This window comes from Sus scrofa, chromosome 10 (genome assembly GCF_000003025.6).
Source record: "Sus scrofa isolate TJ Tabasco breed Duroc chromosome 10, Sscrofa11.1, whole genome shotgun sequence".
Classification (NCBI taxonomy): domain Eukaryota; kingdom Metazoa; phylum Chordata; class Mammalia; order Artiodactyla; family Suidae; genus Sus; species Sus scrofa.
This window is the reverse complement of record NC_010452.4, coordinates 26,622,819-26,766,997: the sequence shown is the minus strand read 5'-3', so window position 1 is coordinate 26,766,997 and position 144,179 is coordinate 26,622,819. Positions and strand designations below refer to the sequence as shown.

The window sequence follows — 144,179 nt, the reverse complement described above, 5'->3', positions numbered from 1 at the left end:
AGCTGTAGCTGCCTGCCTACTCCAGCGCCACAGCAACACCAAATCCGAGTCGCATCTGTGACCTACACCACAGCTCATGTAACGCCGAACCCTTAACCCACTGAGCGAGGCCAGGGATCGAACCCACGACCTCATCATTCCTAATCAGATTTGTTTCCGCTTCGCCATGATGGAAACTCCTAATGTGTGTTGTTTTAAGCAACTAAGTTTAGAGTAATTTGTTACAGCAGCCATACGACACTAATACAGTAGTCAACTAGCCTTACCTGTTCTAGAGCTTGAACCAGGAGAAGGTACAAAGAGACTGCAGGGAGGAGAGAAAGAAATATGAGAGCACAGTACTGTGGCAGGGCCATGCCTTGTCATCTGACAAATACACAATGGAACAAAGGGTGGTCCTGATTGGGCCGAGTACTTAACAGAGAACTACTGAAGACAGACACAAACACACATGCACGCTTGGCAAAATGAAGACAACTGTCCTGAACTACAAACATTACAATTTTGTATGTTTGTTTTATTTTGTTTTGGCAAAGAATGTTTCTTCAGTGGGATCATGGACTGAAAGGGGACCAAAGTGATCATCCAGGCCAAGATCCTCCTTTTCCATCTGAAGAATCAGGGTGGAAAATGCAGTCATCGTCCATCTCCTATGTGAGAGTGCTTCTATTATATCTCATTGCTTCCTGCTTTTAAGTAGGGTTGCCTGATACAATACAGGATACTTAAATTTGAATGTCAGATAAACAACAACCAATTTTTAGTATAAGTTCTCTGTGAGTTACCTATTGTTCCTATAACAAACTACACCAAATCGAGTGGTTCAAACAATACCCATTTATTACCTTACCATTCTATCTGCTAGAAATTCCACGGGGCCCGAGTCTCACTGGGCTAAAACCAAGGTGTTAACAGGGCTGCATTCCTTCTGAAAGGCTCTGATCTATTTCCTTGCCTATTCCCACTTCTAGAGTCTATTGGCAATTCTTTGGATCATGGACTCTTCTTCTGTCTTCAAAGCCAACACTGTAGAAGCTTCTAAACTCTCTCTGGCTCTGATCCTCCTGCCTTTCTCATAAGGACCCTCATGACTGCACTGAGTCTACCTAGATAAGCCAGGATAATCTCTTTAAGGGAAGAGTCTTTACTTAATCCCATATGCAAAGTCCTTTTGCCACATAGGGTAACATATTTACAGGTTCGGAAATTAGAAGGTAAACATCTGTATGGACCATTTTCTGCGGACCACAGTATATCCCAGGTATTTCATGGGGCATACTTACATGAAAGAATTATTCATTGATCTTGTGACACGCAAATTTAAATGGGCAAATTGTTTTTATTTGCTAAATGTGACAACCCTAGTTTTAGGAGGTGTGCATGGGGTATATTTGCTATGGCATGATAACCTAAGACTCTAAAAATAAACAAAAATTATCTTTGGGGAGTTCCTTTTGTGGCTCAGTGGTTATGAACCAGACTAGTATCCACGAGGACGTGGATTTGATCCCTGGCCTCGCTCAGTGGGTTAGGGATCTGACATTGACGTGAGCTGTGGTTCAGGTTGCAGATGCAGCTCAGATCTGGCTGTGCTGTGGCTATGGCTGTGGGTAGGCTGGCAGCTACAGCTAGAAATCAGCCCCTAGCCTGGTAACTTCCCTATGCCCTGAGTGTAGCCCTAAAAAGCCAAAAGTTATCTTTGGGCTGGCAAGCTATTTTTGAAATAAATGCTTTCCATTTTGTGAAAATGAATAGTAGCCTTTTACTACGTTGTACTGTATTTTTAGTAAAAAGCTGCTAAGCAATTTCTACCAAATTAATCTTCAATATGGACATTTTACCCCTAAAAATAAATGAACATATCATAGCAGTCAGAGAGAAAGGATGGCAAGTATTTATTTTAAACATTTCCAGTTTTCCCAAACACCAAATGGTTCAATTCTCTCAACCAGCCCATTAATAAATCTGTTCTCCAAAAATGTGGGCCTAAACATGGCTTAGCTTGGCCATACTTAATTATTAAGTGTATAGAATGTCTTCCCCTTTTAACCAAAACATCCCATGGGCAAGACAGGGGCCAGGGAGCAGGACTATTGCAGCATAGGATGGATTCAGATTTAATGTCTCTTTGACTGGCAGTGTTGAAACACCCTAATTTTCACTGCAGCTGCTTTCTGAATAACCCCTGGAACAATCATCTGTGTGGGCACTGAAGGCCCCTAGCCTTCTCATTTCTGCCAGCTCTTCTTTTTGATTCTTTTCTAGGCTTCACTAGGAGAACAACTCTCCTCCTAAGGAATTGTGGCTTCAACTTTTCCACTCAAGGAATCAGTCAAAATGTCTCTTTCTTTCTTTATTTTATTTTTTAATTTTTTAAATGTTTAAATTTTTTTTTTTGTTCTTTTTGTCTTTTTAGGGCCGAACCCACGGCATATGGAGGTTCCCAGTCTAGGGGTCAAATCAGAGCCACAGCTGCCAGCCTCTGCTACAGTCACAGCAATGCCAGATCTGAGCCATGTCTGCAAACTACACCACAGCTCACGGCCACACCAGATCCTTAACCCACTGAGTGAGACCAGGGATCGAACCCGCAACCTCATGGTTCCTAGTTGGATGCGTTAACCACTGAGCCACGATGGGAACTCCATTTTTTCCTTTTTTTTTAATCTATTTTTAGGGCTGTATCTGTGGCATATGGAAGTTCCAAGGCTAGGGGTCTAATGGGAGCTTCAGATGCCAGCCTACAGCACAGCTCACAGCAATACCAGATCCTTAACCTATTAAGTGAGACCAGAGATCAAACCTGCTTTCTCATGGATACTAGCCAGTTTTGTTACTGCTGAGACACAGTGAGAACTCTCAAAATGTCTCCTTCTTTGAGCAGCTCTCCTCAAGCCTTCTTTAATGACTATATGAAAACTGAGTATAATTAGCAGTATGTACTGACATGCAAATATTATAAGGCTAAAGTCCATTAAAAAAAACAAAGCAAAACTGGAGTTCCTGTCGTGGCTCAGTGGTTAACAAATCCGACTAGGAGCCATGAGGTTGCGGGTTTCCATCCCTGGCCTTGCTCAGTGGGTTAACGATCCGGTGTTGCTGTGAGCCGTGGTGTAGGTCACAGACGAGACTTGGATCTGGCATTGCTGTGGCTGTGGTGTAGGTTGGCGGCTACCGCTCCTATTAGATCCCTAGCCTGGAAACCTCCATATGCTGTGGGATCGGCCCTAGAAAACACAAAAAGACAAAAAACAAACAACCCCCCCCAAACTGTCTTAAACGCATTGCTCTGGTGATATTGAAAAATAGAAAAATTTATCCAGAACTTAGAAACAAAGCCAAGAAAATGTCTGTCTTTTTAATGTCATACTAGAGCATGGTTTGACTGGCCCATTTAAGGATGATTTCATTCTCTGGTTCCAGGAAGGTGTACTATTATTTTACTTTGCCTGTTGCTGCTAAAGACTCAGACTTTATGTAGTTAATTATTAACTTGCAGACTTGTGTCCTGTCCAACAGAAATGCAAGTAGTTTCTTTCAGCTAGAAAAGATATCCATCCCTTGGAGTTCCTGGTGTGGCTCAAAGGGTTAAGAACCCAGCATAGTATCTGCGAGGATGCAGGTTCAATCCCTGGCCTTGTTCAGTGGGTTAAGGATCTGGCATTGCCTTGAGCTTTGGCATAAGTTGCAGATGCAGCTTGGATCTGGCGTTACCGTGGCCGTGGCGTAGGCCAGCAGCTGCAGCTCTGATTCTACCCCTTGCCTGGGAACGTCTATATGCCATAGGTGTGGGCCTAACAAAAAAAAAAAGATATCTATCCCCCAAAATTATTATTTCATTGCTCTGGAGCATTTTAACTAGTTTTTTTTTTTTTTTTTTTTTTTTTTGGTTGGTTTTAGGCCACACCTGCGGCATATGAAGGTTCCCAGGCTAGGGGGTGAATCGGACCTGCAGTGGCCAGCCTACACCACAGCCACAGCAATGCCAGATCTAAGTTACATCCATGACCTATGCTGCAGCTTGCAGCAGTGCTGGATCTTTCCCACTGAGCGAGGCCAGGGATCGAACCCGAATCCTCGTGTATACTAGTCAGATTCTTAACTTGCTGAGCCACAATGGCAACTCCGCATTTTAACTAGTTTTATCTCTAACATAGTAATGTTATTCTAACCTCCTTTTTCAAAAAAGTGACTTTTCTGATGAGAAATATAAGCTCCTGTCCTTGAGATGCTCTTGAAACCAGTTTTCCACTCTTTTTGGATCCCTCATAAATGAAGGAGCTGAATAAAAACTTTGATAGCACTCATTCTAGATTTATACAAGAATTGTGTTTAACTTCTTTGGGGGGGGCACCCCTGCAGCATATGGAGGTTCCCAGGCTAGGGGTCCAATTGGAGCTGTAGCCTCTGGTCTATGCCACAGCCACAGCAACATGGGATCTGAGCTGCATCTGCAATCTACATGGCAACTCACAGCAACGCCAGATCCCTAACCCACTGAGTGGGGCCAGGGATGGAACCTGAATCCTCATGGATACCAGTGGGATTTGTTTCCTCTGAGCCACGACAGGAACTCTCTGTTGTCTTTTTAATAATAACCAGTCTGCGAGGTCTTAGCAGATACCTCGCTGTGGTCCTGATTTGAATTTCCCAGACGAGCAGCAGTGTCAAGGATGTTCTCATGTGCCTGTTGGCCATCTGTATGTCTTTTGGAAAAAGTTCTATTCAGATCCTCTACCTACTTTCTTTCTTTTTTCTTTTTTTCTTTTTTTTTCTTTCTTTTTTTTGTCTTTTTAGGGCCTCATGGCATATGGAAGTTCCCAGGCTAGGGGTCAAATCTGAGTTGCCTGAACCATAGCCACAGCGACGTGGGGTCTGAGCCTCATCTGTGACCTACACCACAGCTCACAGCAACACAGGATCCTTAAGCCACTGAGCGAGGCCAGGGATTGAACCCACATCCTCATGGGTACTAGTCAGGTTCACAAATGCTCAGCCACAATGGGAACCCCCTCTACCCACTTTCTAATTGGATTGTTTGTGTTTCTGATGTCAAGTTGTATGTGTTCTTTGGGTATTTTGGATATTAATCCCTCGTTGATATATCATTTGCAAATGTCTTCTCTCTTTCAGTAGGGTTTTTGTTTTGTTGCTAATTTCCTTCTCTGTGCAAAACATTTTTAGTTAGATGCAGTACCATTTATTTTTGCTTTGGCTGCCCAGACAGACCCCTCCCCCAAAATATTGCTAAGCTCTATATCAAAGAGTGTATTGCTTATGTTTTCTTAGAAAATTTCTAGAGAAATTTTATGGTTTCAGGTCTTACCTTTAGATCTTTAATGCATTTTGAGTGGATTTTTTTAATATAATGTGAGAATATGGTGCATTTGATTCTTTCACATGCAGCTGTCCAGTTTTTCCAACACCATTTATTGAAGAGGCTGTCTTTTGCCCATCGTATAATTTGTCTCATTTGTAGTAGATCACTGTCTAAGTGTGTGTTTATTTCTGGGCTTTCTATTCTGTTCCATTGATATTTGTTTTTTGTGACAGTACCATTCTGTAATAACTACCATGGCTTTGTAGTATAGTTTGAGATCAGGGACCATAGTTTCTCTGGTTTTGTTCTTCTTTCTCAAGACCGTTTTAGCTATTTGGGGTGTTTTGTGTTTGCATACACATTTTAGCATTATTTGTTCTAGTTCTGTGAAAAATGCTATTGGTATTTTGATACTTGCGTAGTATGGTCATTCTAACAATATTAATTCTTCCAATTCATGAGCATGCTCTATCTTTCCGTCGTTTCTGTCATCTTCAGTTTCTTTCATTAGTGTTTTATAATTTTCCAAGCATAAATTTTTTACCTCCTCAGTTTGATTAAATCCCAGGAATTGTATTCTTTTTGATGTGATTATAAATGGGATTGTTTTCTTAATTTCTGTTTATGATGGTTTCTCATTAGTGTGTAGATATTCAACAGGTTTCTGTATATTTATTTCATATCCTACAACTTTACCAAATTTATTGATGAGTTCTAGTGGGTTTTTTGGTGGCATCTTTAGGATTTTCTATGCATACTATTGTGTTATCTGTGAACTGATAGTTTTACTTTTCCTTTCCAATTTGGATGACCTTTATTTCTTCCTTTTTTTTTTTTTTTTTTGTTGTTGTTGTTGTTTGACAGTTGGGACTAAAACTTCCAATATTACTTTGAGTAAAAGTGGTGAGAGTGGGCTTCTTCATCTTGTTCAAATCTAAGAGGAAATGTTTTCAGCTTTTCACTCTTGAATATAATGTTAGCTATGGGTTTATCGTATATGGGCTTCATTATGTTGAGGTATGTTTCCCCGATGCCCCTTTTCTGGGAATTTTTTTTTTTTTTTTTTTTTTGGTAAATAGATGTTGAATTTTATCAAAGCCTTTTCTGTATCTATTGAGATAATCATATAGTTTTTATTCTTCAATGTTTATTTTATTTTTTTAGGGCTGCATATGGAAGTTCCCAGGTTAGGGGTCAAATTGGAGCTACAGCTGCTGGCCTACTCCACAGCCACAGCAATGCCAGATCTGAGCCGCAGCTGCAACCTACACCACAGCTCACTGCAACACTGGATCCTTAACCCACTGAATGGGGCCAGGGATCAAACCTGCATCCTCATGGGTACTAGCGGGTTCTTAACCTGCTGAGCCACAGCAGGAACTCCCCAGAATGAGATCCAGTTGCCTCCTCCTTCTCCGGGAGGCTCTTCGGGATCAGCAGGTGAATCTGACCCAGGCTTCTTTCAAATTTCTGCTTTCTTTCTGGATTCCAGATGTCAAATTTTATGTCTGCCCTTTACGAGTGGAGTCTTTATACCCCATAGCCCTCTGGTTCTCCCAAAATTATGCTCCACTGATCTTCAAAGCCAAACATTCTGGGGACATGTCTTCCTGGTACAGGACTCCCAGGTTGGGAAGACTGATGTGGGGTTTGGTCCCCTTGATCCTTGGGGAGAAACTCTGCAATTGTAATTATCCTCCCATTTGTGGACACAGGTACATGTGTCTTGAGCTTACAGTAGCTCTGCACTGTCTATACATTATGTTGTGGTTCGTTCTTTATCTCTTTAGCTGCAGAAGATCTTTTTGCTAGTATTCAGGTCATCCTCATCAATAGTTGCTCTGTAAATTGCAATTTTGGTGTTCTCATTGGAGGAGGTGGGCTCAGGATCTTCCTACTCTTGTTATCTTGGCCACTTCACTTGATTTTTTTTTTTTTCAGTTTTAGAAATTATCTCATGTTTCCCACTGTGAATGTGAGAACTTTATTCTTGTGTTGGCTCACTCCTGCCTCACACATGTACTTCTTATATTCTTATCCTCCCAATATAACTGTACACAATTTCAGCTAGATCCATATGCATTGCTGACATTTTCATGGTGATAGATTTGGATGAAACATAATTTAGAGCAGGGTCATATAGAAGATATTACTTTTTAAATTTTTTATTTTTTAAGGGCTGCACCTACTGCACACGGGAAGTTCCCAGGCTAGGGGTTGAATCGGAGCTGCAGCTGCTGCCCTATGCCACAGATCTGAGCTGCGTCTATGACCTACACTGAAGCTCATTGCAACGTGTGATCCTTAACCTACTGAGCCTGGCCAGGGATCAAACCCGCAACCTCATGGGTACTAGTCGGGTTTGTTGCCATTGAGCCACAGTGAGAATTCCCAGGTATTACTTTCTTGCACAATATTTTATTCTCCCTGGAGTTGATCCCATTTTCTTATTTCTTCATATGCTGTTTTCTATGTCCTACTATAAGTTATCCCCAGGCTCTTCTTCTCAGTCTGACTAAATCTCCTCTCAGCATAGTAGAACTTCCTTGCCATTCTGTTTCATCTTTTTTGAGGAAATCTCTCCAGGAGACTTCTGACCTGGTCGTATCTGAACTATTGCTCTATTTGAATTTCCTGAATAGTTGTGCTACTGAGAAAGTCTTTATCATTATGCTGAAATTCCATTTTCTTTCTCCTGCATTGAATTCCCTTTATCCCGAATCCCATGTCTTCTCGTCTAACTTTGTTTAGCCCCTTATTTTGTGGAGCACATTGTATAGTGGTTTCTTGAATAAGGGTACATGGGAGGTAAATTGAGTTCTTGCATTCTTTCTTTTTATAGTTTAACTGAGGTACAATTGACTTAAAATAAGTGGCATTTGTCTACACTTGTGAAGCCTTTACTACAATTGAAATAATGAACATATCCATTACCCGCCTCCCCCCAAAAAAGTTTTCCTGTTCCTTGGTCATCCCTCCCTTCTGGTCCTCCCTGTGCCTCTCTTCCACCCCTATGTAAACACTGATATCTTTTGACACTATAGATTAATTAGAATGTTCTAGAATTTTATAAAAATGAAGTCATAGAGGGTGTGCATTTTGTTTGTTTTTTTGTTTTTGCTTTTTAGGGCCACACCCAAGGCATATAGAAGTTCCCAGGCTAGGGGTGGAATCGGAGCTGCACTGCTGCCTACACCTCAGCCACAACAAAGTGGGGTCTGAGCCATGTTTGCAACCTACGCCACAGCTCACAGCAATGCTGGCTCCTTAACCCACTGAGCAAGGCCATGGATCGAACCCGCATCCTCATGGATGGTAGTCTGGTTGTTAACTCACTGAGCCACAGCAGGAACTCCAGAGTGGGTGTATTTTTATGTTGGAGTTTTAGATGGTATTTGTCACCTCTTCTATTGGTTGCCCTGCCTCTCTTCATTTTGAGGGAATCAGAACAGAAGCAGAACCACCAGAGTTGATTGTTCCTGCTGCATTGCTGGTGACTCTTTCATGATCAGCCCCATGCAGGTCAGCAGCTATTCCTGTGTCGACACACCTCCCCACCTACCCCATCACAGTGATTAGGTTCATGGTTGTTTACCGAGCCCAAGTCAGGCCAATGAGGCTCAACCACTCTGGGACCCTGGCTAGAACGATTAGGAAGTAGTGTTTTACTTTTAAAGGGTTTCATCAACTTTTAAAGGATATCATAAACCTGGAGCTGTGGAAGGGTACTTCTGTCACCACTTGTTGAACCTGCCTGCCAGAGAGATTCAGAGAACTACATCCGATCAGGTAATTATAGAATGCAATTTCTGGTAACCATATTCCAACACTGCCTCCAAGGTAGCTTCTTAGATAGTGCCCCTCTACCCAACTGATTCTTACCACCTGGTATTCCCCTGATGGAGACCCCACTTTGATAGGACTGATCTCTGTAGCCAACAGGATATTGCAGAAACGATGGAGTTTGATTCCCAAAGCTAGGTCATAAAAGATATTGCAGCTTTCACTTTCCCCTCTCTTGGAATACTTGCTTTGGAGGAAACCAGCTGCCTGCCCTAAGGACATGAAGTGTCATTGTGGAAAGTTCCATGTAAAGTGACACCGAGCCCTCCTACAAACATGTGATTGAGCTCCTCTCTAGCCCCTGCCAAGCCTTCAGATGACTAAGCTCCAGCCAACATCTTCACTGCAACCCCAGGACAGACCTTGGGCCAGAACCACCAACTAAACTCTTCCTGAATTCCTGATTTGCAGAAACCATGTGAGGTAATAAGAGTGTATTGTTGTTTAAAGCCACTCATTTTTGAGGTTAATTTGTTATGCAGCATTAGATAACTAATATACAGTCTAATAAAGCTCAGTCAAGTTTGCCCCAACTTAGAGACAATCGTTTTTTTTTCTCTTGACTCTCCTCATTTTAATTTTCCTTGTGGGTGAGCTCCTTCTAAACCACTGAGTAATCTTTCCTTAATAATTTACTTTTTTATCAGAGTTCTGTTGCCCTCCTTTGACCCTGGTGATGTTTTTAAGTTCGTTCCTCACAATCACCTGACCTCCAACTCTGTGGTCCTTAGAATATTCCCATGTTCTCATTAAAAAATGTTATTTTCTGGAATTCCTGTTGTGGCTCGGTGGTTAATGAATCTGACTAGGAACCATGAGGTTGCAGGTTCGACCCCTGGCCTTGCTCAGTGGGTTAAGGATCCGGCGTTGCCATGAGCTGTGGTATAGGTAGCAGACACGGCTTGGATCCTGCGTTGCTGTGGCTCTGGTGTAGGCCGGTGGCTACAGCTCTGATTCGACCCCTAGCCTGGGAACCTCCATATGCCACAGGAGCGGCCCTAGAAAAGACAAAAAAAAAAAAGTTCTTTTCTCCTTGTCCAGTTCCTCTATTTCCAAGCAGCTCTGTTCATTGCTACATGTTTTTCTTATATTCCCCATTCTTTTCTGTTCTCACCATCTTTCTTTTCTCTCTTTCATAATTTTCCAAAGATATCATTCCCTAGATTCATGTCCTTTTTCACAATACTGGTGACTTTGTATAAGCTGTTTGTTACATTCTTCTGTCTATCCATTAATTCATTATTCATTCCTTCAATAAACATGTCTTGTGTGTCTACCATGTGCCAGGCATTATGAAGCTCCAGAAGCTGGAGGTACTTCTGCTTGGAACATCCTTGCCTCCCATGCCCTCTTTCTCCACCTGAACGTCCACATAATTGAATTATCTGACTTTCATTGTGAGCTCACTCAAGGACATATAATGTGCTAGACATACTTTAAGCCTTAGCTCAAATGACCGTCTCTTATAAGACTCCCTTTTCTTGCTAGAGTTCATTGCTTCTGCCATACTCTGTATTGGTAATTCAATAATGTTTTTGCTTGTTCATGTATTTATTCACTCATTCTTTCATCAGGTATTTTTGAGAGCCTGCTATATGCCTGAGACTGTTAGGAGCTGGGGAAACTATAGTGTGAGGTAAGTGCCAACAGGTATTTGTGCCTAATGCAATGGAAATTCTAAGGTGGAGCAACTAATTGTGTTCTGTAATTATTTCCCTTGGTCCCTGTGTTCTTCAAAGACCTTGAGCTACCTGATGGCAGAGATTACATCTTCTTGTTCTTCCAAGTACCTAGCACAGCCTCTGCCACATGGAAGAAGCTTACTAAAGGTTTGTTGTATGTTTGAAGCCCACCACTATGCCATTTGACAATTGGGAACAAACATGCATTGATTGGATCATCAAAGAGCCATCGAGTTAATGATCTATCCAGGCCCCTACATTTTGGCTTAGGTCTTTTCTCAAAGTTGAGTTAAAACTAGAGCTCTTCGGCAGCTCAGTTGCATTTCAGATGCTCTGCCCTGTTCAGACTGGCAACACACCAGATTCACTTACATTCTAGGAGAAGGTTTGTAGATGGTGAGGGCTGCCCATGAATATTGGGTGCTTAGAGAGAGGTGAAGGGGAGAAACAGGTTGTTGGAAGATGCGATGGAGGTCAAATACAAGATTGGTCTCCTTCTCCATTTTTCAAGGGCTGGTCAGCCCTAAACAAAGCTCATCGAGTTAGCTTTATCCTGGGGTCTGAAAATAAATGAGGCTTCTGGGATGAACCAAAGACTGAAAACAAAAAATAATACAATAACATTTAAAAATATGCCCCCCCCCAGCCCTGGGCAAAATATTCCAGTTGTTGAACTGCTGATGTCTGCATTTTTGCCAACTTCAGATTTTTACTGCTGATAGATATGGTCAAAGTTGATGAAATAACTTGCAGACTTTATATCTAGCAATGAAAATATTCCCTTCATTCCTAGAAAATAGGATATGCTGAAGAGAGTCTCATGAATTTAATCAGAGAGTGTCATCAGATTTTGCGGTTTAAAATCTGTTTCCAGGTACCCTGGTGGTTGATGGGGGTTCTTCTGTAGGCAGATTAATTCATTCTAGAAAACGAGATGATGAGATAACAGTAAGCACAGAAATATTCTACTGTTTGGAAGACTTACATTCCAATGTGGATATTAAGCTAATTTGCTGATCTTAATCCCATCTTTGTGTTGACCTACATTTCAAAAACCCGAAGATGTGCCCTGGCATCTCAGACCTCCCTATGGAAGAGGATGGGGAGGGCAAATTGGTTAGATTCCTTAATGACGCTGTCACTTTGCTATAAACAAGTACAATCCTCCTATAATAAATACACCATTGTAAAAAAACAGAAACAGACTCACGGATTTTGAAATCAAACTTATGGTTACCTATGGGGAAACTTTGGGGGGAAAACTTGTTTTTCCGTCTCCTCTGCTCCTTGTTCCTGGTTCTCTTTTCTTACCTTCCTAGGGGTTAGTTGACCTTTTATTTTTTTGAGGACTCTATATTGATTTAATTAGAGCGTCTTTGAGTATATCACTTTCTGTAGTTTTCCTAGTGGGGTGTAATAAACATACTTCATTTATTACAATCTACTGATTATATGTTTTTTTTAAAATTTACTTTTGTGGTCACACCCACAGCATATAGAAGTTCCTGGCCAGGGATTGAATCTAAGCTGCAGCTGTGACCTACACCATAGTTGAGGCAATGCCAAATCCTTTAACCTACTGTACCAGGCAGGGGATTGAACCCATACCTCCACAAGGACCTGAGCCACTGAAGTCAGATTCTTAACTCACTACACCACAGCAGGAACTCCCTACTAGTATATAAGTTTTATCATTTCAGAGGGAGTATAGAATTCTTATTTCCATTTAGGTCCCTTAACTGCACCCCACTCCACTACTTAGATTTTTTTTTAATTGCTTTTTAGGGCCACACCCAAGATATATGGAAGTTCCCAAGCTAGGGATCCAATCAGAGCTGCAGCTGATGGACTACACCACAGCCACAGCAACAGTGGAATCTGAGCCATGTCTGTGTCCTATACCACAGCTCATGGCAACCCTGGATCCTTTAATCCACTGAGTTAGGCCAGGGATCAAACCTGCATCTTCATGGATACTAGTCAGGTTTGTTACCACTGAACCACAATGGAAACTCCTAGATACCATTATTTTTAAGTATTTCTTATGCATCAGATGGCATCATGATTTTTTGCTTTAACCATCAAATATTGTTTAAGAAATTCATGAAAGCTAGGATAGTCTATTATACTTACTTCTATTTTTACCATTCTAATATTTTCTCTTCCATTTGAAGTTCTAAGACTTCTGTTATCATTTCTTTCCCATTTAGAGAATTTCTTCTCATCGTTCTTTAAAGGTAGGTATGCTGGCAGCAAATGCTCTTAGTTTTTCTTCATCTAAGAATGTCGTAATTTCCTCTTCACTTTTGAAAGATATTTCCACTGGATTTAGATAGAATTCTGGATTGACCATTCTTTTCTTTTAGCACTTGAAAAAAATGTTATGCCACTTTCTTTCTGGCCTTAATGGTTTCAGATTCTGAAAGGCACTGTTACAGATTTTCCCTCATAAGGAATGCATCATTTCCCTCTGGTTGCTTTCAAAGTTTTTTCTTTGTCTTTAGGTTTAAGAAATTTAATTGCGATGTTCTGTGACTTGAAGGCTCGCATCTGTCATCAAGTGTGGGAAGTTTTCAGCCATTATTTCTTCAAGTAATTTTTATTCTTTCTCTTTTTCTCTCCTTTTCTCTCTCCTCCACCTCCAACCCACCCTCAAACTCTGGGACTCTGGTGACACAAATGTTATCTCATGTTATTGTCCCACAGTCCCCGAGACTCTCTTATATTATTGTCCCACAGGTCCCTGTTGATTTTTTTCAGTCTATTTTTCCTGTATTGTTCACCTTAGGTAAATTCTATTGATTTTTTTTCAAGTTTAACAATACATCCTCTGCTGTGTTTGCTACTGTTGATCCCATGCAGGGAGCGTTTTATTTTGATTATTGTATTTTTCATTTCTATAATTTTCATTTAAAAATATAATCTGTTTTTTGCTGAAATTTCACTTATTTATTTATTTGTCTTTTTAGGGCCACACGCAAAGCATATGGAAGTTCCCAGGCTAGGAGTCGAATTGGAGCTGCAGCTGCCAGCCTACACCACAGCCACAGCAATGCAGGATCCTTAACATACTGAGCAAGGCCAGGGATTGAACCCGAGTCCTTGTGGATACCAGTCAGGTTTATTAACTGCTGAGCCACAATGAAACTTCAATTTTTTGCTGAAATTTAAATTTTTTCATTTCTTTCAAGTGATCTTATAGTGGCTTATTGCATCTGCATAATGGCTGTTTTAAAACTCTTGTCAAGGGCATCAGCTCCCTGCAGGGTCCTAACTACCACTACAGAGGGAGTAAGGGAGGGCTGACTGATATCAAATTTTTGCTCAGGGTGGGTACAGAATCTTAGCTCTTGTAAGTCTCTATGACACCAGTGGTGCAGGGGGAAGCAGAGTGCCAACTAGCCAGGCTCCTATCACTTCCATCACATTGATACTGAGCTGGGGGCGAAGGCTTAGCTTCCCAGTGGGGCTGCTGACATGGTGGTGGCGGGGGGGGGGGGGGGTTGATGCCTCACCTCACACTGCCTTGTTAGTGTTGCTGCTGCTGGATGAGGGTAGAGGCCCAACTTGCTTCTGGAACCTATTGATCCTCCTCTCATGGGGGAATTGGAGCATCAACCTGTTTTATCAATAGAAGATGGAATATCAGCTGCTTTTTAAGTTTCCCAAACACTGCCCTGGGAGGAGAATAGAACTGTTGACATCGGGTTCTGCAGGGCAGGGGATGAAAGATCAGCCATCCTCTTGGTCCTACAAACACTGCATGGTGTGACAATCAGAATTCTCTGGGGCAACAGTGGGGTGGAAAATTAAACTCATCTTCAGCTTTGCTGAAAATGAGGTGAGTATTGCCAGGAAGGTCTTATGTTAGGTCACGATTTTTTCTAGTCTTCTGGCTGGAGAGGAGAGGTTTCTTTTTCTTTTTTCTTTTTTTTTTTTTTTTTTCCCACTGTACAGCAAGGGGATCAAGTTATCTTACATGTATACATTACAATTACATTTTTCCCCACCCTTTGTTCTGTTGCAACATGAGTATCTAGACAAAGTTCTCAATGCTATTCAGCAGGATCTCCTTGTAAATCTATTCTAGGTTGTGTCTGATAAGCCCAAGCTCCTGATCCCTCCTACTCCCTCCCCCTCCCATCAGGCAGCCACAAGTCTTTTCTCCAAGTCCATGATTTTCTTTTCTGAGGAGATGTTCATTTGTGCTGGATATTAGATTCCAGTTATAAGTGATATCATATGGTATTTGTCTTTGTCTTTCTGGCTCATTTCACTCCGTATGAGATTCTCTAGTTCCATCCATGTTGCTGCAAATGGCATTATGTCATTCTTTTTATGGCTGAGTAGTATTCCATTGTGTATATATACCACCTCTTCCGAATCCAATCCTCTGTCGATGGACATTTGGGTGTTTCCATGTCCTGGCTATAGTGAATAGTGCTACAATGAACATGCAGGTGCATGTGTCTCTTTTAAGTAGAGTTTTGTCCGGATAGATGCCCAAGAGTGGGATTGTGGGGTCATATGGAAGTTCTATGTATAGATTTCTAAGGTATCTCCAAACTGTTCTCCATAGTGGCTGTACCAGCTTACACTCCCACCAGCAGTGCAGGAGGGTTCCCTTTTCTCCACAGCCCCTCCAGCACTTGTTATTTGTGGACTTACTAATGATGGCCATTCTGACTGGTGTGAGGTGGTATCTCATGGTAGTTTTGATTTGCATTTCTCTTATGATCAGCGATGTTGAGCATTTTTTCATGTGTTTGCTGGCCATCTGTAGATCTTCTTTGGAGAAATGTCTATTCAGGTCTTTTGCCCATTTTTCCATTGGGGGATTGGCTTTTTTGCTGTTGAGTTGTATAAGCTGCTTATATATTCTAGAGATTAAGCCCTTGTCAGTTGCATCATTTGAAACTATTTTCTCCCATTCTGAAAATTGTCTTTTTGTTTTCTTTGGAGAGGTTTCTTTTTGAAGATATTTGTTATTGGCGGTGGTGCCATGGCAATCCCGGTTGCAGGAAACTTACTGTCGTGTAATTCTTCCAGTTCTACGTTTCCAAGGCAGTCTTCTCCCCGCCCCCCCAATGCCTGACTATGTTTTTTGTTTTGTGTTATGTCCATGGGTTGTTTTGTTATAAGGGAGGACAGGGGAGACAAGAAGCTATTCAATCTTGGCAGAATCAGAAGTCTGCTACTGGCTTTGAACTCTTGCAAATATAGATTCTGCTTCTTTCCTGTACCATGAAGACTAGTTAATATACTGTCTGTTACCTAGTAGATGGTTTAGTAAGTGTTGATTTAGTAAATACGTAATCAATATTTTTTGAAAAAAATAGCAGATGCTAAGAATAGGTATGAGACATATTCCCTACCATCAGAGAGCAAGCTATATAAGCGTGGAAACTAAGGTTGCAGCTGCAGTTTGGATTCAGTCCCTGGCCTGGGAACTTCCACATGCTGAGTGTGGCCATAAACAAAGCAAACAAACAAAAAAATGAACTCAAGATCCTAGACCTAAAATTAAAACTATAAAACTCCTAGATGATAACATGAGAGAAAACCTAGATGAACTTTGAGTTTGGCAATGACTTTTTTTTTTTTTTTTTTTTTTTGTCTTTTTGTCTTTTCTAGGGCTGTACCTGTGGCGTATGGAGGTTCCCAGGCTAGGGGTTTAATCAGAGCTGTAGCCGCCAGGCCACCAGAGCCACAGCAATGTGGAATTGGAGCTACATCTGCGACCTACACCACAGCTCACGGCAATGCCAAATTCTTAACCTACTGAGCAAGGCCAGGGATCGAACCCTCAACCTCATGGTTCCTAGTTGGATTCGTTAACCACTGAGCCACGACAGGAACTCTGGCAATGATGTCTTAGATACAGCACCAAAAGCACAATCCATGAGAGAAAGATAGGCTGGACTTCATTAAAATTAAAAATTTCTGGGAGTTCCCTCGCACCTAGCAGTTAAGGATTTGGCATTGTCACCGCTGTGGCTTGGGTTTGATCCCTGGCCTGGGAATTTCTGCATGCTACAGGTGCAGAAAAAAAAAAAAATTTAAATTTTCTCTTCTACAAAAGACACTGTCTAGAGAAAGATAAGCCACAGACTTGGAGAAAATATTTGCAAAAACACATGTCTGATAAAGAACTATTATCCAAAATATACAAAGAACTCAAAACTCAACAACGACAAAAGTGAAAAACTCAATTAAAAAAATGGGCCAATAACCTTGACAGACACCTCACTGAAGGTGTACAGATGACAAGTAAACTTAGGAAAAATGTGAGTTCCCACTGTGGCTCAGTGGGTTAAGGACCCGACTATCTTGCAACCTGCAGCACAGGGCACAAATGCAGCTTAGGTCCGGTGTTGCCATGGCTGTGGGACAGGTCAGCAGCAGCAGTTCTGATTCGACCCCTAGCCTGGGAACTTCCATATGCCATGGGTGTGGCCATAAAAAGAAAAAAAATATGAAAAAATTCCACATTATATGTCTTAAGGGAAATGCAAATTGAAACAACAGTGAGATATTACTACACACCTATTAGAATGGCCAAAATTCAGAACTGGCCACACCAAATGCTAGTGGGGAACTATTATTCATTGCTGATGGGAATTCACTATTACCACTTTGGAAGACAGTTTGGCAGTTTCTCACAAAACTAAACATACTTTTATCATAAGATCCTGCAATTGTGCTCTTTGGTATTTACCCAAGAGAGCTGAAAACTTATGTCCATACAAGCCCCTGCACACAGATGTTTATAAAAGCTTTATTCAGAATTGCCAAAACTTGGAAGCAACCAAGATGTCCTTCAGTGGATGAATAGATAAATAAACTGTGGTACATCCAGACAAGGGGGCATTATTTGCCATTAAAAAGAAATGAGCTACCAAGCCAAGAAAAGACATGGAGAATCCTTGAGCATGTATCCCTAAGTGAAAGAAGTCAATCTGAAAAGGCTACACACTGTATAATGTTTTGGAAAAGTCAAAACATTGGAGAAAGTAAAGGGGTTGCAGCAGGGAGGGATGAATACTTGGAACATGAAGGATCTTTAGGGCCGCAGAACTACTCCATATGGAGTTCCCTTTGTGGCCCAGAGGAAACGAATCTGACTAGGAACCGTGAGGTTGCGGATTCGATCCCTGGCCTTGCTCAGTGGGTTAAGGATCTGGCATTGCCGTGAGCTGTGATATAGGTCACAGACACAGCTTGGATCCGGCTCCGATTGGACCTCTAGCCTGGGAACCTCCATATAGTGCAGGGGCGGCCCTAAAAAGCAAAAAAAAAAAGCAAGCGACCTATTCTGTATGTCTGTTTGATACTATAGTGGTGGATAGATATAATTATACATTTATCCAAAACCACAGAATGTTCAGCACCAAGAGTAGGCCCTATCGTAAACTATGGGCTTTGGGTGATTATGACATGTCAGGGCAGGTTCATCAATTGTAATGAATGAATACCCTTCTGACGGGGAAAATTAATAATGGGGGGAGGCTACGTATGTTGAGTTGGGGGGAGGGGAGCAGGGGAATATGGGCGTTTTCTCTGCCTTTCTCTCAGTTTTGTTAGGGATCTAAAATGCTGTTAAAAAAAAAGAAGAAAGAAAAAAGTCTTAAAAACATAGGTGCTAGACTCAACCCTTAAGGTTGTAAGAGCTTAAGTGATACATTATATGACTTTTGCTTTCTGCTTGACATACAAGAAGCCCTCAGTAACTGGTAGCCACTGCAGATAAATTGCATGATAAGGCGGCATTAGCGCCCAGGTAAGTAGGAAGTACAATGGGGGTGACCACAGAAAGTAGTGGGGAAAGGCTTTATGGAGGCAGTGGGCCTCCTCCGGCCCTTAAAAAAAGAGCAATGCTTAGACAAGCCTCCAGGTGGGAGCGGTGAGGGTGGTTCCAACCGTCTAAAGAGACAAGACATAATGTGCTGTGCTGAGGAGTCTGCAAGGTGCGTGGCAGGCTTGAAAAACAAAAAGATTATTTGGGGAGTTCCCTTTGTAGCGCAGCAGAAACAAATCCGACCAGGAACCACGAGGTTTTGGGTTTGATCCCTGGCCTCGCTCAGTGGGTTAAGGATCTGGCCTTGCCGTGAGGTGTGGTGTAGGTCACAGACGCGGTTCAGATCCTGCATTGCTGTGGCTGTGGCGTAGGCCGGCAGCAACAGCTCTGATTAGACCTCTAGCCTGGGAACCTCCATATGCTGTGGGTTCGGCCCTAAAAGGACAAAAGACAAAAGATAAAAAAAAAAAAAAAAAAAAAAAAAAAAGGATTATTTGGATGATCCAAGAGGTCTTGTATCCAGGTCACTGCAATATGTCAGGTAAATCACTCCCCCTGCATGGTTCCTAAAAATTCTCATTTTGGCCTTTTTTAATGTATAGCTAAACTTTCACAAAATGAAGAAAACCTTCAAATTCTAAAAAGTATAAAAAGGGTGGATGTAGGAAAGTAAGGAGTTCTGTGAGCCAGCTGCTGTTCTGCAGTGGCTGCCACTGCAATAAAAGCATTGCTTTTATTTCTTTTTAATTTTTATTTATTTATTTATTATTTTTAATTTAATTTCATTTTTTTAGGGCCGCACCTGAGGCATATGGAAGTTCCCAGGCTAGGGGTCGAATCAGAGCTGCAGCTGCTGGCCTACACCACAGCCACAGCGATGCAGGATCTAAGCGGCGTCTGCGACCTACACCACAGCTCACAGCAAGGCTGGATCCTTAACTCACTGAGCAAGGCCAGGGATCGAACCCGAATCCTCATGGATAATAGTCAGGTTCGTTACCGCTGAGCCACAACAGGAAGTCCCAGAGCATTGCTTTTAAAGTTCTGTTCAAGGGATGCCAGATTAGAGATCCTCACATAAACTGGAAACTAACTTCAACGGGTTACCTGCATGAAAATCTGCCCCCTTAAAGGGAGACTGGAAGAAAACTTGTCTTCTTTTTAGTTCAGGGAAAAAAAAAAAAACAAAAAAAAAAAACAAAAAACAAACAAAAAAACAAAAAAACCATCATTGAGAATTCTCAACCATAAACCAGCTCCTTACCGTGGCCTAAATTCACACTGCCCATATGATTTGATCAATTTCAAGCTAAGAATTTAGATCAGAATGAATCAGCGTTGAAAGCGCCTGAGATACATGGCTAGATGCAAACTAAAATTCTTTCTGGAGTTCTTGAAGAACTTCCTCATGGAAAATTATAATTTGAGTCAAAAATTTTTTTTTCTAAATCAGAGAACACGTGAGAAAACAAGACACTGTGAGAGTTGGAAAAACAACAAATGGTAGAACTAGACCAGCAAAAACACCCAACATTAGAACGATCACAAGCAGGAGTTCCTGTTGTGGCTCAGTGGGTTAAGAACCAGACTAGCATCCATGAAGATGCAGGTTTGATCCCTGGCCTCACTCAGTGGGTTAAAGATCCAGTGTTGCCACAAGCTGTGGTGAAGGTTGCAGATATGGCTCTGATCTGGCATTGCTGTGGCTGTGGCATGGGCCAGCAGCTGCAGCTCCGATTCACCCCCTAGCCCGGCAACTTCCATATGCTGCAGGTGCAGCCCTAAAAAGAAAAAGAAAAGAATGATCACAAACCGGATATAAAATTACTATACCGAATATATTCAGAGAAATAAAAGAGCCTCTTAAAATTACAAGTAAAGAATAAGAGACTTCTAAATGCCCAGGCAGATTGAAAAAGGGAAGTGAGGAGAGATGAACCTGCAAAGTGGATGGTGGCCTAACCATTGGGGGGCCTTAGGTGCCAGGTGAAGAACATGGGACCTTGTACATAACAAAATGGAATCACTGAAATCTTCACACAGTGAGTCTGACACATGTTCAGTGGAGTTTAAGCAAGACTGATCTGGTAGTCGAATGCAGAGGCCAGAAGGTGCCTTAAAGATCAATTGGAAATTCCACGGCAGGAGTGCCAGTGTCTGCTCCTAAAAGCGATGTGAGCGGAAAGAATTTGTGGAAGAGGGAAAGACACTATGATGGAAAAACCAATAGGATTTGGTGCCAGGATATTAGGCTAGTGGGGAGGATTCTAGTCTAAGCCTTCGAGTCTCTGATTGACATTTTGTATTCCTTTGTTGGAGAACTTGCCCCAAACCCAAATCCCTGGGTTCATCCTTAGCTTCCCTTTGGTCTCCATGTCCCAGGCATGGCAGTGAGTGAGCAGAGGGGAGCTCCTTGACCCTTCACAAGGCATCAGGGGGCAGTAAGCCTCCTTCGAACCAAACACACGTGGACTTGACCCAGCTCTGCTGACGTGGTAATCATAATTGCGCATCAAATATTACAAAGCCCGGAGTTCCTGTCATGGCTCAGTGGTTAACGAACCTGACTAGCATCCATGAGGACTCGGGTTTGATCCCTGATCTCGCTCAATGGACTAAGGATCCGGCATTGCCGTGAGCTGTGGTGTAGGTTGCAGATGCAGCTAGGATCTGGCATTGCTGTGGCTGTGGTGTAGGCTAGCGGCTACAGCTCCAATTGGCCTGGAAGCTTCCATATGCCGCAGGTGCGGCCCCAAAAAAGACAAACAAAAATATTACAAAGCCTTTTTATACACCCTGTCTTGTGTGATCCTTGAAGCAGGCTGATGAGACCGTTTCCTTACTTCTGTCCTGTGACTGATGAAGCTGAGCCTCCGTGGCAGAAAGGAACATCCCCTAAGCCCTCATTTAGCGGTGATGCCAGCCCTAGATAGATCCTCCCAGGCTAGAACTCTGTTAATTCTACCACATCTTGGAGGGGGAGATTCTTTAGCTGCAACCTGTTTGGGTTTTGTTATGTTCTATTGTATTTTGGTCCTCTCATTGATGCGGGGTGTGAAAGGAAAGTTACTGGCAAGTTTAGTTTTAGCTGGTTCACAGCTATGAAGAGGGGATTGTGTAATGCAATACATTTTGCAATTTCTCTGATGCTTTTGATCACAAGCTAGTAGCATTTGAGTTGGGGGAGCTCCATGGTGGGGCGTGGGTTGAAAGGGAGGAATGGAACTGCTAAGAGAGATACAGTTGTAAAAGGGGATAGTGGCCGAGTTTCTGATGCAAAATTTTTTGGTGCCCTATGGTGTTAATTAGACATTTCTTTTCAATCTGATTGACAGTGCATTTTAATGAAGAAATAACAGAGCCCAGCAGAGCCTGGCAGTATACTCTTTTCTTACAATTTACAAGCTGAACTTCCCTTGGCAACCTACGTCTGGTTTGCTCTGCTAGTAAGTCTGTCAGTGGAACAATATATAGGCTCTTTCATTTCAATAGGTTTGCTGTTATTAAAGCCTGGTCCATTTTCCTCAGCTTAATTCATTAGGGCTGTTAAATTTCATCAAATTACTTTCCTTAAATGAAAAAAAAAAAAAGTACAGTTTTGACCTGTCCGAATAAAAGTGGGATCGTATGGAAATGTCCTTTAAGAAGAGGCTAGATGTTAAATGGAAGCGTCATGGAATTTTTGTATTTTTTTCCCTCCCTTTCAATGGGATGGTTCCTGGAAAATTAGGATAAATCCTAAAGGATCCCCTAAGCCTCTTTTGGGGTCCCCTTGGAAGCAGACGCTCCCCACGTCTCGACCACGTCATCATGCCGATACTAGGCAATTGTTCTGGAGCACTTATTTTCAGATTTCACTTTTGGTTTATATTTACAAACTTAAATAAGTTCAATGTTTTTGACGTCTACCCGCCAGCAAACGTCCACCCCTGCCAAAGACTAACAGGGGATACTTGCTTTTCTGTGGATGAGCCAGGGGACCAGGGAAGACAGGCGGGAATGTCTGGATTGACATACCTCCCCCCCTCCCCGGCTGGGGACGGGGTTGGGAGCAGGGCTGAACTTACAAATTGGGGGTTAAGTGACTCCAGTAGAGGCCGTGAAGGCAGAGAGCCAGGCGGATCATTACAAGCTTGTCCTCCAGGAAAATGGAAGCCATTTAAAAAATTCCGGGAATTGCTTGGAACAGGCAGCATTCCTAAACAAAGGACCTTTGTGACATTCAGAATGACCGAATTTAGAAAAGTCTCACACCTCACCTGCCTCCCTTCGCTGGGTCTGCTGCCACTGCTTTGTCTACGTTAGTTGAAAAGACCCCCACACTGGGAGCCCAACCACAGTCCCACATTTTTGTAAGAAGGGCAACTCTTTTTTTTTTTTTTTTTGTCTTTTTAGGGCCACATCCACAGCATATGGAGGTTCCTGGGCTACGGATCGAATGGAAGGGGCCATGGCAACTTGGGATCCGAGCCACGTCTGCGACCTACACCACAGCTCAGGGCAACGCTGGATCCTTAACCCACTGAGCAAGTCCAGGGATTGAACCTGAGTCCTCATGGATGCTAGTCAGGTTCGTTTCTGCTGAGCCACAACAGGAACTCCGCAAACCCTATTAAGGATTCTGCCTGTGTGCTATTTCTAGGTGTTTGCTCACCTGGCTTTCATGATCTTCAACTCTGTATTAAAAAAGCCTGAATTCTTACTTCATACAAACGTCTCCTATTGCTGAAGGCATAGGATAGAAACAAGTAATAACGAGAATAAATCTCTACCCACTGACTTGGGCCCACATCTTGTCTATTAGAACCGGGTTGTGTGAACACTCTAGGCTGCAAAATAAGGGGAGTGAGGAGCTGTGTCTCAGTGGATTTAGAACCCAACTAGTATCCATGAGGATGTGGGTTTGATCCCTGGCATCGCTCAGTGGGTTAAGGATATGGTGTGCCGTGAGCTGTGGTGTAGGTCACAGACGTGGCTTGGATCCTGCATTGCTGTGGCTGTGGCATAGGCCACACCTGCAGCTCCAATTTGACCCCTAGCCTGGGAACCTCCATATGCCAAAGGTGTGGCCCTAAAAAGCAAAAAGAAAAAAAAGAAGGTGAGTGACTTCTGTGCCCAGTGCTGCCTCAAAGTCATGGATTGATGGTAAGGAAGAGGGAGAGAAGGGATACACAGGATGGACACTAGCAGGTCCTGCCCACTCACCATCTCTTGTACACTGGGCCATTTCTGATGTTAGTTTCTATGAACCAGTCTCAACAGCCCCACACTGTTGTAAAGCTCTTATTAGTTCCTTATTATTCAGCAATATAGATTCATTATATATATACTTTTTTAATTGGAAAATACAACTGAGAAAGAGCAGAGAAAAAATATCTTTAACCTATTATACAGAGAGAACTAGTGTTAACCTCAAGTTGTATTTCCTTTCAAACATTGATGCATCACACACACACACACCCACACACCTTTAAAAAATGGATTGATTAGGAGTTCAAGCTATGACACAGTGGGTTAAGAATTGGACTGCAGTGGCTTGGGTTGCTATGGAGGTGCTGGTTTGATCCCTGGCCTGGCACAGTGGGTTAAAGGATCCAGCGCTGCTGTGGTGTAGGTTACAGCTATGGCTCAGATTCAGTCCCTGGCTTGGGAACTTCCATATGCTGTGAGTGTGGCCAAATATATATATACTTATATATAGACTGATTAACTTTGAATATCTTTATATTTATTCCTGGCATCGTCATACTGTATGCTTGATTCTTTTTCTTTTTTCTTTTTTCCCACTGTACAGCAAGGGGATCAAGTTATCCTTACATGTATACATTTTTCCCCCACCCTTTGTTCTGTTGCAATATGAGTATCTAGACATAGTTCTCAATGCTATGCTTGATTCTAAAGCAGAACATAGGTATACATTTGCCTAACCTCCTAAAACGATGTTTATGGTTTTCGAAGTGATACATACATCCTCTATCTCTCTCCCCTGTGTGTGCATGTGTGCGTGGGCACACACACACGCACACACACGTATGTTTGTTCTATTTATTCATCTGTTGGTAGACACTTAGGTTGTTTCTACATCTTGGCTAAGGAGAATAGTGCTGCAATGAACATGGCAGTGATAATATCTCTTTGAAATTCTGATTTCAATTTTTGGGATAAATATCTAAGAAGTAGGATGGTTGGATCATTTGGTAGTTCTATTTTTAATTTTTTTAGGAAACTCTATACTGTTTTCTATAGCTGTGCACCATTTTGCAATCCCAGCAGCAGGTACAAGCATTCCCATTTCTCGACGTCCTTGCTAACACTATCGTTTTTCGTTCTTTTAATACAAGCCATTCTCACAGGTGTGAGATATCTCACTGTGAATTTGACTTGCATTTCCCTGTTGATTGATGATGTTGAGAATTTTTTCATGTACCTGTTGGCCATGTGAATGTCTTCTTTCTGAAAAATATCTATTCAAGTCCTTTGAGCATTTTAAATTGGATTATTAGGTTTTTTGTTATTGAGTTGTAGGAGTTCCTAACAAATTTTGGATGAAAACTTCTTATCAGATACATAGTTTGCAAATATTTTCTCCAATGCTGTAGGTTGCCTTTTTACTCTATTGATTGTTCCCTTTGCTGTGCAAAACCTTTTTAGATTGATCTATCCCTCCTATTTTTGCTTTTATTGCCTGTGTTTTGGTGTCAGGTCCATGAAATCATTGCCAAGACCAATGTCATGAGGTCTCCCCTGGATCTTACTACCAGACCTCAATTTCAGTGATGCCTTCACCTTGAAGTGCCCTCTAAGGTGAAGGTGGAGAGTGGGATTTGTTCTTTGCTCCAGGGATGGGGGCTGGCCTGAGTGAGGGTTTCTGGGGGCTGGAACTTGTGCCAGAAGAATTCCAGAAGTGATAAGGATGCCTAAAGCAGAAGTGGAAAAGCACAGATAGGGTGAAACGACCAGGACACTAGAGATGTCCAGAGATTTCCCCAAAGAGGAGGGGCAGGACAGGAGAGGGGGTAGACCTGCCTGGGCTTATGCAGGCAGGTGAGGCAGGACTGGGTGAGCCAGGCTGCTGGGTTGGAAGGCTCATGGGATGAGCAGGGCCCCCACTCCAGGTAAAGCTGCTGAGCCAAACAGTGGTTCCAGTTATGAATATCTGATTATCAACATCTGCCCAGTGACCCTTACATAAGTCTGCTAGATTTAATGTAGCCTTGATTTAGAACATTTTTCATGTTTAAACACTAGAATAATCTCCTTTGATTTTTTTTTTTCCTGCTTTTTAGGGCCACCCTTGCGGCAGATGGAAGTTCCCAGGCCAGGAGTCTAATAGGAGCTACAGCTGCCACCCTACACCACAGCCACAGCAACGCTAGATCCGAGTCTCGTCTGTGACCTACACCACAGCTCATGGCAATGCCAGATCTTTAACCCACTGAGTGGGGCCAGGGATCGAACCTGCAACCTCAAGGTTCCTACTTGGATTCGTTTCTGCTGAGCCACGATGGGAACTCTCCTCCTTTGATTTTTGTTGTTGTTGTTGTTGCAGTGTGTAGCGCCTTGCTGTGGGATCTGGGTTCCCAGACCAGACATTGAACCTGGGCTGCAGCAGTGCAAGTGCTGCTTTGAAATTTCCTTAGCAGTGCTGATGTGGGCACTTTTTGGTTTTTTCACATGATTTTTATATGCTTAAACATTTGATTCACAGACTGCCTGATCCAGGAAGGAGCTCTGTTTCTCTGCTAAGGACACTGAGGTGCACAGAAGTTAAATCACTCACTCAAGGCTCCGCTGCTGGTGGTTTGTGGGCTCTTCTTTCTCCAGGCAATCAGCAGGACACCCTCATTTACAGACACAGCGGTTCACAAAAGGTCAGGTGGACTAGAAGCTTTGTGATCACAGAGTGGCTGAATCTAATGTCAGAATCTCTCCCTCTGTGCTGTCCACACGCCCTCCTCAGGAGTAGGATGGCTTTCCCCAGCCAACTGCCTAGTGACAAGATGCCATTCTGGAGTTCCCGTCGTGGCGCAGTGGTTAACGAATCCGACTGGGAACCATGAGGTTGCGGGTTCGATCCCTGGCCTTGCTCAGTGGGATCAAGTGTTGCCACGAGCTGTGGTGTAGATCGCAGATGTGGCTCGGATCCCGCGTTGCTGTGACTCTGGTGTAGGCCAGTGGCTACAGCTCCGGTTAGACCCCTAGCCTGGGAACCTCCATATGCCGCGGGAGCAGCCCTAGCAGAGGCAAAAAAAAAAAAAAAAAAGACGCCACTCTGGGCTGTGAGGACAGTATGGTGGTGACATAGGAGACAGGTGTGCAGTAGCTGAGCATCAAGGAGAGGCCCTTGAGGCAGATGAAGTTCTCTTTTTCTGAAAATGAGAATCATAATGACTGACGCACATTAAATGTGAACATGAGAAATCGTGGTGATATGTGTAAAGTCAGTTGAAAAAGTGAAAATTGCCGCACAGCTGTAAGGTAATATAATGATGATTTTATTATCAATATTAATAAACACATCTAGGAGTTCCTATTGTGGCGCAGTGGAAACAAATCCAACTAGGAACCATGAGGTTGTGGGTTCGATCCCTGGTCTCGATCAGTGGGTTAGGGATCCAGCATTGTCGTGAGCTGTGGTGTAGGTCACAGACATGGCTCGGGTCCTGCGTTGCTGTGGCTCTGGCATAGGCCAGCAGTTGTAGCTCAGATTAGACCCCTAGCTGGGAACCTCCATATGCCGCGGGTGTGGCCCTAAAAGGACAAAAGACAAAAACAAACAAACAAACCATATCAAATATTTATTGAGCCTATGTCATGTGCCAGGCCCTGGGCCACAAAGTACACATGACTGATCCTATTTAATCTATGGAATAACCGCATGATGTGGGTTTTATTATTATTATTCCATTTGTATCAATGAGGATACAGAGGCAAGATTAGGTAATTTTCCCAAGGTCACAGCTGGTAAGGTACAGGCCTGGGACTGTAACCCCATTGTATCTAATTCAGAAGCCTGTTCTCCTGGCTAATCTAGGTATGATTATTTTGTATGGTTTTCAGACCCCTCATTATTCAGATTGTCCTCCTTGGATGCTTTCTTTATTCGTGTCTATTTTATTTTATTTATTTTATGTTTGATTTTTAGGGCCACACCCACAGCATATGCAGGTTCCCAGGGGTTGAATCAGAGCTACAGCTGCTGGCCTACACCACAGCCCCAGCAACTCAAGATCCCAACCGAGTCTGTGACCTACACCACAGCTCACGGCAACACCGGATCTTTAACCCACTGAGCAAGGCCAGGGATCTAACCTGCAACCCCATGGTTCCTAGTCGGATTCGTTAACCACTGCGCCATAATGGGAACTCCTATTCACGTCTATCTTAAAATTCATTACCTCTAACTCAAAAAATATTTCAAACATGGCCGGACTATAAGAGTCCAACTGGCTCATCCCTTTCTTTGAGATATTATGCTTTTGCTATTGCTCCCACACATTTTATTGGCTTTTTGAAAAATTTGGTCTCATCGATGGCTTATTTGAGTTGAGGTCTCCTACGTTGCTTAAGCTCTTCTCTCTGCAACTGTGTGAACCTCGGTCTCCCCCATTTCAAACTCTTACAAATGAAATTGGACGTTCGTCTTTAATACAGTGTCTTCTTTGAGGGCCCAGCCAGAACTCTTAAGGAATCAATAAAATATGCCCCTGGGTGTTCTGAGCAAGATTCCCAAACGCTAATTATTATTGTTAAATGAGTGACTCATGCGAAAGAGCTTCCTTTTCAATTGGCATTGCATCATGCGGGAACGGTTTTAAATAGACCACCCTGTACACAAACATTTTCAGCTTAGAGCAAACGGGCACCCCTTCTGGGTAGTAAGAGATTAACTGACCTCTCACCTCGAGGGAGCACTTGGCAGACAGCACAACGCGAGAGCTTCGGAGAGGCCCACAGCTCCTGGGTCTCCTCCTGGTTCATTTCCAGAAAGCAAGCCTGTATCTCTTCATAAAAGGGAAAACTTAGAAGAAGAGAGAAAAAGGGCTGAGCAACCCAACCAGTTTCCCTCGAAATTCAGAACAAGCCCTTTGTGGAGTTGCACTGTGCTTCAGCGAGTTATGAACCTGACTAGTATCCATTAGGATGAAGGTTCGATCCCCTGCTGGTGAAAGTGTAAAATGCTAGAGCCACTTTGAAAAGCTTCTTTGTAGTTTCTTATACAATTAAAGTTAAAAATACGGAGTTCCCGTTGTGGCACAGTGGAAGCGAATCTGACTAGGAACCATGAGGTTGTGGGTTCAATCCCTGGCCCTGCTCAGTGGGTTAAGGGTCCATTGTTGCCATGAGCTGTGGTGTAGGTCGCAGACTCGGTTGGGATCTGGTGTTGCTGTGGCTGTGGCGTAGGCCGGCAGCTGCATCTCTAATTCCACTCCCAGCCATATGCTTGCTATGGGTGAGGCCCTAAAAAACAAACAAAACAAAACAAAACAAAACACCAGCAACAAAAAACTCCATAAACTAAAAACCAAAAAAATGGGGTTTACAAAGAGGGACCTCAGGGACAAGAATTGAAATTAAAATATCTTCCTTGCTTTTAACAAGGCAGGTGAAAAGGAAACAAATTTCTAACAGCTCTGGAGGAGGAAAGACCATGAACCTAGAATATTTAGAATATAAGGTGGGGAGAAGGAGGGCCTGGGCTGGGAGAAAGTGAGTGAGTCATGCAGGAATTCAAGTTAACTGGTGGATTTGCAGACAAATGAGAACAATACAAATTTCACTGTTTGGAGGAGGGAGAAATTTCTCCTTAAGGGGAAAGGAAAAAAAAAAAAAAAAAAAAAAAAAAAAAAAACCACCCCAAAGCAAATCTTCACCTCTCTGTGCATATTTTCCCTCTTTGCAGTGATGAAAGTGTTTGCACTAATTTTCCAGGGAGACCAGAAAATATGTATGGTGTGTTTTGTCTCCGGTGGCATCCTGGGTCACTGAGCACCGTCATTCAATGCGATTTGTTGATGGATAGATGGAAGCATCGAACCTTTCAGCTCTAGGGGGAAAAAAGCGACCAGGACTCGGTGTCTGTAGGCGCTCCCATGAAAAAGAACTTAAAATGTTAGACCTAAAAGTGACAGAAAACAGCATGCCACGGGAGGAAGCCCCGACATTGTCACTGGGAGAGAACCAGCCAGTCGGTTTTTGCCTCCGTTGGATAAGATCATGTTTCTAGAAGCTGAGTGACAAAAACAGAGTGTTGCATGTGGTGTTTGAATGGACCCGATTCGGGCTCTCCACGTCAATTGTGTGCAGAAAGAAAGGCGCAAACTGCAAACCCGGGCTGCCCAGAGAACTGGTGGGCTGGGGCGGGGGCGGGGCCGGGGGCGCAGAGCAGGGGCGGGGGTGGGGGGGAACGCAGAGCGGGGGGGGGGGGCGGGGGATGGGGGGGTTGGTGGCGGGGGAGGGGAAGAACAATCTCTCCGCTTGGAGGGGAAACTTCTCCACCAGCTCATTCTCAGCTGAGCCCCCGAAAGTGGATGCATCCTGACACCCCCTCCAGTTCCCAAGGGAACAGAGGCGGCTGGAGCCCTCCCCCTCGGCGCCTCGTAGTCCACAGTGGCCTCTTCCCCGGAGCTGGGGTGAGCGCTCAAGCTGGCCAGCCTTGCCCAGACTGACCGGCAAGGCTTGCCTGGCCGCGTCCATCCCTTCCCTGTGGGCCCAGAACCAGCGCCGAGCCCATTTCCCGGATTTTACGTAGGGTGTTCAGAAGGAGGAGGGTGGGTGGCTGGAATATGGCACATCCAGGTGTGTGGCACAGAGACAGGAGCGGGAAGGAAGGTCCCAGGGCTGCAGCGTGGCAGGCCTGCCGGAAGGGCTTTTCAGCCCTTCTCTAGTTCATCCTCATTTTCCGTGGGGCTGGGGGGCAGTAAGCAATTTGTTGAAGGGAGGTGTCCTGCAAAGCAGGAGTGCAGCCTGTGTCTGTCTTGAGTCGCTGGGTCAGGAGCAACCCTATCTGCTGTGGTCCAGGAACACACCAGCCCTTGGCCTTGGAAGTAAGTCAAGGCTTCAGGGGTGATGGTGTCAATTTCGCACAGACAGGGATAATTCCACCGGGCCTAAAAGCCTTAAATGCCAGAGTATTTACCTTCAGCCCGAAGGGAGAGACCAAACTCCGAAATCAGACTTTGTCCCAAGTGGGAATCCCAGGGGGCTGACTCTGAGGAGTTGTGTATTCTGTGGGGAGCAGCTGTGTGGATCTGCATCCTTGGAGGGGAAGGGAAGGGGGCAGGACTGGGCAGAGGGAGGGCTTGACCTGCCAGGTCCTCAGCCAACCGCAGGGCAGCTCTCCTTAGATGCACTCATTAATGTGTTGTGGGGAAGGGGCGTGACCCCGGGGAAGGGGCGTGACCCCAGGCAAGGTAGCTCTTTTGAACCAAAGGCAAGTGTTAGGGAAGGATTCAGTTGAAAGCTGTTGGCAGCCAACACTCCGGAGGGAACCAGGGCCTCAGTCCTGGAGGGGACACTGGGTAAAGTATTCACTGTACAGGCATATAAAACTACCAAAGCCATCAGGCCAAGATGGGACAGGTGGAACAGGAGCAAAAAATAGGGCATTTTAAAGTATCTCTCAGATCAACAATCTTCATACGTAAATATTTCTGAAATGAGAATGCATTTGGCAACTCATGTCAAAGTAGATGTGCCGACATCTGCCCTCCCACTTACCAGGAAGCTAGTGTTAAACTGATGGTGGATATTAGAATAGGCGATGTTAGGAATTCCCGTTGTGGCTCAGCAAGTTATGAACCTGACTAGTATCCATGAAGTTGAGGGTTTGATCTCTGGCCTCACTCACTGGGTTAAGGATCCCATGTTGCTGTGAGCTGTGGTGTAGGTCGGAGGCGCTGTTTGGATCTGGTGTTCCTGTGGTTGTGGCGGTAGGCTGATTGGCTCTCTTCCGTATGCCACAGGTGTGGCCCTAAAAAGCATAAAAAAAGAAAGAAAGAAAGAAGAATAGATAATGTTAGAATTGAAGAAATGCTACACTTAATTGACTGGCTGATAAGTAGGATTCTGGGGGCAAAGAGATCATCAAATCTGCAAATTGCTTCAGGAGAGGGACTCTGGCTCCATTCACAGCCAGGAAGTAAATGTTGTGATATCTTCTTTGTTTCGAAGCTACTTTTAGGCTTTTTGTTTGCTTGCTTGTTTTTAGTCTGAACCTCTCAAAATAAGGAAACAAATATATGGATAAAGACAAATGGTGGTATCTGTCCTGTGTGTCTGTGGGGTCTCCTGAATTACTAAACCTTAGTAAATTGCTTCAAAAATTTTTTCCAAGTTGCTCCAGAAATCTCCCCAGAAAGTTGAACTGTATTGTTGAAAAGAATAATGTTGCCTTGTGAATAGAATTTGAGGTCCACAACTCTCTCTCTATATATATTTGGTCTTTTAAGGTTGCAGCTGAGGCATATGGAAGTTCCCAGGGTAGGGAGCCAATCGGAGCTGCAGCTGCCGGCCTACCCCACAGCCACAGCACCGCTGGATCCTTAACCCACTGAGCAAGGCCAGGGATTGAACCTACGTCTGCATGGATGCTAGCCATATTAGCTTCTGTTGAGCCATGATGGGAACTCCCCACAACAGTTTTAAAGCAATTTTAATTTTATCAGTGCAGTACACGCATGATGCTTATGAAATGAAATAGTATTCAATGGCTTGTTGAACAGTGGCTCCATTTCTTTCAGAGGGACACCTGCTTTTTTTAAACTATTTTTTCCCCTGACATTTGCATGTCTGTGATTCTAAGTAATGTGTGTACTGAATGAATTGTTTGGACTTATCTGTTTTATTTACTGACTTCATACTATAGAACAGGAGCCATCCCCTCAGCCTTCTTTCCTTTGTTTCCCCAATATAATAATGTCACAAATTTTAGAATTAGTTCATATTTAGAGTTTACAGGAGTTCTTAGTGGTTAAGGAGTCAGCATTGTCACTACTGTGGCTAAAGTTCAGTCCCTGGCCTGGGAATTTCCACATGCCACGTGAGCATGGCCGAAAAAAAAAAAATTAGTGTTGACATTATTATAACTATATAAATATTCTCAGCTGAGCATTGTAGAATATTCTGATCATTACCTTCCTTACATTTTTTCCTCCTGAAGTTAATGATTGCCTTTCTTTTTCTTTTGTTTAGTTTTCTTTCCCATACCTTTTAAAAAAAGTTTATTAGGGTATAAGTTGATTTGCAATGTTATATTAGCTTCAGGTTTACAGCAAAGTGAATCAGATGCTCATATGCATATATCCATTCTCTTTTCCCATATACATTATTATAGAACAGTGAGTAGACCTCCCTGTGCTATACAGTAAGTCCTGGTTAGTTATCTGTTTTATATATTTTAGTGTGTATGTGTTAATCCCACCCTTCTAATTTATCCCCCTCCCCCGCCCAACAGTTTCCCCTTTGGTAACCCTAAATTTGATTTTGAAATCTGTGAGTTTCTTTCTTTCTTTCTTTTTATTTATTTATTTATCTTATTTATTTATTTATCGGTCTGCATGCTTGGCATATGGAGGTTGCCAGGCTAGGGGTCTAATCAGAGCTACAGCCACTGGCTTATGCCACAGCCATAGCAATGCCAGATCTGAGCCGCATCTTCTTTCGACCTACACCAGAACTCATGGCAACGCCAGATCATTAACCCACTGAGCAAGGCCAGGGATCGAACCCACAACTTCATGGTTCCTAGTCGGATTCATTTCCGCTGCACCACAACGGGAACTCCTATTTCTTTTTTATAAGTTTTTTTGTATCATTTTATTAGATTCTACATGTAAGTGATGTCATATGATATTTGTCTTTCTCTGCCTTACTTCACTTCATATGATAATCTCTAGGTCTGTCCATTTTGCTGCAAATGGCATTATTTCATTCTTTTTATGGCTGAGTAATATTCCATTGCCTGTATGTACCACTTCTTCTTTATCTGTTCCTCTGCAATGGACATTTAGGTTGTTTCCATATCTAGGCTATTATAAATAGTGCTACAATGAACATAGGTGTGCATGTATCTTTTTTTTCTTTTTACAACCACATCTGTGGCATACGGAAATTCCAGGGCTAGAGGTTGAATGGGAGCTGCAGCTGCAGACCCACACCACAGCAATGGCAATGCCAAATCCTTAACCCACTGAACGAGGCCAGGGGTCAAACCTGCATCCTCACAGAGACAATGTCAGGATCCTTAACCCACGGAGCCACAATGGAAAGTCCTGCTTGTATCTTTTTAAATTATAATTTTGTCCTGTTATATGCCCAGGAGTGGCACTGCTGGATCATATGGTAGTTTTATATTTAATTTTTTAAGGAACCTCCATACTGTTCTCTATAGTCCAATTTACATTCTTACCAACAGTGGAAGGGTTCCCTTTTCCCTGCACCCTCTCCAACATTTATCGTTCATAGACTTTTTGTGTGTGTGTGTGTGTGTTTTCTAGAGCTGCTCCTGTGGCATATGGATGTTCCCAGGCTAGGGGTCTAATCGGAGCTGTAGCCACCAGCCTCTGCCAGAGCCCCAGCAACTCAAGATCCCAACCGAGTCTGTGACCTACACCACAGCTCACAGCAACGCCAGATACTTAACCCACTAAGCAAGGCCAGGCATCGAACCTGCAACCTCATGGTTCCTAGTCGGATTCGTTAACCACTGCACCACGACGGGAACTCCTGTTCGTAGACTTTATGATAATGGCCATTCTGGCAGTGTGAGGTGGTTGTCTCATTGTAGTTTTGGTTTGCTTTGGTGATGTTGAGCATCTTTTCATGTACTTTTGGGTCATCACCCGTAAGTTTTAATAACCTCCCAGTACAACTTTACACAATGAAAGTCCTCAGGCTTCCTCGTTAAGGAATCCATCCATTCCTTTTATTTTCTTGGAGGTCCAGCAGACCACCTTTCTCCCTCTGTCTGGGCCAATGGTATAGCTGTCGTCCTGAGACTTCTTACCTGTCATCCTTGCCTTGCCTTTGGGGTTGTATTCCCTAGTTCCTAAATCGTAAATCTTCTCAAAGGGGTGGGACAAAGAGCAGAAACACACACACACACACATTTGTATACACACACATATATCACATCTTAAGTTTATTGAGGTATCATTCACATCTAGTAACACGCACAGATATTGACTGAACAGCTCAGTGGGGTTTGACAAATGAATATCCCTGAGTAAAATATAGAACGTTTCTGTCCCCTAGAAAGTTCCCCTCTGCCACTTCCCCCACCCCACACTCCCCAAACAACCATCGATCTGATTTCCAGCACAATACATTAGATTTGTTTTGCCAATTCTAGAACTTTATATAAACTTCATGTAAAAACTTTTTTATATAACTTTATATAAAAAGTATTTTTGAGGATCTGGCTTCTTTCACTCAGCATTGTAAATATATTGTCTTTTTAGGGCTGCACCCTCAGCATATGGATGTTCACAGGCTAGGTGTCAAATTGGAGCTGCAGCTGCCAGCCTACACCATGGCCATAGCAACACGGAATCTGAGCCACGTCTTCGACCTCCACCACAGCTCACGGCAACACTGGATCCTTAACCCACTGAGTGAGGCCAGGGATAGAACCTGTATCCTCATGGATACTAGTCAGAGTCTTAACCCTGAGCCACAATGAGAACTCCCACTCAGCATGATATTTTTGAGATTTATCTATGTTGTTGCACCTAGTTTGTTCCTTTTGATTGCCAGAACAACTGTGTTTTATTAATGCCTTTCAGTCCTATTTGGCTTTTAAAGCTCTGTGCATGTGTGAGTTTGAGGTCAGTAAACAGGTGGTACAATTGCGGAATGCATGGTGGTGAGTGTGCTCCCCAAGTCTGCCCCCTGAGCCAGACTCTCTGTTGGGATTGTCTGCACTTGGCTCACAGATGTATCTTGGGTTCTTTCTTCATAAGCATCCTAGAGACATGTTTCAGTTCCATGCTATGTAGAATTTCCTATTTACTATATCCCCTATCTTCTGCTTTCTTAGTTTACTTCCTCCTTTTGGTGGAAGTATCCTCCAGTAGCTTCTTGAGAAATAGTGTGTAGGAGGTTTTTTTTTTTTTTTTTTTTTTTTAATACCTGGAATGTCTCAACTTGTCTTCATTTTACTCTCATTTTTTTCCTGGCTTACCTGTAGCATATGGAGTTCCTGGGTCAGGGATCAGATCAGAGCCCGAAGTGTCAACGTAAACTGCAGCTGCAGCCAACACTGGATCCTTAACCAGTGCTGGGTTAACCACTGGGCCGGGCCAGGGATTGAACCTGCATCCCAGCTCCTCCAAGACACTATCGATGGCCGGAACACCTTCACTCTCATTTTTAATTGTTAGTTTGTTGTACATAGAATTGAGATTGGAGGTCATCTTCTTTCAGATGTTTTTTTAGGCACTGCTCCATTTATTCTTAGGTTCCAATGGTGTTGTTGAGAAGTTTAAAGGCATTTTCACATCTGTCAGATTGTGACCTTAAAAAACATTCTCCAGAGTATTGAAAGTTCTTTGTAATTTATTGTGTTCTGAATTTCACAATGATGTGCTTTGGTGTAGGTTGATTTTTCATTTGTAGGGCTAAGCCCTAAGTCTAGAAACTTGTATCCTTTAGGTCTGGGAATGTTTCTTAAATTATTTATGCCAGCCCACACCACAGTCACAGCAACATCAGATCCGAGCTGCATCTGTGACGTACACCACAGCTCACCGTACCACCAGATCCTTAACCCAGTGAGGGAGGCCAGGGATCGAACCCACATCCTCATGGATACTAGCCGGTGTTGTTAGCGCTGAGCCAAAATGGGAACTCGTTACATTATTTCATTGTTAATGTCCTCCCCTCTATTTTCCCTATTCTTGTTCTTTTCAACAACAATTGGTTGAATGTTGGATAACCTGAACATTTCAAGTTCTCTTACCCAAGAATCCAGATTCAATAGCACAGCCTGCACAACTGGAAGTGGGCCTGAAGTTCTTCTTGGGTGATTTTATTTTTATTTTTTTGTCTTTTTGTCTTTTTAGGGCTGCACCTGTGGCATATGGAGGTTCCCAGGCTAGGGATCTAATTGGAGCTGTAGCTGCCAGCCTACACCACAGCCACAGCAATGCAGGATCCGAGCCACATCTGCAACCTACACCACAGCTCATGGCAACGCCAGATCCTTAACCCTCTGATCAAGGCCAGGGATCAAACTCGAAACCTCATGGTTCCTAGTCAGATTTGTTTCTGCTGTGCCACAATGGGAACTCCATTCTTGGGTGATTTTCTGAAACATGGACAATAGGTCAGAAGGGTGAGCAGGACATTGGTGAGGAAAATCGTCCAAGTTTTCTCAACTTCAATTGACACGGCTTATTGTTTACTTTTCCTGAAAGGTGAAATTGTCTGAAATGTTGTTTATCTTTATTGTTTCCTAGGCAGTGGCTATCATTTGGACAAATGGTCAGAGACTTGGAAGGACCAAGATTGGAGAACCTTCCCCAAGCCTCCAAATGCTAGTAGGGTTTGTTTCCCCTGAACAGCAATGGGAACACCTATATATATGTTTTTTTAAGCAACAGAAATTTATGCTCAGAGTTCCCTTCATGGCTCAGTGGTTAATGAACCCCACTAGGCTCCATGAGGATGCGGGTTTGATCTCTGGCCTCACTCAGTGGGTTAAGGATCCGGTGTTGCCGTGAGCTGTGGTATAGGTCACAGACACAGCTCGGATCTGGTGTTGCTGTGGCTGTGATATAGGCCAGCAGCTGCAGCTCCCATTCAACCCCTAGCCTGGAAACTTCAATACGCCACACCTACGGCCCTAAAACAAAACAAAATACATACATATATATGTATATATATACATAAAGTATATAATTAGTATACATATAATGTATGCACATGTGTAAAAAAAAGCAGGTGGACAAATGATCCACCCTGTGGACATTAATTCGCCTTTTTCCATAGCCTTCCAATTGCTTACTCAGTGGGCCATAGTGTAAGAAAGGAGGCTATTCAACAAAGCCGTGTCACTTCCCTTCACTGAGGCTGATCATATCAGTCCTGACAGCTAGCAGCAGTGACCATTCCTGAAACCCTGCAGAGGTATCAGGTCTGGGAGGACAAGGTAGGCACCTGTGGCAGGCTGGTTACATTGGAGAGGGCATGAGATTTTTTATTTTTTTCTCTTTTTAGAACTGCACCCATGGCACATGGAGGTTCCCAGGCTAGGGGTCGAATCAGCTGTAGCAACCAGCCTACGCCACAGCCACAGCAATGCCGGATCATTAACCCACTGAGCGAGGCCAGGGATTGAAACTTTGTCCTCATGGATTCTACTCAGATTTGTTTCTGCTGAGCCACAAGGGGAATTCCTGATTTTTTTCTTTTTCTTTTTTCTTTTTTTGTCTTTTTTGCCTTTTCTAGGGCCGCTCCCACAGCATATGGGGGTTCCCAGGCTAGGGGTCCAATCAGAGCTGTAGCTGCCGACCTACTCCAGAGCCACAGCAGTGGGGGATCCAAGCCGCATCTGCAACCTACACCACAACTCACGGTAATGCCGGATCGTTAACCCACTGAACAAGGCCAGGTATCATACCCGCAACCTCATGGTTCCTAGTTGGATTCGTTAGCCACTGAGCCACGACGGGAACTCCCCTGATTTTTTTTTTTAACTAAAAAAAAAAAAGCTTTACTTTTTAGAGCAGTTTTAGGTTCACAGCAAAATTCAGCAGAAGGTACGGAGATTTCCCATATACCCCTTGAGCCCACACATGCGTAGTTTCTCCATCATTAACTTCCTCTACCACAGTGATGTACTTATTACAGTTGATGAAGCTACACAGTTACTTATTTGGGGTTTGGTCTTGCTTTTCCTGCCCGCCAGCTTCTTCCAGCAATGCCATTCAGGGACTTACTGAATACCTATGCAGCTTTGTGTTTTTGACAAAGAATCTCACTTCATAAAGGAGAAAGACAGTGGAAAAATAAAAGTGGCTTTCACTTCCCACATATCCAGAAGCATCTGTCTTCATAACAAAATAGATTATCGGAGTTGCCATCATGGCTCAGCAGTTAATGAACCCAGCTAACATCCATGAGGACACGGTTCGATCCCTGGCCTCGCTCAGTGGGTTAAAGATCCCGCATTGCCATGAGCTGTGGTGTAGGTCGCAGACCCAGCTCGGATCTCTGGTTGCTATGGCTGAGGTGTAGGCCTGCAGCTACAGCTCTGATTAGACCCCTAACCTGGGAACCTCCATATGCTGTGGGTGCAGCTCTAAAAATAAATAAAATTAAATAAAGATTTTAGGCCCAAATAACTAGAATAATAGAGCTATCATCAACTGAGATTGGGAACACTGGAGAAATGATTAGAATGATATTAATTAACTTTACTTTTCATCCATTAAATTTACATACTGTAATTTTTGAAATAACCACAGAATAGAAACAATATGTATATTCTTTTTTTGTTTGTTTGTTTTGTTTTGTTTTGTCTTTTTGCCATTTCTTGGGCCGCTCCCGCAGCATATGGAGGTTCCCAGGCTAGGGGTCTAATCGGAGCTGTAGCCACCGGCCTACGCCAGAGCCACAGCAACGCGGGATCCAAGCCGCATCTGTGACCTACACCACAGCTCGCGGCAACGCCAGATCCTTAACCCACTGAGCAAGGCCAGGGATCAAACCCGCAACTTCATGGTTCCTAGTCGGAATCGTTAACCACTGTGCCACGACGGGAACTCCAACAATATGTATATTCTAAGCTAACAAATGGGATTGCTCTAAGTAGTCAATGACCAAAAATGGAAGAAAGTTTAGGAGAATAAACAGAGCAAGTAGAATGAATAGAAAGCACACGATAAGGTGGTTTATTTAAATGAAAATATTCCAAGAATTATATTAAATGTAAATGTATCTAACTTCAGGTTTAAGACAAAAGATTGTCAGTCTGTCATACATTAAAAAAAAAATTCAACTACATGCTGTTTAAGAGAAACACAGATTAAGGATGGGGAAAAAAATGCAAATATTAACCAAAGAAAGAAGGTGTACCTTTATGAATATGAGCTGTATTAGACTTTGAGGCAAAAGGCAGTATGAGAATTTGAAAGCTAGTTCATAATTACATGAGATAGATTTATAAGAATAATTTAAAATTTATCTATGCATATACTGCCATATAGTGTCAATATATGTAAATTAAAAATGGCAACTAAAATGAGATATAGATATGCTTGTGATGATAGGACAAAATTTAACAACATTTCTTTCAGTAGTTGAAAGAAAAATTCATGATATAAATTTGAGCATGGTTAATAAACTCAACCTAAATTATGTATAGAAACTGTGTCCCAACAATTGCAGGATACACAGTCTTTTCAAGAAAACAAGGAGGGAGTTCCCGTTGTGGCTCAGTGGAAATGTATCTGACTAGAAACCATGAGGTTGCGGGTTCGATCCCTGGCCTCGCTCAGTGGGTTAAGGATCTGGCGTTTCCATGAGCTGTCGTGTAGGTCACAAACACGGCTCAGATCTGGCATTGCTGTGGCTCTGGTGTAGACCAGCAGCTACAGCTCCAATTCAACCCCTAGCCTGTGAACCTCCATATGCTGGCAGCTCTAAAAAAAGCAGGAGTTCCTGTCGTGGTGCAGTGGTTAACGAATCCGACTAGGAACCATGAGGTTGCGGGTTCGGTCCCTGCCCTTGCTCAGTGGGTTAAGGATCTGGCGTTGCTGTGAGCTATGGTGTAGGTTGCAGATGCGGCTCGGATCCTGCGTTGCTGTGGCTCTGGTGTAGACCGGCAGCTACAGCTCCGATTAGACCCCTAGCCTGGGAACCTCCATATGCCGCGGGAGCGGCCCAGAGAAATAGCAAAAAGACAAAAAAAATAAAATAAAAATAAAAAAATAAATAAATAAATAAATAAAATAAAAAAGCAAGAAAAAAGAAAAGAATAAAAAGCAAAACAAAACAAGGAATGTATAAAAATTGACACCTAGTGGGCCATAAAATGAGTCTCCATAAATTTTACAGAGGAAATGTTCTCTGAGCACAATTAAATCATGTTAGAAATCAATTATTAAGAGTTAAATCAAAATGAAAGTATTTCCATTTGGTTGGAAATGATGAAAGACATTCCTAAAAATATTATTGGTCAAATAAGAAATCACAATGGAAATAAAAAAATATTTAAACTGAACTAAAATGAAATAATACCTATTAAAACATATGGGACAGAAAACACTAAAATAGAAAAAAGTCAAAAAATCAACAAGTGAATTATACACCTCAAAATTAGAAAAAGAACAGCAGGATAAACCCAAAAGAGGATTTTAAAAAGGAAGTAATAAATATAGGAGCAGAAGTTAGTGAGGTACAAAACAAACATATAAAATGAGTACCAATAAGGTCAAAAATTGGTTCTTTAAAACAACTAATAATTGACAAATTCCTATTATAACTGACTAAGAGAAAAAAAAAAAAGCACAAATAACCAAAATTGGGTGCTACAGACATTAAAAAGATTATAAGAGAATATTATAAACAACTTTATGCTAATATATTTGAAAATTAGACAAAACAAAAAATTTCTAGGAAAAAATATAACCACCAATTTTGAATTAAGAAAAAGTAGAAAAACCAGATAGTTCTAGAAAAGTGATTGTCCAAAAAATATATATAACATAAGGCAGCAATATGAGCCAGATATGAATTTAAAACTTTTGAGTAGTCACATTTTAAAAAGTAGGATTAAAAACATGTATGATTAATTTTAATACTAATGTATTCTATTTACTATCTAATATATTCAAATATTATCATTTCAACATGTATCCAATATAACAATTTTTAAGAGATATTTTTCATTCTTTTTAGTACTGCCTTTGGTGTATAATTCATACTTATGGCCCATCTCCATTTGAACTAGCCACATTTCAAGGGCTCAGTAAGTACATATAGCTAGTGACTACTGTACTGGACACTGCAGATTTAGACCAAATTGGAGAAGCTGCTCTACCAGATATCAAGATTTTATTTTTTAAAAATGTGGTAATTAAGGAGTTCCTGTTGGCTCAGCAGTTAACAAACCTGACTAGTATCCATGAGGACGTGAGTTTGATCCAGGCCTTGCTGAGTGGGTTAAGGATCCGGCGTTGCTGTGAGCTCTGGTGTGTGCCACAGACATGGCTCAGATCCCACATGGCTGGGGCTGTGAGGTAGGCTGGCAGCTGCAGCTCCGATTGGACCTCTAGCCTGGGAACCTCATATGCTGCAGGTGCAGCCCTAGAAAGACCACAGCAACAAAAAAAGTAGTAGTTAAGTCAGTTTAGATTTTGTGCAGAGCTAGACAGATACACCAGGAGCTGTCTCATGAATAATCAGGAAATGCAAATTAACACGACTTGCTTTTCAGAAGACTCAGAGATTCAGTGAATAGTCACGTGTGTTGAAAAGATTAAAATGGGGTGTGGGGGGAGGATCAAGATGGTGGAGGAGTAAGATGTCGCGCTCACCTTCTCCCAAAAACACATCAAAACACACATCTACGTGTAGAACGATTCATACAGAACATCTACGGAACGCTGGCAAAAGAACTTAAATTTCCAAAAAGGGCAAGAAACCCTTGACATAACTGGGTAGAACAAAAGAAAAAAAGGAGAGAGAAAAGGAATCAGGAGTTCTTGACTAAAACTAAGGAATAGAAAGAAAAGAAAAGATTAAAACAGTCAAGAAGGTTGAAAAGTCTTAAACAACATTTATGAAGAAGTTGAAAAGTCTTAAACAACATTTATCAAACGAAATATCAGATATTTCATTTATCTGAAATAGCATATGAAAACATTGGGAATCTAGATGCTAAGAGATCAAAAATTTTAAGACCGCTTTATAATGCTTATTGACGTCCTTAAAGAGAATAATTTTTTGGTGGTAGTTCATGGGCTATTTTTTTGTGTTAAATTTAAAAAATAAAGTTCAGAAAATGTTTTAGAAAAACAACATGCTTTTAGCATGAAGAATATAAAAATCACTCCTAATTCCATAACTGTATACCTTCAGTATATTTCCTTTCTTTGTTTAGTGTGTGTGTGTTTAAAATAAATTTTGATCATGTGATTTTGAAAGAACACGCATGCCTTGAAAAAATGTTGGAAAATATAGAGACGTATGAAAACATCATCCATAATCTCCATAACCAGTGGAACCCTTCCAGCTTTAATCATCTTGCTTCTTTATAAACTTTTTTGTACAGCACAAGACCCAAGCAAGGCAGCTTTGTAGCTGTACATTTAAGCTGAGGGGTAGTGAAGCATTTCTCCACTTCAATGAAGCTAGGAAATCAAACAGGGTCCCCTTCACCCAGTCAGCCAAGGATGTTGGAGCCGCATAATAAGGGTCTACGGTGGCGTGTATAATTAAGGGGGTATGTTGGGAAATGTATGAGCAAAGAAAAATTACAAGATCTAAGGAGCCAAGCATGATGGATTGCTTCAAAGCAGGCTGCCTACTGAGTGTGGCCTATGTCATGTTATGCAAGAGAATCTGCAAAGAAAATCATATTGAGGGTCCAAAAGGATGTATTCTTTCTCTCTCTCTCTCTCTCTCACACACACACACACCCTACAAACACACATACATACACATACACACACTTAAAACCTCTTGGATGGACATCTGATTTGTGTTACCCTCTTTCAGTTTCAGACTTTCCATCTGGAATGTTACCTCATCAAATCAAACTACCCTAGGTCCAGTTAGTTTGAAGTCTAATTAATTTTTTTTTCCATTACCAGAAGGCAATCTTGGACTAAGATCGTTAAAAGGAGTATAATCTTTCTGTAGGGATATTTATCTTTTTCCATCGAAACAGCCTACTAGAGTTTACAATAAATTCTTTCAGATGAAAGTCAAAATTCTACAAATTGGCAGTTATTCTTTTCTAAGCTAGTTAGAAAACTGAATTTTTCCAGGTCCATAAAACTGTGGTTGTGCATCAAAACAGAGAAATGAAAAATGAAAATGAAGTCAGATTCTGCATTTGCCATTCCGAGGGCAGATATGTAAAAAATAGTGAGTTGCTTCAATGTCTGAATCAAAAATCTAAAGATGTAGATAAAAGATATAGATGCACACAGTGCATTGGACTTTCAACTTTCATTAAATTATTTGAGTGTTTTATAGACACAGTAGATAGCCAGAATTGAAATAGGAAGCACAAGACAGCAAGGAACTGAGTCTAACTACTTCAGGGCAGAGTCTATGTCATATTCACTAATTTTTTTTGCCATAATCCTTAGACCAGTCCTTGAACCTTGTGCTCGATATATGTTTGTTGACTGAGTAACTGACCAACTAACTGATTGAATGAGCATGTGAGCATATGGAGTTGTAGTCTATGCTATAGATTATATGTTGAGGCTTAGGTGCTTTGCTGAGTCACTCAAGAAAAAAGCTTTTAGGAGTCCCCATCGTGGCTCAGTGGTTTACGAGTCTGACTAGATCCATGAGGACACAGGTTCAATCCCTGGCCTTGCTCAGTGGGTAAGGATCTGGTATTGCCATGAGCTGCGGTATAGGTCGCAGCTGCAGCTCTGATTCGACTCCTAGCCTGGGAACTTCCATATGCCGCGGGTGCTGCCCTAAAAAGCAAAAACAAAACAAAAAAAAAAAAAACCAGCCCCCCCAAAACAAGAAAAAAACTTTTAGAATATAAAATCAAAATCAAATCAATAAGTCAAAACTTCGTTCATGAATTTTTGCTAGGTATTGTGGTAAACAGTAAGTCTTTACATGTGAGATATGTTGGGATGAGAGTAAATAAACATTAAATGCACATATGACTACTGAGAGCCATAGGAACCTTGAACAGCTTTTAATTAAGAATTTGCTCTACACTCTTGTACAGCAAAATTAAAAATAGTTTCAAATTGCTACTATTTTGACATCTTTTCCCCCCTTTCCCTCTACCATTCTACCAAGGGTCAAGCATTTCTGCCTAATTGCTGTATTAATTGCTGCCTAATTGCTGACACGAACAGCTGGATGAGACTTAACCTGAAGTTTTAGTTGGATCAATTCACCAGCCCCACTGACCCAGACCTGTGGAGATGACATTTGCCATCCACCATATTAATCGTTCTGAATAAATATTCAAATCATGCTTTACTGACTGGGGCACACAGACTTAGCCTAAAGAACAAGTCCCACCTGAAGTGGGGGTAGAGTGAAAGTTTCTCATCCTGTGTTGGTGTGCTATTGAAACAATCCATGAATGCGGTAATAAAAATTCCACCAGAAGGGTCTTCATGTCTTGGGTCACGATAACTGCCTGAAATCAAATCTCTCACTTCCTATACTTAGACAGCTACTTCCTAAACATAAAATCACCAAGTAGCACAAATAAAACCACACATGACCTATGCTTTCAGCATTACTAGTATACAGCGTACCGTGATCTTCAAATTACCTATAGAGAAATAAATACCAAATTCCAGAAGAGTCCACCACTGCAGGCCTGAGGATGCTGAGAGTAGAGAGACAGACTTAAGTGATCCACAAAAAATAAGAGATGCAAGTGAAAGATATGCGAGGCATGGGAAAAATCACCCCAGAAAAGCCTCACAGTAAGTGTCAAAATACTGAACACATGTCTGGACTTAGTAGTTCAAAGCACCCGCTAGAGCAGATGGGCTTAAAATGAGCAGCACTGGAAGTGGAAGCTTTGAAGAAGCATTCCTACTTCAATGGAAAAATCAGATTGAGACATTGTCGTGGCCTTCAAGATGTTGCCATGAAGAACACGAGGGAAATAAAAGAGAAAATTAAAGATCATGTAAAAACAAATGAGAAACATGATGGTTAGGAGACACAATGGCTCATAAGGGTTGATAGCATCTCTCCCTAACCCTGTGTTCAATGACATCCCATTAGTAGCTTGAAATCTGCCATGGAGGGAGTATATACACCACAGAAGCTGGCAATGGCTATGAATCAGCAACTGCTACCTTCTCCCCTGGAGAGCTGGTTGCTAAACATTTATCTCTCACACTGTTGTACCAATCAGTCCTCTTTCTCTACCACCACGACCAACTGCTGATAGCACCATCTATGAAAGAGATCAATAAACTGGCATAAGAAGGCACTCTAAGAACCCTGCCCACAATATGCCTGGAAAATTGAAAAAGAAAACACTGATTTCCTATAAAACAATTATAAGAAGAAAATAGAAAATGTTACTCATAACATTTGAGCTGATGGAATTCTCCCGCTCTCCCCCCAAAAAAAAAATCAATGACGAAGCAGAAGAAAACTTAATACGATACTCTAAACTAAGTACCCCAAAGCAAATATATGGAGATAGACATTTTTTTTTAAATCCTAGAAATCATACATTTGAAAAACTAAAATGAGAAATGGATGCAAAACAGGAAGACATGCAATATGAATTGATTGAACTCAAGAAGGATGTTGAGCAAAAGACTCACTTATCTCAGAAATTAAAAATAAATGACAAGTGCCAATGGAGAATATATTTCAATAAAACGTGAACAAGGGACATGGAAGAAACAGAGACGAACAACCCAGAGAATTAAAGGGAGATAAATATGTTAAAAGAGTCCAAGGCAAAGTAGCTGAAATGGAAAGCAGACAGCAAAGATCCAACACATGAATAATTGTAGTCCCTGAAGAAACAAACAAAATATTGGGATGGAACTAGTATTTCAGTGTATAATCCAAGAAAACTTTTTGGAAATAAAAGAAAAATTCAGTCTATATGTAGAACAGTCCAAGTGGGTAACTCTGAAAATTGACATGAGACAATGATTTCCAAGACATAGCTTAGTAAAACTATTAGATTTTAGGACAAAGCAAAGAAATCCTTAGCACCTTCAGGCAAAAAGATCCACTTGAATAACTGGAAAAAAAAAATCAGGCATTGCATCAGCTTCTCCTGAACCCCACACAAATTCAGACAATGGTGAAGTAGCACATCCATGAAACTCAAGTAAAGTGCTAATCAAGAAGTTTAGGAGTTCCTGTGGTGGCTCAGCTGTTAACAAACAGGACTAGTATCCATGAGGATGAGGGTTCCATCCCTGGCTTTGCTCAGTGGGTTAAGGATCCGGTGTTGCCAGAAGCTGTGGTGTAGGTCACAGACATGGCTCAGATCTCACATTGCTGGGGCTGTGGCAAAGGCCGGTAGCTGCAGCTCTGATTCTACCCCCAGCCTGGAAACATCCATGTGCTGTGGGGGTAGCCCTAAAAAAAATAAATAAAATAAAAGAAGTGTATATTCATCTCAGGTAGCCAAACCAAGCACAACCAAGTACTCCTACAGCACAGTGATTCAAAGAGTAAAAATAAAGAGATGAACAAAGGTTTATCAGGCTAATGGCAACAATAAGAATTCAAGGATTTATTGTGCTATAAGACAAAGTGGTGTTTAAGCCAAAAAGCATTAAACAAGACAAAGAAAAACACTTATTAAAGTTAGATCCATAATTCACAAAGGACTGGGAACTATATTGGAGGGGAAATGCTGTAAAGAAAATTATTGGGAAGTTCTTATCCTGGCTCGGTGGAAATGAATCTGACTAGTATCGAGGATGCAGGTTCGATCCCTGGCTTTGCTCATTGGGTTAAGGATCCAGTGTTGGTGTGAGCTGTGGTATAGGTTGCAGATTTGGCTTGGATCCCGTGTTGCTGTGGTTGTGGTATAGGCTGGCAGCTCCAGCTCCAATTTGACCTGTAGCCTGGGAACCCATAACCTTCGACCCATGTGGAGGGTGCAGCCCTAAATAGACAAAAAAAAAGAAAAGAAAAGAAAAGAAAAGAAAATTATTGGAATAATTGTCAAAATTGTAATATGGACTGTAGTTTAGATAAAAGTATTGTGTCAAAGTCCTATTTCCTGAATAAGAGAATGGCCTTGTTCTGAGGAAATACACACAGAATTATAAAGACATACAAGTTCGTGATATATGCAACTCACCCGCAAATGGCTAAAAAACTAGTGAATTGGGGTAGAGGGCAAATGGGAGATCTTTGTATTATTCTTGAGACTTTTGGTTACAGATGAAATTATCTTCTTAAGAAGACAAATTGCATACATTCGCTAAAACTCATCACACAAGGTCAAATTTAAATTCGTGCATTTTATCATATGTAAATTTCCCCTTAAAAATCCCACAAATTGTAAATGAATATTGAACTCGAATATGATACATGCCGATGTGTTGAAAGGTGAAGGATATTGATGTCAGTAATTTCAAAATGCTTAAAAAATATGATGGCTTGATGTTGGACAGGTCAGAGCCACAGAGAGATGGTAATTAAAGCAAAAACAGCAAATATAGCAAAATGTTAATTGCAGAATGTAGGTGGTAGGTATGAATGTTAATTGTATGATATTTCAACTTTTTCTGTATATTTGAAATTTTTCATTTCTTTTTTTGCTTTTTAGGGCTGCACCTGCAGCATATGGACATTTCCAGGCTAGGGGTCGAATCCGAGCTACAGCCTCTGGCCTACACCACAGCCACAGCAACACCAGATCCAAGCTGCATCTGCAACCTACACTACAGCTCACGGCAATGCCAGACCCTTAAGCCACTGAGTGAGGCCAGGGATTGGACCCTCATCCTCATGGATACTAGTCTGGTTCATCACTTGCTGAGCCACAACAGGAACTCCTTGTTTGGAAATTTTCATAATAAAATGGTTGAAAAGAAAGGTAATACAGTAGTTTGATGCCATGTAGACTTTATAAATAATCAGAGGGCTGACTAGATTTTCCACTTTGCAGCATTTTCTTTTTTCACTTGGCCTCTTTTAGAATCTAACATCTGGTCCAGTCACATAAAGTCTTGGAAACCCAGAGAACCATTACCCGGGTCTCACCTAAGCCCTCACACTCTGTGGATGGGCAAGTTTGCTCACTAAGCCAGCTGGCTCTCACAAATTGAACTCAGGTTTCCTTTTTATCTAACTTGGAGTAAGTAACTTGAATTTGCTTCCTTTAAAACATACTTTGGGAGTTCCCATTGTGGCGCAGTGGTTAACGAATCCGACTAGGAACCATGAGGTTGCAGGTTTGATCCCTGGCCTTGCTCAGTGGGTTAAGCATCTGGCGTTGCTGTGAGCTGTGGTGTAGGTTACAGACTCGGCTCGGATCCCGCGTTGCTGTGGCTCTGGCGTAGGCTGGTGGCTACAGCTCCGATTAGACCCCTAGCCTGGGAACCTCCATATGCTGCGGAAGCGGCCCTAGAAAAGGCAAAAAGACAAACAACAACAACAACAACAACAACAACAACCATACTTTGAATCTGCTTACTTTGCGGGCACATGCTCGACACACGGACACTCACACAGACGCACCTACACACACACACACACACACACACACACACACACACACACACCTGTCTTCACTGGGTGAGGCAGAGCCAGTTCCCACTGCCTAGGAAGTCTGGTTCTGGTTTCCTTTCTAGGGTAAGAAAAAGGCCATTAAAATTCTCTCTGATGGTTGAGTCGGTCCTTGTGGGGGGAGGGGAGGACAGGGCCAAGGGAAGAAATTTCCTGGTAAGCAAAGCCCCACTTAAAAATTTTCCCTTTCTTTCTTTTTGTTTCTCCTTTTTTCCCTCTTGAAGCGGCTCTCTCTGGAGTCAAAGCATTTTACAAAAACAAACCACTCCAAAGCTTTCAAGTCCAGGGAAAGCTCAAGCAAAGTTAATTAACATGAAGGTTCTCACAAAAGTTAATTAACATGAAGGGACTCACAAAAGCTGTCTGTTGGCATCTGCTCGCCTCCCATGCGCAGTGGTCCTTTTGTCTGAGGGCAGACTCCAGCCCAGCCCTGCCCGCCTCGCAGCATCTCCCAGGGCCCGCCGGGCTGCCTTCATTTCTCCCAGAGCACGTCTGCATCCTCTCCAAACTCACAGGACTTTCTAGGAGGCTCCTTGCTTCTGTGATGAATCGAGGCTGGAATCGAGGGCTGCTTGTAAGAAATCCCTGATAAAAGCTAGTTTGCAAAGAAAAAAGGGGAAAGAAGGGTAGTGGGAGATGCAAAGCGGAGGGCAAACAAACGAGGAAGGAAGATAATAAAATCTCTTTTCAATTACAAAACAGAAACAGACGCAAAGACTTTGAAACCAAATGTACGGTTACCAAAGGGGAAACGTGGTAGGGGAGGGCAGAGCTAAATTAAGGGGTTGGGATGGACATATGCACACTACTCTATATAAAACAGGTAGGTAACAAGGACCTACTGTATAGCACAGGGTAACATACTCAATTCTGTTGTAATAACCTATGGGGGAAAAGACTCTGAAAAGGAATAGATAGATAGATATGTATAAATAATTTACTTTGCTGTACACCTGAAATTAACACAAATTTGTAAGTCTACTATACTGCAACTAAATTATTTTTTTTAAAGTTCTCTGTAACAGAAAGGTGGTTTTTCATTGAGTAATTAAAAAATACAGATACAGGAGTTCCCATTGTGGCGCAGTGGAAACGAATCCGACTATGAACCATGAGGTTGCGGGTTCGATTCCTGACTTTGCTCAGTGGGTTAAGGATCCAGCGTTGCCGTGATCTGTAATGTAGGTCGCAGATGTGGCTCGGATCTGGCATTGCTGTGGCTGTGGCGTAGGTTGGCATCTGTAGCTCCGAGTAGACCCCTAGCCTGGGATATGTCACTCCAAATGCTGTGGGTGCGGCCCTAAAAAAAAGCAAAAAAAAAAAAAAAAAACGATGCACACAAAATATAAATCACTCCAAACAATGAGAATATAATGAAATAGCATAATATAATAAATACCAAATAATGTAACCTATTAAGTAATATATAATTATCAAATAATATTACTTTAATATGATACATAATATTGTATACTATTTGCATGAATAATATGAAAATATATATGCTTTCTGACTGCCTCTGTTCTTCTCTGAAGATGCTTTTTTTTTTTTTCAGAAACAGGATTATAATGTATCTACTTTTTATAATCTGTTTCTTTTTTTTGGTCTTTTGTCTTTTTAGGGCTGCATCCGTGGCATTTGGAGCTACAGCTGCCTGCCTACGCCACAGCCACAGCCATGCCAGATCTGAGCCAAGTCTGAGACCTACACCACAGCTCACAAGAAGGCAGGATCCTTAACCCACTGAGTGAGACCAGGGATTGAACTGGCAACCTCATGGTTCCTAGTTGGATTCGTTTCCACTGTACCATGGCAGGAACTCCTATATCTCCTTTTTAATTGGTCAAGAGATTGTGAACTTTTTCAGTGTCAGTAAACTTTGGTTTCTGGATTTTTCCTGATTTCCCAGATAATCATAATGTCCCAAACAAACATGTGTATATAGGTTTTGCTATGTCACTTATCAGGCCTCATGTATGTCTATAGTCAAATATACTATATGTGTGCAATTTATTGAACACACCTCATAACAAAAAGTTATTTTTCTTAAACAAAGGCTTACTGTGTGGATTCTTCCCTAAAAGAAGTGTACGTTTGCTTAAATTTACTCATTCTGAAGTTAAGTATCATTTACCCAGAAATTTGGTTTGCTAGGAATGCTGATTTGATTCCCTTTAGGACTTTATTTATTTATTTTTGTCTTTTCTAGAGCTGCACCTGTGGCATATGGAGGTTCCCAGGTTAGGGGTCTAATCAGAGCTGTGGCTTCCAGCCTATGCCACAGCCATAGCCACACAGGATCCGAGCAGTGTCTGCGACCTATACCATAGCTCACAGCAACGCCAGAGCCTTGACCCACTGAGCAAGGCCAGGGATCGAACCCACAACCTCGTGGTTCCTAGTCGGATTCGTTAACCACTGCACCATGATGGGAACTCCCCTTTAGGGCTTTAAAATGTTTATTTCCAAGTTCCTAATGGTTAGGAAGGAGTCAAACTGACACGTGGGTAAATCATTCTTCATTCAGGAAGTGCCCATGGTGGCTGGTCATGGTCCTTTGATAGCTTTGTGCTGCTGTATCAGTGTGCCTGCTCCGAAGCTGGGCCAGCCGTGTCCACTGGAATTTATTTAGGAATTTTGACATGTGGGACTGATGCAACTAGGACACAAAGACCCGAGGAAGGCTCGATTCTCATGGCAGTTATTTCCTATCATGGCCAGGAGTTTGGTTTTTATTTTTTCCCAAATGGTTCTTACGATTCCAGTGTCACTAAGACCACTGAGTTTAATTGCCCAGAAGCATTTTGTTATTTTTTTAAGTAGAAGTATAGTTAATTTACAATGTTGTGTTAGTGTCCAGTGTCCAGCAAAGTGATTCGGTTATACATAAATACACACACATATGTATATTCTTTTTCAGATTCTTTTCCTTTATAGTTATTACAAGATATTGAGTATAGGTCCCTGTGCTGTATAGTAGGTCCTTGTAGTTTACCTATTTTATATGTAGTAGTGAATATATGTTAATCCCAAACTCCTAATTTATCTCCCCATCACCCCACCCCCTGCTATCTGCTTTGGTAACTGTAAATTCATTTTCTATGTCTGAGCCTATTTCTGCTTTGTAAAAAGTTCACTTGTATCATCTTTTAAGAGTCTACATATAAGTGATATCCTATGATATTTGTCTTTGACTAACTTCCCTTAGTATGAGAATCTCTAGGTCCATTCATTTTGCTGAAAATGATGTTGTTTCATTCTTTTTATGGCTGGGTAATATTTTATTGTGCGAGTGTTATAACACTTGCCACATCTTTATCCATTCATCTGTTGATGGATATTTAGGCTGGTTATTGTGATTAGCGCTGCTCTGAACATTGGGGTGCATGTATCTGTTTGAATTAGAGTTTCCTGTGGATATATTCTCAGGAGTGGGATTGCAGGGTAATCTGGTAACTTTATTTTTAGTTTTTAAAGGAACCTCCGTACTGTTCTCCGTAGTGGCAAACGGAGGCATTGGAATTTGCAGTACTTCCTGTTATGCTACTTCTTTTTTTGTTTGGTTTTGTTTTTTGTCGTTGTTGTTGGTCTTTTCTAGGGCCGCACCTGCTGCATATGGAGGTTCCCAGGCTAGGAGTCGAATCGGAGCTGTAGCCACCAGCCTACGCCAGAGCCACAGCAACGCGGGATCCGAGCCGCATCTGCAACCTACCCACAGCTCACGGCAATGCCGGATCCTTAACCCACTGAGCGAGGCCAGGGATCAAACCCGCAACCTCATGGTTCCTAGTCGATTCGTTAACCACTGAGCCATGACGGGAACTCCTGTTATGCTACTTCTTTAACAGCTTCTCATTTCTCCCTCCTCTCTTCCTCTGCTTCCTAAGCCAGGAGCTCCCTGGACTCATCCTCTGTGGTTTCTTTCTGTCTGCAGTCGCTTTTGGAAGATGCTCATCAACTATGTACTCTAGTCCAGTGATTCCCAGACATCTTTCTGGAGCCTTGGGAACATCTTTTCGTTTTTTCTTTTTTTATATATTTTTAATTTTTTCTTTTTTTAGGGCTATACCTGTGGCATATCGAAGTTCCCAGGCTAAGGCTTGAATTGGAGCTGTAGCTGCCAGTCTGCACCACAGCCACAGCAAGCCAGATTTAAGCTGCCTCTGTGACCTACACTGCAACTCATGGCAACGCTGGATCCTTAATCCAAAGATCGAGGCCAGAGATAAACCGAATCCTCAGGGACACTAGTTGGGTTTGTTCCTGCTGAGCCATAAGGGGAACTCCTGGGAGCATCTTTTCAGGTGCTTAAATGCCACCGGTTCAAAACTAAATCCATCCTCTTCCTGATTCCATCTGCTCCTCTTGACTCCCTTGTTTCAGTCACAGGCAACCGTGTCGTCAAGGCAGCACACCAAGGCACGAGGGCTGGGCTGCTACAGCCACACCAGACAGCGCTCTTTCTCCAGCCGCGAGGATGTTGGCAGCTGACGTCTCAGCTCAGTTCCTCTTTTCGAGTTGCCCTTGATGGAAGAAAGACACCTGGTCCAAGATCATGTTCTTTTCCTGATGGCAGCCTGCATCCTATGACTGCTCAATGTGAATGTGTGAAGTTTTGGCCTCCTTGCTAAAATTTGAGCCAATTCTGAAGGGCCATCTCAGCTCCCCGTGGGACAAGCTGCATAGCAGTTCAGCTTCTCTGTCTGCCCAGAGCTGCTCCTTTCGCTTTCTCATAGAGAGTAGCTGTGGCTAGTTGGATTCCAGGAGAGGCAGACTAACAAGGAGATTTGTGTGCAGGAAGTTTACTGGGAATGTCAACCAGGGTCAAAACCTATGAGAAGAGTTCCCATCGTGGCTCAGCGGAAACAAATCTGACTAGCATCCATGAGGACTTGGATTCAATCCCTGGCCTTGCTCAGTGGGTTAAGGATCAGGCATTGCTGTGAACTGTGGTGTAGGTCACAGACGAGGCTCTGATTGGGCATTGCTGGGGCTGTGGGGTTGGCCAGCAGCTGTGGCTCCGATTCCACCCCTAGCCTGGGAACCTCCATATGTTGCAGGTGTGGCCCCCCCCAAAAAAAATTGTTCTTTTTTGGTTTTATTCTGAGTAATCATAGAAATCCTTGTATGAAAAAAGGGGAGAAAATAAAAATACACACACAAAGGGATTTTGAGGACAATCGGTCAAATCCCGATTTGAATATGAATTGGATAGTATGTAATATGAAGGAATTATTGTTTTTGTTTTTGTTTTGTCTTTTGTCTTTTGTATTTTGAGGGCCGCACCTGGGGCATATGGAGGTTCCCAGGCTAGGGGTCGAATCAGAGCGGTAGCCGCCGCGGGCCTACCCACAGCCACAGCAACGCCGGATTCAAGCCACATCTTCGACCTGCACCACAGCTCACGGCAAGACTGGATCCTTAACCTATTGAGCAAGGCCAGGAATCGAACCCACAACCTCATGGTTACTAGTAGGGTTCATTAGCCACTGAGCCATTCTGTTTGATGTAGTAATAGCAGGGTTAAATTTTACAAGTTCTCTGTTAGAGGTACCATACCACATTGAGACAATGGTCATACCACCCTGGATTCGCCCCATCTCATCTGATCTCAGAAGCTAAGCTTGGTCAGGCCTGGTTAGTACTTGTATGCAAGAGATGCTTATTGAAATATCTCCAGGTGAAAGCACATGTCTGGGGTTTGTGTTTAAATAGTCCAGTAAACAACCCAGATTTAGAGGACAGACAAAACAGAATTGGGGAAATGTTACCTTTTTTTTTTTTTTTTTTTTGTCTTTTTAGGGCCACACCCGAGGCATATGGAGGTTCCCAAACTAAGGGTCGAATTGGAGTTGTAGCCACTGACCTACACCACAGCCACAGGAACGCCAGATCCCAGCCATGTCTGCAAACTACACCACAGCTCAAGGCAAAGCCGGATCCTTAACCCACTGAGTGAGGTCAGAGACTGAACCTGCGTCCTCATGGTTACTAGTCAGATTTGTTTCCCCTGAGCCTCGATGGGAACTCCCTGAAATGTTACCAATGTAACTGGAGCTGGGTGATCCGTACATGGGAGTTCGTTTTATGCTTTATTTGCGTGTTTGAAATTTTTCCATAATAAAAAGTAAAGCAGAGTTCCCGATGTGACTCAGTAGGTTAAGAACCCGACTCATCTCCATGAGGGTGAGGGTTCAATCCCTGGCCTCACTCAGTGGATTAAGGATCTGGCGTTGCTGTGAGCTGTGGTGTAGGTCACAGATGTGGCTGGGATCTGGCATTCCTGTGGCTATGGTGTAGGCTGGCAGCTGCAGCTCTGATTGGACGATTGGACCCCTAGCCTGGGAATCTCCATATGCCACGTTAAAAAAAAAAAAAAAAAGTAAAGCAAAAGGTAGGCACAAATATGGGCCTTTACATTTATATATATTTACAGAGATAGAGAAATAAATCAAATTTAAGGTTCTTCAATTCAGAAACTCTAGTCATATTTTTCTTTTTAATCCTGCAGAGCATCCAGAACCATGCCTGGATCTAGATAGGGTGCTGTGCTTGCTAACTCGCTGTGACATGAAGAGTAGAGGCAAACAGTAGCAATGGAAACAGTTCCCATCAGAGGTACTTAAGTCTGGAGGTTCAGAAATCCCTTATTAATCCTCTCCCTTCCTTGTACTGCAATCTCTAGCAAGTCTTTTAATGTCACAGGATCTTAGTTTTCTGGAGTTCCCGTCGTAGCACAGTGGTTAACGAATCCGACTAGGAACCATGAGGTTTCGGGTTCAGTCCCTGGCCTTTGTTCAGTGCGTTAAAGATCCGGCGTTGCCGTGAGCTGTGATGTAGGTTACAGACACGGCTCGGATCCCGCGTTGCTGTGGCTCTGGCGTAGGCTGGTAGCTACAACTCCAATTTGACCCCTAGCCTGGGAACCTCCATGTGCTGAGTGAGTGGCCCAAGAAACAGCAAAAAAAAAAAAAAAAAAAAAGGACAATAACAGGAGTTCTTGCTGTGGTGCAACGGGATCAGTGGTGTTTCTGCAGTACAAGGATGTGCTTCCATCTCTGGCCTGGCACAGTGGGTTAAAGGATCTGGCATTGCCACAGCTGCAGCATAGGTTGCAACTTTGTCTTGGATCTAATCCCTGGCTTGGAAACTCCATATGGCATGGGGCTGCCAAAAAAAGGAAAAAAAAAAAGACACTAACCAAATACTTTGGCAAAATATGGAAGATGTAAGCAAATACAAAACATTGGAATGAAAATTTGGTAGAGGAATTTCCATTGTGGCCCAACAGATTCAGAGCCCAACATAGTGTCCGTGAGGATGAGGGTTCGATCCTGGCCTCACTCAGTGGGTTAAGGATCTGGCTTTGCTGCAAGCTGAGGCATAGGTCACAGATGTAGCTTGGATCCCGCGTGGTTGTGGCTGTGGCATAGGCCATAGGCCGGCAGCTGCAGCTCCAATTTGACCTCTAGCCTGGGAACTTCCATATGCGGCAGGTGTGGCCCTAAAAAGATAAAAAAAAGAAAGAAAATTAGGTAGAAAAGGGAAATGGAGGTGGTGATTTTATCTACAATTTTGTTCTGGGTGGTCAGGCAGGGCCCCCTGAGTAGGTGAGATTTCAACAAAGATCTGAATTTGATGAGAGAGAGATCCACGTGTCTGTCAGTCCAGTGCAGGTAGAGAGAGGAGTCAGTGCAAATGTCCTAAGGCAGAAGAGTGCCTGGCGTGACAGCATCCCTGTCTGCGTGGTTGCTGCGGTGTGGAGGCTTTACTCTCTAAATCCGGGGCGCCAAACCTTTTCTGTAAATGGCCAGAGAGCCAACAGTTCTGGATTTGTGGGCCATGTGGTCTCCGTCACAACTACTCCAACTCTGCCATTGCAGTGTGAAAGCAGGCGTGGACAACACACAACTGAGTGCACATGTCTGCGTTCCAATAAAAGTTTATTTACAAAACAAGTGGCATCTGGATTGGGCCTGTGGGCGACAGTTTGTTGACTCTTGCTCTAAATACATCTCTCACTCTAAGATTTGGGAAAATGAAAGGAAGATAGAGGAAAAAATGAACACATAGAAACAAAGGTACTCTTTCTTTTCTTTTTTTTTTTTTTTTTTTTTGTCTTTCCATATGGAGGTTCCCAGGCTAGGGGTCGAATCAGAGCTGTAGCCACCAGCCTACGCCAGAGCCACAGCAACGCGGGATCCGAGCCGTGTCTGCAGTCTTACCATGGCTCACGGCAATGCCAGATCCTTAAGCCACTGAGCAAGGCCAGGGATCGAACCCGCACCTCATGGTTCCTAGTCGGATTCGTTAACCACTGAGCCACGACGGGAACTCCAGGTACTATTTCTTTATCATTTGTCTTCTCACTTGGGTTTTAGAGCACAGCCTTGTCAACAAATCACTTTGGTGTGTGGTGTGGAATTGCTGTAATGGCCTCTGCCCTGCTGATAGCTTCTAACTTGGGCTTTGCCTTTTCCTTCTCTCTTTCTTAAGTCACTTCCATAATTTCTAATTTCTCTGCTACTTTCCTCTCATCCTCACCCCCCTGCCCCTCTCACTTGTCATCATCTCTGTTTCCTCCTGCATTCCAGAGGGCTCCTTCCTGCTCATTTTTTGAGTCTCTGTCAATGTCATATTTATCGTGCTTTGTTTGGTGAGATAATTGAGGGCCCAACAGAAACTTTGGTTTTATTGCTATTTTATTCTTAGCATTACTGCTCCTCGGGGCGAAGCTCCACCATGAGTCTCTGCAAGTTGGATAGACTTCTCCTGGTGCTGATGCTCAGAGAGTCTTCTTATGGGAGGGAGAATGGGAACAGAGGAGGAAATTTGGACAGGGTCAGAGTTGACCGGTCGAGACTTCCTACCCATGTGGGTATGTATGGACCAGCACCCGTACCCACGATAGATGCTTTACCGTCCAGGGAGGACGCAGGCTATGGCCTCAGCCGTGGAAGAAGAATTCATAAATACGAGCCTTCCTCCCTTACTCACCCTTTGAAAAATCCCACCTTAATGGTGTGTGCCTTGTGATTACAGGCCATTAGAGGCCATTATTAAATGAACGATGAGATTTCAATCATGAAATGCAAACGCTCTTGTGAAATGCAAACCTAGTTTCATGTAGTAATTGCTTCTAATTAAGGAGGAACATTTTAGCCAATTAGCTTTTGGAAGGTAAGTGTAATCAGAAGGATAATTCAGAGATTTGCTAATTGCCACTCCCATTGCAGCCGTTTGTGTTTAGAGTAGACCATATACTCTGTGTGTATGATGCTGCTGTAGTCCTGGTGGCGGAGAGGACCAGAGCACTTTTGTTACAGGACTTGTGAAGACAGCAATCACCCATACCTTTGGAATTACCAGGTCAAATAGAGGGGAGGAGGAAATGAGAGCCATAGGAGAGAATAAGAACATCAGACTGGAGCTCTGGTTGTGGCACAGCGGATTACGAGCCCAACTAGTATCCATGAGGATGCGGGTTCGATCCCAGGCCTCTCTCAATGAGTTAAGGATCCGGTGTTGCCGTGAGCTGTTGGTGTAGGTCGCAGACATTGCTTGGATCTGGCATTGCTGTGGCTGTGACTGGCAGCTCCGATTCGACCCCTAGCCTGGGAACTTCCATATGCCGTGGGTGTGGCCCTAAAAAGAAAAAAAGGACCCTCAGATTGAACTAGATCCACCATCTAAATCTGACTGGACTGCTGAAATTGTTGGCTGGTGTGAGGCATGTCATGATACCAACTTTCTTGGGGATGAGATGACAGCGGTCTCATCCAGCTTTAGTCTTCTGTGATTCAGGACAACTTCCCATGATTCCATGTCAAGTGGGAGCTGTTTAGGAAAAGATAAAGCATCCACTGATGGAAGGGCCAAGTGAGCCCTTGACACTTCAGCAGTCAAAATACAAGTATTGCGGGCTGGCTCTTGCTCTTGTGGCCCATGGGTACCCTGAAGAAGGTCTTTTGCCATCTCTCGGCCATCTAGTCCACTCTTTTTCATATCTCCTCCTCATTTTTTTTTTTGGTGTGTTTTTAGGGCTGCACCCCAGGATCTGAGCCATGTCTGTGACCTACACCACAGCTCATAGGAATGCTGGATCCTTAGCCTACTGAGCAAGGGGCCAGGGATTGAACCCGTGTCCTCATGGATACTAGTCAGGTTTGTTACCACTGAGCCATGACGGATCTGACCTTTCTCATGGATCTGACCATGTCCTCTCTGATGGAGAGCTGTCATTTTTTCCTCAACTCATAGTAAGGACCTCCTGCTTTTTTTCTGTTCTTGCCTCATCTTGCTTCTCCTCTTGTTCAAAAGAAGCTCTCAATAGGAGTCCACCTACCGCTGCTGCTGACTGAACTCTGTAATTACAAAGATTATTCTTTTGGCAGCTTGCAATCCTCATTATTATATAATAACTCACCAGTCAGAACTTGCTCATCAATTTCTCCTCCATCTTCGTGATTTTTTTCTTTTTCTTTTTAGGGCTGCACCCATGGCATATGAAAGTTCCCAGGCTAGGGGAGGAATCAGCTGCAGCCACCAGCCTACACACAGCCATGGCAATGTTGGATCTGAGCCTCCTCTGTGAGCTACACCATACCTCAAGTCAATGCTGGATCCTTAACCCACTGAGTGGGCCAGGGATCGAACCTGCATCCTCATGGTTGCTAGTCAGATTCATTTCCGCTGAGCTCTGAGAGGAACTCCGATCTTTTTTTTTTTTTAAATAAAAATAAAACAAGTTCTTATCCACCCCCCCTTTCCACAAAAATACAAGCTGTTGTCCATTGTGTACAAAGATGGTGCTGCTGACAGAAGGATTTGCTTTAGCGTGAACTCCTATCTTTGTTTTTTGCCCTCTTGGTAGCTTGCATCATACTCTTACACCCTCAAGTCCTTGGATGGAAAGCAGGAGAATGAAGAGAACACTTTTCAGGGAAAAAAAGGAATGTAAAGGGATTTGGCTGACTGAGAAAAAGATGTGGCTGTGGATGCCTCTTGTGGTTGACACTGCTCGCTGGGGGCAGGGGGTGGGGGGGAGGACGGGGAGGGGGTGTCTCATTCTCAGCAAACTCTACACGTTTGGTTGCTTACACATCGTGGCTGCAAAGACTCGTTCCCTTTGCGCCAAGAAAGGAAATCCCCAAGGAGAAGCCATAAATCAATTTTAATAGCAATGACCTGCCATGCAGAATGTATTGCTTTGGCCATGCTGAGCTGAGGTTGGAGTATCTCTATTGCTCACTTCTTGTTGTAACTGTGCCCTCCATCCCTCTGTTTGCCTGAGGTCCGCCACTTTCCTAACCAACCGGAATGTCCTTTCGAGACCCTTATGATGGCCGTTGTTATCATTTCCTGGCGGGGAACCTATGCAGAAAATGGCATCCAACATAGCGTCCGTCATGACAAGGTGAACAATGAAACAGATTCGTGTCTGAGGCATGTTCTCATTAGGTGCAGCCGTCATTAAAAGTAATTAACACTTGGCAAATATTCTTGTTGGATGATGAATAGGCCATCTCCCCTTCTCCTTTTGGGAGGTCAGTTGCCAGTTACAAAAATGAAACACCTGCCTTTCCATCAACGTGGCTGCTGCCTGAAATGTAGCAGCATGCGGCATTCCCGAAGCTGTTAAATGTGTCCATTGTGCCAAAAAAAATGGGGCCTTATGTTTACCTAAGTCCTGAATAAATATGGTGGATTTGGGGACACAAATCTGATTTAAAACTTTTCTTTAGACCCACATGAAAAACCAAGTTAGCTTACTTAGGTATAGGTGATTTATAAGAATATAAAACTGGATGGCAGTGAATGGTCATTTTAGTGGCATATAAAAAAACCCAAAACACTTTGAAAAGAATGTGTCTCTAAATTTGAATTCCAATGAAGGCAATGAATGTTCTTTTCCATGCTCAGTTTCAGGGAGTACAGAAGATGTCCCCTGACTTTCATTTTTTTCATTTTTGGCCACCCTGAGGCATATGGAGTTCTCAGGCCAGGGATCAGATCTGAGCTGCCGTGGACCTAAGCTGCGTCCTCGGCAATGCCAGATCCTTAGCCCACTCTGCCTTGCCATGGATCGAACCTGTGACGCACAGCTCCCAAGATATCGATGATCAGGTTGCGCCACAGTGGGAACTCTGCCCCATGACTTTTGAAGGAACCAAGGGAGGGATATGTATGAAAGTCGCCATGAAGGAAGAAGTGACTGATTAGACCAGGAAGTAGGAAGGTGAGGTTATATAAGTTAGGAAACTCTGCTTAATACTTTATGCATCTTTCCTTCTAGGTAAAGGATCCATTAAGGAGGACATTGTGTTACTCAAGCATCTATGCCTTGGTTGGCTTACTGTATACCTGAAAACCTCCCCATAGCAGCTCTCACGTTTCTGTTCGAGGATCCACGTTGCCTTGCAAGAGATGTGGTGATTGAACCTAACTCAGTGTGGGGTACAGAGATTGTTCTTTCGGTTGGTTGGCCTTCCCGCCCCCTCCAGTCCAGAACTCTTCACGACCACCATGGCTTTCAGCTTTCACACATCTGCAAGGGACATGCATCATCCCTTTTTTTGGTTTTTTTAGGGCCGCACCCATGGCACATGGAGGATGCCAGGCTAGGGGTCGAATTGGAACTGTAGCCGCCGGCCTACACCACAGCCACAGCAACGCCAGATCCCAGGCCCGTCTGTGACCTACATTCAGGGCAATGCCAGGTCCTTAACCCACCGAGCAAGGCCAGGGATCAAACCTGTATCCTCATGGATACTAGTCAGATTCATTTCCACTGAGTCACGACTTTTCCTTTTAAGGCCGCATCCAGAGGCATATGGAAATTCCTAGGCTGGGGGTCAGATTGGAGCTGCAGCTGTCCGCCTACACCACACACAGCTCATGGTAACACTGGATCCCGGCCGCATCTGCAACCTATACCACAGCTCATGGCAACCCCGCGTCCTTAACCCACTGAGTGGGGGCCAGGGATCGAACCTGAGTCTTCAGGGACATTTGTCAGGTTCTTAACCCACTGAGCCATGACGGGAACGCCCATCTTTAGTTTACATACAATAGAGGACAGAGGAGAGGCCTGAGGTTTCATGCCAGTGATTTGCCCAAATCACAGTCGGTCAGCTGGAGCCCTCTTGGTGGGCAGGGCGGAAGAGGGAGGGTCAGACCTGGCGTGGACCACCCCTCTACCCCTCCATTCCCGCCTTAGGTCATCTGCTCACACCCTCCACTGAGGCCTGCCCCAAGCTGTGGCAGAATTCTAAAAAGGGAATTCCTCCCTCAACTCCCAGGCAGAAATGGGTCTCCTCTCCCCCACAGAGGAACATGTGTTTTTGTGGAAAGACCACACAGAGAAGTCGGGATCTCCGTTGTTTCCAGATCTGGCCCGCCTTGGCCGTGTGGCCCGAGTCGAATTAGAGAACCATAGCCACATTCAGCTGGAAGGAATTTAGGGATCGCCTCTGCTGGTGCATCAGAACCACCAGGACAGCTCATTAAAGCAGATTCCTGGGCTTCGGTCCCAGGGTTCTGACTCAGTAGGTCTGGGGTAGCACTGAAGAGTCTGCATTTCTAGTAAACTCTCAAAGCACGCCAAGACCATGAACCCACGCACCCCGTTTGAGTATCACTGGCCTAGGATATAACCCTGTCTGAAGATGGGTCACCAAACTTTTTCTCAAGGGTCGATTAGTAAATATTTTGGGCTTTTGCAGGCCATACAGTCTGTACCATAACGACTCAACTCTGCCAGTGTAGCTGGAAAGATTGTAGAGGATGCCTAAGTGCATAGGCGTGTCCATCTTCTGATACATCTTTATAAAAACAGTTTGCAGACTCCTCACCATAGGCGGATGGCAACTTGAGTTCTTGCCCACCGTGCCTTGCTTTTGCCAGCAAAATGGGGATGCTGTCCTTGGTCTAACTTTTCTTTGGCGATGATGAGGACAAGGTAAAATCATATGATGAAACACTCAGAGAAAAAAATTTTGTATCAGGTTTGATCGGCCAAGTTGTCAGCTATACTCTTTTTAATAAGTCTGATCCCCTCATTTATATTTTACTGGCTTCGGAGTTCCCTTTATGGCGCAGCGGAAACGAATCTGACTAGGAACCACGAGGTTGCGGGTTCAATCCCTGGCCTCGCTCAGTGGGTTGAGGATCTGGTGTTGCTGTGAGCTGTGATACTGTAGGTCGTGGATGCGGCTCAGACCCTGCATTGCTATATGGCTGGTGTGCAGGCCAGCAGCTGCAGCACTGATTGGACCCCTAGCCTGGGAACCTCCATATGCCGTGGGTACAGCCCTAAAAAGACAAATATATATATATGTACACATACTTACATATAATATATATATTTTACTAGCTTCACTGAATTGGCTCTATAAATGTTCCTTCTAATTATTAGGCATCACATAAAAAAACCCCCATAAAAATGCTAAGAGATGACAGAAGGGATCATTTTGAAGGGCAATTTAGGAATTTTCTTGGTGTCAGAAAATAAAAACAGAACGCTTCATTGGTGATGCCTCCACAAGGGAGAACAAAACATGAGTGTTTCACAAGGTTAGTAAGACAGAAAAAAACAACAGTCATGATGGCCTGACCCACTAACTACCTTTGTAAAAATAAACTATTTTAATTAAAAAGAAGATTCTATCAACAAAGACATAACCAACAAGTTATATTATTTTTTATTCATGTTAGAATTTCTATCAGTGTTTGAACATTAATATTTAGAGAGTTTGTACATTTTTGCCTTCAGAGGTTTAAAATGAGAACCGCGCTAGGTCACAAATGGCAACTAAGACGCATTTCACAATTGCATGGGTATTCACTCAATCTCACTCTCTTAACACTGGTGACCATTTTCTTTTCCTTGCTGTACTTTACAATGAAAAGTGTGCCCCACTCATGTCTCAGCAAAGTTGCAGACATTATGGATTCATCACATATAAATTCTTTAAAAATATACTTCTGTCAAAAGACTTGATGACTACTATGTACACTACAAAAATAAATTTTCATATAAATAAATTATATGGCATACTTTTATCTTTGTAATTGAAATGACACAAACCCATCTCTGCCCAAACGGGCAGACGATGAGACCCAGTTTGAGTATTTCCTTTAAACTCCTTACACTAAAACCTACCATGAGTCCTTAATGAAAATGTTATATACTCTGAACTATTTAACATTAGTAAGCACTCTATACAAATAAAAATTCTGTTCAAAAGTAAAACAGCTGAAATAGTGTTTCCAATAGAAATAAAATCCCTGCATTTTTCTGTTATAAACTGGCATGACAAATACTGTAGGAAAACATTCTTATGATACAAAATTATAAATATCAGAAAGATTTTTTTTTTAAAAAAACTTAAAACATCCAAATGAACAAACAAGACAGACAAAATAAAACTATTTTAAAAAGAGAGAGGAGAGAGAAATTCTGGTTGCCTGCCAGCCCCCGAGGTCTCCCTTGGCCAATGTGACTATCGGAGAAAGTTCTACGCTGTTTGCAGAAAGCAGGGGCTGGACGAGCAGTCACGCAACACGCAAGCTGGGCTCAGGAAAGGAGAGAGGGCGCGCCTCAAGCCAGAGGGAAGCAGACCTCCCAATGTTGTATCGTCTCTCTCCTGAACGCAGGATATGAGTTTTCTGAGCAGAGCTGAGTGTTAGGTAGACGGAGTGTGACTGACAGAGGCACCAAACAGTAGCAGTGGGGCCATCAGGGGCCCTGGCATATTCACACACACACCTGGCAGCCACAGGTGGCTTCCAATGAGCATCTCAGAGTCTTGTGGTGAGTTTGAGGGTCTGAGGTCACTCCACGTCTGGTACTACGGGGGTGGGGTGGGGTGGGGGTGATGCCTTTTGATGAAGATCTTCCAGGTAAAACAAGAGGAGGCATCGTGGGAGCTGCCATGTGTGCACTCCTACAGTAGCTTAGTCTGGGCAGTGAGCGCTTCCCCGACATCTGCTGGTCTCTGGCTAAGAGCCTAGGAAGACAGAACCTCAGAGGATGAAGACAGAATCCATATGGATGCAAATCTTTTAAAAATAATGCCTGTTTGAGGGACCTGCCTCCATATGCATTCTTCAGTTGGGGGGGGGTATGCAATTAGCATCTTGCTGCTGGTGAATAAATGTCATGTTGAAAGGACGCTGGTGAAAGGTGTGAGGAGGGGACATGAGTTACCCAGGAAGTGTGCACCCAGACTGCAGACAGTAACACACACGGAGAATGAACCTTCAGAAGCTCATATCCTATAGAATTTCTAACTCCGTATCACCTCAATGGATGCTATTTACTTTTAAAGAGGATGCAAACCCAATTCAGAAAGCCCTGACCACCTATGCAATTTACCAAGCGAGGGAGTTTGGATGATAAGGACTCAAAACTTCACTTCGTGGTTTTCTGTGGACACAGAATTGAGAGACTGTTGTCTCCCAAGGCCTTACAATCCACTCAGATTTGGGGGGTGGTGGTGGTGGTGGTGTGTGTGTGCGTGTGTGCGTGTGCTGGTGACAGAGAGGTACAATGAAGGCTGCATACTTTACAGGATCTGCTTATGGCCCAGCTGGTGCTCCTCATGCTAGAGCACTGGGCATGCGCTCTGGCTGTATAACACCAATGAAGATGAAGCGATGATGCGAGCTCTCTACCCTGAGGTTCCAGCATCCACCACAATGGTCCGTGCGAAGGAACTTATCTCCTCTGAGGCACCAGGTGGGGGGTCTGGGTGGCAGCCGATGATCTTAAGAGAGGCCCTGAACTTGAAGTGAGTCTGGCAAAAGGATCAGGCCATGTGGAGGGCTAGCCCTCCACTAGCACTAGCACGGGAGACATCCTGACTCTTCTGGCCGGACTAAGGCAGAGCCCACTAAGGGTTACGGACAGTAAAAAGCAACAAAACAGAGGAGTTGGGGGGGGGGCGGGAATCACAGTACAGTACACTGGGAAATCACACACGTGTTCACATGCACAGCCCAACAGGAGACTCGCACCCAACTACACCTAGAGAAGCCAACCGGGGTTAACGTGCTTTTCTTCATATCTGCTCATTAAACAACAACAAAATTATCACGCATAGCGTGTTGGAAAGTTAACAGTAACATTTCATACTACCACAGGGTTGTGATATGCAAATTTAAAATATTTTAAACAGAAACCTTTACAAAATAATCCTATTACATAAGCAATATTTGCATAGAATTATACAGGTAAATTATACAATATTTAAGCAGCAGCAACATATGCTGAAATTTTAAGACGACGTTAAGGTGGGTTGTGGCCCAGAGACCAATGTACAAACAGGGAGGGGGCCCCCCCCGCTGCGGCCTCCCCACTGCCTACTCTGGAGGCAGGAGTGGAGAAACCCCAGATGACACTACTTTACATCCGTTCCTTCGTATATTACATATGTTTACACCTCTTAAATATGTATAGAAATATTTCACAAAATAATACAATCGGTTACAGTAACAGTGAACTGCTCTCCTGGCACAGCACATGTTTCTAACTCCGGGCAGTTCTCTTCAAGCAGTTCGGGGAGGGGGGGGGGAGGGGCTTCCAATCTTTGGCCTCTTTGCTTCCGATTTGACTCACCCTTGAAAAGGGAAAAAAGGAAAAGAAGAAAAAAAAAAAGGAAGTCAATCCTTAAGTGACCAGGGACACGAGTGTCTAGGTATAAAGCAGAAAAACACAGGCAAAACGGGATCTGCGGTACAGAAATCAGTGACCGGGGGCGGGGGGATGGGGGTGGGGGGGTTGGTGAGGGCGGGACGGGCTTCCAGGACTGGGTCACGGTCCCTCCCCCTCGACCTGGGGGCTGGTGACAGGGATGTGTCCACCTTGTGACCGTTCACTGAGCTGTGTGTGGTCATCACACGTGCGGCTTTAAAAGACTGAAAGGCAGGTGAGAGGGGGCGCTGTCAGTGTCTGTGTGGAGATGCACCAACTCTGCCTGGGTGCACCGTGAGGGAGAGACCCAGTATGGAGCTCAGCTGGTTCTCCAAGGATGGCAGTGGGGGCAGGGGGGTAGAGGGGGTGGCGGGGGACAGGGAAGGAGCATGAGGCTCTCTGCCTTTCTCCTAGTCCTTCCATTGCCTCTGAGGCCCACCCACCTTTCCACCTGCCCACCTGCCCCCTGGCTTGCCTGCCCACCTGCCCAAGGGCCACACCTGCCCACCTACCCCCTTGGCTTGCCTTCCCACCTGCCCGTCAGATGCACCTGCCCAACTGCCCAAGGACCGTATCTGCCCACCGACCCCCTGGCCGCACCCACCTTAGTTGGAGCCACTGCCCCGGGGCCTCTCCTCACACTCCACGTCCTGCAGCTCAATGACTTCCACCTTGGAATCCCTCCTCTCGCACCGGACATTAAAAGGCACATGGGGGTCCTCAAACAGCCCGGGGTCAGTCTCGGGGTAGCCCTCGTAGCCTGGGCAGAGCCCCCCGCGGGGGTTCCGACTGGACCCGGGGGCGGGCGGGGGGTGCACAGCGACGGTCACGGAGGCCGAGGCCGTCACGGTGGTGATGGGCTGGCAGTAGCCGGGGGCAGAGCCGCCCGTGGTTGTGAACGCTGAGTGCCGAGGGTTGTGGGAACGGGCCCCGCGGGGGCCCGCGCGGTCCCTGTGGCTAGGGCCCGAATGCCCTTCAGTAGAAATTTCGAAAGCGTCTCTGCGCGGTCTGTAGGGGGGCGGCCTCGAGCCTTCCCTGGAGGGGTCTCTTCGTGGCTGCTGGCCTGGTCGTCCGGGTGGCAGGGACCCTGAGTCCCGGTGAGGCTGCTGCCGAGGGTTCGGGGGTGGGTGATGTCTCGGTTCAGGATGGACCACCTGCAGAGGGCAAGAACGGGTTCAAACAGGCCGGGAGCCTCCCCGAGGCTGGGCATCGCCTTCTGCTGCTCCAGAACTCCCCTCTTGGCTCGGCTCCCGCCTGGCCACCCACACAGCTTTCTGAACCAAGAGCTCAGGCAACCCCCCAAATGGCTGGGAGTGGCCCGAGGAGCCAAGAGGGGCCCTTCCACCCACAAAAGAAAAAAAAAAAACCCGTTCTCTTAGAACCTCCACGACGTGGCAGAGCAGCGCCCTATTTGGATCCGATGTCTGGCCTTTCTCCAGCACAGCTGGCTGGATGCAGCATGTGGCTGCGGCCCGCAAATGCAGGGCTGCCTCCTTCCCACAGTTCCGTCACCCCACCCTGCCCAGAGGAGTCAGATCCCGAGCTCCTCATTGTCTAACATTGCTCAGAGCTGGCCCTGGCTCGCCCTGATGCAGGACGCAGCCAGGACTGTCTATACCTACACTGGTGACGGTGGCACCCACTTCGGGACCTGTGGCTACTCACATTTAAATGAACTCAAGTTCAAAAGTCAGCCCCTTAGTCGCCCTGGCCACACTGCCAGGGCTCAAGAGCCCGCATGGAGGCAGTGGCAGCTGCACTGGGGAGCACAGAGGGAGCATGTGCACTGCTGCACGGTGGCAGAAGGTTCGTCGGGGCAGCGCTGCTCTGTCCTGTTGTTAGGAATCTGGTTTCTGGGTCTCTATACAAAGCCTGGAGCAACACAGTGGTCACATCAATCAAAAGGACCGTGACCAACTTCAAAGTCGTTCAGCTTGTACCTATTTTTAGGCTCCCGCTGAACAAAACCAGATTCACACTGCAGCTCAGCGGGCATCGTCACGGGGGGTAAGAGCAGGAAAATTTCGGTTATGTGGTGGGCCCCTCTCTCTTTCATGGAAGGGCAGCTCCGGCCTGGGACTGGAATACCCATTTCCTGGAGGGACAGCAGGAGGCCCTGGGGCAGTGAGCCTCCGGACCTTCCCTGGGTTTTGTGGGCTGTGCTCCAGGCCTGGGGGGCGGGGGAGCGAGGACATTCTGGGGAGCACAGAGAGGGGAGGATGCAGTGGAGGCTCTCCCAGGCCACTCGGGGTTTTCTTGAATGGTCCCCAGCTTCCGGCCACTGAGCATACGAGCCTGGGGCCACACATGCTTCTGAAGTTTTGGAAAATAACAACTGAAATAATTTTGTACAGACAGCAATTAAAGGTAGCAGAAGGCAGGGGGGAATCACTTCTGTTGGCACTAAGAATACCACTCCGTTTTACAGCAGGTATCATTCTACAAGGATATGTAACTTTAAGCAGATGGGATGGGGGAGTGAGGCGTGCTTTAACTCTGGTCCTCACTCAAATGGTGCTTCGCTCCAATGACATACACACTGATGGATGGTTTGTGTGGTCACCATTACTGGCCTTTTACATCCACATGAGATACAACCATATGAATTATTTATTTTTTTCCTGTCTTTTGTCCTTTTAGGGCCGCACCCATGGCATATGGAGGTTCCCAGGCTAGGGGTCTCAGTGGAGCTGTTGCTGCTGGCCTACCCAGAGCCGCAGCAACTTGGGATCCGAGCCGCATCTGCGACCTACACCACAGTTCACTGCAATGCTGGATCCTTAACCCACTGATCGAGGCCAGGGATCGAACCCTCAACTTCATGGTTCCTAGTCAGATTCGTTTCCGCTGCGCCATGACAGGAACTCCCATTTTTAAGGACAGTCAAATACTGGCAATTTCATGTAAGTCCACCTAACCAATTTAGACTTTTTTTGCATCCTGACTGTGATGTGCTGTTCAGAGAAGGCAGCTGCTGTCTGCAGAGGGGGTCTTAAGACTTACGGTGGAGCGGGCAAAGACAGGGTTTTCTGTAGCTTCCACGATCACTTGGTGGGCAGGGCCCCCAGTGCCCTGCTGGGCCTCGTAGGCCCGAAGCTCTTCGCTGATGCCGGACACTGTCGTCTGAGAACTGTACTCCGAGTCAGAGGAATCAGACCCGTTGTTGGCATGACTCGGGGGCACAGCAAACCGGACCACGCTGGGGGGTGGCTCTGGGGAAGGGGTGGGCAGCCGGTTCAGCCCGTTGGCTGGAGACACCTGTTTAAGGGGATTCCATATGACAAGTGTTATCCTCCACCAACTACACCCCAAGTTCAAAGAGCAATATCATCAGGGGCTGTTACCCCTCCTCTGCCGGCCCCCAGCCTCTCACACTACCCCGTACACAACTCCCCCAGGCTCTCACACCATTCTGTACTCACACCACCCTCCAGCCTCGCACACTACCCTGTACTCACTCCCTTCTCAATCCTGCCACTTGGAGGACCCTTGTGTCTGACAACTGCAAGGAAAGAACTGCCCTCTGGGCTCACACACTGGACAGGCAGGCTGTGCCCTTTTAACTCCTGTCCAAGCCCAGATACTCCTCCTGTGTAGAAAATGCTTCCTTGATAGAGACCTACAAGACTCTGGTTGCCAATCACTAGGTTTTGAAAAACGAAAACAAAAAAAATGTATCATTCCAACTCAACCCAACCCAAACCAGTACTATAGTCCCCCAACACTTTTCAATTGAAGAGGGGGAAAAAAAAAAGCCATCGTTACTGTGTTTACTGGAAAAGTAAACACCACCCCAATGTGGCTCTATCTACACATCACCAGTGAGACTGACACCAGGCAAAACAGCAGTCAGGTGGCCTGTGGATCGCATGTGACAGCCACAACCATCACTGACCTCAGGATACGGTCCGAAGAAGGACAAAAGGACGGGCAGCAGAACCAGTCCATTGAGAACCCCCAGGATTGTGAGGATCGCCAGGACAGCAAAGAAATACCTTGAAGACAAAAAGAGAAACCGGAATATTTACTGTGGCAGAAGTCAATGAAGCTGCCCCTCACAGGCCCAAACGTCGGAGCCCGAAATGAACGAAACCCCCACTGATGAAAAGGCTGCTACAAAACCGCGGTTCAAATTCAGCACGAGATTAGGTGGTCGGTTTATTTATTTATTTTTTTGCTTGTAACCTTCTGACTTTGAGGACTACATTCCACAACCCAAAGTGTTCGTTTGTGAAGGGAAGGAAAAAAAGAAAAAATTAGTTTGTTCATTTGCTGAAATCTCGCGGCATGTAACGTTATTTATGAATGTGTTACACAAACACAAAAATATGGAATGTGAACTGAATGGCTGAGCGGACTGAAAGCACAAATACAATGCAGAGGGGCCCCGTTCCTGAAAACCCAGCAGAAGCAAACAAATGAAGTGAAGGGTGTAGAATTTAAACAATTTAGCCCAGGAGGAAAAGCAGCCCACTTCTGCAGGCAGCTAATCCACTGTGAAATGCTTCTGCATCTTAGAGCAGAATCTCTAATTAAGTCTCCAGCGTATCAGGTAGGGCTTTCCCCAGGCTTTCATTAACCACAACTTTCGGCCTCGAATTCTGTGAGTTCCAGTTTTACCCAAGAGCTCCAACTGCACCCTTTTGAGGACACTGGAACCAGCTTTCCGCCAAGAAAACAGTGCCCTCTCTGTGGTTGCCGGGGCATTTTTCCGGGAGGGGGGGCGGTGGGCCACAATGATGGGGGTTGCTCGGCCGGCCAATCTTTTGTTGAACAATTTAGCATCTCTGAATACTCTCGTTTGGCGTCAGCCAATTTAAACACAAGGGCCGCAGCACCATGAAGAAGAAGAGCAGAGGGCACGAGTGGCCCTGCTTTCCCACCATTGAGGACTAAGGTCTGGGATCCTTCACCCACACCGAGGACAACCTGTCGGCCAGGGAGAGCCACTGGCGGATGCGCCCGCACAGCTGGAGGCAGCGGGCTCCACGCAAGCGTGCGTTGCTGTAACGAACGGTTTCTAGGGTGATTTTGCTGGATGTGGGAGGGGGCGGGGGGCGAGCGCAGGCTGTTCTGGGAAGAGAGAGGGCAAGATAGCTCTTAATGGTCCCCTTGATCATAAAACGGAACAGGCACCCACACTCTGCCGTGCCTATATATGTTTCGACAGGAGATGAAAGGAGAGAGCATCCCTATAAAAATACAAATACCTCGCAGCTATTGTAAACACTAGAAACTTCTGAGCTGCATTAGTAAAAACCAAGCAGCCCGTGTCTCGTGCTAATGTAAACTGCGGGAACTTGAGGCCGAGGCATATATCAGCAGCAGGCATTAAGACATTTGCAACCCATCCATCTAACTGTAGGATAAACAGACCAATTAGACGGCTGACGGCTTAGCGTATACAATGTCTGCTCATTTAGGCGACCCCGGTGAGGGCTTTATCAGGTTCATCCATCCAGTTCTAGAAAATGGGAAGCTCTTTTAAGTGCTTGAAACAAGAACCCTGCTATCTCTGGGAGAGAACAAGAAGCTGTGGGTTAGAGAGAGATGGGAGCCTGCCTTCCACCCAGGGCCCAGGTGCTTGCTTGCTCTCACGCAGGCTCGGTTCCTTCTCTGTGGCTCACCTGGCTGCCCCCAACGCTGACTTAGATCCTCTGAGATCCCATCACCCTCAGCCTCTCTCGGGGTTTTCAATTGCCTGTGACCTTGTCTCTCCCCACCCCAGAGACCGTGAACTTCTTAGAGGACAGGGTTCATGTTCCCGGCTGTTGCGTGAAATGACACGTATGAGGTGCTTGTTGCACTGTGTTGAATGAGAAATGACACAAAGGAAGCTCTATTTGGCAGTTCCCATGGTGGCCCAGTGGTAAAGCCGACTAGTATCCATGAGGATGTGGGTTCGATCCCTGGCCCCGCTCAGGTGGTTAAGGATCCGGTGGCACCATAAGCTGTGATGTAAGTTAAAGATGTGGCTGGAATCCGGCTTGGCTGTGGTGTAGGCCAGCAACTGCAGCTCAGATCTGACCCCTAGCCTGGGAACTTCCATGTGCTGCAGATGTGTCCCTAAAAAACAAAATGAAAGAAAAAGAAAAAGAAGCTCTCTTTGCCAAGGGTTTTTACACCATAGAGCAACAACTACGCATGCCCGAATAAGTATGTGCTAAGGAAATAAAGGAACAGTCAAAATCAAATTAAGAGCTTAAGACAAAACCCGGCATCTATCTGATCCCTGCAAACAAGGTGTACTCATTGGCTTGCTCACTGACGAGCAGTCTGTGCTGAGAGGCTCAGCAACCTGGGCATCACCTGTGAGCTGGCTGGACGTGCAGGCTCTGTTCCCGTCCCCCAACAAAGTCTGCTCAGCATTTACTGAGAGCCCGGATAATAGATTCGGGAGCACATCAGAGCTTGAGAAGTACGGGGATGCACCTTGCCACTCGCTCTACGCCCAAGACAGTGGGCCCACCCTGAGAGTCCTTCCAGAAAGGGAAAATCTCCAGGATGCTCACTCCCCCCACCCTCCCACTCCCTCCAGTGGGGCAGGCCACAGACCGACAACCTGATCTTTCTTCCCTAATAAAGACACTTGGGAAGTTCCCATCATGGTGCAGCGGAAACAAATCCGACTAGGGACCATGGGGTTGTGGGTTCGATCCCTGGCCTCGCTCAGTGGGTTAGGGATCTGGAGTTGCCATGAGCTGTGGTATAGGTCGCAGACGCTGCGTGGATCCTGGACTGTCTTTCACTCACTGACCACTCTGGCCTCGCTCCTCTGGCAGCAAGGTTTCATCCAAGAGCAGCGATGGCACAGAGCTGCAGAGGCTTTCAGAGAAACAAAAATGGTCTTTCCCTGAAGGTCTCAAATTCTTTCCGAAAGGAAATCCTGCTCTCCTTTTGTACTCCACAACGTCAAATCCATAATGAAATTCACCGGAAACTGCCTGCCGTGGTATCCAAATAGAAAGATGTATCCAGCCTAGACTTGGATTTCAAAAATTTGACCCCGAAGTCACACATTAAACGCTTCTTAAATCTTAGTGAGAACTCAAATATGAAATCAGGGTATGGCATCTCCTCCACCCCACCCCTTTTTTTGGTCTTTTTTTTTTTTTTTAGGGCTGCACTGGAGGCATATGGAGGTTCCCAGGCTAGGGAATCCCATCGGAGCTGCAGGTGCCGGCCTACACCACAGCCATAGCCACACACGATCTAAGAGGTGTCTGTGACCTACACCACAGCTCACAGCAACATCGGATCCGTAACCCACTGAGTGGGGCCAGGAATCGAACCCACGTTCTCATGGAGACGAATCTGGTTCTTTACTGTTGAGCCATGATGGGAACTCCAGATAATAATGATTTTTTACAACAAGTCTTCTGGCCCCGCGTCTGCTTACCTGACAATGAAATCAAACTCAGATCCAGCAAGCATCAGCACTCCCAGCAAAGTGGAGACAGCACCGTCCAGAACGGGCGCAAACATGTGCTCCAGGGCCAGCACGGCTCTGCGGTTCTTATCGCCAATGGCTGTCAGAAAGGCCTGGGCAATGAGGAGAGTTCGGATGATCAGATTTCTGGACCTGACTCGGCCCATGGCCAACTTCGTCTTAAATGCTATAGCCGCTTACATCTGCCTCCACTGAACCACTCAGATCACGCTGTCTAGCTTCTGGAATATTTAATAGGGCCTGCTCAACCAGGCAAATCTAGGCTTATACTAATCTGACCTGTTCAGGATAACCAGGGTGGTACTGGGTGTTGCTGTAAATCTTGAACAACCAAAAAGAAGGAAGGCCTGTTTACTTTAAATTTAAAAACCGTGCCACACTGCACAATGAGCAAAATGGTCCCTTCTTTTCACTGTTACTCCCCCTTGGGTTTACTCTTCCACTTAAACGATTTCACCTCGTTCACAAGGGAGACCTCCAATTGTGAAAGCACCAGAATTTTGCCTGATGTGGGGGAAGGTGAACATCTTATTCCCAGATGGGCTTAGCCAAGGGTCGCGTGCCCCTGGGCTAAGTACATATGCCCTCACGGTCATGCTGAGGTTAGAATTACTGTCACTGGGTTCAAACCAATGTGTCTATAGTACATGTAACTGCTGTGAAGGTATCACAAGGAAAACATGGGACTGTAAATTCAATCGAGTCTGTGCTAACTATGTGTGGGCAGAGTCTACCTGCTCTGAGCTCTTTCAAGCTCTTCTAGGTCAAGGGCACTGTTGATCCCAAATGGGAACCTGACGGAGTAAGTCTTGGCATCTCTCAGTCTATTGGCCTCAAGCCTGTCCTAACTATGTGTGGGCAGAGTCTAGAGTCTACCTGCTCTGAGCTCGCTCAAGCTCTTCTAGGTCAAGGGCACTGATGACCCCAAATGGGAACCTGATGGTGTAAGTCTTGGCATCTCAGTCTGTTGGCCTCAGGGTGCGAGCCGGGACCATGAGAATGTGGGTCACTGTTACACCCTGCCTGCTCCCCTGGGGAAAGCCAACAGGGAGTGCTGGCTCCCTGGCACAGGCCTGCTGGCTGCAAGGTCAGGCTCTCTGGGATGTGCTGAGAAAAGAGCGCAGGGCCTTTGCAGGCCGTGTGATGTGCCCCGGGGAAGGACAGGAGGCGACACTCCTTAACGAATAACATGACACTAAGCCATCCAAAGGTGTGCTGTGAGTTTTCAAACGTTGCTCTAAAGTGAGGTTGATATATGTGATGCATACAATGGAGCTGGGAGACGTGCGCGACAATGTAGCTGCCTTTTCCTCTCGGGAGGAAAGCACCAAGGTGGTTTGGAAGTATTTCGCTCTGCGCTGTATCAGGGCCTTGAGGCCACAGAGTCAAAGTTGGGTTGATCGTCTTGCGCACGACTTATGCGAACGTAACTTATGCTCACAGCGAGCTGCTGGGCGATTCCTTGATGACTTGAATTCACATACAGGATATGGTAAGAACACTGTGTCCTCTGTGTGGACAGTCTCTTGACGAACACCTGGGCTAGGAGCACAAAGCCGAGGTGGCTTTTGAGATGCCTTAGATTCTCAGAATGAAATCTTGTAGGCGGGACAGAGACATTCGGTCACTGTTCATTCAGCACTGGTATATCGGTATTTATGTTCACAGGACCTCCAGTGCGGAGACCCCGGGTGCCACTGAGCCTGTCCTTAGCATTTCCATGGCAAAAATCTGTTCTAGGACCACTCTCGGTTGTGATGCTCGCTACCAACCAGAGTGGTTTTCATTCACATCAGAATACAATGACTTGTGGGAGTTCCCATTGTGGCGCAGTGGTTAACGAACCCGACTAAGAACTATGAGATTGCGAGTTTGATCCCTGGCCTTGCTCGGTGGGTCAAGGATCCGGCGTTGCCGTGAGCTGTGGTGTGGGTCGAAGACGCAGCTCGGATCGTGCGTTGCTATGGCTCTGGTGTAGGCAGGTGGCTACAGCTCCGATTCGACCCCTAGCCTGGGAACCTCCATATGCCGCAGGTGCGGCTCAAGAAAAGGCAAAAAGACAAGAATACAATGACTTGTGGCTTTTGCATTTGTAGGCAAAGCTTTCTCCTTTGACAAAGAAATGATATCATAATTATGTGTTTTCTAAGCTCTAGGGTGGTGAGCTTCTTCTTTGTAAAAATCCCCTCTCCTTCCCAGCTCAGGGAAGGAAAGTAACTGGGGAAGGCACACAATGCAGAGAACTGTTTCTAAATCCTCAGCTTTTTCCCGGGGGAAAAAGAGGTTACCTGCAACAAAAGAGTCTTAATTCCAAAAGGTTACAGTCTCTAAGTGGCCTAACAAGGGCCCCGAAAGACCCCTTACGGAGGACAACAGAAGGTGGGGGCAGAAGCACCTGTGATGGACAGACATGCATCTTCCATGTGTTGAGCCCAAAGAAAATCAATGCTAGAGATGGCAAGGGCCAGGCTGAAGGGAATTTGGGCCAAGTCCAATGCTAGGTTTTCTAGCTCAGGCCTTCTGAACATTAGCATTCATTCAGTCAGTAAGTACTGACCGAATGCCTACATAAACCCAAGGACTTAGGGTAGACACACAAATATGGATGGAACATAATTGACACAGGGCCATGAGGCTTTGGAATAATTCTCTGATCAGTGTGTACAGTGAGCTTGTCTCTTGGATGAAAGTCTGTTCCTCAAGTTTACTGTCCGCCCATACGGTGTTCACAGGATGGAGCAAAGGAAGAGAGGCGTGGGGGTGACATTCCTGTTGAGAGCAACGCCAGTTCTCTTACTTTTCTGCTGTTAGGAACTTGGATGCTGGGAGGTTGAAGGAGCTGGGTGGGCTTAGGCGGGCGAGCCCGTTCCTCTGGGCTGAGCACCTGCACCTTAGCACATCAGCCCCAGGGTGTTGCTTTGGCTGCCAACTCACCTCACCCTCCATTACGCCCTCCCCACCAAGCCCATGAGTGTGGTCTCACTGGATCCCTGCTTCATTACTGTGGCTTAAAAACTTGTGTGCATGCGTGCACACAAACACCATCTGCCTTAGGAACAGGTGACAATTTCAGATCCGTGGTGACACAACTGACAACACCAAATAGGCAGAACCTTCCCTGGCCCGCCTCAACACACTGAATTCACAACCTACTGCTGACATGGCCCAGCTACTTCTTAGATTCCCCCAAAGGGTAGGGCATCCAGGCCAATGATGGCCACTCCTAGGGAATGTCTTTTTGCTATGATGGGAGTCAGTTGTTTTCCTTTTTTTGGGGGGGGCGGGGTCTTTTTAGGGCTGCACCTGTGGCACATGGAGGTTCCCAGGCTAGGGGTCCAATTGGAGCTACAGCTGCCAGCCTACACCACAGCTACAGCAATGCCAGATCCTTAACCCACTGAGCGAGGCCAGGGATTGAACCCACCTCCTCATGGATGCTAATCAGATTCATTAACCACTGAGCCAAGATGGCTGCAAAAATGACACGGTTCCCAACGTGGACACTAAAAGACCTAGAGGAAATCGGTTGCCTTTGCAGAGGTTTAGCTGCCAACGTCTCCCCTACCAGAGCAACGTGAACGGTGAACTCCACTCCGATGCCGACGGAAGCGATCAAGATGACCACGGGCACGGCGCTCAGCTTGATTCCGATGAGGCCCATCATGCCGAAGAGCTCGACTGTCATCAAAGCCAAGACGGTCACCTTTCAAAAGACACGCAAGATGAGTGGCTGGGCGCAAATGCACTCTGGGTGTTGCAAAAACGCTTTCAAAACTCCTCCACCGGCATAATCGATGAGGATTCACACAAACCCGCACTCATTGCTGGCTACACATTTCATGCAGTGTAAAGCAAGATTTTTCTTTTCGTTTTGATCTTAGCCATCAGAGACCATCCTTCACCGTTTGCGTTCAAACTACAGTTTTTGGTGGCCTCACCCTTGGTCCTAAAGGAAGCTGAGAGGATGGGGCGAAGCAATGTTCTTTTACGTAAATGAAAAGTAGCCTTGCTTTTGTCTGGAGAGCCTGTGGGCTGAGTGAGGATGCCTTGGGAACGAGGGGACACGGGGTCAGCTGACATGGGTCAGGTTACAGCCCTTCCCTTTGAAGAAATGTGGAGTTTCTGGGGTGGACAGAGCACACAGTTAAATCCAAGGAGAAGCTTGCATTTGCCTTTCGTTTGCCTTGTAAAAATTTGTAGGGAAATGCAAAGAAAAATCTGTGAGGGAGACTTTGGAGTTTTTTGGGCCAAAGGGGGCAAACTAGAAATAGAACAATAAACTTTATACAAGGATCAGAGAGGGAGAGAATGAGCTTTCCTTCTGGGGGTGGGGGCACCAAGCAGTGGGGGGCAGCGGGAGAGACGAGTACAATAAAAGCTCCCTTTGCTTTCTTTTAATAAGCTAATGAAAGATGGATAACATCAATTGCTTAAGTACCATGAAAACTCCTACAGACTAAACATTTACCTTTAAACATACCTGCTGCACAGACTTTTTTGGTGCAGAAACAAGACCTGCTCTCTGTTTTTATCATTTTGGCATTTTGAAGGCTACACCACAGTTCATGGAGTTTAAACACTGCCATGATTTTATTAGACGCTACATGGAACTTACATCAAATCTGAGAGTATTATCCTTGGAGAAAGAACGCAAGGAGTAGGTTGGTAACACTCGTTGATCATTTTCTCCCCAAGAGTTAAAGCAAACACAGCACACAAAACCATCTCGCAAACGCCTGACCCATACATCACCACACTCACTTCTCTAATGATCCCTCCACTTAGAAGAGTCTTCTCTATATTTGGTGTGGGCTGGAGTCACAAAATGACACTTGAATTAAAAAGTAGTAATAATTAGTTGTGCCTTGAGTGTTCATGTGTGTGTGTGTGTGTGTGTGTCTTTTTGGGGCTGTACCTGCGGCATCTGGAGGTTCCCAAGCTAGGGGACAAATGGGGGCTGTAGCTGCAGAGCCACAGCCATACCAGATCTAAGCTGCGTCTGCAACCACAGCTCACGGCAACACCAGATCCTGAACCCACAGAGCGAGGCCATGGTTACTAGTCAGGTTCTTTACCACTGAGCCACAACGGGAACTCCTGAGTGTTTTTTAAAATCTTTTTTATTTTTAACTTTTTTTTTTTTTTTTTTGTCCTTTTGCCATTTCTAGGGCCGCTCTCACGGCATATGGAGGTTCCCAGGCTAGGGGTCGAATCCGAGCTGTAGCTGCTGGCCTACACCACAGCCACAGCAACGCAGGATCCGAGCCGTGTCTGCAACCCACACCACAGCTCATGGCAATGCCAAATCTTTAACCCACTGAGCAAGGCCAGGGACTGAACCCGTGCCCTCATGGTTCCTAGTCGGATTCGTTAACCACCGAGCCACGACGGGAACTCCTGAGTGTTTGTTTTTTAATAAATGCTCAGTGCTACCATGGCAAACGTGTTGAACTCCCGCCACCCCCCCCCCCCATCTTTACACAAAAAGTTTACAGCTGCAGGAGAGGGGATGTAAGATTAAGGCCATGAAAGGCTCTACCTAACCATGAGCCCCACCACCTCCAGTAGAATAAATACAGCGTGGATGAGGCAATCTATACCCTCCTCTGGAGGCCCAGACATAAACACGACGTCCCGGCTGCAGAAAGAGCTATGCTGAAAGGAATGTGACTTCCACCAAGTCAACCTTAGAATAAACTCACAATGATCCCGGCCGTCCAGGGGTTCAGGAGGAAGACAGCACACACGAGGAACGTGCAGGCCAGCACTACGCTGATGGACAGCAGGAGCCAGTGGCGGAGGCCGATGTACTGCTCCCAGAAGAGGAAGGGGTAGCCGTTGGGGTAGCTGGAGAGCCCCAGGCTCGTGTAGTTGTTGCAGATGGTCCTGACTTTTTCAATGGCTTCCACGAAGTCCGAGGTGTCCCGCAGGCCGTTGAGGTAGAAGGGGAACTGGGCGTATTCGATGGGCTCTGCTGCTGGGACTGGGCAGAGAAGGGGACAGGAGAGGGGCCCGGCGGGGGTCAGGGGCTCCGTGCAAGACGGAGGAGGGCAAACGGACGCCACCCAGGGGTGGAAGAAATGCAACGTGTTCCCCACTGTCGCCCACACCACACGCGTGTGCCCACGTGCACCCCAAGCGCGACGAGCAGAGAATGAATGCGGCAAGCGAGTCCGCTTTCGGCTCCTCTTTCAACATAAAGGACAAAGGATACCAATGACGGTCTTTAGGGCTTTAAAATTTCCATCTCTGGTTTAAAAACTTTCAAGCGAGATCCTCAACTTTTGATTTCTTTTTTCTTTTTCTGTTTTTTTTTTTTTTTGGTGGAGGGAGGAGCCTGTGATCTGCGTGTTGCTTTAACCTTAGATTTTAATCTCCTAGAAGCAGTCGCTCTTTGTAATGGGTCTAAACAACTTAGGAATTCAATTGTGGGAACCTTTTTTTTTGTTCAACTGACACCAAGTGAAAATACTAGGTTGAAACAGTTTTACTCAATCACTTATGAGAACAAAATAACTCCAAAGTCATGCTTTACTGAGAAAAAATGCTTAACTTTCTTATCCTTTTAGTGATCTAACACACTTAAACCTTCCATGCTTCTTTTTTAATGCCATGCTAAGTCTTCAGCAGCAGGGGAAGAAATCCTTACACAACAAGCATTTAGTTACTGCCGTTGTGTGTTCCAGACCCTTTGGGGTCATTCAGTTGACTTGCTAAACATGATTTGCCCTATTATAATCTCAACTATAAATTTTCATTAAGACACGCCTTGGCTGCTTGCCACAAGGCTCTGAGGTTTCAACACAGCAAGCACACCCGCCTGCTCTCCAGCCATGTTCGCAAAGGGACCTGTCTTCTTTCTCATGTCCTCCCTCGGCCTCGTACCCTGAGTATAAGCTACTAATATCTCTAACATAAATGCAAATTAAATCCATCCAGAACCACCTGTCAGAGCCGGGGCTGAGAGGTGAAAGGAAGAGGACGCCGTTGTATACAGACTTTTCTGCTCCGGTTTAAACAGCTTTGACAGACTACAGGTGCTCGGTGGCTTATAGGAATGACCCAACTTGCCAAAAATCCCTTCAACACCGGAGTTGACCAAGTTAAGATAAACACATAATCCCCAGTGATAAAACTTTGCAATAGTAAAATAACACTCAACCTGGAGGCGTCCCCAGCGTTCACATGGAACAGCTGGCATTCAAGAGATGCCTGGTGGACGTCTTAAAGGCACAAAGGGAGATGAGAGACTCTTGTATCTCAACGCGATAGAGCGGGAGTTGTATTCGATGACACATCCTCATCTGTCTCCCAGAGTTTTAAACTAAGAGAAATACATTGTTCTGTTTACACTTTTGAACCCTGGGTAGTGTCAACGGCCGAGGGCTGTGACTGACTGAGCCTGGGACTATGGGAGTGTAAGGAGCCCCCCCGCTCCCACAAGCATGCAGGCCCGACGGAGGGCTACTTACTTCTCAGCCTGGTTTCGGGCATGTAGTCGGCTTTGTCGTGGACCCACTCGGGACGGTGAGGCCGGATGTTGGCTTGGGAGGCGGCGTACGCCACGGGGTCGTTGCTGACCCAAGCAGTCAGGTAGATGTAGAAAGCACTCGGGTTAATGATGCCGTCGGCATCCACCAGACGTCGCTTCGTCAGCTGCAAGATGGGCAGAACAGGGGCCTTACAGAATGGGGTTTGGGGTGAACACGATCCTGCCTCCGGAGGAGGGATGTGGAGCTCTGCGCCGGCACTGGCCACCGCGAAGAGGATGCCCGCTCTCTGACAGTGTAGACAATCCCGTCAGAACACCTCTGGTTTCTTTTCCAAACGCACATCATCAGGAGAGGCAATCACAGGCATGTTTATAACACACACACACACACACACACACACACACACACACACACACACACACACACACACACACACACACGCAGTTCTGCAGATGGCCCGGGAGTTGACTGAACCAATTAAATCTGAATGCGCAAGGGCTGTCTGCAGCCAAGGCGGAGAATGAACAATCTGGAGAAACATATTTATAGGAGGGGAAGGGGGAAAAAAAAAAAAAAGAAAAGAAAAAAACCTGGCAAGAATCCCCATACACGTCTGTGTGCAGTTAACCTCTGCTGTTAACACTGAAGGAAATGCCACCCAGTAAATGGAGGAGAGCTATAAAAATAAAACAACATCTGTATAAATTTTGCTAACACTAGCCTCCTATGACCTGTGCATTCAGAAAATGCCCATCGCCAGAAAATGGAAGGGACGGGTGCCCAAACACAGTCTTTCTGGAATCTTCTTAGAGAGCTGGTCACCTTCCATACAACGCATCCTCTAAAGAAGCCAACTAATACTGTGCTCTCTCTAGAGCGGGTCTGTGAGCTTTGCTTAGGTGAAAAACACTGTGAGACAGACAGACACACACACACACGTCTTTTTTCCTGTTTACTTGAGGTTCGGGCCTGCTTCCACCACTTTGGGTCTTTTTTAACAAAATGAAAAACACCAGTGACAGAAGTTAATAGAGAAAGAGTAAAGGAAGAAAGCAAGCGGAGAGTGAGAGAACTAAATTTCAGGGGTCTGGATTCAATTAATCCACAGGATATGTAACAACTGCATGTCTTCAAGCCGTCTCTGGAATTACATCGTACAGCTCACGGCCCCCGTGCACGCAGCACGCTTCTCTCCCTCCCAGGCAGAGGAAGTGATGGGGGGTGGGGGCTGGCCCAATCACTTTTGTTCCATGGTGTCCCCGGTCCCTAAAGCCCAACCCAGCCCCTGCGGCATTCCCCCCCCCAACTATCTCTCAGACAGGCTCCTCTGCCCGCATCCTTGTCAAGCCTGACAGCGGGCCACGTGTGGCTATAAAGCGCCAAGTTCACACTCCATAATAACTCTGAACAATGTACTTTGTAAATCTGTCACCTTTAATGCCAGCAAAAAAAGGGGAGACAATAAACAGAGCTGCTGGGAAGATCATTAGCATTGACGGTTTTCTGCCTGAAGGTGAAGCAAGAAAAAGCTTCCAAGAGGAGAGGGGACAGGATCAGGGGAAGCCGGGAGTGGGGTTGGACCCATCTGAAATCCGATGGGGTCCCAAGGCCCTCTCCAGCGTGCCTGAGGAATCAGAAGGCATATGCTGGAATCTGAGTGTTAGAGGGAAGACACAAACACACATGGAGAATATGGTTATCAAACAGAAGGAGCTCTTCTTACTTGGGGCAAGGTGAGCAAAACACTGGATCCACTCAGATTCCAAGGATCTGTGTTTCCGTCCACCTCACTCAGGACAGAGCCATCTGCCTGTCTGTCCTCCATTACCCTTCCGGCCAGTGAGCCCAAGAAATCAAACGTAACAAAACTTCCCATCGTCCTAGCAACCTCTCCTAACCCTTGCATCTGCCCCAAATTCTTCTTTTTTAATTAATTAATTATTGGAGTTCCCACTGTGGCTCAGTGGAAATGAATCTGACGAGTATCCATGAGGACACCAGGTTTGATCCCTGGCCTTGTTCGGTAGGTTAAGGATCTGGCATTGCTGTGAGCTGTGGTGTAGGTTGCAGACGAGGCTTAGATCTGGTGTTGCTGTGGCTGTGGTGTAGGCCGGCAGCTGCAGCTCTGATTCGACCCTTTGCTGGGGAACCTCCATATGCCATGGGTGTGGCCCTAAAAAGACAAAAAAAATTTATTTTTTGGCTGTGCCAGTGGCATGTGGAAGTTCCCTGGACCAGAGTAGTGATAACACTGGATCCTTAACCTCTAGGCCACAAGGGAACGCCAGTACAATACCTTTTTTTTTTTTTTTTTTACATTTTTTTAATAGTTGATTTACAACATTCCGCTAATTTCTGCTATACAGCAAAGTGACCCAGTCATATGTATAAATACATTCTATTTCTCATATTCTCTTCCATCCTGTTCCATCACAATGGACTGGCTACAGTTCCCTGTGCTACACAGCAGGGCCTCACTGCTTATCCACTCGAAATGCAATCGTGTGCATCTACCAAATCCCCATACTTCCAGTCCATCCCATTCCCACTCCCTCCCCCTTGGCAACCACCACCCCCAATTCTTTTCTCTCAAATCCTGCTGCCCAATGGCTCCACCTTTCCAAGTTTGAATAGAACCAAGACCAACACGGTAACAACAACTAGACTTGGAAAGAGAACAATGAAACACAGCACATCCATCATCTGAAAGGGCCTGCACTGCTTCAACTATATTTTGTTCTGACAATTGCTCCAGAGGAAGGTAACACACCTGTGCCCACTTGCCAGATGAGCAAGGAGAAGCTCTCTGCCTTACCGGTGATCACACAATTAGCCAGGGGGACGAAGAGAATGCAAGCCAACTCAATATTCTTTCTTCCAGCCCCTGAGGCCTCAGGTCTGCAGAGAGCACAGGCTGGGACTGCACACTGTCAACCAGTCTTCAGCATGGCCCCTGCCCCCAAGCTCTGCTCAACAGCACCCTCCGAAACTCCCAGGGTGTAAGGCAGGGAGAGTACCTGACTGATGTCGATGGGTTTATCGCGGCTGCCAGTTTGCACCAGGAGTTTGTAGGCAAGGACCCCATCATCTGATCCATTTTTATAATTGTTTGGCATGATTTTCCCAGTTTCCCAGTCACTGTCAAACGCATCCTGAAGTCCTAGAGAAGGCAAATGCATGTAATACATTACAACTCTTCACCAGAATGATTCTGGTCCTAACTCGAAGGACAACAAGTAGGACGGGAGTGTTTGCCCTCGACCCAAGACTCCCTGTAATCTACGTGTGTGTGACATCACGTGACACTATTAGTTTTTCTCATGTATTGACTTCAGATTGCTAACCATCATTGCTTCAAAGGCAGAAAGGGGGCACATTCACTTCTAGGAAAAAAATATACATGTTTTACCTCAATTCCACCCTCCCCAACTCCCCTTCTCCCCCATGACAAAAGAGAGAGAGTGCACACTGTGTGAGGAAGACACACCAGGCTCATTGAATGTTTCATTCCACATCAGGTGCTTAAAGCCATGGGATCCTCAATACAACCAGAAATTGCACTCGGAGCAGGAAAAGCACCTTTAGGCGCCCAGCTTCCAACAGCAACTCGGTGGCTTCTCCAGCCCAGGGGGAGTGAACACAAGTCTGTCAATTTGTTCCATCTGTCGGGCTTGTGGAGCTAATTCAAGCTGTGGGATCGGCTGCCAGGTTGTGTAAAGATCACAGCCAACACCTATTCACTCTCGACTGCTCTCTTCCTCTGTGCCACCCTTCTTGGAAGAGGGGGCATGCAGAAAGAGGAAGGGGGGACACACGCGCACGCGTGTGTGTGCGCGCGTGTGTGCAGGGAGGTATCTCTCGGGGTAAATTTGGATCTGATGGAGCACAGGAAGCTGCAGGCCTATACAAGGGGGGCTCTGTGAGAACAGATGACAAACCGCAGGGGCTGGGGAGCGGGAAGGCCGGCGCTTTCTGGGCTTGGGGGATGGGCAAGGCCCCCCCCACCCGCCCCCGGCCCCCCGGCCCCACCACACACACAGCTGCGCTTGGCCTCTGTAATCAAAACCATCATTACAGACCTGCCGGCCTGGCTTCAGCTGTAAAGAGATAAGCGTGGTGGAAGGGAAGACAGGGCCCTGGTGACCCGACCTCGGGTCGGAGCCATCGCCTGCTCACCCACACTCCCCTCTGACACCCCAGCCCTCCCCCCCCACCCCTCACCGCTCCCCCCCCAGACCACCACCCACATGGATCTCCCTAGCAGCTCAGGAAACCACAGCTTTCCAACAAGCTGCACAGGCCTGGGTGAGCCAGCCTTGGGAAGAAGGGAGAAGGGTTTCTTTTATTTCCCCGGAGGGTCCCCCACACCCAGCCCTCGTGACTTCAAAGACACCCTGCTCCCCGCAGACACACCCAGAACTGGTTTCCTTACGGGCTCAGAAGGGTGAAGCTCTTGGGCTTTTCAGGCTGGGGGGAAGGGGGGGGCACAGGACCTCATCTCTCCCTCTCGAAACGCACACGGCTGTGGGCATTGTTTTTATATGATCGGAACAATTTGGGGATGAGGCCTGGGGGCTCAGTGGTGAAAGAAGGCCCTGTTCCTTCAGGCTGGCATGGCAGGGTGGTCTCTCTGTGCTCCCAACTCTCTCACACACAGACTGTTTTTCATGGCAAGGAGTGCACACAACAGGCCGTATTGAACAGATGTTATTTTACTACCTAGAGCCTTTTTTTTTTTTTTTTTGGCTTTTCAAAAAAAAATAAATAAATAAATAAACAGGAGAGAAACCCCCCCCCCCAAAAGAAAGAGGCCTGCTCTGTTTCCCTCACCGTAAGAAAATTTTCAACACTGTGGCGTGCATGGCATTTTAACCCTTTCCTCTTGACCTGTGAATCCTGAGGAGCAGCTCGCACTTACAACGAACGCCGGGCCAGCCAAGATTTTACACTGGATGAGAGAGCCTGTTAGGCTTACGTTTCCCACTCTATGGATGAGGAAACTGAGGCCTGGGGAGGTGAAGCAACTTGAGGAAAGCACATAAGTGCTGGAGCTAAGCTTGGAACCCAGGCAGTCTATTCTGGAGTCAGGATGAACCACTGACGCTCTAAAATTACTCTATGCACTATGGTGCCCAGGAAGTATTTGTTGAAGGCATGAGAATAATACTAGAAAATTTAACATCGGGTACCAATGACATAAAGTGACAAACAAGCCCCCCACCCCCACCCCCCAAATATGAATGCAGTTTTAAGATATTTATACTTTGGGGATACCTTAGAGCAAAACAAAGAAAGATCTGATTTGGGGCTTGCGGTCAACCCTGCTAGCAATTCAGTTCTGCTCATCATCTACACTGCTGGCCATTCAGTCTGCTGGGGATTCGAGATGAACTGGAAATAATCATGGATGTGGCAGGAAAGTTCAGTCCTTTTCATAATCAGTATATTACTTTCTGACCAACTACCAAAAAGCTCAAGTGGCAGCAAACAATCCTGACACAAAACAAGGAACAAGGATTTACTTCTCCCATTGGCCTTGGCCAATGTTTTATATTCCAAACCAAGCACACTGTAGCAAAGAATGGGGATGTTTCACTGATTTTATGGCAAAACAGGGCAAGTTTTAGCTAGAACTTTGTCCTTTAAAATATTTCATACTTGAAATTACTTTCTAGTGTGAAGGTCTGAGTTAATTATCCCAATCGCCAATTTTTCTTTGCTACGGGACCCTGAAAGGAGAATGTTAAGCTAAACTTTCTTTGCATAACTCAGTGTGAAATATAAACAAACAGCATCTGCACAGTGTGGTTTTTAGCTCCAAGGTCAACTTATTTGCATGGATGTTTAAAGGTGACACTTGAGATGATTTCTCTATTACTGTATACATACATACATATGTATATGATATTTATAATATTTGTGTTATATAATACACATAATATCTGTATGAGTACACCCTTCGCCACCACGCCTTCCAGAACGTCGCTAAAGACCAAGAGGACGACATGGTTTGTAATGGCAATCCCATTAAAAGCCAATGAGGGAGTTCCCATGGTGGCACAGTGGCAACGAATACGACTGGGAACCACAAGGTTGCGGGTTCGATCCCTGGCCTTGCTCAGTGGGTGAAGGATCTGGCGTTGCTGTGGCTGTGGTGTAGGCTGGAGGCTGCAGCTCCGATTCAACCCCTAGCCTGGGAACCTCCATATGCCCCAGGTGTGGCCCTTAAAAAAATAATAACAAAAAAAATAAAAGCTAAGGAGGGTCCCCATCACTTAACAACCATACACAATGTTTTGAAGGAAAGCGGATTCAAGGATAACTACTTCCTTGGAGGAAATGTTCAAAGACCAACCAACCACTCGACAGGGCTTAAAAAAATGTCTAGTCAGCAAGGAGTACAGTATCTGGCCATTCACTACACAGTGCTTCCTGCGTGACCTTGTAAGAGTGAAATGAAGAGTTTCAGGACTGGCTGGGGCCCCACCTGGGGGGCATGAGTGGATCTCACTGGGTCTAGGTGGGTGCTAATGCTCTTGCATTTAGCAAATCAAAACACGATTCAAATGCACCTTTAAAAAAAAAGATTCTCAAGTCCAACTGCTTTTTGGTCTTTGAAGGGATGAAAGCATGGGGATAATTTACAATAAGCTATAAAAAGGTTAGCCCTCTACCCTGGCTGGAGACAATACCCTGCGGCCCCCTTCCCAAGCTCTGCCTCACATGCCATATTGAGCATCCAAAGAATGGCCAAAGACACTGAAATCACTTCCACAATAACCCTCCTTCACTCAGATACTGGCAGGGCTTGCAGAGCTCTTTGTTATTTGTGGCAAGTTATTTGCATGTCTTTGGCCAATGGGGGAAAAATAAAAAGCAAGGAATCTCTCAACTGTCTGGTCCTCTTTTAACTCATTATCCAAAAAAAAAAAAAAAAAAAAACCCAAATACAACCCCCCCCCCAAAAAAAACCCACCACTTCCCAAACTATTGCAAAAAAATAAGACTTGGAAGATATTCAAGCTAATCTCAGGAGCATGTTAAAAAAACAATGTGAATGTCATGTAGTTCGCGCTGCCTTCCTCAGAAAAAGCAGTCAAATCCGGCATCTGTGCATGAGCGAAATTCTAGGAACACGAGTCCAAAGACACTAGCTATACTGAACAATTTTCAATCAAATTCAAGTTGTTTACCATTTCACACACACTCACAGGGAAATTTGGCTGCTTCATCTTTACATATGAGTGCATTGCCTTAAGACCAAAAAAGGCCCTTAAATCTGTGTTTAAACAAGCCTAATTAAGTGGGAAATTAAGACAATCATTTGGATAACTTAAGCCAAAAAATGTTGGGGCCATCATTATTTGGGTATTTCGGTTAGAGTACTTTTGCTTGAATGGTGTGGATAATTATCTTGATTCTCCACTTCACTCTGCATGTGTCAACACAGAATAAATGAACAGATGTTCTTGGAGTCACTGAATACATTCATGTGCAGTCAGCAGTCAGGAGCGAATTTAGGCCCTCTTCCCCCTCCAGTTGACTACTAGTTCCTAGAAGAGTTTCTAAGAGCAACGTCAGAAGCTGAGCAAGGCATCTCAAAGCAGAATTTGACGAGTGGTGAAATACTGTGAGATGCGATGCAGCAGCACTTCAGTTTACTTCTAGGCTGAGTCAAAAGAGGGTCAAAACATGGAATTTGCAGTTATAGTCACCAGTGGTGCAAAAACTAGAAAGCAGCAAGCCAGCCTGGAAATTCCATCAACACCTGGATTTCACGTGGTCACCAAACCAGCCACCATTCAAAAATAAAAAAATAAAAAAATAAATAAATAAGGACTGTACTGGAAACATCCAGCCCCATATTTTTTTTAAACATACATACTCTCCCATTTCCTACGGTGTACGCATAAATTCTTGCAGAAGTTCCTGCATCACCCATTTGAATTGTTTGCATTGTTTTGTAAGTAAAAGCCAGATTTGGGAGCTGCCCCAGAATTTTAAGCAACACTTAAGAAGTCCATGAAGCAAGGCAGTGTTATTTTATTTTTTATTTTTTTTGTCTTTTTGCCTTTTCTTGAGCCCCTCCCGCAGCATATGGAGGTTCCCAGCCTAGGGATTGAATTGGAGCTGTAGCCACCAGCCTACGCCAGAGCCACAGCAATGAGAGATCCAAGCCGAGACTGCAACCCACACCACAGCTCACGGCAATGCCAGATCCTTAACCCACTGAGCAAGGCCAGGGATCGAACCCTCGACCTCATGGTTCCTAGTCAGATTCATTAACCACTGCACCACGACGGGAACTCCAAGGCAGGGTTACCTTCTAAGTGAACATGTTCATAGAGGGCACCCAGAGACCCTGGGGGAGCTGAACACACCCCCATGGGGACTGTTTACAAAGGACGAGGGCCCCAGCAGCATCTTACCTTGGAGCCAGTCTCTGAAGTAGTGCAGCCACATTTTGGGAAGCTGTTTATTTTCTTCCAACATGACATACTTCACGTTACTGAAGCTCTTGTGAAGGTCATAAAGTAAGTGCTGGATGTTGGGGTAGTCTGCTTTCTGAGTGACGATATACATGTTGTAGAAAGAGAAGTACTTGAACTGTGCAGCAATGAAGTCGTATTCTCTCGTTTCCCGAGGCACGATGTCTGTAAGGTCCAGTCCATCACGCACTCGGGTGGTCCCATACAGGCTGACCCCCAGCAGGCCCAGGAAGAGGAAGATCACCACGACCTGCAACAGAAGAAGGGGGCATGAGCTGTTTTGACCCCGAGGAGCATGAGCGACTGTCCCTTGACAAAGGTGAGCTCTTGGCTTTACGCTGCACTTGGACCACTGTACTGCCCGGGTGTAGGTAGCATGAAGGGTTCTTCTCCCAGAGAAAAAACAAAAATCATGGGAACTGCATTTTTAATGCTTTTGATTTTTTGCTTTTTTTTGGGGGGGTGCTGCTGCACCCGAGGCCTATGGAAGTACCCGGGCTAGGGGTCACACTGGAGCTACAGGTGTCTGCATACACCACAGCCACAGTGACACCAGATCTGAGCTGCGTCTGTGACCTATACCGTAGCTTGTGGCAACTTTGGATCTTTAATCCACTGAGTGAGGCCAGGGATAGAACCCACACCCTCATGGATAGTTGTTGGGTTCATAACCCACTGAACCACAATGGGAATGGCTGATAGGTGCATTTTATATATATATATATATACATATATATATATATATTTTTTTTTTTAGAGCCACACCCTTGGCATATGGAAGTTCCCAGGCTAGGGGTCGAACTGGAGCTGGAGCTGCTGCCCTACACCCCCAGCCACAGCAATACCTGATCTGAGCCACATCTGTGACCTACACCACAGCTCATGCAAATCCTTAACCCACTAAGTGAGGCCAGGGATCAAACCTGCATCCTCATGGATACTAGTTGGGTTCGTTACTGCTAAGCCACAAAGGGAACTCCGGTAACTGCCTTTTTTAACAAGCTCATGAAGAATAAAATGGCTTAAAATGCAAGGAGTTACTCTAGAGTCACAAAAACACCTGCCACAGGGAGATTCATCCTGCAGAAGGTGAGCTCGTTAAAGCGGCCTAGCATTCATTCTAAATGGACCTGCTCTTTGGGAGGTGTGACACAGCCCTTCTGAAGAAGCAATCCCACCGAGTCCAAAGCAGCCTGCTCTGCGATTTTGCAAAGCGTCTTCTGTTCTGCTGATTACCTTGGCTTTGGGTTTCAAGAGGAAAGGCGCATAGTGCTTCTCAGCAAAAGAGGAGAGCGTCCACTTGGTGCAGGGGGGCTCGAGGCAGTGGAGGCTGGAGTCTGAGAACTGGGACAGCAGGTCCCTCGTGGAGCTGGTGCTCTCGGGGCTCTGGCAGCTGAGGGTGTCCTGGGCCAGGGTGACAGGCTGCACAGAGATCTCGGAGCGCGGCTCGGCAGTGGTATAGTACACGTGTGTGTGGGGATCGTACTCCGTGCGAAGCTGCACTGTAGACTGCATGGTGATCTGGGTTTCGTGGGCGAAGCTGTGGCTGCTGTAGGGGGGCGGGGGGCTGTAGCGGGTGTTATCGTGCGTCTCTGTGTAGGCCTGGGGTTCGACCTGAATCACTCTGCTGACACAGGGGCTAAAAGCGGGGAGGAAAGAGATTGCCATGATAGCCTGAAACAGGGAAACAGCGCTTCCTTTTTGCCCGTCACTGATGATACCCATTTTATCCCAATCGCTCTGATTTAGAAGCAAAACAGATCACTATACACCCCAAACACGATCTGGTTTATCTACTTGGACCCAGACACAAGCAAATCAAAGGAGGCCAAAAGGATGGCTGATCCTGGGTCTGGATGACAAAAATCAAGTTACATGCTGATGAACCTCTTTAACGCCTAATTCCTTTAAAAAAGCCCCAAACCAAACCACCCAAAGGGCTCTCTTTTTTCCAGATGGTGGTTTTCAACCCTAATCCAGAGATCCAACACACTCCCAAAAATCAGCCATGCTGCTGTGTGACAGAAACAAGGATCCTGGGTATCACAACCTCAGGGCTTCCACCCAACCAGCTCCCAGGAAGCACCCTCTGTCCATCATCACTGCTGCCTCCATCCATCCAAGCTCACAGACAAGAGAGTTCACTAAACATTACTCCCAATGAGCAAAGGCCACAGCAGACGGAAAACGTACCTCGTAAAACAGCAGAAAATATCCAATCTCCTGTCCTCTCGTCGATACAAATCCATGCTGAGAATTGCAGGGAAAATTAGCAGAACCATAGCAAAATTGAACACCACAACTACAGCCGCCTTGGAGCAAAAAAAAAAAAGAGGTTACATCTCCTCCTAGTCAGAAAACTGTTTTGAAAATAAAAAATTTTTTTTTTTACTATTTATTTATTTATTGCTTTCTGGGGCTGCACCCACGGCATATGGAAGTTCCCAGGATAGGATCTGAATTGGAGCTGTAGCCACCGGCCTATACCACAGCCATAGCAATGGGGGAATCCAAGCTGTATCGGTGACCTGCACCATGGCTCACTGCAAGGTTGGGTCCTTCACCCGCTGAGCGAGGCCAGGGATTGAACCCGAATCCTCATGGATCCTAGTTGGGTTCGTTATTGCTGAGCCATGATGGGAACTCCAAAAAATAAAGACGTTTTAAAGAACATCTTCCTGGGAGTTTCCGTCATGGCTCAGTGGTTAACAAATCCGATTAGGAACCAGGAAGTTGCGGGTTCGATTCCTGGCCTTGCTCAGCGGGTGAAGGATCCAGCGTTGGCGTGAGCTGTGGTATAGGTTGTAAACTCGGCTCGGATCCTGTTGCTGTTGCTGTGGCTCTGGCTCTGGCTTATGCCAGTGGCTACAGCTCCGATTCCACCCCTAGCCTGGGAACCTCCATATGCCGTGGGAGCGGCCCTAGAAATGGCAAAAAGACAAAAAAATTATATTAATAAATAAACAACATCTTCCTTTCACTTTCCTACTGAGGTGTTTAAACCTGAAAGATGCTGGGCTTTCTTATCCCTCTGCTTCTCATCCATCGTTAAGAGACCATGTGACGACAGAGGAAGCCCCCTCATTCTGGTCCTTTCCATTTCTAATCATTCCATGAACTCATGGGGGTACAAACCTATGAACTAAATTAGCATCCTTCTGCAACCGAACCAGACCAAATCTACAAAGGTGGAACAGCGAATACAGGCGAGATGTTTTAATTTGAAAAGAAACCCTCGGAACCTTTCCAAGAGTTCAGAGTCCTGACTTTACCCTTCGAAAATGTATATATAAAGTGGATCGAGTATACCAAAACGTCACCTTTAAAACATGAACTGAAATTTCAATCACGTCCTCCAAGGTTTTTAACAGGCACATGCCTAAGAGCCTCTGGAGTAGCCTGCGGGGTGTACAAGGGCAGTAACGGGAAAGGTCGAGGAGAGGTAAGCAGAAATTCCTATGTGAGATTCTACTATGCAGAATAAATAAGTACAGACTCGAAAGTCATTCCATAACCTAGAATAAACACGGGGCTAGATGCTGCGGTGCTTTGGCAAATCTCCTGCTGACCTAGTAAAAATCACACAATTGGGCTGTTAATAGGGGAAAGTCAACAGAGGACAGTTGAAAAAGGACTCTCCCATTCAGAAAGGCACGGAAAGCAGCAGCACGAGAAGAAATGCAACTGGAATGCTAAGTAACCAAGCCATCATCCAAATTTTTTTCTTTTTGAAAAAGAAAAAAAACAAAAAACAAAAAACCTTACATGGTTTTTTTTCTTTTCAAAGAACCGCTTAGTGCTAAAACCTTCTCAAGCAGAGGGCGAGAAAAGAAAATCTAATTACAAGTGGTACCTAACAATATCAGAGGAGAGGTTCGTAAAGGGCTTTGAAAAGGAATTGCGAATTTATGCTCGAGGTAAAATAGCCCTTCCAAGGTCTGGAGATGCTCTTCAATAATTACTGTCCTGTAGAGTTCTACAAAACCAAAAAATTACCAAGAGTGTCCTAAAAATGGACTAAGCTCTCTCTTCTTAGTTTGCCTTGAAAATTCCTCATTAAGTAAAAATACATAAAATGTTGGCGTTCCCACTGTGGCTCAGTGGCAATGAACCCGACTAGCATGCATGAGGACGTGGGTTCCATCCCTGGCCTCGTTTAATGGGTTAAGGATCCAGTGTTGTCATGAGCTGTGGTGCACGTAGGTCGCAGACATGGCTTGGATCCTGCATTGCTGTGGCTGTGGTGTAGGCCAGCAGCTACAGCTCCGATTAGACCCTTAGCCTGGGACCCTCCATGTGCTGTGGGTGTGGCCCTAAAAAAGAAAAAAAAAAATATATATATATATAAAATGTGTTAACTAACCACTCTAATGTATATAAGGTACTGTAAAGATCTGCCTAATAGGCTTATGCTATAAGCAAATCACTATTTGGACTAGAGGATTTATCTAAGAGACGAAGACTTTTAAAAAGAAAAGTCAGGGTCCCGTTTTGGGTATGGAAGACACAAAGATAAGTAAGACAAAATCTTGCTCTCAAGGACAGACATGGACAGAACTATAAACAAATTACACTTCAGGCTGATAAATGCAGTAATGAAAGCATGCCAGGATTCCAGAGTGGCTCAGAGGGGGAGCATGCAGAGGGGGTGGCAAGGGTGGTGAAGGAAGGATTTTTGGGAGAAGGTGAAGATGAAAAAGGATTTGGGGGGGGTAGAGAGGAAGGATGCTCCACCTGCAAGAAATCTGATAGGTGGTGTCTGAGTTTAAAAGTTAGGCATCACTGCTAGGTTTAAAATTCCACTCAGGAGTTCCCATCATGACTCAGTGGAAACGAAATCTGACTGGTATCCATGAGGACGAAGGTTCGATCCCTGGCATCCCTCAGCGGGTTACGGATCCGGTGTTGCTGTGAGCTGTGGTGTAGGTCGCAGACATGCCTTGGATCCCACGTTGCGGTGACTGTGGTGTAGGCCGGCGGCTACAGCTCTGATTTGACCCCTCACCTGGGAGCCTCCATGTGCTGTGAGTGTGCCCCCCCCCCCACCAAAAAAAGGGACAAAAGAAAAATTCTGTTCATGGAGGACAAAGGAGGAGGAGTGATGGAAGGTCAGGTAGCAAAGTGCCACCTGATTCATTCCATTCCCATGGCAACCAAGAGGCTGCTGACTCTATTACCTCATAAAGACCCATGGTAGAGTGGAAGGTCACCTGCCCGAAGTTCCAAGCAAGCCAAGATTTAAACGCAGGCTTGACACCTCAGCCCCCAGCCCATCTGGGTTCTTGTTAGATCTGGTCACCTCCTGAGAGGACAGACATGGGCATGGAGTTAAGATTCTTGACAAAGGGGGAAACGGAACTGATCCTCAAGGATTTTCTAGGTAAACATAACCCTGGGAATGGAATCCTTTCAGATTCTCTTTTTATTACACTCATGCTTGGAATTCAGGCATGCAACGCAGACAAGACACTCTAGGCATTACATTTTGAACAGAAGTTCCCGAGGATGAGGGTGGAGACTGTGAAAAGACAAGCCATGCAGGTGTGCACAGGTGGCCCAGATGTTCTGGCCAGAACAACACAGATGCTTTGTGCGGTGGCTGGGAGAGCATCTGATACCAGTCTCATCTGTCAGAGAGAAGTGACGGGCATCTTGTCTGGTCTCTTCGTGGTGGAAATGGGGCAATGAAAGAAGTCCATGGTAGGTTCCCGTCAGAAATTTACTGTCCAATGGCTTATTACATACATAGGCTTATTTCATACATTTTCTGATGAGAAAGCAGTAGAACTTCAACAGCCCCTAAAGGGCCCCCCAATAGTCAAAGCAAACAGCAAGGATTTCTCAGGAAGGGAGAAGTGTCAGCGCTGGAGTAAAGAGGAATTTAAGAAACTTAGAAAATCTGAGAAGATGATGGAGAGTCTGATGCTGTGCTTAAAGGAACTGTCCCAGTCCCCTGCAAAGCACCTGCAGGTCGCCCCACTGAGACACTTGCAGAGCAGGGAGGAACTGGCTCTGTCTAGAGGAGCCCTCATCTAAACCCTCTTACTAGGTGGAACAAAAAGGCATTCTGTTCTGGAGTTTTCACTGCAGAACAAATACCATTCAGTTACCAGCAAAGCCCTAGTGCAGGAGGCACTGGTTCTCAAGGAATTACAGACAGTGCCACGGCTTTCTGGGATAAAGGTGGCATGTGGACAGATGGATGAAGATTGGCAAGGAGATCTAAGGCGAGTGATTTGCGAAACAATTTCCATTTTGGTAAGGCTACAAATCTGAAACGCTCCACAGGGAAAAATTCTGAATGTGGTTGATTACTGGACAGGCCCATTTTGGACATGTCATTTTTGATGCTCAATCTGTAGCATCCTGAAAGTACATACACAAACGAATACCCCACAGGACAGCTTAACAGTTACCAAAGGAAAGAGAAGCTGCACAGTGGTCAATTTCAAAAGTCAATACATTCAAAAGGGAACCAAAGGTGAAATTTCCTTTTTTTTTTTAGCTTTTTGCTTTTTGGGCCACACTCGTGGCATATGGAGGTTCCCAGGTGAGGTGTCTAATCAGAGCTACAGCTGCTGGCCTATTCCACAGCCACAGCCATGCCAGATCTGAGCCACGTCTGCAACCTACACCACAGCTCACGGCAACGCCGGATCCTTAACCTACTGAGCGAGGCCAGGGACTGACCCCACAACCTCATGGTTCCCAGTGGGATTCGTTTCCGCTGCACCACAACAGGAACTCTCCAACGTTAAAATTTCTGACGGTTACTGCAAAAATCCTGGTGTGCTCCTTTTTCTTAAATTTTCCTTTTTTTTTTTTTTTTTTTTGGTTTTTGGTTTTTGTTTGCTTTTTTGACTGAGAACGAGCCAGGATCCTGCAAAGCCATTCCTTCATACGAGAGGACTCCTGGACACTATAGATGCGATTTTCTAAAGGGATACTCCAGTGCCTTGCAAGAGAAACGCAAGCCCCGACAGTATTCATCTCATCTCAGTTGAGGTGCTTACCTTGGGAGGACTTAGCACCCAGGACTTTCTAAAAGGCCTAAGGAAAACTCATGCAGCTTTTCAGACCACCACACCATAGGATATTGTGAAAGGAGGGCATGCCTTGCTGACTCATCAGTGTGTACTGAGACAGGGGAGGAGAAAGTGAGAGAGAGGACAAGAAGAGAAGGAGCGTGAGGCGGAGCAGGAAACAACAGCGAGGCAAAAGGCAGGCAGAGAAGGAGAGAGGCAGGGAGGGTCCCACTGTTAAGCGACTTTGGAACAGCTGCTCAATCCCAGAACCTGTTGTATAGGAGACGAGGGTGGGACGCCGCCCAAGGGGACCGCGTGCACGCATGCCTGTGCAAAAGGGATGCATGTGTGCAGGGTGTTTTCATCTGCCTTGAATTCGGTCCCACCTTCAGATGTAACTTCACTCATTTATTCACTATTTCTATTGTGTGCATGCACGTATATTAATAATAAAAGACTCATAACGTTTCTGGAGTATTTTCCTTTGGGAGGCGTCTGGTGGTCATAGAGATGGGTATCACATCTTACATGAAATATTAAACAAGTCTAGTGTCCCAAATGTGGTAGGATCATGAGTTGCTTAGGCCTTTATTGGTAATTAGTGAAATGAGATTCCTATCTGAAGGCTAAAAAGGAGCTGGGTGTGTTGGCAGAAATACAAACAGAAACCTCATCTATGATGTGTTGATTTCTCTTCCTGGTCACAATCCTAAGAACCTTTCAGTGAAGAAAGGGAGTAAAGCTGTATGATCAAGCTTGGAGGGACGTGATAACCAAGTGACACCCCAAATCGTTCCCCCTAAAAACCTGGTCGTCGCATGAATTCTATCACATGGGAAGAGAAAAAGAAAGGCGAAAAGCCACGGCTCCTTTAATCTTTCTTGGAAAACAGCTGGAGCTTTAAAATTTGAATTTAATTCACAAAACCTCAAAATACTGTCCTTGAGATATGAACACCCTAAGCCATTTCAGGCTCAGGAAGACCCTGTGACAAATAGGCAGAGCTTCTCTGTCTGCTGCGCTGCACAACTTCAGGGCTCCCGTGAGTTTGGAGCCAGCTCTTTATACCAAGCACAGAACTGACCAGCAGCTGCATCCCCAGTCTAAGGAACTCCCCATTCTTACAGTTCAAGTAAGCTGGCTCTTTGTTTGGTATCTCAGTGGCCTCTAGGTGTGAAAGGGCCTGGTTGGGAAGGAAAGAGCAGAACAATGAGGGACCAAATCGCTCTGCATAAGAAAGAGAGGAATTTGGAGTTTTCTAGGGCAGCTAGAGGGTGGAGCAGGGAACCCCAAGGAAAGAGGAGGGGACAGGAGAGACTGTGGAGCCTCACTCAGGAGGGACAGGTGGCAAGCAAGGGCCGGTGGGAACCCACTGCAGGCAGAGGCCCGTGCAGTGGTGTCTAAGGCTCAATTTGAATTTGTTGCCTGTCCTAGGCTACACTGCAACACATCTGCGTGTGTCGCTGCTCTACACAGCTGCTCGGTGCTGGGGCTGCTTTAGGGAGATCAAGAAAGGGGCCTGAGCACAGAAACGGAGAGTGGGGTTTAGAAGCTGGCATGGCCAAGAACTGGCTGCGCCCTGGACCCATCAATCCCAAGGACTCCTGATTATCTGGAGGAGGAGCTTATAAGCATCCTACACGGACTGGCCCTGGTACCATTTTGGTTTTGTTGTCATTTTTTCTTTTTCTTTTTTTTTTTTTTTGGCTTTTTAGGGCCACACCCATGGCATATGGAGGTTCCCAGGGGTCTAATAGGAGCTGTAGCCACTGGCCTACACCAGAGCCACAGCAACGCCAGATCCGAGCCGAGTCTGACCTACACCACAGCTCATGGCAACGCCGGATCCTTAACCCACTGAGTTAGGTTAAGGGATCGAACCCGCAACCTCATGATTCCTAGTCGGATTCGCTAACCACTGAGCCACAACGGGAACTCCGGCCCTGGTACCATTTTGGTTTAACTCTAAAGGAAAAGGCAACTCGCTATGGCACTGGGTCATGAGACTACCCAGGCCACAGGCTTCTGGGCTATCGGGTTTGAAAGGAAAGAAACTTAGAACATTTTTTTCAGATGGGGTGTCAAGGCTGTTGCTCAAAGAAGCATCCGCCCAGAAGAAAGAGTTCCCAAAGCTGGCACACACTTTACGTCACGGTGGGAGGACCAGAGGCAAAGGAGCAGACTCGAGAGGCTCGCTGTCAGTGCTGGGCTCGCAGATGCCCACAGGTTTAGTCACTGGACACTCACCTGGAGGGAGAAGGCCCGCAGAGCAGGGATGGGGATTAATGCGGCCATAAAGAAGGCTGTGACATTGCTGATGGATGTGAGGGCCACGCTGGCTCCGGTGCGCTTGAGGCATTCTCCAGTCCTGTCCTGAGGATGAGAAACCACAGTGCTGAGAGCTGCACAGCGCCAGGGACCCCTCAGCGCTCAGACTATACGAACAATTCAAATCCTTGGCAAAGTAAAACAACAGGTCACTTGCAAAGGCTGAGAAAGGGACAGCTCTGCCTCTCCTCCCTCTAACAGCGACCCTGGACAAATGTCCAGTGTTGGCTACGCAGTCGTGTGTTGTTCACGGCTATTGCGGACCAAAACACATGATGACAAAGGCAACAAAAGATGTAAGTCAATGTTTCATATGATTAAAAGGGGGCAGAGTTCCCATTGTGGCACAGTGGAAACAAATCCGACTAAGGAACCATGAGGTTGCGGGTTCGATCCCTGGCCTCGCTCAGTGGGTTAAGGATCTGGCGTTGCTCTGAGCTGTGGTGTAGGTCACAGATGCAGCTCAGATCTGGCGTTGCTGTGGCTCTGGCATAGGCCGGCAGCAACAGCTCTGATTAGACCCCTAGCCTTGGAACCTCCATATGCCACAGGTGTGGCCCTAAAAAGCAAAAAAAAAAAAAAAAAAAATTAATAAATAAGTAAAAGAAATTAAATAAATAAATAAAAGGGAGTGAGGGAAAAACAGAATAAAGTGACCCCAAAACCCAAAAAAACAAATGTGCACTTTGGAATAACTGTTCTGAGACTCTTCTAACTTACTTTACATATTAAGAGCCAGCAATATGTCATCTGACTTGGGACTGAGGAATTTACTGGCCAGACTGCGAGAAGTACAAAGACAAATTCTCAGCAATGGGGTGGGGGTGGGGGGGGCCCTTGCTGTCTTCAAGGCCTTCTTCTTTTGTCTGTCTATTACCTCAAAAGGGATTCTTTTATTCTGTCCTGTTTCACTAAATGCATGCGCCAGAAGGAAAACATCATCCACGCCAACACCAAGAGCGAGAAATGGCAAAACCTGTAGTGAAAACATGGGACAGGGGCATTAGATGCAGGAGGTCCAACTCTGAGAACTGTAAAGCTATTTCAAACATTGCCACCAGCACCCCCAGGAGCTACCCGAAGGGGAGCTTACGCGATCCCACGTGAAGAATTTAGTTTCATCTGATAGTTAAATCCCCAAAGTCTGGCAGCTGTAGCTCATGGTAGATCTCATGCATTCCTATCTCTAAGCTCCACGTCCCATACATTTTTCAAGTTAATAAAAGGGGAGGAATCTAACACAAAAGCGGTGGGTCTTAAAAAAAAAAAAAGCAGTGGTTCTCAAAAAAAAAGGAGTTCCCTTGTGGCTCAGCGGTAATGAACCCAAATAGTATCTATGAGGACGTGGGTTTGAGCCCCAGCCTCACTCAGTGGGTTAAAGGATCCGGCATTGCCATGAGCTGTGGTTTAGGTCTCAGATGCATCTTGGAGCTGGCGTTGCTGGGGCTGTGGTGTAGGCTGGCAGCTGCAGCTCCGACTGGACCCCTAGCCTGGGAACCCCCATATGTTGCCAGGTGCGGCCCTAAAAAGACAAATCCACAAATACATACAACGAAGCCGTGGTTCTCAGAGTGTGATTCCTAGACCAGCATTGTTGGGAGCTGGCTAGCAGTTCCAATTCTCCACCCCTGGCCCCCAGGGCAGGCTGCATTAGAGATGCTGGAGATGGGGTCCAGCAATCAGGTTTCACAAGCCCTCCAGGCGATGCTAAAGGCACCCTCAAGGCTGAGAACCACTGCTCCCATAGAGGAGCTAAATTCCATCCATGAATGAAGCATCTCTACTAATCACCAAGCCCATCCAGACCAACCCACGGCTGGTCCCGTGGTCCACTTAAGAGACAGCACTGCCCTGAGAAATGGGGCACCCCGAGTGAAAAAAGGCTGGGAGACCCTTTAGGTGACACGGACACAAGCCTGGAGAGGGGCGTTTGTCAATGAAGAGTGGACGGGTGGCTCCTTTAGTACCTGAGTTGTTGCAGCATTAAAGGAGATCCCGATCAATGAGCACAGGCCCAATCCTGCAGCCACTGACAGTGCAACCAACAGGACGCCAGCCAGCCCCACGGCACCCTGGGACTTGGAGCAGTCCCAGCGCAGCATGGTTAAACAGGCATAGGCAAGCTGCAAGCAGAACAGTGGGGGTGGGGTGGGGGGGGCAGGTGAAGGAATGAAGGGGAGTTGGAGGAGGGGGGAGAAGGGGAGGGGGAGACACAAAACAAAAGCCAAACATTAGAATGTGTAAGGATTCTAATGTTTTCCCCCACCCATCACCCCAACTCAAAAGGTCGAACTTATGAAATCCAACAACGACAAAAATGTACATTTACAGACATCACACAAAATGATAAAGAGTCAAAGATGGGCCAACTGCCAATGGGAATCAGTGCTCTACACGACCACTTTCGAAACCGTTACGAAGCCGAGCTCTCTCTGTCTTGGATGCACATGTGTGTTAAGAGCAGTTAAAAAGCAGGAGAGGGCACGGGAAGGTCAAAACTAAAAAAAAACAAAAAAAAAAACAAAAAAAACAATACAGGACACTCCCAAGGAAACGGAACTGCTCGTTACCATCAGTAAGTAGCCACTGGCCACTCGGATGACGCTGACATCAGAGAAGGACTTGAGGATGTCGTCCAGGGTCGTTGTGGTAAAGGAGAGCACCTTCTGAGTGGAGTTCTGAGCGACACTTTGATGAACCACCTGAGGTCACCATGCAGGGATAAAACGAAGATGGATGGGATTAAAGCTACAATGAACTGCAACTGTATCCAGTCACTTGGGAGAGAACCTGATGGAGGATAATGTATGTCTATGTAGGGAGTTCCTGCTGTGGCTCGACCAGTATCTATGAGAATGCGGGTTCGATCCCTGGCCCCGTTAGTGGGTTAAGGATCCTGCCTTGCTATGAGCTGTGAGGTAGGTCGCAGACATGGCTTGGATCTGGTGTTTCCCGTAGCTGTAGGGGAGACCGGCAGCTACAGCTCTGATTCAGCCCCTAGCCTGGAAACCTCCATATGCCGTGGATGCAGCCCTAAAGAGACACACACACCAAAAAAAAAAAAATGTCTATGTATAACTGGGTCACTTTGCTGTACAGGACACTGTAAATCAACTATAATAAGAGGATTTTGAAAATTGCAAAAAGCTTTAAGGAGCTTAAATAGCACAGACTTGGAGTGACATGTCCCCTTTACTCAACTCCCACTTTTTCTGATGCCTTATAAGAAGAGTTCTGTATGATTGGGGTTTGAACTTGGGCTAACATTAAATGACCCTGGGCCTGGGCCACGGAAGGCTACTTGCTAATCAAGCCAGAATACGTGATGCCATGAGCCAGTGGAACTGAGGTCCACTCCCAGAGTTTATTTACTCGGCATGGTTCCCCCTTAGTCCAAAACAACTCATTCTTTTGTTGTTTTTTTTTTTTTCAAGGGCTGCACCTTTGGCATATGGAAGTTCCGAGCCTAGGGGTCAAATCAGAGTTACAGCTTCCAGCCACAGCCACAGCCACACCAGATCTGAGCGGCGTCTGCAACCTACATCACAGCTCACGGCAACGCCGGATCCTTAATCCACTGATGGAGGCCAGGGATCGAACCTGCGTCCTCATGGATACTAGTTGGGTTCATTACCGCTGAGCCACAATAGGAACTCCAAGAAAACCACAACTCATTCTTAAGGGCACGCCATCCCCTCGCCCCCCCCCTTCATTTGCTGGCCACTTTTAAAAGGTCACATGCAGCTCAGGAGAGGTCACCGCTTGGGAAACAAAGGCCAGCTCCCATCGCATGACCTAACCAAGGGGACTACAGCTGTGAACAGATTCTAGGCCTTGCTAATGTTTTCCAGACACCTTTTCTTGCAAACCAAGTGTTTTTTTAAACACTGTTATGCCTGAGCTCTGGAGTTCACACATGGTGACTCTGAAAATGTTTCAGAGCACCCCAATCAGAATGAGCATCACCCAGATACGAAGATATTCTTCGCTATCAAGAAAAGGAAAGCGTTTTCATCCCGCCATGTTCCCAGAACTACAATCTGTTGTGACAATGAACTCCAGTGGAAAAAAAAAAATGTTTTCAAATATGAACATGACCCATTTAGTAACTAAGGGGTTTGTACTCAGACTCAAAGGGCAGGGAGTTGCCCTTGTGGCTCAGCAGCTACAAACCCAACTAGGATCCATGAGGACGCAGGTTCGATCCCTGGCCTCGCTCAGTGGGTTAAGGATCCAGTGTTGCCACGAGCAGACAGGGCCTGGATCTGGTGTTGCTGGGGCTGTGGTGTAGGCCAGTGGCTGCAGCTCTGATTTGAGCCCCAGCCTGGGAACCTCCATGTGCTGAACCTGTGGGCCTAAAGAGACCCAACAAAACAAAAAAACAAAGGGCGCCCCACACGCCAGCCCTTACCTCCACGTATGTCCTCTGCCAAGCCTCCAGGATGGCGGCCGCCTTGTCCTCGTTCCAGCTGATGTGCGAGACGTACTCATACCCCTTGAAGTGTTCGTACATCTGCTTGGGGGTCATTAACTGGAACATGGTCTGCAAGGCGTGGGCGCTGTGACGGTGTGGGCAAGGCACAACATCAGCATCCCCTGGAAGCCACTCTCACGGCATAAATCCACCCCCCCCCAGCCCCCGTTCAACACCCCTGACTTACCCGCAGACATTCTGTCCCACGCGAGCACATGTTTCCATTAAAATGGGCCCGGGATGGTTATTTTATTTAATAGATGGATGTACCATATTAAAGGTGTAACCTTACAAACCTTTTACAGATATACCCCCAAATTAAATTAATAGGCAATTTCCTCTCTCAGTTTCTAGTCAACGCAACAGGAAGGGTAGAGGAGTAGATAGCTTGACCAGATATGCGGGGCTCAGCGCTGCAAGCTCGCTCGTGCAGAAATCCCAGACGACGCCCTCCCGAGGGAGAGATCTCAGACTGAGGGCCTGACACTTGACGGAGCCAAGGCCACAAGTGCACAGAGGATCATTCTTGTTTAGCTGGTCTTGCCTTTAACAGCTGTGACGGGGTTCAGCTCCTATCACCTACCTCCACGTCCCACCAATGCCTCCTGCCTACTTTATACATACCCCGATTTTCCACATAATGGGTCAATCTTCTAAAAGATTGTGACTTTAGAGTCACTAACTACATACATATATATTTTTTGTGTGTGTCTTTTTAAAGTCGCACCCGTGGCATTTGGAAGTTCCCAGGCTAGGGGATGAACTGGAGCCGCAGGCGCCGGCCTGCACCACAGCCGCAGCAGTGCTGGATCTTGTACCCATGGAGCGGGGCCAGGGATCGAACCCGTATCCTCATGGATCTGAGTCAGGTTCATTACCGCTGAGCCACAACAGGAACCCCGTACATATCTGCTCTTGGGAAATACACCACAAGGCGCTTTGTGAGCTGCTTTGGTCCACTCATATCTCTGAACATTCTAGGACACCCAGATAGCTAGCGGGGATGACGGTTAAGTGTTAATACAAAGACACCTGCAGATGTCAGAAAGGAAGTGGTTTCTGAGGAAAGGGCGAAAAATAATAGATGGCTTGGATCTTCCCGTGTGTGTTGGATTACCTGACAAGCTTTCCAGTACTGTTCTTGACTGTGCCACCCACGATGAGTTCCTCCTGCCAGTGCATATACTTTCTGGATAATCCATGACATCCACCGTTCAAAACAAGGGCCATATCAAGAGGCTTTAAAAAAATAAAAAGAAAAAAAAGGCAGCCACATAATTACAGGAATTAGTAGGCAGGTCACATGCCTTGTTAAAATCCAGTGCATTAAGGGCTTGTTTGTTTCAGGGAGAACATTAATAACCAGGCTAATGAGAGGCGTATGGCAAATCTTACAGCAAAATTTAGCTCTATCAACAAACTTAGATCCAGAGACCAAAAAAAAGGGAAATAAAAATAAGAGAACTAACAAGGGGGGGGGAGCATCGGGTTTTTCTCTCTGCCCCTCCTAAGAAGAATCAGGGGCTGTACTTACTTTGGTTGTATTTTTGTTGGGGGCTGTGGCAGGGCAGTCTGGATCAGCCGGATTGAGGCAGGGCCGGTCCATGTAACCATGACCAACCTCAGCCTTATTCAGCATTTCCTCCCAGCTGTCCACTTGATAGTTTATTTTCTTTAACTCTTCAAGGAATTCCAAAGGGTCAAAGTTTGTCCACTGCAAAGGAGGCTTACCTCTGTGAAAGAAATTAGGAGGCGAGGCAATGAAAAAGAGGCTTCTAAGCCTTAGTGAAAAAACAAGACTGCATCTATTGCCTCTGGAATGTCTGAGGCTTTTTGGTGCTCCTATTATAATGCTGGGACCCTGGCACAAAACCCAAATGTTCCTTTCCAGTATATCTCTAGGCAAACCTAAGACAGGAAAATAATTTATGAATGAAGATGGCAAACAGCTTATAAGTTAACAAAGGTACCAAAGAACTGTCGCTTTGCTGATACAGTGTATTTAGTATCTGAAAACAAAATTAGCCAATGGGTGCTTCTAAGCAGAAGACGGAGACCCAAAACTGGGGGGGGGGGGGGGAATCGGGATGTCAAATTAGCACTTGCCAGCCTAACAAATGCTTTGTAAGTGTCATCAATCAAAATATTTGATCTCCATTACCTTTAATAATCCCATACTTATGAGCTCTTCTGACAGCCTGGCAGTCAACCCGGCAAACCCCCTGCTGCCTCTGCCATCACCGCCATCAAGGCCACTTCCCCCCACACTCACTTTTGAATTTGTGCTGTTGACAGACCAGAAAGGCTTTTGGCTGCCTGTTATGTGGTTCAAACCACACTGTAGCTGCTTAACCAGGCTGAAGTCATTATTCAGAATCTCCCAACCAGAAAACACAAAACCCCTTATTTCCCATCTAAAACTGTACACTGAGGGTCAGGGTATGGCCACTGCAAATTGCTTTTGCAGATACGTGCAAGCTAGGACAGAAACAATAACCCAAGCACTAACTCTTGCATAATTAACTGAAAATGTCTTCGCTGATTAACAATTGTTCCTTAAATGATGCGGTATATATAATATTCAACTGCTAAACTGGGAAGCATCCCCACCTTCATCCCCTGCATTCAAAGATGGCAGATTTTCCTCTTAAACGCCATTAATGTGATCCAAAGAAAGGTTAGCATTTTACTTAACAGGAAGATCTTGAACTTTAAGTACAAAATCTTTAAGTACCCACTATTAAATTCCATCCTTAAAAGATAAGCTAAACCTAAGTAAGTACTTGCTCTGCAAAACCGCAAACATTTTTAAAGAGTTAAAAAAAAAAAAATCACACATACTCTGAAATAATTTGCATTTTATTTGCATATAAATAGGCTGGTAAAAGTGAATGAGATTTAATGATGCCTACAGACTTTTTTTTTTGAAAAGAGGGAAAAACATTCTGCCCAAGTGCCCTCTCCAACCAACTCTTCAAACATGCACATGGAATTCCAATGTTTTTATGTCTTGTGCAAAGCTGAAACAGACTAAGGAACTATAAAGTAACATCGGCAACATTCTAGAGTTTAGAAATCACAGACACCACACACTTACAGTAGGTAGGCTGTCCCAGACTGTAACTTCGCCCCTTCCCAGAAGCAGTCCAAAGGTGTAATAATTAAACAAGGGTAAAGATATTCGATTATCTGTCAAAGTTGAAAAGAATAGGCCATGCATTAGGCTAACGGATACCACTGGCGTATTTGAGAATTGAGAGGTCTTTTTTTTTTCTGCAAGCAAAAAGAAAATATACCTGATCCATGTAACCTGTTTCTGTGATAAGTTCTCCAGATTTATAACACAAATGTTCCAATTTCCACTGCCTATTGAAATAAAAAAACAAGAGACAAACATTTCTTATTGTAAAAAAGGAAATCAGTGCAAAATCAGAACTATGGAACATATAGAAAGGCAATTTTGATCACGTTTAAGGATCTGTCAAAATGAGCAGAGCTTTGCCAAACAGACTCCAGAAGTTTGCTTTAATGAATAGATAATACTCAATTGTAATTAACATGTGGGGTGTTTATGTAAATGACTGCTACAAAAGTACTTGAAAAGTCTTGCTTTCTTAAGTGTTCTCCCAACAATCTTGTTTACACCATTAATCTGCTTTTCTACATACATTAAAACAACTTCAGGGCAGATAATTCAGAGTTGAAGTCTCACAAATTTGAAATAGGTGGGGACTAAACGAAGAACGTTTATAATGTACTAACATATATTTGGGTGGGAAAATACTTTTTTTTTTTTTTAACTGGCAGATAACATCCTTATTAACAGATAGTGTTCAAAATGACCTCTCCTGCTCGTAACCGCAAATGCTGTAAACAACACTGCCAGGCAGAGTGGTTTCCTACTTTATACTCTGCTGTGCTCATCCTATAGCAATTGTATTAAATAAACTGATCACCAATGACCTCTTCTCCATTATCTACCATCTATCTATTATTATAGAGTTTTGTTATCCTTGGAAGAGTGCGGTATGAGCCCATGCCTTCCCAAGTGTATTACGGAGAGATATTTGAAAAAAAGAAAATTAGGGAAGCATGGCAATGGGAAATCCAAGCCCAGAAAAAAAAATATATATACACACATATATAAAACTACTTCTAGAGTGCTCTATTTCAGAGGTCTTTTTCTCTTTTACTAGTCACCCAAAAGAATGCTCAGGACTTTGCCCGCTTCCCTGGGGAACCTCCCCATCCCTCAGTGCCCTGCTGAGATGACACCTTGCTAAGCTTTCTTTGACCAATGCTGTTGAAAATGACCCCTTTCTCTTAAGTCCTAGAGCAATGCTAGTCTGGCGGCTAGTCGATCCTTCACGACACCTGGGGCATCTGTGGGAGGGACCACCTTCTAGGCTTCCTTCCCCACCCTAACCAGACAGTTGGCTCCTGAGAGCCCGGCCCAACTTCTCCATCTGTCCATCTTCCCGCCCATCCACCTACGTATAAGCTTACATTTTATTTCCGTCTAGCACAACACATACTACCTAGTTCAAGTAGGTTCTCAATATCACTTCATCAACTAGCTTTGATCGACACTTGCTTGAGAAGAGCATGACTGTACTTTAAAAACAAACAAACAAACAAACAAAAAAACCCCACTGGGCTTGAAGCCAAAACAAAGGGCTTGCCACCTGGCTCTACTATTCCATAGCTAGACGAACTTGGTACAAATGCTTTATTTCACTGAATTCCCAGGTTTCTCACCTAAATAATGACATGGGTTGAACTAGGTGTTCTTTAAAGTTCATCCACGGCATAAAAAGTTCTCCGGTTCCATCGCAGGGGAAGTGCAATTTCATTGTACAGATGCTCACACCTTCTTAAGTGTGTAAATGACAAGCCCCCTCAAGGCAGGGTCCCATTCTGTTAAGAAGGCATCAGACATGCTTTCAGGGGCCCTGGGACACCCGTTTCCAGGTACACGCCTCCATGTGCACATTTTGCAGAACTGCACTGGGTAGCTGCCCTGCCAGCTCTCCTTACAGCCTGTCCGGGGGGTAGGGGGTTGGGAGTGGGGGGGCACGATTGTGCCAGGACAAGGCTGCCTGACAACAGCACTAAAATACCTCCTTCCCTTTCTCAAAGCCGTTTCAGACACCTGATCTTGTTCTGGTAACTTCCTGAAGACAACAGCACACACATGATCATTAACTTAGGTTACAGATAAAAAAACAAGAGTATACCAAAAATAAGTGACTTGGTCCAGGTCATGTTGGGGCCCTAGGCTTCAATCTCCTGGCTGACAGGTCTTAAGAGGCCATCCATTTAAGACCATGGAGAATGGAGGTTACAGTAGCAGGGACACATGCAGGTTCTCGTTGGATTCCCCCCCCCCCACCCCCCCATTCTCTCTGGCCACTGAATATGTCTACCTTGCCTATTCCATGAAAGACCGTACTCGCCAACCACTCAGTTAAGAGGTATCCAGAGGGGCAGCATGGCGTTATGGGCAAATGCCAACCCAATGGTCTTCTCAACAGTTTAGGGAGACGTTTCCGTTTAAATGAATCAATCTTAGCAGTCAGTCATCAATCAACAAACTCCAAGTGCCTGCTCTAAGTGCTGGGGTATAAAGATGGACAAGGTGTGGCCGCTGCCCTGAACTAGACAGATGAGAAAAAGGACTGATAGTTTCACTCCAGGACTCTTCCTATCAGCCCTGCTAAATGAGCCAGGAGGCTAAAGGATACTATTTGGTAAAGATACGTGAATCCACCTTACTCTGCCTATCTGTCCTCAGGAATTCACCATAGGAGCTCAACCCCCTATTTCTGGTGACACAAACCAACTGTTAACATCTGTAGCGAATACAAAGTGATGCGCAGTAACTTCTTTTTCTTTCTGAGTCTTTGTGGGTTGAGGGTAGGCAACTCAAAATGTAACTGTTCCGAAAACATCTCAAGCCAATGAAACGTCTTCAGACTGGGTGGACTGGCACCCAAATGGTTGCCTGAAGGATCATACTCATTTGGCTCTAGTGCCAATAAATTTACTGAAAATACCTTATAAAGCAACAGAATTCATTTGTTACCCAACTCCAGAGACAAATCAAGATCTTTTTTTTTTTCATTTTAGGGCCGCAGGTACAGCACAGGGAAGTTTCTGGGCTAGGGGTCAAAATGAATCAGAGCTGTAGCTGCGGGCCTACGGCACAGCCACAGCAACGTGGGATCTGAGCCGTGTCTGCTACCAACATGGCAGCTCAAGGCAACGCCAAATCCTTAACCCAATGAGCAAGGCCAGGGACCGAACCCACATCCTCATGGACACTAGTCGGGTTCTTAACCCGCTGAGCCACAAGGGGAACTCCAAGATTTTAAAAATCATTTCCCTCGGAAACGATCTGCCCCAACACTCCAGGTGTAAAGTCCAGGGCAACTTTATTTACTAAAACCAAGGGTCTGAAGCCTCTTCCCACCACCTTACCTGTTATACATATATACATGCACCCGGCTGGCCTGGAGCGCCGAGTCCAGGTGCTGTCGGAGAGCTTCTGTGGTCAGGACGTTAGCACCTTCTTCCTTGGGGGTCTGAATCATGAGTTGAGGATTAAACATAGCCTCTTCTCCAATCTTCTGGCGGGTATAATTTAATTCACGACTTACTCGTCCACCAACTGACAAACATGTACAGGTTCCAATTAGAAACAGCAAAATCCCCAGCATTCACATTCTGTGATCTCGCTGAAAGGAGCAGGGCACCTCACAAGGGACCTCGGGTCCCTACAAATGTCTGGTTGATGTTTGGGGAGGGGCGGGGAACATGCACTTTATGATCATGCGCAATGCGGACTCGATCAATACCAAACGCCTAAGAAATACTCGCTAAACCTCTGAACTGCGGTCCTGCTTGTCACACGCACAAACCTAGTGCACACATGCTTCGGGCACCTTCTGACTGACACACCATATGTATTAAGGGTGGAGGGGGTGGGGGGGGGAAACTTGAGACACCTTTTCCTTGCAGACCAGACCAAATACCCCAGCTACAATTTCTTTCACTTGTATAAACAATGTGCCCCTGCAGCACATTTCAAGATAAATGGCTTCAATTTACACTTTTCTCCTAAATAATCTGGCCAGGGTAACAAGGAAATGTTTCTTCAGGTTGGAAAAAGAAACACGGAAAGGTGGCAAATGTGTATTTAGCACCAAACTTGCCGGGAGAAGATAAATAATGTGATTCATGTCAGATGCACTCGGGAAATCCCACTTGAGAGGAAACAAACCCACCAGCCAGGGTGGTCTCGGGCCCGCCCTGGAGCCTGCTCGTCTCAGACTCACCTGGGCAGCATCCAGAAAGCACAGGTGCCAGGCTGAGTCGCCTGGGGGTGGGCTGCCTGTGTTCTCTGCAAGCTCCCCTGGTGATTCTGAGCCCCGCCCCAGCTTCTCCAGCAGGTGGCCAAAGCTGGGCCTGGAAGCCAGCAGAGCGAGGCACGAGTGATGCTGCCACTGAAAGCTGCTTTTTTTGTCTTCCTCCTCAGGTCCCAGGCTGTCCTTCAGTTAGGGTTTTTGGAACAGGCTGAGCTCAGGAGGCTGGGAGGTATGGCGGGAAGGGAGCCTTGCTTCGCAGCAGGGCTGGTGCATGGGCAGGGCAGCTTGAGCTGAAGCTCTGAGGAAGCTGCTCTGATCCACCACGGGGAAGGGCGAGGGCTTTGCAGGAAGGCCAGGAGGGGTAGCAAACAGAATTCTCGAGCATCCTCACCCCCACACACCCCCGGGGTCCCTAAGGCACTGTACGCTGAATGTTGCAAAGCAGGCCTCCAGCTATCTTTCAGAAAGAACCCTCAGGGATCATCTTCCGTGTTCCCACGAGGAGAAATCCTTTTGCTTCAAGTTGAGTACTCAAGGACATAAACATTTGGTTTGAGCAAGTAAATAAGGACTGGGAACGGAGGGTTGTTTAGTTCTCTTGGCATTATTTTATAAACAAGGGGGCAGGCTAAAAAGAAAACGATGCCCTCATTAGGAAAACGAGTCTGGATTCACAGACCAGTCAGATCATCTGTGCAGGTTCATGGCGATGGCCAAAGCCACTGGGGAAACCCTGTCGGATGAGCCTGAATGTACTGGGGGGCGAGGGGGGACCAGAGGGGGAGGGGGAGAGGGAGAGAAGGGGGAGTGGAAGGCGGAGGGGAAGAGAGGGAGAGGGTCCGTGGGCTAGAGAAAGGATTTAGATGCTGCAGAGAACTTGGACGCATGCCCCAGGGATTCACCGAGGACCTTCAAGCAATCTGAAGTTCAAGAAAGACCAGAGGAAACCAGAGGAAGCAACTTGCAACAGAGGATGAATTGACATAATGCCACCAGCCTTCTCAGGATGCTCCACTGAGGCTGCCTGCAGCCAGGGTCTGGCTCCTTCTGGCAGGAATCACAATGTGGTATTTCAACCAATTAACTAGGGAACTGAATTACACTCAATCCACATTCTCTAGAGATAGAAAAGCTATTGGAGGCAAAAAAAAAAGAAAAAGGCAATTATTAGTCCAGAGGTCACTTCTGAAAAGCTACAGAGCTGCACACCAAGGATCTCCAAAGAGCCTTTTGGCGGGGGGAGACCCTCAACTCCTTCCATTTTTCTGGCTCTAGGGCACCAATGCCCCATACCTAAAAATCATTTATGTTTCCACCTGCCTCCTCACGCACTGGCCCTAGCACATGACTTCTCATCCTGCTTACAAAGTCCTTTCACTCCTTTTGCCTTTGCTGAAGCTGAAAACTTCAGCTGAATCAAAGCCACGAGGTAAAAACCAACACCACCAAAGGGGGACCACAGACTTCTCTCCCCACCCCCACCTCAGCAGAGCAGCTGCCTGTGACAATAACCAATAAGGTGATGACCCAAGAGAAGGCCACAAAAATAAGAATCAAATGGTCAAGTTCATGCTGCTGAGAAGAACTTAAACTACATGCTTCTAGACCAGCGTCCTAAGGGATCAAGTAATTTACCACAGAGGTTTTCAGAAAAGACACCACTTCCTACAAGATAGAAAAGGTATTTCGGGGATGCCACGATGTCACCTTTTTAGAATTTTTGAGATGCGTTATCTAAATAAACACAGATATTTAATTTTTAAGATGTATATTTATATAAACACAGATATTTAATAAATTCTTAGGATGTCTATTTAGATAAACGCAGACATGTCTGTCATGTCTCTAGAATGGCAAATATTTCTGTTCTTCCCCCTTTTTGCTCTAGTGATAAACAGGAATATATTGCTCATGAACAACCAGGTTCAACCAAGATAAGACTATTATCATAGGAACATGCAGCAACGAGGGATGAAGGACCTGAATTCTAAAGCCTCCTCAACCAGCTATGCTGTCTCTTACTTTGGAGTACTGCTGAATTAGATTTACTTTTCCATATGGTGTGGCTGCATTTTTACCTAACATTTCATCTGATATAACCAAATGTGTTTTGGAAAAACTATTCAGAAACTTCATAGAAATGGACTTGATATCCACTTTCTTGGATACATACTCGTACCACGACTCATTCAGCCAGCAAGCATCTGGGGGATGCGTGCTATGTGTTGGGGTGCATGGTGGATAAGCAAGTTCCAAGAGGTCCTGGCCAGTGAAGCAAACAGGCAATACACAAGTAACCAATGCGGGAGGTTCATGGCATGACAAGCGCCATGGAGGAAATCAAGTTGGCCACTTAAATGGAGTTGCCAGGGAAGACCTAAAAGGAAGAAACATTCTGGCCAGGGGAACCAACAAACTGCAAAACCCTCAGGTTTGGCTTGCTGCAGGAAGAGAAGAGTGGCTGGAGCGTGGTGAGACAATAATTACATCATGCACTTGGTGGCAGTGGTAGACTTAGCTCCTTCTCAGGTGTTCCTGTGTCATAAGCTGCAAAGCCCTCATAGGGTCTTACATCAGCATTCACCCAAGGCATGCTGAACGAGCTACCAGGAACAGAAACCCCTTTGGACAGAGCAATTTTGCAGACCTGACTTGTGCTACTCTAGCAAAGGCCTATCCCAAATCACAGCTGAGTGACAGCCAGAGCTGTTCTTTGTCTTGCTGTCTTCCTTACCATGCACCAGTGTGGAGTCAGGCCCTCAGGAAGCCCCAAAGAACCCATTTCAAGTGACTGAAATTACTGATGTGGTCTGGGGGAGATGGTTTGCTTCCTTCTTTTTTTCATTTTCAAGGTTTTCTTTATTATTGTCAAAATAATCTCATGAAGTACTGCAGGGTCATTTTCGACTACTGAGCAGAATGACCCAAAAGCTCCAGTACTGGTGATAGAGATGCAGGTGTCCAGCCATAGGAACAGTGCTTATTGCTGTGTGGTGTTTTATAAATAATATTTACCCATTTCCCTTTGTGGGTAAATTTTATTTCTTCATCTTTTGGCAATGAATATGTACGATGAAAGACTTCCACATGGCAGAAAAAGGAAGCTCCAAAAGCTACGTGAGAGGAATGTGAATTAAACTCAATGCAAAAATATGCATCTCTATCATATTTTCAAGTCTCCTCATTTTTTTTTTTTTTTTTTTTTGGTCCTTCTTCCAAACTCAATGACTTTAACAACAAAATACCAACCAAGCTTTTACCGCATACCTCAGAGAATGGTGTGCAGACTGACAAATAGGTGACATTTCCCAGACGCTAAACCAGGAGCTAAGCAGCATCCACCACTTATTTGTTGACTGCGGGCACGTATGATCACCCTTATTTTATAGAGCAGGAGACAGAGCTGCAGAATTCGGGGAGATCTGCCCATGGTTACCTGGCTGATCAAGGTGGAAACAGGCTTTAACCCCGACCCTAACTGCCCTGTAAGCCTCGGGCTTCTGAGCACCAGCTGAGGGTATGGGTCCAGGAGTGCCAAATTCCACATGCCAGACTAGTGTAAGCTCATAGATAGAGCTTTTAGAATGCACCAAAGAATTACACAGGGCAAATAACGGGTATCCTTATTTATAGGAAAATATTGTCTCTCAGATTTTTTGCCACTACCAAGGAGAGTTTTTTCCCTGGGGCCCCCATGGGCAGCAGTACACGGGCCCCATTTGGCTCTGGTCCCCAGAGGCACCTGTCTCAGAGGGCACAGACAGACGAGGGCACCCAGAGAACAAGCAGCCCTAACTCTTTACCTGCAAATTCTGCTATCTTGTTTTCCAGAAATCTGAGTTGCTTAAACCCTTGCTCTGAAAGAGCAAGGGTGCTGAAAGAGCAAGGGTGAAAAGCATCACTTCCGCAAAAAAAAAAAAAAAAAAAAAAAAAAGCTCTTGATCAAGTTCTGCTGATCCTCTCCTCCCAAATCAAACCAAGGATAGTTTTCCAAGGTGAAGAGGGGCTGTGGGAGGTGCGAAATTCCACTCGGGGCTCCACACCTCTGGGCTAACACCGTTCCAGCCCATGGCAGACACGAGACTTGCCCCATGACGTCCTGCGGCTGGATCGCTCCTCGGCACAGCCGTTCGCACAGAGCTTAATAAACATCTGCGGCATTCATGCAAAGAGCTTTTGGCAAAAGCTTATTGTGATCCACATAAAAATGATCTGAGGGACTCGGCAAAGTGCTTTTCCCAATAAATTCCGCGTCCTTTCAGGGAGGCACTGTCCGCTGGCCACTCACCTCGGCGTACACTCCGTGTGTCGGATGAATGAATGAATGAACAGCCTCAATACAGAGCCTTGGGAACAGGCAGTCATCTGTATAAGATATTAATTCTCCCCAAAGCCTCAAAAAGTCAATCAGTCAAAACAAATGACCCTTTCAGCCTGAAAAGTACCCACTCAGAGTCCAATTAGGAAAATGGGGTCTGTGTATATGCAAGTCGGGCATTTGCATTTGATTAATCCCATGAATTATCTAACAGCCTCTAGAGAGATTTTTTCCCCCCCTTTCGTTGATTCTGATCCTTCTTTCAATCTCGCAATGAGTTATTGTGAGGGTGAAAAAGTACACATCTCTAAAAGGGTGTAGCTGCAAAATTATTAGAACCAGCTCATTTTCTAAACTGAAAAAAAAAAAAAAGATTCTGTAATTTTGGGCAATTGGCTGAAAACTTCTACGCCATGAGTTTTAGACAGTCTTCCACCCATGTCTTTTATTCATGACCAGCCAACTGCTGCTTAAGCTTCTGGGCTGTTTTGCTCCTGATGCGATTGTGCCCTTGGGTGTTGCCATGGGAAAATGCTAGAATCAGATAACCCAAAGAGAATGTGTCTTCATGAAGTAAGTCTGGGGCGATAAAAGCCACAAAAACAAGACAAGAGCAGGACAGACACATCATGAAGCCTCCCCAGGGACCGAGGGGGGTGGTGGTGAGGAGGGCCAAGTGCAGCAGTAGGAGCAGCTCTGAGCATGCGCCTGTCGCAGGCCCCCCACACCAGCTGTTTGCGGGGCCATCTGTTCCCACCCGGGCTGCTTCCTCTGAATGGCTTTCCCTGAAGCCGCCCGCTCGCCCTGTCGGACACGATCAGGTCAGCCTAGCGCTCTGCCCACCCTGGACCTGGATCTGCTGCCTGCCACAGCTCCCCCCCTCCGGTATTTCTTACAGGGCCACCCGCTCCTAAAATGACACTGCATCTGTCAAGAGGCCCGTTCTTCCTTGGTCACTTGCTGCTGTGGCCAATGAGAGCCAGGGTCAGCCCCACCTGAGACCGGCCAAGTCAAGTCCGGCCTGCAGACCTGTTTCTCCTGGCTTCCGGCAGGATGCAGCAGCGCACAGCTCCGCTGAATCCCTAAAGGCATACTTGCCCAGCTGGGAACTCCTGGGGTAGTCCAACCATGATTTCACCCAATTGCTGCCAGCGAGCAGGTGCAAATCCCAGTCCTGTCCTTCTGTAGAAGCTGGGCAAGCCCAGGAGGGTCTGACCCAGAGCAGCAGGCTCACTCACGGGCAATGCCGCAGCAGGAAGCAGAACTCAGGGACCAAAAAAAGACAGCATGCTGTGCGCATGCTCTAAGTTCTCTTAAGTTCTCGGTTCAGGCCTCCTAACAGCCTCATTGAAAAAATAAAAAGAGAAGGCAACCCAACAACCACAACAAAACCAAATGCTCGCGAGGCTGCGGGCTCTCTCTCCAGCATTCAGGCTGTTGAATAACATTAACCCCAGTTCCCTTCTCCCAGCTTCTGTGGCGCTGACATCACCTCTGTGAACAGTCTTCTTGCCATTCTCCAGCCCAGGCCTCCTTTCACTAGCCTCCTACTTGAGTGGGCGTGGGGGGTGGGGTGGCGGGGGCACAATTCAAGTCCCCACCTTCTCACACAGCCTGTGGAACTCCATGCGGGCCTGATTTCTCTCCCACACTGACCCTTCTCTCTGCATCTGTGTGGGGAGATGGTCGTCACTGGGGGCCACTTTCACGATTGTGTCGCCATCAGGATTAGCTGGATTAGGGGCCCCATGCATAAGGACCCCCTGGCGCTGTGAGGAAGTTTCATCACTAGGTCAGCATCGTGTGAACTATGTTCTGTCCCCACCACCACTCCTCAGAGCCCCCAACCGCAAAAGTGAGGGGGGGAGGGAGGCGGAGGGGCAGGAAAAAAGCTTGCAGAGCAGAAATGCATGAACCAGCGATAAATCCCCCCATCGTGCACATTGAGGGGCACGAACCACGGGCAACCGTCTCCCTTTTAAACAAGGAAGCGACATATTTCTTTAATCTATAGAGAATTTCATGGGTCTGACAGTGGCGGTAGGTGGACAGGGAAGCACAGCTGCTGCAAAACACAAGGACCTTGTCTCTCTAGCCCTGTGCTAAAGTCGGTCGAGCAGTTGGGGAAGCGAGGCAAACTGTGGAAACTTTCTTATACTTATTCCGTTCAAGGTGAACCAACACCTCCATTAAGGTCAGTTTCCATTCTCCGAAAGGACCAGCTCAACCTCACTCAGAGGGGGATGCTCCTCCTTAATGGAAAGGAATAGGGCGTGGACAGAAGCAGTGGAGGGACTGGGGGGTGGGGGCGGGCGTGGGGGCGAGAGGCGGGGTTGAAAACCCAAAGCACGACTCTTAATTCTTGGAAAAATTCACTGCGGGCAAGGTTTCCTCCCAGGAAATCCCTGGGCCCATTCACCGACCCAAACCTCCAGCCCTGGCCGCCCGCTCATGTGGACCCTGCCTGAAGTGGACACAAAGTGCAGAGAGAGGGATGGGATGTCTGCAAGGGCGTGTGAGTGTGTGCGTGTGCATGCGTGTGTTTGATACGACAGTCCCTCGTGCACAGAACCGGGCTGTTCCATCAAAGCCGTATCTGTTATATTTCTTTCTCTTCTGTTTGGCGTATTCACCAACAAGAGAAAAGGAGGTAAGCTTTGGCGGCCCTGACCTGCAGCTGGAACACAATACTTTCGCACAGCCCTGCCGACCCCTGACATAAATTTTACACCGCAGCTGGCATTTACACACTCAGCATTACCATATGTATAGCTGCTCGGTGCTAATTATGCTAATCACCTGTCTAACTCGCTGCTGCGAAAAATGGTTGTATTTAGCAGTCCAGTGCCTACCAATGCAGCTTACTGTGTGGCTGAAATGTACATTCAGACGGCCCTGAATGGCAAGATTTTTCCACGTTGCTGGCTACATTCAGGCCTCAGAAAAATTTATTCAAGTCAACTGGTTTCGGTCCGCAACAAAAAAGTTACGAGAAAAAAGTGAGTGTGTTCTTGCCCTAACATTCTGGATCTGCTTGCAAGCAAAATGATAAATCAATTGGTGTGGGAAACAAAAAGGGAGAGAGATTTCTTTTTGGAGCCATGTGAAACTGTAGCCTATTTAAAAAAAAAAAAAAAAAAAAGGAAGAAAAAAAAAAAGGAAAAAAGGGTCATCCTATTCCCCAAATCTCTAGAAAGAGCAGTTAATAGATATTTAGCCCTAATCCCAAGTCTCTCAAATTGCAAGCTTTGTTTGCAATTAAGCGAGGTATTAAACATGTGCAATTTTTTTTTTCTTTCTGGATCATGTGTGGACGAAAACGTGTGGACTATCGCTTTTGAACTTATTATTACAACACTGTTATGGGGGCGGGGTGAGATCAGGTGAGAGGAAAGAAATAAGGTCTTTGGTAGGTAGGGAAAATCCTTTTGTTATTTTACCTTTTAGAAAGCTTCTACTTAAAGAGACACTGTGTGATATTCAGGTCTAGTCTGTGATGTTTTCTGGTTTCTCCACTAAAGGGGCAAAGGAAGCCAGGGAATGGGGGTGGGCAAGATGGGAGAAATCAAAGGAGAATAAAGTTGGTGGGGGGAGGGAGGGAGAGGGAGAGAGAAAAGCCTACGGTTTCCTTCATCTCAAAATTCCTGTTTTTATCATCAATGTTTCTTCAAGGCATTTTTCTCAGCTCACCGTATAGAATGGATTTCTCATGACAGTATTGCCACAGGTTGTTTTAACCACTCCCCCAAATCCAAACTGAAATTTCATTTCCTCCTAACTTACAGGATACCTTCCCATTCATTAAACGAAACCAAACCAAACCAAACCAAACCCTGGATCTAGTCACTGTAAGGACTGCTTAAAATTTGACTATTAGGGTGTATGGATAATGTCTACGCATCCCAATGTCCTTGAACTGCCCCCAGCATGGGATACACATTCTGCTGGAGGGTGGCCCAAAGCGCTGTTACTTTCTCATCTCCAAATGATCCTCATCGCCAGATGCTTTATTGAAAGTCAGAAACTAGGAGCAAACTGGAAGGCGGTTTATTTTGCATCATCACTTGGTCTCTCCCTCCGTGGTACACAACACCAGATGTGATGAATCTTAGGTTTACACAGGGAAGGTGGACCGCCCCGGGAGGCTTTCGCAGACACTGGAGGGGGGCTGTGAAAGAAGGTGGCCTCTCCTTGCTATGCGTCACGCTCCTTTTAATGTAACGCACAGCACATGGAAAAGCGTGATGCTCACGGTAACGTGAAGACGCTGTTGTGAAGACAAGAGCCTTCTTCCTATCAGCCCCCCCCCCCCATTCTGTTCAACACTTTGTAAGCTTATCTGACCCAATGAAGCAACATTAGCCAAGCCACATCTTGTTCTCTTTGGCATCTCAGTGCAAGCTGCGTTTCTTGGCCAGTCCAAAGGATGAATTCACCTGGGTTTTTGTGGTTCCCAATCTCGACGATGCAGCCAAAAACACCAACGACAGGATCGCTATTGTGCTTGCTGTGAGGGCTTACCCCTCTCATTCCCTCTCAATCTCCCGTTCTTCTCAAATCGGAGATGGACCACCCTGCCTCATGGCACAGACCAGTGTTTACATTGCAGTACTTGACTGTGTAATACATCTGGCATTTTTGGGCAGGATTCCTGAGCTAGGGGCCAGAAGCCCTTAAGCAATGATTTAAGGGGAAAAAAATCATGCACACTGACTGAACAGAGCCCACTGCCAGCTCCCTTTGCGTACTTTCGCACACGTTTCATCAATAACTGAAGGCTACCTGGGGTGATAAATTGGGCAGGTCTACTGTTTTTCGTTGATTCCGACTGTAACGAATCAAGCTTCTGCTGCACATAATAAGTAAGAATAAATAAATAATAAATAAAGCCTTGCTTCTCACTTTCAGAGCCAAGGGTGTTTGGGGACGCACAGGCAGTGGGGACTCTTTGGGCCAACTCACACCTGGGTTTCTGGGTTAGAAAAAAGGCCCTGCCTCCACATTATAAATCTCTCCAACAACAAACTTGTCACTCATTAACAGGTACCTGACTGCCCACCAAGCATACAGTTTCCTTAACACAGGACAGCTGTTTTTCCAACTCTGCTCTAAATAAACCCCCAACACAACAAAAGGGTCACAGTCTCGAAGGGACTGAGCACAAGATGCGTCTTTCTGTACCTACGACTCCTACTAAAGAGCAGCTTCTCAATGGCAGCATTCTACTGTTTGGGAAGGCTAGTTATTTCCATCAAATGTAAAGATATAGGTAGAAGAAAAACAGACATGTTGCTGTGTAAGGGCGACAGCAGCCCTATATCCAACTGAAGAGAAAAAAAAATCTACAAAGTAGTGCCATAAAGCACCCAAATTCAGAGTCTGGAAGCAAAGAATGAGTAGGGAACGTGCCTCTGTTTTGGTGACCCTGATGCTGTCTGTGTCGTGGAGGAAGATTTCCACTGAGGAAACCCCAAGGAGCTTCTTCTTTCCCTCTGGACGGCCAGAGGGGGCCTTCATGAGCAAGGCCGTCTGCTTTTTGGGATGTCAACTGAGATTTCTCATGTGGATGGACCAAGTCGTAACCCTGTAGAGTCAGTCAAAAAAAAAAAATACTGGATGTGGAAACCTGTCCTTTCCTTTCTCTATCCAAGCTCCATGTTCCCTTTGGCTTGGTGTGAGTTCCATCCAGGGAGAGCCTGAGGTAGGGTACCTGGGCTGCAGTGTCACCATGTACAGGTATGTCACCTGCCATCTCAGAAATGCCACAGGACCCAATTCTTCCACAGCTCATATGGCACATGAAGCATGAGGGGACTGAGATTTGTCTCGCAGTCCTCATGACAATGGATTCTAAGGTGCCCTCGAAAGCTCATGAAAGGGGAGGTAGTGGGGTGGGTCGGGAGCTTGGGGTTAACAGATGCAAACTGTCGCCTTTGGAATAGATTAGCAAAGAGATCCTGCTGTGTAGCACTGGCAACTAGGTCTAGTCACTTATGATGGAGCAGGATAATGTGAGAAAAAAAATGTGTACCTGTATGTGTAACTGGGTCACCATGCTGCACAGGAGAAAAAAAAAATTGTACTGGGGAAATAGCAGGTAAAAAAATAAAGAAATAAATTTAAAAAAAAAAAAAAGCTCATGAAAATGTTCTTCAATGGGGGATGCACATCTGCTGCTGTCAGCCCCCACCAAAGAATACGGTCTTGGAACCAACCCTTCTCAGAACCCGAAGGATGCAAAGGGTGGCTGGGCATCTAGCATCTCCCATAGCTGGCTTGCAGTCACACATTTTCTACTTCCCTCCTGTTGGTCTGTGATCAACCAGATGTACTCCTCTTTCTGATGTCACACTAGTAACTCCAGAGAGCCACTGGGAGGAAATGATTTGGGCAGTGTAGGAAAAGGTGGGTAGAGGGAGCGGTGGAAGAAAGAGAAGGGAGGAGGAAGGGGAGATGAGCAGAGGGATACAGGATGAAGGAGGAGGGAGGAAGGAGAAGAGGTTCTGGGAGCCAATGAGCAGCAAAGGGGAATGACACTATAGAATAACAGCATCATACAGCTATGGCCACTATCACAGGATCTCTCACATAGGTGGAAATGCCTCAACTTCTTTTTTTTTTCTCAAAATAGTGCAAAATCCTGCTGAGTTAAAATACCATAATTCTGCAAAATAGCTTCTCTTAAAATCCGCTCTCCTTTCAAATAATGTAAAGTTCTTCCACACGTGGTTTAAAAGCCAGAAAAACTTTGTACAATAAAACACCCCCCACCCAAAGAGGTGAACAGACTTCTCTTCGGAGGCTAAATCTGGGCAGATGGATGACATGGACAAAGGGCGAGGAGGGGGGCCACCATATAAGCAGCCCCTTCCACTGCATAACTGTGACACCCCCCTCAAAAGGAGAAGGGCAGACAAGCTACAGCTCAGCCTGCGTGGACAGAGCTCCAGGGGTCACAGGGAGGTCAGCTTTGAAGGAGAAATCCCAATGAAATATAAACATGGCATTGTGGAAACCAGACAAATCTCCCATAGCTTGTCCAGCCAGTGTTAATCTCGCCATCAGCTGTGGCGCATAATCCAAACAAACCGATCCGGCGGTTCATACATCTGGAAGCTGTCATTTTCTGGGGCCTCCAAGCAGTGGTTCCCTGCTATCTGAAACACTCCATACATAGCCCAGCCTGGCTTCTCAACACGATGGAGGGTCAATAGTGGCAGGTGGCAAAGTGATGGGAAGGAGTCGCAGGGTCAGCTGCCCTGGGAAGAAGGCACCTGAGGCCACTTGCTGTTCTTCAAGCAATGATTGCCAGGCATTAATTTTTCAATCATCTTTCTCCAGATGTGAAAAATACGCCACAATTGCTTCCACCTGTATGCACGTGTCCGCGACCAGCATCTGATCAATATCTTGCTAAAACATATATTCATCATTTGTAAAAGTGACTCAGGGACCAAGGAGCAGAAAAGAGCTGCTGCATTTCATTCCTTCTGTCCCTCGTGAAATGTCCCCGAAAGCAGAACTTGGGTGATAACCTTGGAAAGGCAGGAGGAGCAGAGCCCGCCCTGCCTCTCCGGCTGACGGGCGTCAGTCCCTGGCTGTCACTTTGGTTCTGCTTCACGAGAGCACCTGGGGGAAAGCGGTGTGTGACAGGAACATCTGGAGGCTTAGACCACCAAAGAGCCAACAGCTACGTGGGCTCTGGAAAGGAGCAGTTATTGCCAGATGAACAAAATCCAGTGCTGTCTTTTATTGCTTTTGACACCGTCACCCTTGTGCTCGAAGCCTTCAGCCTATGTGCTCGAAATGCAAGGAAGTCTACCTGCAAAATTAAGTTAACCTGAAGGAAAAGGGAAATCAAGTATTCGGACAGAAAGCTCTTCCTCTCTTCTGTGGCCTGCCTCCTCCCCCTGCCCCACCTTGTCATGGTGTCTTTTTAATTTGCGATTCGATGTAATTCCCAGAATCATCAAAAATTTAAATTATTAGCATGAAAAGAAATCAGTTACCCAAGTCTGTGTAAATGCGGGGATGGGGGAGGGCGCCTTATCTTAAAGAGTGAAACGTGTGCACTGGCGGCAATGCTTTAAGCAGCCACAACTCTCATAATAAAAGCCTTCCGTCTGCACAGCATGGGTCTTTCAATCCAAATCTATTATCTAAACCAGTGGCTCTCAATGGGGGCAATTCTGCACGCGCGCGCGCGCACACACACACACACACAACCCGACACACATTTGACAATGACTAGAAACGTGGTTGTCACAACTGGGAGAGTGCTACTGGCATCTAGTGGGTAGAGTCCGGGGAACATCCTCTGATGCACAGGACAGCTCCCATGACAGACTATCCAGCCCCAAGGTCCTCTAAACTGAAAAGGGCGGTGAAGCTCAGTTCTTTCACCAAGAACAGCCAAGAACACAGAAGGCGTAATGCTAGCAAGGTACAAATTTGAGAGCACTTCGGAACATCAAGAGGGCATTTTTAAACAATTTCCCTTAGGAAAAAAAATCAGTCACAACCTGTGTCCTCTTCTCCTCATGCTGGCCTCTAGAGATGTTCATTACCAAACACAGGCAATATGGGTTCGTTTCAGGGCTGTTTTCCTTTGCAGGAAAGGAAGCCAGGGGCTAGGCAAGCAATGAGGGAAAAATACCCCAAAGCTCAAAGAGGTAAATCGAATCATGCCAATAAACTTGGATCTGAGATGAGAGAGGGGGTGTTGGGGGAGGCATTCAGTGAGACAGAAAGATCCAAAAGGAAAAGCTAACAGAGAAAGGGGCGAGATGAAAAAGGCAAGCATGTCCCCCTCCTGTGCCCAGAAGGATGAGATCCAGGAGAAGCACCGTGGAACCAGGGAGTGTGCTAGAGGCCAAATATGCCAGTGCAGATCTTCAGGTGGGCAAAGAACAGCTAGAAGGAAGAGTTAGCAGCCCCTCTGACAAACACCCTGCCCACCTTGGAGAACTTCCTGCTGTGCAGCTGGACCTTCCAAGCCTCAAGGCTTCTCACTGCCAACCTGATGTCCCAACCCATGCAAGCACTGGGAGTCCTCCCAGAGACCATGCCCCTGTCCTCGGAGCCTTTGCCCATGCTGTTTCTTGGGCCTGGAATGCGGGCCCCTCCCCCCACCTCTCTAACCCTCCAGCCCAGGTCCTGGCTCAGACACCCTCCCTCCCTTGGGGCTGTCCTGGAAGATGTTCCTTCCATGGTGCCACTGGTCTGTGTGTCCCCTGAGGGCAGGGGACAGTGGCCTTCCACCACGTCTCTCTGGAGCTTTGCAGCTTTGGGTAGTGCCTGGCCCAGAGCAGGCCCTGAGAGCATATGCAGAACGCGTATTTTTATTGTGAAATTATCAATTAGTCTCTCCCTGACCTTGCTGCCACCAGCTTGGGTTTCGAGAACAGCAGATGTCCACTTTCATCATTCCACATATTCTCTTACCAAACCTCAGTCCTCCACTCACGAGCAAGCTGGATTTGACCTTTTTTTTTTTTTTTTTTTTTTTTTTTTACTTGCAAATACTATATAAGCCTAAGACCCAAGCTAGCACCTAATGTCTATTGACAGTTTCTTGAAAGGCAATCGCTAGATGAATATGGCAACTACAGAATCAAGGAATTCTTATCACCAAGGCCATAAACAAATATCTTCCTTATCTGGCTTATAATGGTCTGCACATTGCAGCCAATGTATTTAAACTGTCTTATTAAGCCACATATCCCCAGCATGAGAGCCCAATCAAAGACAGACCCCTTTAATTTGCTGGCTATATTAAATTTGCTGGCTATATTAAAAAGATAGCATTATTATGCCAGATACAACCATACTTGTAGGAAGTTCATGCGCCCCCACAAACACAAAGGCAAGTGGAGATATGTTATCTTTCTATCCATTTCTCTAGATATGTACTTATCTGTGTTTAGATGTGTAGATATATATCTCCAGTTGCCTTTATGTTTGTGTATATATATGTTAGCTTTTTCACCACAGAATAAATAGCATTTTTCCAACTGTCCCTCAGCCTTCTCTTCCCTTGAACGCTCTTGTGCTTTGCTCTGTTGGGTTGCTTTCTCACTAGGGAAATTTACAATCTCCATTCATTTGGTTTGCTGTAGCAAGCGTTCTTGTTTAGGTCCAGAACATTTACAGTCTCTATTAAGAAAACACCATCTAACAGACTTCTTCGCTGCTAGGGATGAAGAATTTATCTGAGACACTGCAGTGCAAAATTAACCTAAATTCTGAGTTGCTCTTCTTTTTAGCCTACTACAGTCTAGGAGAGCAGGAAATTCTCTCTGAAAAGCACATGCTTCCACTACTTGCTGCTGACACGAACACTCAGCTCACTATGTCACAAACAAAACCTCTTCATTAGGATCTCTACTTTGAATTTAAATTAAAACTATAAAATGGTAATGGTGGCCTCCCAGCTTGGGCTTACGTGCTTTTATGAAACTGTTGCTGCTTCTACAGGGGAAGAATCCAGTGTAGAAAGAAAGAATAAATGAGTGAATGACAAATCAAAGTCAAGGCAACAGGAGACCAGGTTGACTTAAGTCATCAATTGGCAAAGTGCACGTGGAGGGACAAGATCCAGAGTTTCTCTTGTGGAAAATGGGACAAGTCAATCTTATATAAAAAGTTACATAGGCCAACAGATGATAAAGATAACAAGGGAGTGTCTGTTGTGGCTCAGCAGTAATAAACCCGACTAGTATCCATGAGGATGCAGGTTCCATCCCTGGTCTTGCTCAGTGGGTTTAGGATCTGGCATTGCTGTGGCTGTGGTGTAGGCCTGCAGCTGCTTCTCTGATTCAGTCTCTAGCCTGAGAACTTCCATATGCTACAGGGGCGGCCCAAAAAAGCAAACGAACAAACAAAAGAAATAAAGATAATAACTGATAGCTACTGAGTGGTATGGAATGTGATAATCGTGGTAAGGGTCATTAATCAACAAGTGATAGTCAATAATATTTACTATTATTATTGAGTAATTAATATTTGGCCAAAGAGCCAGTGAGCCCCCCTGAAACTGCCAAAACAGAAGGGGATGGAAAATAGCTCAGAGGCCCAAAGTAGGCAAAATGAGTCACATCTCAGATGTCACGTCCCACTCTGTCACTGAGTCCAAGTGAGACTGCTACTAAGTGTGCCTTGAAATGAGGTATGTAATGCAGCAACAGAGTTATTTCTAGAAATATATATACACTGTTATAGAAACAAGTTACATTTACCAATGTCTACTCAAAAGTCTTGCTCAAAACAACAAAAAGTGATCTTTTATCATCGTGGTCGACACCCAACAGATTTGGTGGCCCAAGTAATAGAAAGTGAACATGTGGATAGAGCTGGGGGCCCCCTTTGCTCAGCCCTTGCTTTGTCCTAGAACCAGTGGTAGCTTCCCACAGTCTAGCCAATCACATCATTTCCAAACTACAGCCCTGCTGCCCAGGGCCCAAAGGAGCTACTTGGTACTCCATTCCTGAAACAGTGGGGACCCTTCTCTCAGCATGGCCCTTGGCCTGACCCCCTTCTGCACCTGTCTAGGACTCCCTCTAGTCCAGTCTCTCTCTAGGTCACCCTAATTTGCCTCACCACCTCCATGGATGCTTTTTCTCTTTTCTTTAATCTTTCATGGCCCACTTCAGTGGTGAGCTCAAATTTAGTGCAAGTGTGTTCAACTCTAGTAGTTTTAGGTCCATGAATTTGTGCATAGGGAGTGTCTCTCTCATATACTTCAGAGTTGCCCAGCAGGGCCTAGGGCAGTTGCAGATGCTCACAAAGTGTGTCGCCAGGACATCATTGGTGCATAATAAAACTCTTTTTTTTTTTTTTAATCTACCAATGACAATGAAGTACTGAGTTGAGGTAAATTACCCTATGGATTAAATCCTAAGAGCCCTGTTGTATTAATTACCAAGCTACTTAAAGGCAAGAATGTTTGCTGGTCTTAATTATTTGGACTATTATTTTAATTGTCACTTCTCAACTAAAGAGTCCACCATATGCTTGCAAAACACTGAAAGCTGAATCTTCCCAAACAAGGCAAGATTACCAAATATTCTCCAAGGTTCCTACTCCAACAGCATTCTGAAAGGGATCAATTATGCAATTATGAACGTAACTCTAAGTCTTCCAAATTTTTGTCTTAAGTAGCTTTCACTATTCCTATGCCTCAGATATTCCGGTTTGAAATATATACATAATTACCTCAATCCTTCCCTCCCATCTCATTCTAAGAGATCCCCTAGGCATTGTTTAGGGGTTAAAGTATTTCCAAACAGCAAGACTGTTACTCTCCTAAAAGATTTTAAAAAAACCAGCAACCAACAGGAAAAAAAAAAAAAAAGGACCATCCCCCCCACCCCACCCCCCGCCAAACAAATCCAAACTCCCTATCAATAAAGTTTTTACAAAAAGAATGAAAAATGTTTCCGTCTGGGGTGGTGGGGTGATCTATTTTCAATTTACAACAGCTTCAAAAAAAAAAAAAAGACTTCAAGAACCCCCAAATTGAGGAATGTGGATAAAAGACTGGCAGAACCCCTTGGAGAGCTCCTATGGCCTCTCCCTCCAAACCTGCTTTCTTAAAACACATTTATTCTTTGAGCCTGCAAAACGCAGCCTTCCCCCAGAATAATTCCATTTTAAAAGCCCCCACCCGCGAGGAAACATTAATCTACTTTGCAAACATGCGCTCCAGTCTGTGCTTTACTGTTTTTTTTTCTTCCAGCTCCTTTCTCCCCCCCACCCCCCCTTTTTTTGTACCTTGAGACAAATGTTTTTTTCCCCAAGAGTTGAAAGCTGTCCAAAAACAGGACCACACACGCCGCCGCCTCCGCAGGCCCGCGCTGCGCCCGCCCCCCGCCCTCCGCGCGGCGGCCGCGGCCGCCGGGGGCGCGCACACTCCCTCCAGCCGGAGGGGTGGCCCCTTTCTGCTCCCCCCGCTCCTTTCTCTTTGGACGCGGTGGGTGGGGGTGGGGGAGGGAAGGACGAAGAGGACCAGAGCCGGGAGCCAAGAGGCCTTCCTCTGGCCGCGTCTCCGCGCACCGCGGCGGCGAGCGGCGGCGGCGACAGGACCAGGGGGGCCCCCGGCCAGGCGGAGTGGTCCGTCCCACGGAGGGGCCCCCGCGCCCCCGCCGGCCCGCCCTCGCCACTCTCTCCCACAACACCTCGCAAAGCGCAGCTCCCCGAGTAGATTACAGCGCAGCCTTTGTCGGGCGGGCCTGGCTCTTGGCCAGGCGCCCAAACAATAAACAATTCCCCCTGGTGCGGGCAGGGGGTTTTCGCTCTCCACAGAAAGGGTCTAGGTGTGTGCTGGCAAATATCTTTATCAATTGGAAGGACGAGAAGGGGATCCGGGGTGGGGGACCAGAGGACGCCGCGGCGGGCGCTGGGTCTCTTACCTTCCACCCACAGCTCCTCCACGTTGGTCTCGAGATTAGCTGCCTTTAATCCCACAGCGAAGGCCCCAAATATGAGGAGGCCTACAACCAAGAACTTGCCGCAGTTTTTTTGAATGTAACAACCCAGTTTAAATAAGAGTCTCTGAAACTTCGCTCTCAGCCACAGCGGCGCTTTCCGGCCAGTAGCTTTCCCCTGAGGATGAAGCAGAAGGGAGGAGTGAGCGCCGGGGAGTCGCAGTCCGCGCGCCCACGCCCGCTTGCGCGCACCCGCCCGGCATCCCGCGACCGCCGTCGGGGGTGTTCTCCAGGCTGGAACCCAGGTCGGCCCGAGGAAACGCGAGCTGCGTGGGGGGGCCTGGTCATAAATCAAAGTCAGGCAGCAGCGTGGGAGCTGCAGCTCTGCAACAGCCGAGACGCCCCCACGCGCGGCCGGCGTAGCATCCCCGAATGTGACTTGAGGGGCTAGGAGGAGGGGCTGCAAGAACAAGGGGAAACCGAGGCAGAGAGAAGAGACATCACTCAACACAGGCAATATATTCACGCCGGATCTGGGACGGGAGGGGCCGCGTGATCCCTGTGGTGGAGCCCAACATTTAAGAACCAGCAAACCACGGCGCCCTTCCCCGCCAAGTGCTGCTCCAGCCTTCACCCTTCTCGGGGTACTCGGGCGGGGACGCAGGGTGGAGGACGAGAGCGCTTTGGGAACAATGTATGGCGGGCTCCCCGATCCTGACCTCCCGCCCGGCGTGGTGGTAAGTGGGGATCCACGTGGTGAGAATGGGCGCCGGAGCTCACCCCCACGCATTTCCATAGCGTTGGGAAACGCCGTGTGAGCTGAATTAGGAAGTGGGGCAGCCATCTGCAACTTACGACAATATTTGTGATCGGAAGAGGGCAGCCACATGGATCTTTCCCTCCTTTCCCTTCCTTTCTGGTTAAACGTAAAAAGCAGCCGAGTACACAGGGGAAGGGCCCAGGCCGACGCAAGCGGGGGTCCTGGCTGGGCGCTGGCTGCTCCCGGCGGCGGCGTTTCCCCGGCGCTGGCCGCGGCCCCGGCGGGCCCCCGTCTGGGTGAGCGCCTTCCCCGGATTCCACACATTTCAGCGAGCCTCGTAAACACAATGAACCCGGCAGCTCCGCCGACCCGCACGGCGGATTTAAGGTGGCAATTTGTTTACAACTTTCCCTTTCCCCCACGCTCTGAGAAGCAGTGGCTCAAAAACTGGAAAAGAAGAGGGGAGATGCCCTCTTCCGAGGATAATTTTTAAGGGAGCAGAGATTTCATGCTCAACAAAAGCAAAACCTGCTGCCAAAAAAGGAAACCACCTTTATTTCGGCTCCCTCCCCCCCTCCTCTCTCCGCCTCCCTCCACTCCGCCTCCCCCTCTAAAACATTAAGAAATGTGGCAGTATTACAGGAGTTTAGGCTGCAAATAGGGACAGGGGCAGAGACACGAGCGGAGGGGGCTCGGGAGTAGGGGGCACGCGGCACTGCCGCGCTGCGGCGGCCCTCGAGGTGGTCCACTGTGGACCGCTTTCCAGTGCTCCGGAAAAGGCACGCCAGGGAGGGCGTGTGTACACACACACACACACACACACACACACACACACACACACCCTCCACCCCCTGCGGACCTCAGACAGCCCTTTCCTCTCAGGACTGGAGGGAGGGTTTGAATTCTTCAATCCCCACTTGTCTTTTTTTTCTTCCTGGAGGTGTGTGTGTGTGTGTGTGTGTGTGTGTGTAGATACATGTGTGGCAGGGACAATCCCAAAGAGGAAGAGGAGGGAAGAGAGGGTGGGAGGAGAAGAGAGAGTCTGAAATGCACCTTGGAAATCTGCTCCAGAGCGAAGGCGGCGTCGCAGTAGCTGGGCCGATGCAGATAGTCCCGGTCCGGCGCGGCGTTGCGGCGCAGCCCCCCGGTCCGTCTGCGCCTCCCGCCGCCGGCCGGCCGGCCCGGGGCTCCGCTGCAGCTGCCGCCGCTGCCGCCGCTGCCGAGGTCCTGGGGCTCGGCGGCATTACCAGCCGAAGCCATGTTGCCGCCGCCGCCGCGGGAACCGAGGCTTCCCGGGCGGCCCCGCGCGCTGCTGCCGCCGCTGCCGGCTCCTGGCGCGCCCCGGCGCTCGGCTCGCGAGGACGCTCCTGGCCGCCGGCTGCTCGGGCTGGGGCTCCGGTTGACAGACCTGCTGCTGCTGCTCCTGCTGCTGCCGCCGCTGCTGCTCACACGGCGGGCGCTGCTGCCGCTGCGGCCGCGGCCGCTGCCGGGGAGTCAGACCCTGCGCCTTCCATTGCCACATTGCGCGGGGGTCCCGAGGTCTCTGCGGCCGCCGCTGCCCACATCCAGTTCTCCGGAGGGCGAGAGCCGGCGCGCGGAGCCAGCGTGTCCTTCGGGCGCTCGCACGGCGCTCCTTGCTGTCCCCAACTCCCCTACCCGCCCCCCGCCCCGCGCCGCGACCCCTTCACTGCGGAAAGCGCCAGCAAATCCCCGCCGCTCCCGCCGGCCTCGCTGACTCTCTCGGCGACTCTTGGGTCGCCCGAGCTGCCGCGGAGAGCAAGGGCAGAGCCGCCGCCGTGGGGTCCGTGGGCGCCCGGCAAGTCTCAGCGCTGCCGGGCCGGGGCAGCAGCCGCCGCCGCCGCCGCTGCTCCCGCGGCGGCTGCTGGGGGCGGTGGCGGCTCCTGAAGCTGCTGCTTGGGCTGCTCAGGCTGCTCGGGCTCTGGTTGCTGGGTTCTCGGTGGCTGCTTGGTCCCGGACGCTGCTTTCTTGTGCTCCTCGCCGACCCGCTGGACCATTCTGCCCCAGTGCAAGGCGCCTCTCTCGCTCCCGGGACCTGGGGACTCCGCTCTGTGTGTGTGCAGCGGGCAGCGGCCGCAGCAGCTCCTTGATTCAATAGATGAGATGGAAGAAGAAAAAAAAGAACTCTCTCCATTTGGAGAAAGAGGAGGAGGAGGGGAGGGGGTGGAGGGGGAGAGAGCGAGCGAAAGAGAAAAAGGCTGGAGCGCCCGCCCCCGGGGCTGTCAGATGGCTTGGGTTTCTGCAACGTGATTGGCTCGCGGAGGGCAGAAATTACTCAGCAAACATGACTATTATTAGCTGCTTAGCAACAGCTCACCAAAGTAGAGAGACCACCCAGGTAGGCAACCCCAGTGTGTGCATCCCCGGCTTTGGGGGGAGCCTCCGAGAGCGCCAACCTTCTCGCATGCAATACTTCCATTAAGGAATGCTCCCCCTCCCTTTCTTTCTCATTCCTTTTCTTTTCAACAGTGTCTTCTTTTTATAAGATGCCTTTTCGCGCGCGCACATACATACGCACAAGACACCCACGAGCATTTGCATCACGATAGACACCGGGGAAAATGTAATATTTTTTTAAGCGCTTAAACAATTTCTGAAATTCCTCAAAGAAAACCCTTTCAGAGGCACCTTGGCCTCAAGCTGCAGCAAAAACTGGGAGGTCCGGCTTGAATTCCCAGGCCTGCACCAATAATGACAGGGTGGTGGATAGTGCGCCAGTGTGTGCCAGATTTTTTTTTTTTTTTCCCTTCTCTTTTCTTTTATAACCAAAGAGAAGACTTAGGCTCTCGCGGGGAACGACGCCTCGAATTAAGATAAACAAAATGGAAAGTTAAAGAGGAAAGTAAGGAGGTTGAGAAAAGCCACCCTTTCTTAAATTCCGTACCCCCCCCGCCCCTTTCCTCTCAAAACCCCACGGCAGCATCCTGATTTGAGGGACTCAGTGTTTTATAAACGTAGAATCCAGACACCGAAGCAGTCTCGTGGAGGCAGAGGCTTTTTTATTTGAATCTTTAATGCGACATATGTAAAGGAGAAACAACAGAATCCTTTAAACAACCCGAGAAACAAAAAATGTTTTCTTTAGAAAGGGAGAAAAGTTTTTCTATTTGGGATTCACTTGGACCCCCCTTGTTAAAAAAATTAACCAGAAGTCCCTGTTCACTTAAAGTCTATTTTAAACGTCCCCCCCCACCAAAAAAAAACCCCAGTACGCATCCTGTTATATTTAATAATAGCGTGACATAAAGGAGAACAAGACGTTTGATGTTGGATTCATTTGAAACAAATTGTGCACTGATTGCAAGGACTTGTCCAGACAGTGCAGCCAGTGTCACCGAGACATCCTGGGGATTCACTTCCCGTTGGGGAAGAAAACCCGCGACTCTAAGGTGGATCCTCGGCCACAAACAAATTAAACTCTCTTACACAGCTCCGCTTTTGATTAAAAAATTTTTTGAGTGTTTTCTTACATTCGCAAGTTAAGTTCCTCCCTGCAATAGGGACCAGACCCACAAACCCTCGATTCTGTCTCATTTTAGCATTTTTTGCTCATTTTTTCTTCTTTTAAAAACAAGGTTGAACTGCAAACTGATTCGCAGCAGCAAGAAGCCAACTGAAATCGGGAAATGGGGCAGTGTGGCTTTAAGATGCACACGGTGTGTGTTCATTGAAAAAAAAAAGAAGAAAGGAAAGGAAAGAAAGAAACCCAGATGGAGGGAAAGGGGAGGAGCGGGGAGAAGGCGGAGCCTCTGAGACCACGTGACTCGGGGCCCGGTAGGCGCGCGCTTCGGGGCCCGGAGGCCTATAAAGCGCGCGCATGTCCCGGTGCGCCCGGTTGTGTGTGCGCGCCCGAGCTCCAGACTCTCCAGGCCCGCGCAGCTCTGGTCAAACAGGTAGGGAAGTCGGTGCGGCCGGCTCGCGCCAGGTGGGCTCCACGTCTCCAGCGCTGGCTCCCGGGAGCCCAGGCTAGGCGCGCGCCCCGCCGGCGCAGACGGACGTGCCGGACGCTCCGTAGTACATTCCTGAAGGAGGTCCGGCCCCCTTACGTTGCCCAATGCCTGCGCGGCCTCCCCACAGCCCGCCAATCGCTGAGCGCACGGGTCCCTTCCCATTCAGCGGCCCCGGCCCGAAAGGGACTACAGCCCGGCGCGCCGGCCACCCGGGCGGCCCACGCGGCTCCCGCGGGGGGCCTCTCCGCCAGCCCTCCCAGCCGCCTTACTTCCTCTTCGGCGGCTTCTCTCCCCCCTCCCCCCTTCTTTCAATCTTCCCTTTCCTTTCTTCTTCCTCTTTCACCCTGTTCTTTTCCCCCATCTCTCTCCTCCCAACCCAGCCTCACCACCGAACCTCTGGCTTTTTCTCCTTCCTGGTTTCACGGAGAGGCCCTACCCTGTGAATCCCAGAGCAGCCAAACGTGTGCAGTACCCTGAGCAGGGGAGGATGTCCTGTAGAAGAGAGAGAGACCTAGAGTAGCAGCGCCCGGGGGTGTGCAGGGGATCAGGAGGAGGACCAGAGTACCCGGCCAGCGCGGAAATTCAAAACTCAAAACTCCGGAGGAGCACGTGATTTTTGTGAGCGGCTCTGGGAAGGGCTGCGAAAATCCTGAAGGGAAGACAAGCCGCGTGCAATTCCAATGACAGTACGTTAATAAATAATATCGCAGGAACACTAGGCTCGACACAGGGCAAACTTGATCTTTGAGCAATATCCTGATTTTTATTATATCTGATAAATAGCAGGAAACGTGACTTACTATTACTCTAGGTTTTCTCCCTGAATGGTTCTGCAGACGTTTCGACTCAAACCATTTTATGTTTGCCGCTGGAAATTACTTTTTAAAGACTTGGGGGTGGTACCCCTAGTTTTACACGTCTGTATTTTTATATTTGAGGCGTGCTGTATGGCAGAGGTGACCACGTAGTTATAGACAGAGTGCTATGTTTGTCTTTACAAAATTCTTTACAACTTTTTTCTAAAATAATAGTTTTTTCCTCCCAATGTTTTATAGGAATTTCAGTATAGCTACTTAGATCATGAGATTCCGAAATAACATTGTAAGCTATTTATCCATAATGGTTCCCTGTTACTCTCCGCAGGCAGCTGCATATCCTCTCAGTTCTGGCTGCTGCTACATGTGCACCATTTCAATGGTAAAGCCTCTTCCACTCGGGCTCATTTCCCTGGGTTTGACTTAATTCCTAAAACGTTCTGAACACTGATCTCTAGGGTTTTCAGCTCCCTGAGCCCCCTCACCCGCTGTTTGATAGGTTAACTTTTCAGCATCTCAGACAATGGTCCGGGCCTGTAAATTCTCCCCATCGGTTCCAGGACGCAATCCCCAGCCTGGGCTCTAACAAGCACTATCTTAATCTCCCCACCCCCAACCCGCCGCTTCCCCTGTGGTCTGCTTTTTTCATACACGGAGATGAATTACTTTGAGGATCTAATTGGCCTTGTTTCTGTAACGTTTTAAGAAAGGGAAGAGGAGCCTGCTCGACTTGGGTGGTCAGGGCTGAGGCTGCCCCCAATTTGCCTCATTGCTGATGCATGTGAGTTCGACATTCCCAGCGATAAAGTTGTTCCTAATCAATCTGCCCTTATTTACATTTGTAAGCATTGTCGGCTTTAATATGCATGCCCTGTGCAGGGAGTGCTGCGCCACACCGGGTTTGTTAACTTCAACTAATCACAAGGATCCTCCAGACCTGAGATGAGGCTGAGAGAAGGAGCCAGGCCTGCGAAGGTGTCTGCAGGAAAAAGTCCCTTTAATGGCCTTTTCTGCAGCATGGCTCCCTTCCTGAGAGTTATCAAACAAGTGAGAAGCTTGGTGCCTTTTTCAACCGGCAGGAGTGGCCGGCCCTCTTTCTGAGTGTCCCATTTTCCCTTTCCAAGTCAAGTCCATCTCAACGCATCCGTTGTCATTTTGGTCTCCCCATCATGATCCAAGACTTCACTGGAGTTTGTAGTTTTCAAAACAGATTCCTGAAACTCTTAAAACATGATTCCCTATCTTCTCTCTTCTCTGCTCCAACAGTCAAATAGCCATGGCCACACCACGCACATCTCAAAAATGGCATCCGATTATCCAAATGATGACACTGAAATAAAACATCTGCCATTTGTGTTTGGACAGTCCAATGATAAGCACTTTGGGGAGCTGCACTTGGCAGAGGAATGAGAAACCACGATGGAACTTGACTGTTCACTGGTTTCACAGATCCAACTAATTGGGTCTTTAAAATCAAAGGTAATTTTGCTAATTTCTGCAGAGTACCAATGAATGAAGGAGTAAATATATTCTAACAATGTGACCCATGGGCTATGTTATAATTTTGTCTACGGAGCTTAATGCTCTTTTGCACAAATGCAAAGAATTGCAAACATTACATTAAGCCCCACGCTGAGAGGCTTTGATGGGGAGAGGAATTAGGGATTTGATGTAATATTCTATTTAGGGATGGAGAGCTAGGGTACAGGATGTGAGTGATGGGCCAGAGCCTGAGCACTTCAAAGCAGGTACCTTGGATAAGAGTTGAGTTGACTCAATTCAAGCCATTTCTTGGCTCCCTAAGAATGCCTTATTATTTTCTCATTGGCAGCTTTTGTATTTGCTTAAAGGTGATGGTAGAAAATGAATCTAAAAGGGGGAGGCAAAAAACGATTCAGCAGTCACAGAATGTAACCCCCTAAAGCAGGACTCCCCTCCCCTTCTCTCTTCCACCTTCTCTTTCCTCCCCTCCCCATCCACCCCCTCCCCAGAACTGGAGGAAAGGGAACAGCTCTAGCCAACTTGTCAAAATAATGCTGCTAATTACCCCTGATCTCCTTTAATGGGAAGCTGCTCCCAACTCTACAAAAGAGTAAATGAGGGGGCTACAGCACAAACCCAGGAGCACTGGCATTTTTGTGAGCTTATAGCGAGTTTGGTGGGGGCTAGGGGGCCACAGAGAAGGTGTCCTGGAAGGTCCCAGAAATTATAGTTTTACAGAGTCACATACTAGTTTGAAAAAGACTTTATGCAGTGCCAAAGCCATTGGTATTCTCTTGCTGGGAACGTCACCAACTGTAGAGAAAATGTTCAGAGTCTACACAATGCAACTTGAAAGAAAGCAGCATTAACCTTCACATTGATTTCCTCCCTTGTCTATAGATCTTCTGAACCACATTACTTTAAGAGAGATGTATCCTGGAAAGATTCAGACTGTGAACATTTCCCCCTCCATCTCTCCCCTCATCTCTGTCTACCCACATAACATATCCATATCAAGCTCTGCATTTGGCAGAAGGCACATCATTCATTTCAGTGATCTCTGCCATCGGGTCTTGCATGAAAAAGAAGCTGAGCAACATGATCCCTTTGACCCACTGCTGGAGCAACAAATTTATTAGAGATATAGGCATGAGAAATGAAAGGGAAGTAAAACAATTCCAGCTTATTGTGTGTCTTTCTTTCATACTGCTAATCCGGTTTACACATCACGCCTACACGTCTCAATAGGGCTTTATACACTGTGGCAGAGGCGGGAGAAAATAAAAGGTGTGTGTGTGTGTGTGTGTGTGTGTGTGTGTGTGTGTGTGTGTGGTGGGGGGGCATAAAATAGGGAAGACAGATATTTTAATCCGTTCAGTCCATATTGATTTGCCTCATCAGTTTCTCTATCTGTAGAAAGTTGAAGACAACTTGTAAAAGAAAAAGCTCCCCCCCCCAACAAAATAACTCCAAATGGTGCTAACTCCTATCCAAATAGCTTGTTACATTATGATTAGATTATAATCAGAAATTCGATACATTTCTCAGTGAGTCTGAAATGAAGCTAATACCCCAAATGGAGAATGGACCCATTGGTCTCTACTTTGATTCAACATTTTAATATAAAAAGATCTTGGACTCAAAGGGCGTTCTACAGCCTTGTGGAAGGAAGGAAGCTGGGTGACAACTGGAACACACACAAACTCACAATTGAAAGCCCTTGTTTTACAACATGGGTACACAATGCACCTGAGGCAACAATTTAACCTGAGGTACCACCCAGGAAGAATAAGTTACAGTAACAAAGGCACCAAAAAGCATTGTCTTTCTTTGTGGAGGCAATTAATTGAATGTTGAACTAGTGGAGGCAAAAAAAAAAAAAAAAAAAAATCGAACACACACAGAATGCTGAAAAAGGACTATTGTAGTAGTTCAAGACTTCAGTTATCCAATTGTTAAATATTTAGAGCCACCCATAGTGGGTCTTTATTGTTTGTGTCTAGTTCTTTTATACCCCCCCCCCCCAGGGAAGAAGGATAAAAAAAAAGATGGTCTCCTTTCCCAAGTCAAAGAAAATAGAGGTGTCTGGATGTCTTCCATAGACATATGAATAGATGTCTATGGTCCTTCTTAGGTGATGTAAATTGAGAGCTGAAATCTTTGGATTTATTGCTCCTCCACAAAGTAGAAGTCATTTTTAACATCAACTTAAATACCCGAAGACAGAGTGTACATGTCACCCCTGAGATACAATCTCTGGAGGTCCTGTGGTCTCGGGGTTGTCACCGGGTCTAAATGGGTTTGGATCAGTCCCACCAATCTCAGGGCTTCCCTCAAGCCACACTTAGCCTTCCCAGCACTGGGCTAGCAGCCCATCTCCTTAGTGGTTGGCAGGCACCAGAATGCCCGATTCCGTGGATGCAAGAGTCAACACCCAGCTCTCTTCTACCCGTGGCCCCTTCCTGAACTCAGAAAAGCCCCTCTGGCCCCTTTTCCCACCCACAGCGGCGGGGAGGAGGATGTTCGCGCTTCGGGTTTTGATAAGGTGTTTCTCTCCTAACCTTGGGTGTCCCACTCAGGCGTCCCAGCCCGGGTGCCCAGAGCATCGGCTGTGGGCGCGAGAGCGTGCGCCCAACCCCTGGGGCAGATCTCCCCGAGCTCCCGGGAGACAGGAGAAGTGGCCCGGGTGCGCGCGCGCTCTCGGCCCGCACCCTCCCCCCGGCGCTGTCACTCTCCGCACCAGCCCTCCATCCCCAGCTCTGCCTTCGCTGGCAGTCAGTAGCCACCACCAGGCTGATGAGCGGAAGCCAAGGTGGCGACCCTTTCAAGCGTGAAAATGGGATCCCAGGCGACCCCCTCCGTGAGAATTCCCCTCGGAGCCGTTCCCCGGCCGGGCCCTCCGCAGCCAGCCCCCTCCCCACCCCGCGGGGCTGGCCTCGGGGGGCGGGGGCCCAGAGCGTGCGAGCGAGCGAACGAGCGAGCCTGGAGACGCTGGCCGGCGCCCCCTGCGCCCCGCCGGCGCAGCCCACCCAGCCCCGCGGCCCCGGCGCGCCACCCGCCCCGCCCGCTTGCCCGGCCGGCCGGCCCTCTGGCCGCCGCGCCGGGAGCCCAGGCCCCGCAACCCCGCGTCCCCGGGGCGCACGCCGCGCGAGAGCAAAGTGGCGGCGGCGGCCGCGCCGGCTGCACTCACCATAGCCGGCCGTCAAGCCCTGCTCGGAGCGTGGGTGCCGATGGCGCGGACGCTGCGCTTGGATTTCACATCAATTCCTTCCCCCCCGTGCCCCCCTTTCCTGGTCCTCCGCTCCTCCGTCTTCTCCCCGTCTTCCCTCGTCTCCCCCTAGCCTTGTCGCCGCGGGTCTCTTTGTCTTCGCTGTCGTCGTCTTTTTCTTCGTCTTCGTCTTCTCCTCCTCCTCCGTCTTTACAAAAGGAACGGAAAGTGTAAAAACCCCGGCGCGCTGGGCCGCCGGAGGCTTTCGGCGGAGTGCAGCGCGGACTCACAATTACAAGCCTGTTTCTATTAAGCAGTTCCATGGCCCTCGGCGTGGGTGGTCTGCCGCGCCATAGGCAGGACCTGTCAGGGTCACGTGACAGATCCGAAAACTTTACCCCTTTACAATAAACTCAAGGAAAGCAAAGTAAACTCGAGGAACGTGCTATCAGCACAGCCCTCCTGGGTAAACAGGCTCTCCCCTCCCCGCCCTCCTGGGAGGCGTCCCGCCGAGCGAGCTCTAGCGAGCCCCGGCCCCCCCCCCGCCCCCCGCGGCTCTGTCTGCTGGGGGCCGCGGGGCGGGGGGTCTCCGCTCCCCGCCTCGCCTTCCCCACCTAGGGCTTCCCCACCCTACGCACGTTATTTGCTAACACAAGCCTCTTGCCCCAACGCCTCCCCCCCCCGCCCCCCGGGGGGGGGTGTCTTGGGGGATCAGGGAAGCTTATTTCAGCATCCTTGGCACTCCGGGGAATGCGAGGTGCCCAGAGCGCCTCGGAAGGGCACCACTTTTCCTGTCCTCAGTTTTCAAAGCGCTTTCCCGTTTGCATTCCCACGGAAACGCCGGGAAGCTGGGAGCCTTCTGGTTGACAGGCCCACAGGCTGACAGGGAGGCAGAGAGCCGGGGAAGTCCCGCAGATAACAAGCGCCTCCCGGGGGACATGTTCACTGTACCAAGATGTATGCGGTGTCGTGAAGCTTCTGTCGGGGGGGCGGGGTGGGGAGAGAGGCCCTGGGAAGCTGCTACTTCTGAAGAGGCTAAGGTGGAGTTCCTTGGAAACCAAGATTGGTAGCTGGCTGAGGGATCACTAATTGATATTTGCTTTTTTTTTTTTTTTTCCTTCCAATTACTGTGGTTTTTGGGGTATGCCACCCAAACGCTCCCACCCACGCTGCCTTCCCAAACGAGGCCAGTTTGGGTGATTGGGCTAGACAGGAGCGCTGTGGGTCCGCGCAGAACCACTCTTAGCCTCTTACCCTAAATGGAAAGTCCTATTCAGGGGAGCCCCTGCTACAATGTTCAACATTTTATCTGCTCGAACCTGCAGGATAGACTGTTTCCCACACAGACTGCTGAAAGGTGCTATTTTAAAATTTACCCCCGTTTGGAAGAAAGATGAATTTCAGATACAGGGGGAAGGGGGAAGATAATTTATTGAAACTATCGAGAGTTTACTAGGGAGTTCCCCTTGTGGCTGAGTAGTTTGAACCCGACTAACATACATGAGGATGTGGGTTCCATCCCTGGCCTCACTCAGTGGGTTCAGGATCCGGTGTTACCTTGAGCTGTGGTGTAGGTTGCAGACCTGGCTGGGATCTAGTATTGCTGTGGCTGTGGTGTAGGCTGGCAGCTGCACCTCTGATTCGGCCCCTAGCCTAGGAACATCTATATGCCACAGGCCTGGCCCTAGGGAAGAAAAAAAAAAGTTAACTAGATGGTCTTCAAGGGAAGGAGCCTTTTTCTCACCTCATTCGGGGCTGACGGTGTGATTAGGTGTGTGTGTGTGTGTGTACACACACGTGGTTGGTTATTAAAACAAAACAGGAGTTCCCGTCTTGGCGCAGTATGGTTAACGAATCCGACTAGGAACCATGAGGTTGCGGGTTCAATCCCTGTCCTTGCTCAGTGGATTAAGGATCCGGCGTTGCCGTGAGCTGTGGTGTAGGTCGCAGATGCGGCTTGGATCCCACGTTGCTGTGGCTCTGGCGTAGGCTGGTGGCTACAGCTCCGATTCAACCCCTAGCCTGGGACCCTTCATATGCCGCGGGAGCATAAAGACAAAAACAAAACAAAACCTGAGAATCACATCCTCTCTCTCCCTCAAAGATGATATACCATTCTTTAGTAGTCATTTGAGTTTACAGAATTAATTACTAAATGTGTTTGAAACATTTAATAGTTAAACCCTGGAATGCTAGGCAGCCCTATGAATTAGGCTGGTCCAAAAAGTCATTTCATACCAATTGACTTTAGTAGAAAATGGTCTCAAATGAATATTAGCTGAGCATGGATCCAAAGAATCACGATAATTAGAAAAACAAACCCACCAATATTTCCCTCTGAAATACTACATTTTGGATGTCATATCAAAGGACTCTGTTAATACCCTGTAATAAACTTGGGTGAGGTGAGAAAGAGGAACATACAAGTACATCTTCAAACAGAGCGGTCTAGAATATGAAAGAGAAAGGGGGATAAGAAAAAAGAGGAAACATGGAGTTCCTGTTGTGGCACAGAGAAAATGATTCCGATTAGGAACCATGAGGTTGCAGGTTCGATCCCTGGCCTCGCTCAGTGGGTTAAGGATCCAGTGTTGCCGTGAGCTATGGTGCAGGTCACAGACCCGGCTCGGATCTGGCATTGCTGTGGCTGTGGCTGTGGCTGGCAGCTGTAGCTCCGATTAGACCCCTAGCCTGGGAACCTCCATATGCTGCCAGTGCGGCCCTAAAAAGCCAAAAGCCAAAAGCCAAAAAAAAAAAAAAAGAAAAGAAAAAAGAGGAAACAGCTTAGCCAAGGACATTTAAATGGCCCATATTATAAAGTTGCCAGGTAAGGCAGTTTTGCAGAGAACTCTCTCTAGAGTAGAATTTGTAGAGTTTGCTTTTCCTAATTAAAATGAAGACCCTCGTGCAAACTTGGCCATGTGCTCCCTGCGTGTGGCCAAGGCTGATCATCAGGGGTAGATCCAGGTTTGCTGGATCCCCTCTGAAATTCTACATTTTGGATGTCTATCAAAGGACTCTGTTCATAGGCATGTGTAGTTTGGGAGGGGAGTGCTTCTTTAAGAAGTCAGAATCAGGAGTTCCCGTCGTGGCGCAGTGGAAACAAATCTGACTAGGAACCACAAGGTGGAGGGTTTGATCCCTGGCCTCGCTCAGTGGGTTAAGGATGCGGCATTGCTGTGAGCTGTGGTGTAGGTTGCAGACACAGCTCAGATCCCGAGTTGCTGTGGCTCTGGCGTAGGCTGGCAGCTGTAGCTCTGATTGGATCCCTAGCCTGGGAACCTCCAAATGCTGCAGGTGCGGCCCTAAAAAGACAAAAAAAAGAAGTCAGAATCACAAACCAAATCATGTCCAGGGCCTTGGAAGGGGGAAGGAGGCTGTGCAGTAAGGGGCCCTGAAGCGTTGTGAGCTTTCTGTCAAATTGCCCCCTCTACAGAACATGGAGGTGACAGAGCTGCCCAGATTTTGGGGTCTTGCTTCCAGCTGTTAAGATATGCTAATATATGTCATACTTCAGTCAAATGCTTTACAATTGGGAGCAAAAACAATCTTGATTTGAGTGTGGATTTTTGGAGTTGGGCAGCGGTGGATTTAGTGAATCAGAGAGAGAAAACCGTTGGTGTCAGAAGCTAAAAGTTCAGGCAGGAGGGGGAGCTCACTGGAAATTCTCTTTCTCTGTAGCAAGTCGTCCTTTGTTTCCTTCTCCTGAAATCAGGCTTTGAAAATTATCTCACTGCGGTGGTGCCTCTCTTCCCTCCACTCTTAGATGTTAGAAACATTAAATCATCAATTCCCAGATATATATTCTCCAGGGCCCAGTGCACCCCATTCGTTGTTACCTTCTTGGTGTTTCTCTGAGATGCTCCACCAGGGTGGGTGGGCTCTTTCTCATCAAAGAGCTGCCTCGGCCATTCTAAAGTTGCTTTCACCTCACCCCTTCCTGCAGAGTCAGCTCCGATGCTGCTGGTAACCCCCTTGCTGTGGAGGTGTCAATGACAGCCAAGGCTTCCAGCAGCCGGCTCAGTTCTAGCCTGCCCAATCTGATAAGCCAATTGGCATCAAGACATGAATAGCTGATGAGGCTGCTGGACAATCCTTTTGCAAGTTAGCTTGGAATGTTAGAGCCCTGCCCAGGGAAATTAATTCCCAAGTTGGAGATTTTAAGGCATTAAGCCAGGATCAGATGAAGACATATAGGGCATCAAGGAAGGGACAATGGAGGGACCTTTTGCTTTTTTTATTTTTTATTTTTTGCTTTTTAGGGCCACACCAGCAGCATGTGGAGATTCCCAGGCTAGGGGTTGAATTGGAGCTGCAGCTGCCAGCCTACACCAGAGCCACAGCAATGTGGGGTCTGAGCCATGTCTGTGATCTACACCCCAGCTCATGGCAACACCGGATCCTTAACCCACTGAGTGAAGTCAGGGATCGAATCCGTGTCCTCATGGATCCTAGGCAGGTTCATTATGACTGTCACGACAGGAACTCTGGAGGGACCTTTAGAAACAGGTCTGAAAACAGACCAGGTGAGCATGATCAATTCTGTTGATGGACAGATCATCCCTGGCTCTGTTTGTCTCTGAAAATCTGCTGTGACTTGAGATACAGTTGTTACCCTTGTTAGACACACACACACACACACACACACACACACACACTTCTTCATTCTAGGATCCCCTATTCCCTGGCTCCACTAATAGTGGGTGTCTAGGCACTTTCATCCCCTTCCCGACAGTAACCTCTAGCAACTGGCAGGCTTCAAATGAATAACTGAGGGTTCAGAAGAAACA

General features: G+C 46.3%; 1 protein-coding gene and 1 long non-coding RNA gene across 8 annotated transcripts; one reads left to right on the top strand and one right to left on the bottom strand.

Moving 5' to 3' along the window:
- Window positions 63,773-139,833, bottom strand: PTCH1 (patched 1). 7 transcript variants are annotated; one of them, XM_013980137.2, is made up of 24 exons: window positions 139,372-139,833; window positions 129,142-129,334; window positions 110,528-110,717; window positions 107,344-107,413; window positions 107,145-107,236; window positions 105,582-105,780; window positions 105,165-105,286; window positions 103,985-104,132; window positions 102,144-102,275; window positions 101,541-101,696; window positions 100,451-100,549; window positions 99,493-99,618; window positions 92,414-92,532; window positions 91,457-91,859; window positions 90,161-90,470; window positions 84,749-84,891; window positions 81,711-81,894; window positions 79,941-80,221; window positions 77,804-77,941; window positions 74,188-74,330; window positions 70,684-70,783; window positions 69,792-70,046; window positions 67,393-67,942; window positions 63,773-66,714 (listed from the first exon to the last, which is right to left on the bottom strand). In XM_013980137.2, the coding sequence occupies exons 1-23, from the start codon at window positions 139,372-139,374 to the stop codon at window positions 67,394-67,396; spliced, it is 4,155 nt and encodes a 1,384-aa protein (XP_013835591.1). In that variant the 5' UTR covers window positions 139,375-139,833; the 3' UTR covers window positions 63,773-66,714; window position 67,393. The 7 variants fall into 7 exon arrangements, with proteins under 7 accessions (XP_013835591.1, XP_003482848.1, XP_013835593.1 ...); XM_003482800.4 differs by lacking the exon at window positions 139,372-139,833 and adding an exon at window positions 130,970-131,238; XM_013980139.2 differs by lacking the exon at window positions 139,372-139,833 and adding an exon at window positions 130,012-130,930.
- LOC106505124 lies at window positions 133,834-138,071 on the top strand. Its single transcript, XR_002336291.1, has 4 exons — window positions 133,834-134,570; window positions 135,028-135,081; window positions 135,966-136,178; window positions 137,082-138,071. It is a non-coding gene; the product is annotated as an uncharacterized LOC106505124 (long non-coding RNA).

Bases quoted from the DNA above. Each gene is read 5' to 3' on its own strand.
- PTCH1 (XM_003482800.4), bottom strand. From the start codon at position 131,176: ATGGCTTCGGCTGGTAATGCCGCCGAGCCCCAGGACCTCGGCAGCGGC. The intron at 107,414-110,527 runs GTAAGGTGGTGG...TTATTTCAATAG, and splicing joins CATGTATATATGTATAACAG to GCAGTGGAAATTGGAACATT. The intron at 105,781-107,144 runs GTAAGTGTGTGG...TTTCTTTCACAG, and splicing joins TCTGGGACAGCCTACCTACT to AGGTAAGCCTCCTTTGCAGT.